The sequence below is a fragment of the Trematomus bernacchii genome, unplaced genomic scaffold (assembly GCF_902827165.1).
Source record: "Trematomus bernacchii unplaced genomic scaffold, fTreBer1.1, whole genome shotgun sequence".
Taxonomy (NCBI): domain Eukaryota; kingdom Metazoa; phylum Chordata; class Actinopteri; order Perciformes; family Nototheniidae; genus Trematomus; species Trematomus bernacchii.
In genome coordinates, this window is record NW_022987564.1 from 19,666,349 (window position 1) to 19,810,527 (window position 144,179).

At 39.9% G+C, this 144,179-nt stretch overlaps 3 protein-coding genes across 5 annotated transcripts; all 3 read right to left on the reverse strand.

Annotated features, from left to right (window-relative positions):
- Positions 1 to 401: 401 nt before the first annotated feature.
- Positions 402 to 51,115, reverse strand: atp9b (ATPase phospholipid transporting 9B). 2 transcript variants are annotated; one of them, XM_034124809.1, is made up of 29 exons: positions 51,019 to 51,115; positions 44,909 to 45,082; positions 41,219 to 41,369; positions 38,719 to 38,832; positions 37,514 to 37,622; positions 36,851 to 36,909; positions 36,009 to 36,060; positions 33,468 to 33,562; positions 31,548 to 31,628; positions 29,832 to 29,907; positions 27,475 to 27,551; positions 23,342 to 23,502; positions 22,951 to 23,093; positions 19,485 to 19,597; positions 17,671 to 17,922; positions 14,078 to 14,239; positions 13,764 to 13,856; positions 11,631 to 11,714; positions 10,289 to 10,459; positions 9,343 to 9,441; positions 9,149 to 9,238; positions 8,010 to 8,154; positions 7,422 to 7,486; positions 6,958 to 7,113; positions 6,731 to 6,795; positions 6,362 to 6,470; positions 5,328 to 5,385; positions 3,497 to 3,700; positions 402 to 2,058 (listed from the first exon to the last, which is right to left on the reverse strand). In XM_034124809.1, the coding sequence occupies exons 1-29, from the start codon at positions 51,096 to 51,098 to the stop codon at positions 1,922 to 1,924; spliced, it is 3,375 nt and encodes a 1,124-aa protein (XP_033980700.1). In that variant the 5' UTR covers positions 51,099 to 51,115; the 3' UTR covers positions 402 to 1,921. The 2 variants fall into 2 exon arrangements, with proteins under 2 accessions (XP_033980700.1, XP_033980701.1); XM_034124810.1 differs by lacking the exon at positions 51,019 to 51,115 and adding an exon at positions 48,454 to 48,526.
- A 1,037-nt stretch (positions 51,116 to 52,152) lies between these two features.
- On the reverse strand, positions 52,153 to 73,387 carry sall3b (spalt-like transcription factor 3b). 2 transcript variants are annotated; one of them, XM_034124453.1, is made up of 4 exons: positions 73,334 to 73,387; positions 54,614 to 57,559; positions 54,161 to 54,504; positions 52,153 to 52,976 (listed from the first exon to the last, which is right to left on the reverse strand). In XM_034124453.1, exons 1-4 carry the CDS (start codon positions 73,335 to 73,337, stop codon positions 52,584 to 52,586), a joined length of 3,687 nt encoding a protein of 1,228 aa, XP_033980344.1. In that variant the 5' UTR covers positions 73,338 to 73,387; the 3' UTR covers positions 52,153 to 52,583. The 2 variants fall into 2 exon arrangements, with proteins under 2 accessions (XP_033980344.1, XP_033980343.1); XM_034124452.1 differs by lacking the exon at positions 73,334 to 73,387 and adding an exon at positions 61,466 to 62,299.
- A 47,764-nt stretch (positions 73,388 to 121,151) lies between these two features.
- Positions 121,152 to 125,153, reverse strand: galr1a (galanin receptor 1a). Its single transcript, XM_034124456.1, has 3 exons — positions 124,497 to 125,153; positions 123,399 to 123,464; positions 121,152 to 121,505 (listed from the first exon to the last, which is right to left on the reverse strand). The coding sequence occupies exons 1-3, from the start codon at positions 125,151 to 125,153 to the stop codon at positions 121,152 to 121,154; spliced, it is 1,077 nt and encodes a 358-aa protein (XP_033980347.1).
- Positions 125,154 to 144,179: the final 19,026 nt, after the last annotated feature.

A 144,179-nucleotide genomic window follows, 5' to 3' on the forward strand; every position in this document is an offset into this window, starting at 1 on the left:
ATTTTAAATAAATTAGCACTTTATTTGCTTTCCGATGCAAAAAGTTTGATTACCAAGTTATTCAACAGGGGGCTATTAAAGTTATATAAATCTAAAATACAAATACAATTCAAAAATATATATTTATTGATGATATTTTTAAATGAATAAAATGAATCCGAAAACAAGTGGGCAATTAATGTAGTGGAGGATAAAGTAAAACGTTTGCCTCTGAATTGTATTCGAGTAAAAGTATATATTAGCAGTATAAGTATTTCAGTGTAATACTTTACTTTGAGCCACATCCATGTCCAAGGTTTAGTCTCTACCTCCATCTAGTGGCCACAAGATGCACTTCATGGTGAATAAAACAAACTCCTGAAGAGTTTCTGTTGCTATAGATGTTTAGAACAAAATTGATATGTATAGCAACTGTTGTCTCTTTTTATTATTCATTTTCAATAACAATTGTATAAATAAAGACATACTGTTAGAAATCGCAGTGTAGGACAGGGAAAGCAAGTTGACAAGAAAGAAAAGTGTATACATTATCACAAACAAAGAACACAGGTCTGAGCAGGAAACACTTTTGGAATGCTCTTCATAAGAATGTCAATCAGGAATTTAAAACGCTGTGTCGCAGTCACATAACTGCATCATTTATTAGTCTTTTTTATTATAGTGTAGCTACATTGTACAGTATGGTTGCCACGATTTAAACTAAATAAAACAGCCGTGTTTAGGAATGATCGACCTGAGTTTAACTCAACTATGATTAAAAAATATATGACAACCAGACTAATAATCATAGCTATAATAAATCCTGTATACTGAAATGTATATTACACTGAGCTTAGATCATGCTCAACAATAGCATTACACAGAGGGAATGATAAAACTCATTCCTCCTCAAAGAGAGCTCAATGTCACCGTCTGCTACAGGACAAAGTCACATGGAAGCCCAGGGGAGTCATATTGTCAGTAAAGGTTTAAAAATAAACAGCCGTCAGTGTTCGGGGTCCTTTGTTGTGACTTTTAAAGTGGTTTCCCCTTCGGAAAAATGTTGTCTTTAAGAGAATTGAAGTTCCTCGAAGTTCACATCTGGCTGCAGAGGTAACTAAAACAAACACCTCTGATGATTGTTTATGTGAGATGCAGCTTCAGCACACTAACACACGTCATGATGAGGCACAAAGCGAGCGGCCACGTCCCAACAGGAAGTTTGGCAGACATCGACAAACATCGCAAATACACTAACAAAACGATGTTTAACGCTGCTATGGAGTGCTGGTTCATAATACAGAGATGATAATGTCATGCGCCGTCTTACAAAATGTAAAGGACGCAAAGCAGCAAACGCACAGAAATAAAGTTTTACCAGCATTTGTGAATGTCGTAATGTTTTTCTTTAAAGAGTTAGCGCAGTGAGGTTTTACCGTGACAGCATTAAGGATCAATGCTGCATGTAAAGGCTTTATTAACAGTAACAAAGAAAACACTTTTGTCCCGTACAGCTACTCAAGTCAGTTAAAAAAATGCAGGCCGGCAACTGTAATTAATAACAAGAATAAAAAAACGACACTAAAAAAATTCTAAACTTCACATATAAAAATGTAGACATCCAAAAAAATGCAGAACTGTATAAAATGACATTTGGATTGTTTGAAATGCGTTAAAACAAATAAAGGCAGATTGACCCTTTATGAAAAATGGGGTCTTAGTGCAGTCACTCACACCGTGTTGCCCTTCTTTTGCGTGACTAAATCCATCGTTTAGAGACTTCTTTTCCCATGTGCTCTGTTTTTTCAAGTAATCCCAAATCTCAGTGACATAATCCGAAGAACTGATTCCCCTCCATTTTGGATTGTTCCAGTGGTTCCTTACCTGTCCATCACTGAGGATCGGCGAGTGGAAAAAGTGCTGACAATAGAAAGCTCATGGCTTAGGAGGAGAGTTTGGAGTAGCTCGGGGGGGAGAACTTGCGTTTCAGGTACTTGATGATGTAGAGAGGAAGACAGCTGACCAACGTGATGGCCGACACCTTCCACAGGAAAGGCCACGTCGTGATGAAGGACAGGTCTGGGGGGGGGGGGAAGAACAGCTTGAATACACATTTTCTTTGTGGTTTATTACTTCACGGGATAGTAAGCATTCAATCTAGTATGCAACTTGATCACAGGGGGATAAAACCACACGAACAGTGGAGAGACAGCGGAGAAGAATCCAATCACAACAAGATGACACAAGCTCAAATGAAAAAAAGACAACATGATGACACAGACAAACATCACTGGGAAGTGCAAGGAGATACATGAGGAGATCAACTGACAGGCTGCCAACCTACCAAGGAAAGCTCCCAGGGACACCCTGCCTATGCCTGTCGCAAACATACAGGAGCATAAGAGAGCAGCAGAAACAGTGAGAGACAGGTTAGCAGTGATGACAGGGACAGACAGACGGAAGCATAAAGCACAGAGCTAAAGCTACTGCACACCATTAGGAGTAGTGTTGTAGTGTTACATTAGATTCAACACAAAGCACAGAGAGAAAGTGTAAAATGAATACTGGATTAAAAGGGTTAAGTGAAGATATGCTTCTACTATAGTCATGAGCTATGTGCTACATGAAAGCAGACCAGAATGGATTAGCCAATGTATTCAAATGATATCTTATTTGGGATCTATTTCGATAAGCTCTTGTCATTTCAAAGTCTGAAATGTGAGGATTTGCTTATTTTCTTTGTCACATGTGATAGTAAACTATGTTTCTTTGGGTTTTGGCGGGCTGGTTGAACAAAAGTAGCAATTTCATAATTTTAACTTGGGTTTTGGGAAATTACATTAATAATTGTTCTATATCTTTTGACATTTTAAAGAGAAATAATGTCACAACATGTATTTATTTAGAAAGGAATAAGCAGATTAATCTATAACAAAATGTAAGTTAAAGGTGGGGTAGGTAATTTTGGAGAAACCAGCTCGAGTGTGCTAGAATTTGAAAATACACAACCGGAAGAAATCTGCCACTTCCTTACAGAGCCCCTCCTCCAACACACACGAACGCACACATGACCAATGAAGGCACGAGATAAGTTTGTGCACAGATGGAAGGCTGACAGGTAGGTAGGCCATCCAGTTATTTTAGCCGGGCCGGCTCAGATGATTGGTCGTGCTTTTTACAGCGCTACGGCTTCCACAGATGACATTTTTTTATGTATTTATTGTCAAAGCATTTCATATATTCATTGCTATCGGGATGTTAAAAGCATTCCATGGAATACAACAAAAAGTGTTTCTGAAATAAATTACATACCCCACCTTTAACTGACATTTTTCCAAAAGCCTTGTGTGGGTAACTTCTCTCATATTTATTTATATATTTTCAGTTTTCATTAAACTTTGACACATTCAATTATTCAAACTCATTTCATAAATGTATTCTTTTATTAAACAAATAAGCTTTTCTTTTAGTTTCCGAGGTTTTCAAAGATACAAGCGTGGAGTAAATTGAGACCTACCGAAGTACTCGTTGAGGAAGGCGAGGGAGGCCAGGTAGCAGCCCAGGCTGAAGAACTCGGCCACCACCATGAGCCAGTGCCAGGTGCGGATGGTGAGCGCCACCATCAGCAGCTCCGTGATGATGAGCGCCGTGAAGGAGATGGCCACCACGTGCACAAACTCAGACTCAAACAGCACCAGAGCACCGTACATGAGGATGCCCCCTGGTGGCCAGAGGAAACACATCAACCACATGATATTACCAGAACACATTAGTGATGGAGGAGGCGGATTAAACAAGGGCTGTTGTTGAATAATATTTTTGAAAAGTTCCTTAGGGAGTGAAATGACCCGGAAGTACCGTGATAGCCATGATAATATCTTTTTGAATTTTCTAGATGATACGAAAGGAGCTTCAATGCTTCCTTTGTTATCTCCTGCAGCATAGGAAACACCGGACCATCCTCGACTAAAGGAAAGGAGATAACGCTGTCCCACAATTCCTTGCAGCCGCAACATTTTAAGTGATGCAATATTTTGCCGTTCACAGAAACAATCTATTGTGGCCAAAAAAGCATCATGTCAGTTACACTGCTTATTTAGCATTTCCCCTCTTGTCAAAACTGGCTAAAGTGCTTTTATGTTCCACTCATACTTATTGGGACTAATAAATAGGGTAATGTTGATACATCTGAGGGGAAAGGAGGTTGAGGGTGAGCACATGCTACCATTTCATATCAACAATTGGTTTTTCATTCAAACCTTCATAAAGAAATTGTAAATAATCTTTTGCCTGTCCACGTTTATAGAGCCCGCATGAACCATCTTGATATGAACACACGCTCTTTTCTTAGTCCCTCTATGGAAGATATGGGGGTTTTCCCACAGCAGACGCACATCAGTAACATCTGCTTTCCACTAGAAGTTGCACGGTCTCAACACTGTAATTGTCTTTTCCTAAGTCCTGATGATTTCTCCTTCACATCTTTCGTTAACGCAAGGACCTTTTCACAGCCCAGGATTGTAAAGAGAAGGTTGTGTCATTTTTAAAGTATTATTTCTTCATCATTTTTTCTCAGGTCTGCTCCACAGTCAGCTGCCTGGGACATTGAGGTAAGGATGTCTGGAGATAAGGACTGATTTAATAACTTTATAAGAGCTAAAGGTGCTTCAGTGAGTCTGTCTGATTAACATATTTTAGTATCCAGACACTCAGTCATCTTTAGGCGCCTGCTGTATCTTGATAGCTCTTCATTCTATCATAACCAACACAAATTGAGCTCAATGGCCTCTAACGGATCACATAATTGCTGCTTCATACAGTCTCCATACAGCACATTCCAGCCAGTCAAACTCTGTAATAAATTAAGCTAGATTGGCGGCTAATATTTTCCTCCTCCTCCTCCGCTGTCGTCCTCTCATATCGTCTTTACATTATCCTGCCCCCCCACTCCACCCCCCCCCTACCAGAGACCTGGTATTGGCCTTTAATTAAAAAACCCCGAGCTGTCAGGAAGTCACGCTCCAGCAGGAACATAGATCTTTCTCACACGCTGCATGGCTTAGCGATTACAGAAATATCGATTTACTGGACGGACAAAAGCCCGCATGTAAAGGCGGATGGCGGTTGGAAACCTAAGATACTGAGAAAGTGACCGTCCGAGAGTTTGAAGGGGGCCCGGGGACCCTGGTATTAAGACACGCTAGAGGGAGATGATGAAATGGTGGTTGAAGAGTTGCTTTGACAGTCTACAGTAGCAGACTGCACATTCTGTACAGACAAGCCGTGCTGTACCCGGCTCAGTTACAGATATAAGAGCTATTATGTTACTTTTAGAATGAGCACCTTACCTTGATAGATGCTGATCAAAACCCAGATGAGGAATGTCTTGAAAGATAATGAACGCCCCTGAAAGAGAAACATCATCCATAAGTGGAACACATATATATGATATGACTTGATGTTAGGGAGAACATTTGCAGAAAATAAACTTTAGATTTAAAAGGTCAGGATTTGATTAGATTTTTCAAGCACTGATGGATATGGTAAATGGTATTTATAGCGCTTTATCCGGTCTTTAAGACTCCTGAAAGTGCTTTACAGTACTGTATGTACAGTAGTATACAAGTCATCATTCACTTATTCATACAGAGCTATGTGGCACTTGCTTAAGTAAGCTAACATTCACACACATTTACACAACGTTGGCATCGGGAGCAACTCGGAGTTAAGTATCATGCCCAAGGATACATCGACATGTCGACTTCGAAGGCTGGGATCGAACCTTCCAATTGAAAGACGATCGCACTACCTCACAGCCAAAGTCGCCCATGATTGTTTGCAATTGTTTGATGATCAAAAGGGTTTTTCTCCCTTAGGGTACGTCCACACGGCAGCGTGCGTTGAAGCTTGCCGGTGGGCGTGTCTGGCGTGCGACCAACAACCAATCACATTCATCTCCCGCCCTGGACACACAAGCGTGCGGTTTGATTGGCTAGAGCTTGTACTGGCATATGATTTGATTGGCTGGCGCTTCCGTCAACGCTTGAAAAGTTGAACTTTTCTCAACTTTCGAAGCGAGCAACAGAGGCAAAGCTTCAACGCGACGCTGCCGTGTGGACGTACCGTTACACCTCCCTAATTTAAAAATAAAATCTTTTAATGTTTTGAAAAGTGCTGATTCAGGCTACCGCTAAGTGTTCTTTACCTTCTGATGCATGTAAGTGAGTGTGGGTGAAGAGAAAAGAAAACAAGGAAAATGGCCAATCCTGTTCTTGATTTTGAACGTCAAATCAAAAGCTTATTTGGATGGATTTCTAATTTAGAATTCATATCGCGACACTGCAAGTAATGTAAATATATATTTTTTAAAAGGGCACTGTACCTTGGTGAGGTCTTTATAAAGCTCTGGGTAGAGTAGAGCCATCTCTGGCTTCACATCTTGGTCCAGAACCAAGGAGAACACAGGGAACATGGTGTACATGGTGGCATACCTGCACACAACAAAACAGGGTTAAGATGGACCACATATTTCCACAAATCTGTGCTGTGTTACCGTAAGGCTGTTGCCATATTAGCCATCGTTAACCATGCATTTGGTTGTCCTAAGACAGATATAGAGGTAATAGCTTTGTCATGCTACAGTAAACAGGCAACTTAGCGCCTTGGCTACAATAGGAGTATCTGTGAGGTGGCAGATACATTTAAAACAATACATTTTTACCACATTAAGACATTTGGAAAAGATACATACCCAACCATGAGGAAACCCTGGTACAGTGGCACAGAGGCAAAGTAAAACACAGAAGAGAAGACCGCCTGAGGAAAGGGAACAGAAATGGTGTCATAAAGTCAGTTATTTAAGAATTGTATTGGCCACAATGTGGAAAATTGTCTGAACAATAATTAAAAGCAGGACCACTTATTTAAAACAGGCATCAAGGACAAAACGACATGAATATTGTGTGAGTGTTTTAATACCTGCATGGTGGAGATGATCATGCCTCTGTGCATGACGAACTGACCCAGCGCTGCAGAGCGCTTGTAGCTGTTCCTGCCGTGAACCATGAGCAGGCGCCCGATGTGTTTAAACTGCGTGATGGAGAAGTCTGCAGCCAGAGATGCCTGCTTCCCTTCCTGTTCACACACACACACAATTAGAAAGACGCAGTTGTAAAACACCAAAGTGTTAAACCATATACTTCTGAAATTGTATTAAAAAATGATCTAAAGTTACAGAATGTGTCACTTTGTTCCTAGTTTCCCTAAAGTTTTTACAGTTTGGTATAATGTGTGGCCTTGCAGGAATAATATCCGTTTGACTTCTTACTAAATTAAGTGTTTAATAAGGTTTTTCAAGATGATTGCAGTTTCTTTGACTGAATGAACTAGCTCTCATGAGGTCTTAATCAAAATCTGTTTATGTAGTAAATGGAGGTCTTTACCTTTCCTTCAATTCCAATACCACAATCTGCAGCCTGGATCATACTGACATCATTTCCTCCATCACCTTTCACAAAAAGAAAAAAAAACAACAAAATAATTGTACAATATTTGAATCTGGACAAGCTAGATTAAAACGTATTTATTTTGTATTGTATTTAAGGCTGTAATTGTGGTGAAGTATGTCCCATGTCCTCTTGTATGTTGTGTTTGTGCTTTTTGCCATCTCCTGTAAGCCAAATATGATCTGAACTGAATTGAAAGATGCACACTTTGCTGGGTGCTTCTCTTAGTGAGCTTTGACTGCCATCTTGTGGATAAAAGAAGTATAATATATATATATTTGCTCCGGTGTCTGTGCATTGTCAGCATTTGATAAATATCAATGCAGATATCAACTGGGGTATGGCAGACAGTTTGAAGGCAAATCATAACTTTGAACCAAATCCCCATCCAAAAGAGAATAAAATAAATCACTGGATGGGTATTTAATTCATCTGTCCAGCCTTTCCTCCCTAAGGGACTGAGCTGTACACAGACACTTCCGTGTGCTGCAGCCACATCATGTGTCAGTCTGTGTCAGCCCTCACCTATGGCACAGGTCCTGTTGGCTGTGTGCTGCTTGAGGAGCGTGACGATCTGGGCCTTCTGGGTGGGGGAGCAGCGACAGCAGACCACCGCAGGACACTGACACGCCAGCTCCACAAACTCATGCTCGTAATAGCGCAAACACACCTGCAACACAACACAGATACACTTTGGTTGTCTTTGTTGTAATTGCATTATCGTTTTTGAAATCTGTACACAGGAAATCTGAGCTAAGATACAATACATAGATTACTGAACAATTAAAGTTCTACAGATATTCACGTGATCTCTTGCAATACTTTATCAGTCGGACTTGAATGCCATACAAGTGAAAACACTGATTACAGTAAAGCCTTTTTGGAAAGTAGGTGGCCATTTCATCTCCTACACAATCTTAATTGTCTTTTACCTTTTGTACCATAGAAATATCCCTTTAGGTCCCAATAAAAGCGATACACATCCAGAGTTGGAAGAAGTACTTACATAAAAGTCCAGCATTCAAATTGAACTCAAGTAAAATATACTTAATATACTTTAGGTTCAAAAAGTTAAAGCACGTATCTTGCTGAATGGCCCATTGCTGAATGATATCTATTGCATTATGGTGTTCATCACTTCAATGTTGCACTGAGTAAAGTTGGTGTTTATTTCAATTACTTGACATGCTGCTGGGTAGCTTAAACTGTAATAATACATCATGATTTATTGTTTTCTTTTATTATAAACTCTTATCTGCAAAGAAGCTAGTAACTAAAGCTGTAAAATAAATGTAGTGGAGTAATAAAAGCTTCCATTGTAGTGTATAAGTATAAAGTGGCATCAGGTAGAAATACTGTACTGATGTAAAACAAGTCCAGGATCATAACAATGTCTTATTTTTTTGTTCGGCACATTATATTGACCATTAGCTGTACCTGTGCCTTTCTTTCATTTATGTCTTTTTCTCAGTTAAACAAAAAACAAGTTAAAAAAAATGAACTTTTCTAATCTTTCAGCCTCATAAAAAAGGACTAATATGATTGATTTCCTCTCCAAATCTTCAGAGCTCTGGTTAAAGTGTTAAGTATTGTTTTTGGCTGCATCCTCAGCATCATCTGCTCCCTTAGTAAACATTACTGTGTGCTGCGCTGTGCTGTAGTACCTCTAAGGAGTCTCCAGAGATGACCAGAGCACAGTCATGCTTCCTCCTGAAGGCGTTGAGCTCCAGATGGGCCTCTCCTCTGCTGGAGATCTGCTCGAGAGCCACACAATACAATTAGCCGTGAGGACATTAGGCTTTTAGTCATTCCCCGATACATAAGCGCTTTGTGATAACATCAAAGGGAAACAGCGTACCGGCTTGAACACATGGATGTCTTGGGTTCTGGACACCAGGTGGGAGCTCTTGGCGATGCACGTAGCCGTCTCAAGTTTATCCCCCGTTAGCATCCAGATCTGTAATTCAAGAAAGAGACACAACTGGTTGCTCTGTGTACTCAACCTGAGATGATGCATGTGTTGCATGCTCTTAGCAAACAGGGAACATCTGAATCAATAGGATGGAGATCAGGGCAAAAGATAATAACCATGAGAAAGGAAATGTTAAAAACTAATTTAGCTATATTACAATAGCAAAATGTTCCGACTCCTCTATGTCAGGGCTAATACATGTAAATAAAAAATTGAAATCTTTTTGGCTTTTCAATGATCAAGTTCTATTATTTATTTATTTGTTTTAATAGTTTTGGATAATAAATAATAGTATATTAGTATTTTAAATGATTTGAGTTAAGTAAATATATATATATATTTACAATTTTTTTTTTAAATAAAGGCTTTTTAACATTTCCTTCCCCGCGGTAACTTGGATTTGAAGGGCCTGGATTGTCTTTCTGTTAAACTGAAATTCACCTTAAAGTGTGAACTGTCTTTAATAACCTCAGATATTTTGGACGTGTACAAATTAAGATTATCATCATTACCTCCTTTTTGTGTATCTGGTTTAAACGCTGAATCACTCTTGAGGTATTAGGGGATATATTTGAGTTGACCAGAATAACTCTGGTGGCAGTATTCATAGTAGGTATGTTGCGAAATACCAGTATTGACAGTACTGAAATATTAATATCATGATAAAAATAAAAGTAATTTCACAACAGAAAGAGTTGAAGATGAATTTCACTGATACAGTTGCATTGTTAATTTTTCAAAATGTTCTACAGATATTGTCACAATATTTTTGCTAAGAATGCTTTTGGCACTTTAACCATGTATTGAAAGTCTGACACAGTGACAGCCTTACCTTGATGCCAGCGTTCCTGAGCAGCTCCAGCGTGGGCCTGACGTCGGCCTGCAGCTGGTCCTCCACTCCGGTCAGACACAGCAGCTCCATCTCCCGCTCCAAGCTCTCCACCACTGCTGCCACCTTCAGGCCGCGGTCATGGAGGCTCAGCTTCGCCTGGCTGTAGCGGTTCTATACATTGAGGGGGTAAAGAATACAAAAAATTCGGAATTGTGAGGTAAAAGTGAAAAAGGCAACTGATAAATACTCATGTCAACATAACTAAAAAGAGTGAATGCTGAGTTTTTCAATCATTAAGTGACTCAAAAAAGCTGCTGTCATGATATAGAAACAACCTAAATCCAAGAGGAAACAGGCTCACATCGCTATTTTGTTGAAAAGACTTACCTCTAGTTCCAATTAAAGAAAACATGAGACTCATTAAAGTAAAGGATGCGCTGTATGTAGAGCAGTATAAGGCCCCGTCCACACGGACACGAAACGGGTTGTATCTGCTACAGTTCTCTATCGTATGGACGGTTCGTTCACACGAGGTCGTAACGGAACCGGGGAAACGGAGCCCTCAAATGGTAACGGGTCCCAAGGTGGGTAGATCTGCGGACGGAACGCTCTGGGGGGGCAAATGGCTCCGTGTGTACGCCCTATACGCCATAGCCCCACCTCTCCCGCTCACCACCCGCGTCATCGCTGATGTGTTTCGCCAACAACAACAACAACAGTGTTCCGAGTGTTTCGAGCCAGGTCCCGGTATCTCGCAGGACAGTGCACCCAGCAGGAGCCTCCAGCAGAACCCCCCCCGCACGGTTCCCTCGTCCCTTGGAAGAGGCGGAGAAGTGGGTGTTTTTCATCTGCTGGTGGACTACCGGGGAGAACGTCCTGCTCGGGAGCCAGGCTCAGAGTCAGTGGCAGTGGTGGCGGTGCACCTGCCTTTTACAGCAGGAGCACACGCTCGCCTCGGGGACGGAGAAAAAGAGAAACAGAGGCCACCGAAACAGCCAGAGCCCTGCCTCTCCCCACCTCTGCTGCTCACTCCTGCGTCACCGCTGAATCCACCACGGAGAATAAACAGAAGGGCAACCAGGCAACCATGACAACCATGCTCGGGAGGTCTTATTCGCTACTTTTGGTGTATTTTGTGGCGGAAGTACAGCGCCACTTACAGGCCCGGCATATGTACTACAGCGTCTCCAGCGGGTCGAGCGGTCTCGTGTGGACGGACACGTTTCATGAGGCGATACCGTGTGGATGGAAGACTTTTTTGATATCGAATTCGGTTCTTTCTCCGTTTCGTCTCCGTGTAGATGCAGCCTAACACAGCATGCAGTGTATTGATGATCCATACCTCAAAGTCCTGGTACTGCTCCTCAGACAGAGACTTCTTGGCCACCACCAGAGTCCTCAGGCCCTCCCTGGCCATGTTCCCACACTGACAGAGAGGAGAGGGACAGGGTGTTATGAGATATACACATAGTTCTGCCTTTAAAAGAAAGACTTTCAATTTAAATTCTTTAAGGTTTTGTTTTTTTAACTCTTGTGCCGCTAGAGACACATTTTAGATTTTTAGGCTGTGTTAATGCATATACAGTATAGGCTGTGTTAATGATATAGGCTGTGTTAATGATATAGGCTGTGTTAATGATGTAGGCTATGTTATTGCATATATATGGCATACATGTGGGTTGTTTGTTTTTTTTATTATGAAAGATCATTCTCAGCTATTGCTATAAGTATATCATAAACTGTTAGCTAAAATAGAAACACTCAGACCCATAAGGACTAAAATGTCCCCATTGAAACCAATCAAACCCACAAATGTTAATCTTACTGCCATAACAGCTTAGAATCTACATTTTAACATGTCACGCTTTAACTTTACAGCTATGGATCAAAATGAATGTTGGTGATTGTCATTGTGAGTCAGTCCACAACAATTTCCCCACCCTTTGGCGAACCTTCATTACCCTAGGAGACTGAATCTCTGATTGGAGGGTCAAGTTTGTGTGATGTTATTAAGTTGTGTGTGTAAATGTATTAATGAGTGGATTAATACGTGCAGAGCATTTAAGCGAATGCAAGTTTGTGCTTATTTTTCCTGAAAAAAACCACTGTGCTATTACATAAACAAGCCGGCATTGAAAGGGTTAAAGTTTAAAATTAATAAATATTTTGTCGTTATGATCGGGATTGATGTTGGTGACAATATTTAACTTTGAAAGTGGAAAAAAAATACTAATATATCTTGTTATATTGCTATTTATTGGCACCTTTTTTACTTTTTCAAAGCGAGGCACAGGGGTCAAAATAATTATCCCTCGCGGAGATGAATATAAATCAAACATGGGCAGATCATTTGTTCAATCAGAGCGGCTGCTATAAGTACACCATGTACAGTACTGTCGATAGCAGCATATTGTTACAACAGCAGAGAAATCAATAGTGAATAACATAGCCTCTGGTGTAATTCAGAGGACACAGTAAAACAAAGGGATGGACGGCGGTTTATATTTGATATGAAACACCAATGGGGCGAATCTGCTCTGTTGATTGGTTATTGACAAGAGAATAAGCGTAGCGCCGGCTGATCTGACAGCGGGATATTACATCCAACAGGACATCGTTAGAACAATTGATCAGGAATATGACATACTGTAATTACTTCAACTTTATGTAGGTCACTAATTAAATCAAACGGCGCCCGCAGTGCTAAATGACTCAATAATGCCAATATAATTATGAACATATGCACACAAGACCTTCGATCACCAAGCTGGTGTAGACACGGCCCGATGTCTCTCTCAATGAATGTCCTGATTACAGCATTGGACAAAAATATCACTATGTGATGATGTGTGTGTTTATCTATTGCTTGTTATTATCTATTTCATTACAGTTTTCATCAAGAGGTGCTTATTTCAAGCAATGAGATAATGATTGATGCTTTTACGATAAGACACAAAAGATTACGCACAGTGGCTGGGTCCAACCAGATGAATAAACATAGAATAAAATGTTATACAGAGGGCAATCACAGTGTCTCTCTGTGACAGCCGGTAAGTCGATGGTTTAGTTTAGGATTGGAAAATTGTCGGACTTAATGCCAATTTTTCTAAAATAATTTCATAATAAATTCAAACCCCTTTGATTTCTCTTACCAGTTTGTCAAGCATTTCTTAAATATTTCAAACATGATTTAATAATCACTAATCATCATTAGTTGGAAAGTCTGAAGTCAGAATAAACTAAAGTTTGATGATTAATTGATTTATCACAGATTACTATTGTGATTAACGGGATACATTTTTTTGATTGATTGACAGAACAATGTATTTTACAGTTGATGGAAGCAGGAAGCTTCATCGTCATTGCATTGTAGGAGAACATTGTGCACGTGTCGGAAGTCACAATTAACAGAAGTTTCCCTGTCATTACAACGCGAATGCACCGTCAGTAGGACGTATAGATTTGTAGATTTTACCTCTTCTTCCAACCAGTCGTTATACTGGACAATGCTCGCCATGGCAACATCAGCTCCCTTCATGTAGAAAGTGATGTCTCCGGTCGATTCCTCCTAAATCATATCATCAATGACAATTAGTACATTTCCTGTTCACGGAAGCTGAAACATGTAAACATCAGAATCATATAGCTCTACACCTAGCATCTTCCAGCAGCCACATTTAACACATCAAGGTGATAAAGAGTTATAAAAAAACAAAAATAAATGTAATATGTCTGGTTCTCTGAGGGAGTATCATGCAAAAGTCCTATTGTTATAAACAAGTTCCCCACCCTGACGATGATGCCCATCCTCTTGCTCTCGGAGGTAAAGGGGAAGATCTGCAGGATGTGGAAGGAGATGATCTGTCCGGAGGGGGTCCTCAGCTGCAGGGAGGCCAGGTCTCTGTTCACCAGGGTCAGGCCGACGCTCTGCGTCCACCGCACCAGCTCCACCTGAGGGAAACATTCAAAAAGAAAACTGTACAGAAGCTAGAAACAGGGCAGTTCGACACCCTACACAATAACATTTACGCTCTGACTTCAATAAATCAAAGAGAGCTGATGAATTCTGCCATTTTTTATACTGACTAAAAGGACAATGCAAAAGTCACAGTCAAATATCAATGACCTGATTCCTACAATACGAGAGTATAGGACAGACCTCTAAATTGCATGTCATGTTTAACCTTGCAAAATGAATTATGATTCAGGATATTATTGTCCACATATGCTTAAACTTGCAACAAAGGCATCCTAAACACAATAAGGTCATCTTAACCTAAAAGAAACGTAACCTTCAGAAATCAAGAAGAGATGTGATATTCACGGATTTCCTGTTCCGCATTAAAATCCTATATTGTCCCATCCCTAGTTAAGGATAGAGATATATTGCATTCAACCCATCAAGGACTCATTTACTCAATACAAATAAAATAAGCAAGCTAATCTCGCACAATACATATGTGAAAAAGAGGTGATTTTAATTTTTTATTTTGCGATGATCATTTTTAACCAAATATAAAACATTTGTATTCAACATACAAATCCAAAATGTAGACCATGGAGCAGACTGAATCTTATCCCTCTTGCAGTTGAAAGACAAAGCCTGAGAGAGTTACGGCTTCTCCTGAGCTCCTCTTTCAGCTCCAGATAAGTGTTTTTCTGTTTCTCTTTCCTCTTCCCTCCTCAGCAGGAACTGCAGCCCCCGAGTGAGCGTTCAGCTGCACACGACTCAATCCTCAATGGGTTCATTTTCAATTTGCTCACTCAAAGGTTGTTATTATACTCTGACCTACAAATTGGAACTTCCTGTTAATACCCCGTCATTTCTGCTGCTCCCCCTTTGAGCTCCGTAAAAAGGAGCTGCCTGTATTTACTTAACACACATCTGTGTGTCATTATCCTGGTGGTTGTGTGTGTAGCTCATACACACATGGACAGATACACCATGTACTGAGAATCCTAAATCTAGCTGTTCAATCTCCTGTTTGAGCTCTACAGGAACTATTTAAAGCTTTGTCAACTTTGATACAAACTGCATGTGAATTATGCGTTACGACGGTATTAGAAAAGCTACTTTAGGACAATGGCAGGATTAAACAACCTGATCAATATTCAACTGTGTACACAACGTTCGAATGATCATGTAACATTTAAATCACAATGGCAGCACTGCCTTTAACATTAACAGCAGCTCAAGCATGTCATGAGGAAAATGGACCATTAACAGGTTAAATTCTGCTCATGTCATGTCGATGTCAATATAAAAAGGTATTAGAAGTGAATTATTCTGGAGATCATTTAACGTTTTTAACATGAAGAAAAATGGCCCTATTCTGCTAATGTTCAGGTTCATATTCGTATTAAAATGTCTCTGTGACATGTCTCCATGCTTTAATGTTCAAAAAGCTCTTTATTGTTCTCATACTGCCTGTGCTGCAGCACCTCTTTTCACCCTCTGTCTGAAACCAGAGCCCAGTCTGCCTGGAACAAATCCATTGGACTCCTTTGTTTACTTCCATAACATAGTGACATCACTATGTAACACTGGCTCTTCTATTGGCTGACACTACAACATATTGTACGTAACAGGCTAAGGGGCGGGACATCTCCAAGCGGTTGACCAATCACAACAGAGCGGGCCAGCTAACCAATCACAGAGTTTCAGACAGAGGGTGAAAAGAGGTGCTGCAGCACAGGCAGTATGAGGAAAAATAAAGAGCTTTTTGACATTTAGGCATTTAAATGTCACAGTAGAATCCCAAAATACAAATTTGAACCCAAATAAGATACCTTATGGTGAACATCACACTCAGTGAAACTGCCAGTTACATCCAATTGGAAATGATGAAGCACCCACTTCCTGGACATGGCAGTCATTAAAGTCTACAGTCCAATGCTCTTGTCTGATATTACGAGGGTCAAAGGTCACAGGAGGACTCTGTTCACCGGCAGGTCAGATGACCTCTGCGGCCGCCCACTTCATCTCCTTAATGATGGCTCATTACATTAGAGAGGCTGAGCAGAGAGCCAGGGCCAAACAAACTATCACTAACAGACGAGCAGCAGCCAAGATCTGATGCTGCAGTCAATGAGAGTGAGGAGACAAGGAGGGAGAGAGGGGGGGGACAGAGGAAGAACAAAGAATATAGTAGAAGGGGAAGGGAGGGCTCCAGCTACAATCACAGACCTCCACCTCTCATCGTCTCTGGGAGAAAATTAAATATTGATCAATCCGAGCAGTGTGAGACAATACAGAGAGGGGAGATAGAACGGAGTGGGCAGGGATATAAACAAATATATACATCAACTCAGAGGGGGAGGACAACTGAGATTTATCTCTCGCCACCTTTTTATCTTTATTTTGATTGTTAGATAGCTAGACTCTGGGTTCAACCCGAAGTGCCGCATTCTCACAAAGGCTCTCACATGTCATGGGTGACAAACGTGTTGAAATGGGGGTGTATGGGGGGATTAACTACCCCTCAACACGCATTAAACCTCTCTTTAAAAACAGATACTGACTGTTACTTTACCTGTTAAAAAATCTTTCCCTGTTTTCCAGATGTAAGTATAGATTCTCTTTGGGTTTCTCAATTGTATAAAATGATTATTAAGGGCTATATATATATAAAGGCTCAGCAGCACGTTCAGCCATTAAAGGAACGGTCAGAGGAAGGGAAGCGGTAGTGATGCCTTTAGGGATCGTCTTCACGTTCTACCAGGGGCAGTAAATTCACAGGAAGCAAGTACACACGGTTAAATAGCTTAACCTCTATGAGGGGATCACGACCTCTGACTTTGTGTTCATGAAATGACTATTATGACAAACCAGGGTTATTTAGGATCACCAATAAAACATGAAGACAGAAAAACACAGGCTGAGAATCTCACCGTTTATTCTTGCCAGAAGGGCAATTGGTGTCAACTAGTAGCTGGATTTGATCAAAATATGAGACATTTAAAAAGATTTGTAATGGTGCTTTAGAAAACAAGGTAATTTATGTTCCTAAATGAAACCCTAAGCAATGGGAAATATTTAGCATAAAGGGCAAAATAAAGATAGTCATTAAGATTAGGTGTTTATGGAACTAGCATGGATTGGTGGATTATTGTGAACATACCAAAACCAAAAATGTATTTGAAACATTTTGAAATATGTCAAATACCAGGTAAAGAGCAATTGTTTTAGTACCATAGGTTAAAACACAGATTTGGAGTGGAGTACTGAACCCATTCAACCAATTCAACTACAATAATGTGTTGCAATTTGAACTACAGACTAATCTTTGGCAGAAACCTCTGAAACACTAAGTTATTAGTGAACCCATTTATTCCCTCTAAAGTTGAAGGTGCTGAAACTGTTTCCTGGATGTCATGTTTACCTCATCAGGGCTGGAGGCCTGGTAGGTTCGGTTGTCATCACTGAAGTCCTGGTCGGCCTCAGCAGACTCCGTCTCTCCGTTCACGGCGGCATGGGACTCATAGACCGGTGTGACGTTGTGGCACAGGGCCATGGCCTTCACAGCCTCGTGGATGCGACTTCTGACGCTCTTGCGGACCTTGGGGCCCGAGCTTTGGGTTTTCCGTGCTGGAGTGGTGCCGCTGGTGCTTCCATTGGAGGGCTGGGAGGGCGGCTGAAATAATGTGAACCATGGAGTCAGAACATTAGAAAATGACTTTTAAATACATTTAAAAACAGTCACAACTGAAGGATGCCTGCACATGGCAACTAGGTTGAATCCTACACTGGTCGCCAACTCACTCTGACACCCCTGTTCAAGATAAACGACTCAGCGAAGGGAAGTGTTGTATCACCGTCTTTATCGTGTCATATCTGATTTGAGGACCTTTTATGTGTACCGCTGTTTTGACATCAGCCATCAGTTTAACTGGGGGGTGACTAGCGGAGCAGGCAGACAGCCCACTGTGCCAGCTGCGCCTGACGGGGGCGACGCGCTCTGCTGAAGCGTTTGATTTTGGCTTATTATTAACCTTCAGTCCTGCCAGGCAGGGAGGAGGGGCAGTGGGGAATACAGTATGACAACCTTCATGGAAAGTGACTGAAAGATCAATGAGAGACGATTGGGTTATGTTGTCAGACAAGTTAAGCATTGGAGCAACATGAAGAGGATGCTAATGATATTGCTAGATAATGAAGTATAACATTAGTTCAACAACATGTACTACAACACGTTTTTTTTTTAAAAGATTTATAATATGAATCTTTAAAAAATGAAAGAGGGGGGGAAAGTGTGCGGGAGGGAACTTTGTGATTTAAGCCTTTGCAGACCATGCACAACAACCTATAGAACACACTACAGGGAAGGGAAAACCACTAAAAGCTAAATAGGACCCTTTTAATATTTTTTAAAGATTTAAAGTAAAAATAAGTTTTAGTTAAGAAAAAGTATTATATATAAATATATAAATGGCAACAACTGTTAATTTCTGCCCTAATATGGGTGGATTGTTTAAATTAACAATAGTGCTAAAAATGATAGCTTCCTGTAATTATGTCACTGTCACAGTAAATAAAGAGCAACATAGTCAAAATAGCTGGTCAGAGGAATTGCTTCAGCTGCAGCTCTAAAAAGGACTCGTCATTTTTCATTAGCCGAGATTACACATAAGGGTGTGGGGCAGATGGTTTCAGTGCTGAGCAGCTGCTGGAGCTGGCTGAGTATGAACAATATCATTCTGTCAAGACTGCAGCCAGATCTGAGCCACCCAGTGAGGAAAGCTCTTGCTTACAGTACGAGGACGCGCTGAGGGACACTGATGAATGAACAATATGGGCTTCTTTCCTGGAAATCTTATCCTTAGCTCAATATAAAAATTGTTCAATGTGATCTACAGGGAGAGGCGTGAATAAGCAGAAAAACACGAGTGAACATGTTTGTATTTAAATGTATCCTCTCCACGACTGGAAACACATTTTTATGTTGCAAGTGACACGTTTTGCTTTGTTTTTGATTGGTTCTGTCCAGTTTTACATACTGGAAGATGTAGATTTAACATCATTTATTGGGAATTCATATAATTGTTTAGCTAAAAGGGAATATAAGTAGTGGATTCATTCCCAAATTAGTGCTCAAACTTGATGCTATAGTTTTCTGGATGGTGGTGGTGTTAATGGTCAGAATGTTTACTGAACAATGCAGTTAATTAAGGAATTATAAACGGAAATAAATCTTACCTGTGCATATGACTGAGCTATGTGGCTCTGTATCTCGTCCATGGTGTCCGTGCCGTAGGATACTGTTCCCAGGTGCAGCCGCTTGAAGACCATTTCGTTCTGAGTCAATGTGCCTGCAGTTCCGAAGACCAATACAATGTCACAAACCAATAAATCGTAAAGAAATGACCAAATAATTATTCCTTTATTGAGGACTGCTCTAATTTCCATCTTAAGCATAACAAGTCAAGCCCAACTGATACCGTATCTTTAAGGCTGGTGTGTGTAACACAAGTATTATCTTTGTGTGACCAGGGTGCATACTAACTGGGAAAATTACAGTTTATAAAAAATAAACATGTCAGTGTTCTCTAGTTCAGGGGTTCCCAACCTTTATTGTGCCAAGGACCGGTAGATACATTAAAAAAAAATCGCGGACCGGTTGTCAATTTTAACTGATTTTAATATTTACTCACCACCAGCAGGTAGCAACAGAGGCTAATTGTATGTAACAGCCTGAACAAATACTAGAACAATATGCATCCAAAACATATTAACAAAGTTTAAAAAAGAACCGGTGTTGTTTTTTGGTTTTTCGGAAAACCAAAAAAAACCGACGTTATTCAGTCTTTAAACCAAAACGGGAAAACAGATAAATCAACGTTTTGGTTTTGTTTGTATGATTTACGGATAATCCAGTGAATGCTGGGAAAACGAGGAGAAGGCGCATTATGAAGGAGATGTCTGGTCGCCAGGGTGTGTGTGTGTGTGTGTGTGTGTGTGTGTGTGTGTGTGTGTGTGTGTGTGTGTGTGTGTGTGTGTGTGTGTGTGTGTGTGTGTGTGTGTGTTTGTGTGTGACACTGGCATTTGTTTTCAGAAGATATTATGATAGTGTCGTTCGTTCCGGTGCACTCCCGACAGCATTTAGCACTACATCGAGATTAAGATTAAACTAATTTATTTTGGGAACAGCCGCATATATGCCGGTGTCGGACAGACACAAACACACCGAACACACAGAGCTGAGCTGAGCAGAGCACATACACACACATCATGCGCCTTGGTGACTGACTGGACATCTCCTTCATAAAACTAATAAAAGGGGGAGTAATCGGGCAGTTCGATGTGTGTAGAGATGTGTGTAGATGTGTGTGTGGTTAACACGTAGCAGCCTGCAGTCACTCTTAAACTGTTCTGATTAAATTAAACACAGCGAAGGCGGTGCGTAAAAAGGCACACCGAGTATACGTCCCGCTGCCTCCTGATGTTGCAGCCATTTCATGAAGTGAAGGAGGTTTTCCTTCTATAAAACAGCTGCGGGCAGCAGATACCGTGAGAGTCCCGGACATTAATTCATAGATCAAGGCAGACTGGTTTATACTCTCCTGTTTTGCCAATCCGGTGCTTATACAAATAGCTCTACACCCCTGGCCGACATGTCCTTAAAATGAAGTCCGAGTTTGAAATATATCTCAAATAATGTATGCACCACCATTTCCCCACATAAACATAACAGTCTGCAATCAAACGGTTGTCTCCTGTGCGCTCCTCTTCCTACTTGGCGCACCGGTAACATGCTCGTGCGCACAAGAGGCTGAGACCTTAGGCTGAGCCGCCGAATCCCTCGGAACATCATAAAAGCCATTTTCAACGGTTTTCTGGTGAAAGATTAACTAGCTACTGGATGAAATAATATGACTGGTGGCATAGGTGCGAAAATTAAACACTTTTTGAAAAAAATATCATGATAAAATATTTGTATATATTAATAATTCTGCAAATATTACGATAAACTCAAAGCTATTTCGCGGCCCGGCAGTAACACCTCCGCGGCCCGGTACCGGTCCGCGGACCGGGGGTTGGGAACCCCTGCTCTAGTTGACAAACTATAAATAACGTTTTTAAGTTTCTTTTGTTCGCTATTGAATTTAGACTATAAGAAAATCTAATGAAGGTAAATCAATAACTTAGGATCTTCTGCTCTGTACACATAACGTAATTAGATAAGTATTATATACAAAATATCAGCCGTTTAAGAAATGGGTAAAAAAAAACATCAAAGGTGTCAAAAAGGCACTATTTCATAGCAAAATAAATATACTTAACATATCTGAAGTTAACAAGCACACACACAGCATTTATCACCAGTGGACTGCCCACAATGCATCACTGTGTGACTGCCTTCTCATTGACCTAATCTCATTACCAATATGGAGTGCATGTCCTCTCTTACTGACAGACATTGCATACAAAAAGACGGAGTGAATGTCCAGACACTAAAAAACAACAACTTTGTAAAACAGAGCAATGGCTTTTTTTAATGGATGTGGGTAGACGGAATGTGTGGCGATGGAGCTTAAAGCTGATTAGAGGGCATCTCACTTCCAAAAACATTAGAGACGGGGTTAACCAATTCTCTCCGATTGATTGTTTGTTCTTCTTTCCATGTGCTTTAACTATCAACCTGGACAAATAGGCTCTGCAGCTAATCTATTCCTACCTAGATCAGCGGGGTAAGACAGAGGAGCATGTTAGGAGCACAGCAGGCGTTTATCACTGAGCCACATTGACTAGAATTAGTAAAGAGCAGCCATTTGTTATTAGACAATCAGGACGTGATTGTGAAATGAGAGAAGTTGAAGGAACACACATTAGGGAGATTTGTTTTACCTTTTGTCCTTTCTTTTACCTCAGAATGTGTATAACTTAACCACTATTAGGTGGCTGAAACTACATTTGAATAAAAATGTATAAATACATTAAATAAATAATTTATTTGTTTATTGTTAAGCAAGTGTCTTGTGTGTGCTACACTAATAATTGCATCTACAAACAGTGTTACCCTGTACATAGAATAGAGTGGTGCAGTGACGCGTCCTAAAACCCGGAAGTAAGCTGCGCATGGGTTCCCTCCACAAAAAAGCAATGAGGTTTCTCCATAGGATTTTGGAAAATAGCTCGAAATAAGGTCTGTGGAAAACGAACCTGTTAGATAAATGCACGTTTTGTTCAGCCGGATAACATCCACATGTCTACTCTACTTTTATCATTTCAAATCATAAATATATCGATCATAAATCTAACCAATAGATTTATGATTCCCAGAAGTTAGCATCACAAGGGCTCCCTTTGAGAAAAAGTAAACTTTCAAACATTCTCCAGAAGTGTTTTTACTGTAAACCGTCAAATAAAATGTGAATCTCTTGTGTTTACGACAGACCTTATTTCAGGTACCAAAAACACAAAAGAAAAACCCACAAAAACCAACTAACTAAGTTCCGGGTTTTAGGATTCATTCCTGCGCTACTCCTCTAAAGTCGGATCTTTATTGTTATGATGATTCCAACATCATTTTGCTATCAAGCAGAACAGCAAAAAGAGTTGAGCCTATACTTGGATGCAAAATAGTTGTCCTCTTGAAATCAGAAATAATTTTGCTTTAAGTCAAGAACTGTGAATGTAATCTTCAGTGTGTATGGACACCTACCTGTCTTGTCTGTCAGCAGATAGACCAGCCGGCCCAGTTCTTCTGGGATGGTGCTGGTTCTCACTACAGTGCCAGGGATGTTTTCGTCTTTCATGATCATCCAGCCGTAAGCCGACTTCCCCATGTCCAGATTTACACGCAAACTACCCATAGGAAAAACAAAGCCGTTATCTATCACAGAACTAATAATAATAATACAACTGTGTCAAAACTGCAACACAAAATTAATGAAATATATTCCATGTTCTAAAAAATGTCTTGTCCAAGAGGAAACAGACGGGAAGCTTGGGATTCAAAGTATTAATCGAAGAATTTTTTTTTTCTTTGTACAACCATACATATTTTATTTTGCCTGTGGTCACAAAATATCAAAACATTGTTAAAAAAGTACCTGATGGGGATGATGTAAGAGAAAAGCACGACAAATCGGAAAAGGTTGCGAAACCAAGGACCCACAAATCCCTGCACTGCTACCATGACAACAGACAGGACCACCTGGGCCAGGAACAGAGCCTTGGTGAGGCGGTTCAGCTCAAGGTCCAGTAAGCCCACCTATAGAGACAAGAGGTCATAGGTCAGACATCACTTCTTCATCATTGTCCTACTCATTTCCCATGAGCACGTTAGCATGGAATTACTCGTAAAAATACATTGTGTGTATTAGGTTTTGATTCTACAGTCCATTGTGGGGTTTTCCTTCAAAAGGGATTCACAGAATTACCAGAGTAAACATGGTATTTATTTTAGTCATACATTGAGACTAAGAAGTTCCCCATCTGCTCCCAAAGCCTTACAATATGCTAGACAGAGAGCAAAAACAAAGCCAATGAAAAACACTCTTAGCTGCAGGCTTTTATCATGCAAACCATGTGTACGACATAAATACGTTTGTTTTGTAGTTGCTTTATTTCCATACTGAAGTATTGTCTTTCAATACAACAGAAGGTCAAAAGGCCTCAAAAATAAAGTTCCCATATTGAGATTGGCTTTATGGAAGAAAAAAAGAAAGAAAAGACAAAAAAGGGGGGTCAGAATTGTCTTTTATTTTTCGAGTGTATCTCCCAGCCAATGGAGCATGTGGGAAAAAGATGTCAAATAAAGAAGTGCCCTTCCCCTTTCTGGCAGCGCTCGCAGCAAAGCCCTGTACACAGAGGGCTTTCTTCTGACGCACCACGCTTACAAAAACAGCAGAACATAACATCTCTCCTCCCTCAAATAAAAGGAACTGCTCTGAAAAGAAGGGGAGGGGGCAAGCACGTATAAAAAAGCAGCAGAATTCCTCCGCTGCCCAAACCCCCACCAAGCCCATTCCCCTGAGGACTGCGAGAGCCGGGGGACCAGTGTGACTGATTTATCCGTCGCTGTTAAACTCCCAGTAGCAAGAAAAAAAAGGAAGGGTAACGGGAGCGAGTGGGTGGGTATCTCCCCACCCTGCTGCTTCACTACATGGTTCATGGTTGAGCTATTGAGAAAAATAGGGGGTTTGGGTGGATTAAAATGAAGAAAAATTAAGACAGAGAGCACGCCTGAAAAGCAAAGGATCGCCTTCTGCTCGAACAATGGCGGGTCTACATTTTTCCGAGCCTTGCCGGGGATCAGATGAAGTCATTATTCATTCAGTCAAGGGGGGGGGGGGAAAGGACTCAATTACCTCAACCTAAAGATGCTATCAATGAATTAAAAAAAAAGTGCATATTTTACCCCATTCATCTCCAAGCCATTAAAAGTGAAAGGAATGACTCGATCTGCTTTGTGGCTTGTATTTATGTGTGTGAAATCTGATGGACATGAATATTCATTGAGTTAAAAGCAAAGAATATCAGGAGTTCAGTGAGTAAGTAGCGCTTTGTTAAGGTGCTTGAGACACCGGTGAATCATCCATCCATCCATCCCTAGTCAACCGCTCATCCGGAGACGGGTCACGGAGGTAGCAGTTCCAGCAGAGGGTCCCAAACGTCCCTTCCACTCGCCACATCAAGGTGCTCCCAGGCCAGCGTGGAGATGTAATTCCTGCACCTGGTCCTGGGTCTGCCCCTCGGTCTCCTCCCAGCCGGACAAGCCGGGAACACCAGGATAGGGAGGCGACCAGGTGGCTCCTTTCAACGCGAAGGAGCAGCAGCTCTACTCCAAGTCCCTGCCTCACTTCTCACCTTATCCATAAGGGACAACCGGAGTAAACCCATTTCGTCCGACTGCATTCAAGACAGTGTTTCCGTTGGAAGAAAATGTTCGGAGAAAGGTTTAACTACTTTTTACTCTGGGCACAGTCGTAGCAGCCAGGTCGCACTGAGCAAAGGGGCATGTACAACGATAACAGTGGATTTGAGCAAAAGGCAGCTTGTGGAAGGCCCCAAATACGAACTACAAGTATTATTTTTCCTCGCGATATAAAGTCCTGAAGCTCCGCTCCGGTGGCACGGTGTCTTGTTGCGCGCTTGTGGCATTGATGAGAGCGGCTTGTGTTTGATAATTTATACAAGACAATATGACTGGAGGATTTGAATTTGCTGGACTTCTAAAGATCTTTCCGGTCAAAGTACGGTAAGTACCGGCTACCTGAAACACTGGTTCACGATCTCGTTCTTTTGTTCATGACCATAGCTGAGAGTAGGAATGAAGATGGACCGGTAGATTGAGAGCTTTGCATTCTGGCTCAGTTCCCTCTTGGTCACAACGGTGCGGTAAAGCAACTGCAATACCGCTGCAACGATTCTCAGGCCCATCTCACGCTCCATTGACCCCTCACTCAAGAACAACACCCAGAGAAACTTGAACTGCTTCACTTGGGGTAAGGACTCATTCCCTACTCTGAGTGGACAGTCCATTGGTTTCCTGCTGAGAACCATGGCCTCAGCTTTTGAGGTGCTGATCCGGTGAATCAAGGAAAAATAAAGTGAAATTGATTCTTGAGGTCTTAGTAAATAACTTTTTCCAAGAGTTTGATAGACATGTGAAGAGTAGAAGAGTATTGAGAGCTGGATATGTACTTCAAACTAACAATCTTTATTGAGCAGCAGCCTCTTGTCAAATGACATTGTTCTGCCTCTTTACTCAGACAGAGGTCTGTCTAACAATACCGAGACAAAGAGTGAATCTATGTCTGACGTGTTGTCAGATTGATCAAGTGCAGGCATTGTCCCCAGCCGCTGTCACAACAGATTATATGAGGCCAAAACGTTCTTGCGACTTTAGCCACACTGTATCGACTTTCTCCCCCAATCTCCAGTCTCCATATTGGCACTTCTGACATCATCTCCTTGAAATATTGAATTCCTCTCAACTGTCGAGCTTACACAAAACAGAGGCCCCCCCACGCTCAGTTCGACCAGCCACATCAGCGTTCCTAATAAAAGACACTGGTGTCAAAACTGTGCCGCAGTAGGAAAGGGTTGTGTTGTGCCACATAGAGCTTTAGTGGTGCAGACAATTGTAACTTTGTGTGTAAAAGTAATGTAGCAAAACCACCACCTCTATCAGTTGACCCGTGTCTATCTAGCTCCCCTATCTTCCTTCTTATATTTAGAATCAGATTTCCATTCACCTCCTCAATCTGAGGACAAAACACTCAATGGGGATTCTGCGGGATTAACTTTCTGCTGCAAATGTCATTTAAATCCTCGGTTAGTTAATTTCCCTTTTGGTTAATTAGCAACCGGCGTTGACCTTTTGCATTGACAGGTCCAACTTTATCTAGAAAGTCAAGGTTAAAAAAGCACCTCGCTACAGTGATTGATTAGTGATTAGAGGCAGGGGGAAGAACGATGGCATGGAGGGGGACTTGGAGCAGCTGTTACTTTGTGTGTTTCACCCTCTGCAGCTTTTTCTAAACATGTATGTTTATACTGGCATACGATTCAAAGATTTAAGGGCTTTATTGTCATATGCACAGTAGCTACAGTGTCGTTTTTAGAATGAAAATCTTCCCAGGCTCCTCCAACATTGCATAAATATATAGATATATAAAACATAAAACAATAAGAATAGTGCAAGAAGTAGAAGTAGAAATAGTGCAAGAAATGTTGCAAATTACATACATATATATATATATGTTTTTCTTTATTATTTATAAATTGCAAGAAACACAATTAAGTGTATCTGGTTTGTAAGGATGTCAAACCAAGATATCCCTAATTATTTTTGTTCCCAAGAAAATCGTTACATCCTATGCAGAAAGTAAAACATATACTAAGAAGTGCATTTAGTTTTAATAACAAATATTTCCTAATTCCAGACTTTTTTTTTTATCATATGTGAAAGTAAACATTCAGGTTCATATTTGGTAGTTTTTTTAATTTTATTTATTTATATGTTATACACTTGAATCATATGAATCGATATGTCAAGAAATGAGTTGGCACATATAAGGAAAAAGGAAAATGATCATATACTGTATACCATCATGACGTTTTATCCTTCTAATAACATGAATGTTTTTTTTTTTAATTGAGGCATCCCCGACCAAAAACTCTCAAACAAATCCCATAACTTGCCGTTTGTTCTTGCATAAACAGAAAAAGTATTCACCTTGTTCTTGGCAGAGGATGTGTTCAGTACGCTTCTGGTCTCTTTGCCTGTGTAGATCACCACCCCTATCACCGTGCCTGCCAACGAGAGAGACAAGGAAAGTAATGCTGCTCATTAACTGCACCACCCCCCCGCCAACACACACACACACACACACACACACACACACACACACACACACACACACACACACACACACACACACACACACACACACACACACACACACACACACACACACACACACACACACACACACACACACACACACCACACACACACACACACACCACACACACACACACACACACACACACACACACACACACACACACACACACACACACACACACACACACACACACACACACACACACACACACACACACACACACACACACACACACACACACACACACACACACACACACACACACACACACACACACACACACACACACACACACACACACACACACACACACACACACACACACACACACACACACACACACACACACACACACACACACACACACACACACACACACACACACAGTTTTGTCTCATTGCCACTCACGGCAACAGACAGGAGTTTAATACGCTTAGACTCTGAGGGCCTCGGCCACCCTATGGAAGCTCATAAAAGCTGATCAATACTCTGCCATCTTTATTTGGCAATTCATTACGGTGGCCTTATTACGGAGGATTAATGAGTCATTAATATTAAATGAGCTTAATGGGGGCGCAAAGCCTGAAATCCCCGAACTATAAAAATGGCAAGAAAGTAAAAAATGGGCAGAAAACAGAACAAGGAAAGTGAAGAGAAGAAAAAGAGGATTGGAGAAGAAAGGTGATGAATTGATGAGTTTCAGAAATATGTGACAAATGGTTTGTGACTCAGCATGCAGAGGGGCTTCAATTTGAATATGCGAACGACTAATTCTCTTGTCACAGCTGGACTGGGGGCCTGCATTGGAGGGAATGCACGCTGATCCTGGGGCCACTTCTACCCCGTTTTCACCAAAGCGGTTCCAGGGCCAGATCGGAGGGGCATACGTTTTCCAGTTTTTTTTTGTTATAGCGTCTATCGGGTGTAATCAATACAACAGGCAAGTAAATTCATAATGAAAAATATGCAGTTAAAATATGCTATGATAGTCAGATTAGCTTCGGTGGCTACGCTCACATCACCCATCGAATACCAGGGATACTTTAATAACGGCATAATGATCCAAAACAGTGTGAATTCAAATGAAAAACCATTCACTTATGCAGATGGGAAATGTGCATCAGGGGACGTTGCTTGTGTGACAGTGAGTTATTACTTTCCAGCGCCTGTTGCCGAAAAAACAGTGACGTCATGACGTTGCACCATTTGGGATCTTGGAGATGGAAAGCGAAACACGTTCTCTCTTAGAACTAATTGATTTCAGTGGAAAAGGGGTATTCAAGTGCCCAGAATGCCACGAGAGGCAAAGGAAGTGTCCGTCAAAGAGAGGCTTGTGAGGGAGAATGACATTCCTGAGCAGAGATGATGTAAGGGGGTCAAAGTCAGGCTTTTTCTGCGAGTGTGTGTGTGTGTGTGTGTGTGGTGTGTTTGTTCTTCTGGTCAAGGTCAGGCCAGAGGGGAGAGCAACACCGCAGATCAATGGTGTGGCCGTCGCTGCGAGCGTCACAAACACTCTCAACTGACACGAGCGTTTCTGTGGGGAATCGCTAAGTTGGAGCGAGGGAGGATTACCTCAACTGTGGGCATTCTCAGAGTTCTTCAAACAAGAGCATAGCAGTAACAAATCCTTCAAGGTGTCGAGCCATGAAGCGGGGATTGGTATTTGTTCATTTCTTTGCTGTTGAATAAAACTGTTGCGTAGGGTTTAAATACATTAGTGGGAATATAAATGTGTCTCATGTGATCCAAGTTTATCCAGCTGTGTTATACACAATATATTTGAAAGAACCCCTTTAGGTAAAACAGCGTGTTTTCACAAATATACAGAAAATAACGTAGCCCACATACACAGACAATCCGAAGACTGGCTACTCCTACAAGCACCACCTCCATTTCTTACAGTTTTTTTTTAAATGTATAAACGAGAATTGCTCACAAAACATACTTTTAAATTCAGGGATACAGTATTTGAATGAAGTCTAAGGTTTTCAAATTAGACTACCAATAGTAGAGTTTCAATGGGCAGAACTCCATACATAAAACTCAACATGAACACAGTCAGAAATGTTACAGTGTTCCTGGTAACCAATACACTGTGTCTGCAATGCATCATCTAGAAAAGTATTATACAGTATCTCATCACAAGATAAAAACAGACTAAAATAAAAAGTGGTCATTTACTCACCAGATGCGACGACTGTGCTGGCCCACAGAGTGTTTTCAATGCTCAGACTCTCATGGATCTGAGGGTCAGCGTCTTCCTGCAGGAAGAATAAGAAGGAAATAAATGTGTTATAATTATGTGTATTTTTGTTTAAGCTTGAAAGAATACTGCAAGGCTGTATTTCACAGCAGGTAAGCTGTGAGACTGTATGGGCACTGTATGCCGTTTAACGTCCTAACAAACAGTGATTTATAGGAAGTGTAGTTCAAAAACGTGTTTGTGTAGGTTTTAACTGTAACAAACTGTAAGTCCCTTAATAAAACCCTTTTGAAATTATTTCTGCAATTAGCCAACTTCTAGTTAGTATTCAATGTTGCCCTGCGGCAGAAAAGAAAAACAAAACCAAGACAATAGAGCCATGAATTTTGCTTTTAGACAGATAAATTGTTTTAATAAAGAAAATGTTTTGTTTGAATTTAACTTATTGGCTTACATTTTCTTCACAACTAGCTAGATGTATGTGTTTAGGTGGATGACCAACATAGTTAAATGTGTATATATTTCGCATTAAGCTGAAATTTGTGCAATAAAAATATTTTAGTGAATAATAGTCTTTTTTTTGGCGAATCACTTAATCAAGGCAAACAAAACTATCCTGAAAGAAAAACATGTCAGCTGTACTGATTTGAGCAAAACAAGCTCAGTAAGAGTGCATACATCCTGGGCAGAAGGACCGGCTCTGCTGTGCCATTAATTTCCACAAGCACCTGACACAGTAGTGCAGACCGAGGCAATACAGTGGTCCCTTTATCAATACTTTCACTAGATTTGGCATGGCGATAGAGGCTGCTTTTTAAAACAGTATAGAGAGTGCACGTAGATGAGATTTCAGTGATAAATAAGCCCCTGGAGAGCCTCTTGTTTCACCCTCCCCCCTCCCCGCTTTTACCCTTCTCTCTTAAATAAAGACGAAAATGGCTTGAGTCAGGAGTGCAGAGTCAAGGCTCCAGTGTCGGCTCAAATTGCCTGCCTGATATGATAATTATGATACCTAAGCACCCACATCCTGTCAATCCCACGCGAACATGGGAAGAGGCGCATGAAAAATAAATGGCAGGTTGCAGAGTGCTTGACCGCCCTGACATTGGTGTTCATAACTGCACAGGGTCTCAATAAAAGACAGCAGAAACAAAGCCACCATATCCGTCTCGAGAAAAAGAAAAAAAAAGGAAAACCCCTCATAAATAGGTAAGTTCATTTAGTGCGGATCTGTGGGAACCCATTTTTTTCCCATCCTGCCAGGACTAAAAGCACACGCTATGCAAAGGAAGGCCGCGGAGGATGAATGAGCGGAGGAAGTGCTCCCTCACTAAGCCTGGTGTGTGGCCAAGAGTGAAGACGGGCCACAAAGCCTGCCTTTGTACCGGAGCTCTCCTCTCTGTGGGGGCTGCGCTAATCTGCTATTAATAAAAAATAAAAAAGCAGAAGAAGAAGAAAAAAAGAAAATCACTGAGCAACAAGCAGGATGGATGGAGCTGGAGCGGCGAGAAGCTGCCTGTGATGTAAGAGGTACGCCTGCTGGAGATAACAACGGGGCCCAGATGGACACACAAGCTCTCATTGTTGCCGCTTGTCAACACACTGCAGTGATACACATCTTCCATGTCAATCCACTTTCTATAGGAAAAACTCTGCATGTGTTTAACAGGTTATAAAAATGTCAACGAGGTACTGTACCCTTGTGAAGTTCCCCTCGAAGCTGTGGATGTCCAGCTGAGGCTTCTGGGCGTAGACATAGGCGCTGATGGAGAAGAGATCCTGAGACAAGGAGGGGGACGGAAAGGATTTAGTATTCATTTATCAAAATAAAACTCAAGCACAGTCGTATAGTCTTAATTAAAGAGCCCTACTATACTTTTGGGGTTTTCCTTTCCTGTAGTGTGTTTTTGTGCATGTAAATGGACTAAAATCCCTGTGTTCCATCCAGATGGAGTTTCTCTCCCACACATTTCCCCCCCCCCCCCCCCACCTGAAACGCCTGCATTGGCACTCCTTTGTTTACTTCTGTATCATAATGACATCACTACGTAACACTTGTGCTTGTATTGGCTAGCGCTCCGACACAGTGTACGTGATAGGCTAAGGGGCGGGACATCTTTAAGCGGTTGACCAATCACAACAGAGCAGGCCAGCTAGGCAGTATGAGAAAAATAAAGACCTTTTTGAACATTAGAGCATTTAAATATGCAACAAAGTAATACTTTGTATTTAAAAAAGTAATACGCTTTAATGTTTGCTGTCTGTACATTCATTAATAATAATTGTAATTAAATAAGTTCAGTGTCTGTTCAAATCCTATGACGATAAAAACCTACTCGAGCATTGAAAATCCAATCCTAGTCTTGGAAATATACATATATATTTTTTTTCTTATTTTAATCATTATTGTGGGTTTTAATATTTGGATTCAACCAAACTTAATGATATAAGCATGTTGAAGCAGTTAAAAGAATAGAAAAATAACCTTAAGAAAGACAATCATAAACACTTAATCATAAGTGTTTGATAAACTGTTCCTTTAAATCATCCTGAAAGATGTGACTGCAGCCTTTGGCCTGTGTAGCACCTAACACCGCCTCTTTTTTAGCCTCAAGTGGAACAAAATTGATTGTCAATATTAAATAATTCAGGCAGCCTCTGCAGCGGTGTGCTCAGATAGTGTTCTCCTGCTGAACACGGCAGAGCGGTTAGAGAGGAGCAGGGAAGATTATTTTACTGAGGCCCCAACGGAGAGTAGTGTTGCTCCAGCACTTCACAGAGAAAAGCTCAGAGACTCAGAGATCAATGTGGCTGCTGAACAAACGGGACTTATTTAGTCATTTAGAGCTGACACAGGGGTATAATAACACTTAAGGCCAGTGGTGGAATGTAACTAAGTACATTTACTCAAGTACTGTATTAAAGTTGAACTCTGAGGTATTTAAACTTTACTTAAGTATTATAATTTTCTGTTACATCTATGAGCGATTGTACTATTCACTCCATTACTTACATTTGACACTTGTTGTTATTTTATTACATAAGTAATGAGAAGTGATTATGTGTTACATATACTTTTTTCCCACCACTTCTTTCAGTAATAATCTGAGACGACAGTTCTCTGTGTGCTCACTTCTTAACATAAATACATTAAGAATCACTTTCTGTGTGAGAACAATCACAAAATAGCACCATATTGATCTGTTTTACTACACAAAGAGTTAGTATTATAGGCGAAAACTAATTGTTACAATAACCAATGTAAGAAGAAGGTTGCATACAGGCTTAAGTGAGGACAAAGCTTGCTATCTTCTCGTCTCTTGAAACCTAATATGGACGCCACGGCTCAATCATCGAATGACTTGCTGCAACTTTAATTCTCTGATCACACTAAGTGGCAACAATCGTCTGAGCTGAAATCTTAAGTGTTGAGTATCTGCAGTTAAAGGAAGCGGCCGTCAGGTTCACAATGTTCCCGCTGTCCGTCATCAGTGATTAGGTTTCCATCACAACTTCATCTGATGAGCAATGCTTTTAGTGATAACACAACACTCATTCACTCGTGCTCAATCCGTTTGTCTGTTACCAGAGATTCACTACATCGTAATGTATCCTCACCCCCACTGCTGGGAGCCGCTGCGTGCAGCACACGGCGACCTTCAGCTTCCAGTCCGTTTCTCCGTCCAGCTGATCCGTTCTGATGAAACAGGAACCTGGAAAAAGCAGGACAGAAATTCTATAAATACTGTAAGTGTCAGTGGTGGAATGTAACTAAGTACAATTTAAAGTACCCTACTTAAGTACTATTTTGACATACTTGTAGTTTACTTGAGTATTTCCATTTGATGCTCCTTTGAACTTCTGCACTTCTTTTCAGAGGCAGTTTTAACGTAACTACATTTACTTAACAATCATAGTTACTTTCTACGGTGGCCGACAGGTGCAAACTCGTTACAACAGCCCAAAACACAATGAAGAGAAACCCACTGTAGCTTAAAAAAAGATTCAAATATAAAAACACAAATGCGCCAAAACACGTGCAAAGGAAGGAACATCTTCACCATCTTGACGAAACATGTGTATTACTAAAAGAGCTGCATTAACAAAACGCTGCAAGAAGCTCAGACAGCCAGGACCGGAGCATTTGTTGACGTTTGGGGATTTTAAAGTTCGGCAACTGTCACCGTCACTGGAAACTTACCTACAATGTACATTTCATTGGGTTATTATAACAATGTGATCTCATGATTCTTCTAATGTTATTGGGGACCTGCTGTAAGCTAGCTAGCTCATGTAGCTAACCTAGTCATTTCAAATATACTGACGAAATAATTGCAATTATGAAACAGGCTAGGGTCAGCGAGAGTGGCAGATGGCCAACTTTATAATCCCTGAACGTCAACAGGTGCTTCGGTCCCAGATGTGTGCGTCACTTTTTAGTGTCCCTGTTTTCAATCTGTTTTGAGCTTAATAATACTTCTGTACTTCTACTTAAGTAACATTTGTATTCACGACTTTAGTCCCGAGTATGAAGTAGTCCCAGTATTTTTACTTTTACTCAAGTAAAGGATCTATTTTCTATCTCTGTGCAGAGTAAGGGTAAATGCTAAAACAAAGCCTAATTGTAGCTAAAGAAGTGCAAAGTCATTAAGCCTGTGAACTGATTTGGTAATGTTAGTGAGTAATCGATCTAAAGTTTGATAATATTAGACTCTATAAGATAATGGTCGTGCCAGTTAGGCAGAATCAGAAAATCCCTCAAGGGTGTTCCATTTGTAATGACTGCAAAATAAATGGTTTTTTTATGGCTGTTTCACAATTTCACACAGATTTAGTATGATTTAAAACATATTAAATTCAGCATATCTTGTGACTATTTTGTATACATTTGCTAAGAGATTGTGCTGCTGAAGAGGTTTATTACAGCATACAATACTTATACAATAATTTCTGAACATTTTCTAATAATAAAGTTAAAAAACAAATCTAGTCAAATCATTGGACATCTTTGTCAGAAATCGTATATAAAAACATTTAAAACACATGCTTAAAGTGTTTACATTTAAAATAAATGATAACCAACTTGACCTTAATTTGTGTTTAGTTCAAATGAATTGATATAATATAGTTGTAGTAATATTTGTGCCGGTAATTATATGTTGATCTGATTCTTATCATTGTTAGTGTGATATAGACTATTTGATTGTGTGTGTACCTGCTCAAGGTCTAACTAATAACTAAATCAGCAGAAATCATCTCTTCTCTTTTCGGAGATGGTTGTATTGTTATGCATGGTCCTTGTTAAGTAAAAACAACGTATTATTTGCAATAACATAGCATATATCAATCACAAACTGCATGGTACATCGCAGCCTGTAGCAGATCCAGAGCAAGTGTGGCTGCTACGGACACCGCAGGGTCCGATAAACGTTGAGCAGTCGTGACCTGTATTGATCTGAGGTAATATTACATATGAAACTGATGGATGAGAGCAACTATTTGACAGAGGGGGTAAAGGGCAGCTATAAACCATCCCTGGGGGGATCACTATGATGGAGGACATTAAGGAGGAGGATTCATGCTTTGCTTCTGCTGAACCGGCACTAAAGCATCACTCACGTGTGTGTGTACGTGTGTGTGTGTGTGTGTGTGTGTGTGCGTGCGTGCGCGTGTGTGTGTGTGTGTACAAGCATGTGAAATATAAAGATGTGTTTATGTAAGAGTGTGTGTTTGAGTGTGTTTTTTAAAAGGCATAAAGACATCAACAACTCCCTGCCAAGCATATTGGCACATCAAAGATTGATGGAAATGATGTCCTCAGAACATTTCCTGCCGATGCCCCTCAGGAAGGAGCGAGAATCTGACGCAGCTTATTGATTCATTGGAATTCGCATCATCACTCACTGGAAGAATGTGACATAAATCATATGAATCACGAGCTGCCTCGGAGATGATGCCAAAGGACTGGTGGTGTGAGGAAAAGTCACATTCCCACCCAAATGATCTTGACACGCTTTTGTCAAAGTGCTAAGTTTATTCTGTCTGTTAATTGTATATTTGTATTTATGTTTCATTTATTGCGATGATTTATGAATGTAATTTGATTTAAAGACCGTAATTAATTTGGGAGGAGTCCTTGTTTCAGCCCTTTACACTCACCGTTTTTCTCCGATGTTCTCAGGAATATCATGTCTGCAGGAATCCTTTGGTTCTGCAAAAAGGAAGATACAAAGCTTTTTAATCGTGGAGTGTTACTGAGCACTATGGCAGAATCTTCCTGAATAATTAAACAAGGTCAATACCTTGACCGGAGGGTGAAGGAGAAAGCGTTTTTTTAAAGTCAGTCTAATGGAAATTGTACTTAATAGAAGCAGCTGGATTTCATGTTGGCTGAAAGTGAAGATCACATGCTTAACAGGTGGGTGGGAGTTTTGAATAGTACCAAAAGCACATTGTAAGTTTCAATTCACAATGAAGCACAACTCAACTGAAATCAACACTGTGCTTTAAACTCTGTTAAGTTATTCTATCTATTTTAAAGAGGCCCTACTATTCTTTTGGGGGATTTCCCTTTCCCTCAGTGTGTTGTATAGCTTTTCGTGCATGTAAATCGTCTGCAAAGGCTAAAACCAGAGCCCAGTCTGCTCTGATTGGTTAGCTGGCCGGCTGTGTAATGATTGGTCAACCACACAGACATGTCCCGTCTCTTAGCTAATGACATACAATGTACAATGCAAACCAATAGAAGCGTGAGAGTTACATAGTGATGTCACTGTGTAACAAATGTAAACAAAGGAATCAAATGAAGGAGTTTCAGGCTTTGGGAAGTGTGTGGGAGAGGAACTCCCTCTGCGGGGAACACAGGGATGTTATCCTTTGCAGGACATTTACACATGAAACCTACAGAACACACTACAGCAAAAAGAAAACCCCAAACGCATAGTAGGCCCCTTTCAAATCAGTGCATGCAGAAATATCTAGAGGAAACAGTAGAGATGTACCTTTTCAACGATGATCATGTCCCCAACTTGTATGTCTGAGCTCTTCACTTGAATTTTACCTAAGGAAAAAGACAAATGAAATGAAGAAAAAACACTCAAATGATACCTTTCTTTTTGAAGACATGCTATGAGTATTTAAATAGCTACGAAATAAACTGAGGATATTGATTTCAGGCTCTTAAAACCACAACCCACTTTTACCTTTTCCGTCTCACTTTCTAACAGATTGGTTACCTCCTGCAGGATAATGTAATACCCCTCTGTTTGCATCTCTGGTCAGAGGCATAGACAAAAACAATGGCACATAGGGTCACTCTCAATTATATTGCCTCAATATCCTCCAAACCCTTCTTCTTCTTCTAGCTGCGTACATGCACACGAGCACATGGAGAGTGTGAGAGCTGCAGCCTCAGGTCACAGATAGCACACAGGGGGATTTCACCACACGTTCAACAAAGGGACAGATCTTAGATCATACGGTCTTGAGAAAGTGAGAGAAGGAAAAATCAATGCAATTACAGCGAGAGGAATGACTTCTGTTACAAGTGTAGATCCCGTGGAGTGCCGTCTCTTTAATTGCACGGGGAGAGAATATCCGTTATCATAATGTCAGCAAACAGTTACAGTCATGAGGAGGAGAGTGGATGGATTTCTCTCACTAACCTCGCACTGTGAGCTTGCTATACAGTTGAGAGTTCATCTCTTTGTCCCGTCGGTAGCGCCGCATTTCGTCCACAGCCTCGCGCACCATCGTCACGGTTAACACAAAACCCTGAGACACAGAAGGCAGGGCAAAACAGATTAAAGTCAGCAAGATCATTCAGAAAGCTACGTTAATATTAGAGCTGATGAACGGGACATATAAAGCTGACCTTTACACGCAACAAAGGTTCCTTTCCAACTGTATTAACTAACTGAGAACAGCCGTAACTTTGAAATTGGTCCTTTTATGTAAAATAATAGAGTTTATTTACAAATGAGGTCACAACAATACAAGCCGTTTGCCAATTGCCTCTTACATGAAGAATTATTTCCTTTTTTTAGCTTAAAGGTAGGGTAGGTAAGTTTGAGAAACCGGCTCGAGATCGCTAGAATTTGAAAATACACAACCGGAGAAAATCTGCCACTTCCTTATAGAGCCCCTCCTCCAACACACACGAACGCGCACATGACCAATGAGGGCACGAGATAAGTTTGTGCACAGATGGAAGGCTGACAGGCAGGTAGGCCATCTAGTTATTTTAGCCGGGCCGGCTAAAATGATTGGTCGTGCTTTTTACAGTATTACGGCTTCCACAGATGACTTTTTGTTATGTATTTTTTGTCAAAGCACTTAAGATATTCATTGCTATCGGGATGTTAAGAGCATTCCATGGAATATAACAAAAAGTGTATCTCGAGCCGGTTTCTCAAACTTACCTACCCTACCTTTAATCATTATTACTTCTTGACCGAAACAGAAAAAAATGTAGGTTAAAACTGTCTCAATGGGATAAAAAAAGTAGGTGATTCATCTGAATTTACATTTGTTAATAACAATTATTCTAACTATACATATAAATGCAGATTAATTTCTGTGTCCAAGTGTCAAAAACTGAAATGATTGTCTACCATCAAATCAATTGACAATTCACTAATTCTTGAATAAACTAATCCTTTTAATATTCAATTATTTACACAAAGGCCTTCTTGAAACTCAACCTATAATGCATAGAGCACTTTTCAATTCAAAGGCAAACTAAAAAGGCAGGTGTTGGGTAGGCCGTAAAAGAAAAACACTCTTCAACTAGCTTCCATTGCATTTCTATGAGAGACTAACACATTTTTCATACAAATCAATTACAGAGATCAAACTGAAGTGCATTTACCAGCGGTGCCCAGTACGTGTAGAGGTATCCAATTTTCAGGGATGGCACAAACTGGGAGCAGGCCACCACCAGGAAGTAGAGATTGAGGAAGAACTTGAACTGCTGGTAGAGAACCTGAGAGCAGAGGAGAGGATTCAGAGAGGTGAGGGAACCTGTCAGCGAGGCGGGTCAGAGACGATGACAGCTGCCAGCGAAGACAAAGAGGATGCAGCCGCAACAGATGGGTTACTGTACCAGATCCAAGAGGGAACAGGATACATGATAATGCTGTTAACTTTACATTAACCTGATGGAAACTGTGACACTCTGAGAACTTCTGTTACACATGGCATTCAGGGTGAACATTTCCCCTGGCATGGTACCTTTGAGAAAGCAGTAGTATTTTCATTTGATCCTACTTTGACTTAATTTTAAGCCAATATTCTACTTTTTACACCATTTATCTGAAAGCTTGAATCACTAGTTACTTTATGAATTCAGATTAAAAGCTGATACACAAAACATGTATGAATTATGAAATAATCATTGACTTATAGGTTCAAATGAACAGCAGCAGAATAAAAAGTAGTAAAAGTTAGCTCCACATTTAACAGCTGTTCTAAACCAAGCCCCCAGGAAGTTCGCCGGGCGTTGAAGCAAATGTTAGTAGTGGCCAAACGTTGGTACTACAACTACAGTGTCAGTCCCATTGACAAGAGACATCTGTAAATCAGTGTCAAATATCTTTTTAGGTCAATTATCTACCAAGTACACACACGTGAATAGCCTGTATTAAAATAATTTGTTCTTAAAGTTGTAAAATGCGCTAAAAGCAGAATCAAGTTTTTTTTTTTCCTCCATTCATTTTACTGAGCTGAGACACTATGGGCCCAAGACCCGGTTGATCCAGAATTTATTTGAATCAACAGTCGCTCCATGTTTGGCTTCATGATCCACTGAGCAACTTTCATACTGTAGGAATGACCACTGAAGGACAAATACAGGACTTCTGATTCTCATTCTGATAAATTCATAATCATAAACCATTGATTTTATTCATATCGATCTGAAATTAGCTTTTACACTACACAAGCACTTTTACTTTCGGAATGTAGGTGTATTTGATACCAATACTTTTTGTATTTCTACCAAAGTAAGATGAAGGCTTGACTTTTACTTGTAACCGAGTATTTTTACAATTTGTTATTGCTACTTTCACTTAAAGGGGACCTATCATGCAAAATGCACTTTTGTACGTCTTGTATACATGAATATGTGTCCCCGGTGTTCCAGGGAACTCACCAAGTGTCAGAAAACACAACCCTCTCTATTTTCCTCCATACCCAAATCTCTAAAAAAGGGGCTGCAACGGATCTGATAAAAACTGATCCAGATTTGAACACTGTCCTGAGGTCAGGACAGTGGTGCTACGGCTATTGGGCCAACTCCACCAATCAGGAGGAGACAGCCATTGCCGTTCGAAAGCGCTGGAGACGCTGTAGTACATATGCCAGGCCTGTAGATGGTGCTGTTCTCACTGAATCTGCCCTTGCAAAAACAGAGCTAAAAATTGTCAAATTGAGCGAAATGAGGCATGGCTAAAATGCATGATCTGTTTGGTATTTTGAAAAAAAAAAAGTATAAATATGCCTTATATAGGTATGGCCCTACACTATATTATTCAAATATAGCATGATAGGTCCACTTTAAGTATAAGATCTGAGTACTCGTTGCTCCTCTGGTATGATGTCTGTTGCTGCCTATGCTTTGCAGAACAAACACAGCACAAGACAAACAGGACTGATCACCACAATAATGGACAAAGAAGGAACTTTCTTAAATCACGCGGAGCAAAGTGCCACCTGTGACTTACCGAGGGCTCTTTGCTAATGGGCCATCCATCAACAGGGATCTTGGTATCGCATTCATCTAAGGTCACATTTTGAATAATGTTTGCAATAATGAGAGTCCTGCATCTCGTCACAGATTATCAGAGACAACGGGATCAATGCACGGCTCTCGACGGTTAATGAACCCCCTGACCTTTAGGGAAAAATGCACACTGCTAAACTCAATTTGTGTGTATTTAATAATTCATTGCAGAGGGAGAAAAACAGAGCCGCTGTGTTCGCCATCGACGAGAATATCTGCGTCTCTAACAGACAGTTGACATTTTATTGCCTGGGCCAAAGGCGGTCCTCTTAATCATGGAACCGTTTGGTTTTTAATAAGTAAGTCTGATGGATCTCTTATGTCCCCTACAGTGTAAACCCTCGCCTTAATGATAGAACAGTTAACAATTAGACCCAGTGCAGGCTACTGTGCTTTACATAATACACATATTTCATCTGGATGAAGTAGGGATTATAAAACAGTGGGAACATTGACTCAAAACAGCCATAACGTCTACGTTTGTACCTAAGATCAGAGCATGAAATGTGAATTCTGCTACATGAGCAAATGGAGTGATGTGACCCACAGGATATGCCTTACAGTAGTTGTTCTCTGGAATCAAACGTACCCCAGGCACGAAGGTGAAGATGTTGTATTTCTGGTTTTTTATGCCGTTTTTGGGGTACTTCTCTTCACATTTCTCCGGGCAGCCGAGCCAAACGGTCCTGGCCTTCAGCTCCTTTCTCCTCCGACATACACGGGCCAGGCAGTCGCAGCAGCTGAGAGAAACAAAGAGACATATGTAATCCAGAGTAAACATCACACCAGATACATGCTGCTAAATGGGCTGCAACTCACAGTCAACAGCAATAGCAACACTAACATTAGCAATTCATCTCCTGATTATTTTCAGGTCTATAAACAGTCCAGGAATTGTTATGAATGTCTGTGGTGACATATTTCGTATGATCAACTAGAAGAGATGTCATAAACAAACACATACATAAAGTCAAGCAGCAGATTCTGACAATTCTGAATTTCATACCAATCAATGTATTGTTGATTTACTGATTCAACTCAATTATAAACGTTTAGTTTGTGGCCGATTTATATACAGCTCTGGAAAGAATTAAGTGACCACTCCAAATTGTTCCTAAATCTCAATCTCTACATGTATGGCAGCCCTTTCGTTCCAGAGTCTGTTGAATTCCAACACAGAGAAATGTTGTAAGTAGTTTATAGAATCAAATCAAATCAAAATGCATTTTTCTCAAACACATACCTATAAATAGTCAAACCAGAGGAACTGATAATGCTGCAGTGGTCTCTTAATTTTTCAGAGCTGTACATTTTTCTTTCAATAAGAATAAAAAGAATATATAGAAAAGGTAAAGGTTAATTTTTAACCACTTTCACGGACAAATGACAAGATTTATTTTCTTCTTTTTTTTTTTTATAAAAAGAGAAGTTCACTTCAAACTTTTACAAAAAGATTAATGGTCACACAAAAATATGTTTTCAGCAAACTTTTCAACAGGGAGGATTTGAAGATTTTGCATGAATCAGATCTTTAACACTTCTTTTGACACAATGTCATAAACAAACCCTTTGCCAACATCATTTAAAAGTGGGGTATATCATTTTGGAGAAACCAGCTCGAGTGCGCTAGAATTTTGAAAGTACACAACCGGAAAAAATCTGCCTCTTCCTTCAGACTTCCTTACAGAGCCCCTCCTCCAACACACTCAGGCCGTTTCTCAATCGCGAGGATGCTGGCTTGGTAGCACAGCCGAGCCGAGCATCTTGCTTCAGAAGCAAGGCAAGAATACTTCCTGGCATTCGGAAAACGAAGAGTGGAACAGGCTAGCAAGTGTGCAGGTGTGCGTCATATGAGAGGCCCCGCCTTACATCTTCCGCCACAGATTTGGGGAAATTGGTCCATGCGCAAAGCATTGTGGGGATTTTAAGGACGCGAAGTCTACCCATGTGCAGCCTCGAAATTTCCCCCAAACCAAGGACGCGGCCTCGGTGGAATTCCAAGTATGCTGGAGATTGGAACAGTCCTTCGGCGGCACTCGATGACGTAGCATCCTTGAAATATTGGCTTGGAAGCCAATATCCTCGCGATTGAGAAACGGCCACAAACGTGCACATGACCAATGAGGGCACGAGATAAGTTTGTGCACAGATGGAAAGCTGACAGGCAGGTAGGCCATCCAGTTATTTTAGCCGGGCCGGCTCAGATGATTGGTCGTGCTTTTTACAGTACTACGGCTTCCACAGATGACATTTTTTTAATGTATTTATTGTCAAAGCATTTAATGTATTCATTGCTATCGGGATGTTAAGAGCATTCCATGGAATATAACAAAAAGTGTTTCTGAAGTGAATTACCAACCCCACCTTTAAATGATCTGAAATGTTAAGATATTCCCAGGAGGAATTGTTGAGAAGTTGTAAAGGCTATGGGAGTCAGGCACTTTTAGAGTTGAAAATCAGAGGAATCTTAAGAACCAAACATAATGTTTGTGTGCAGACAAGTGTTTATCAGTGTTTATGTGAACGTGATGAACACTTGTTTTGAGTTAGTTTGACCTCATGTTGACTCTTACTAACATTCAATAACCAGCCACATGTACAGTTAGTATTGTGATATTATCAAAGTTCTGAGAGGAGATTAGATTGATGGATTGTGACATTTACTTTTTTAAAAGTATTTGACTTTCTATCAACCTGCTAATGACTACATTGGAGCTTATCTAGCATATCTGATATCAAACGCAAACAGAGGTGTAGTGCAGGGGTAAATTACAATGAGAGCGCTGGCACCTGGGGGGGAAAGATGAGAGGGTGTGTGTGTATACCGTCATGCTGATCGACTTGGCTTTTCCACTTTTTAAGCAAGTTGGCAAAACATGAAACTAAATAAATCAACTTTGGTGAAAAGTCCTGTTTGTATTGGCGTCACTGCTCTCTGTCTCTGTGCACCCTCTGTCCGGTTTCATAAGAGCCATTATTTGAGCAAATGAATGCTATTCAAACGATATGCTATTTGAACAGTCAGGGCTTATTCAGCGTGAATTATTTGAGTTTTATAATCCCACACTAAGCACACATAAAATTACTGGAAAGCATCAAACTGGTCAGCTGTGAAAAATCCGATTTGTTCATTAGTGGGGGGGGTGGGGAGGGGGGGAGGATCAATATGCAACTGGAGATGCATTGCTATCAACACAGAGAATGTTCCATGGAAGTCCTTCATTAGTAAACGCTTCTTTATGGGCACTGAACAAACATTTGTGTATGAATGTTACACTTTATTGCACGAACAAACACTTCTAAAAAAAGGAGCATCTTTAGAGGGCAAAACCTCTCAAATGAATCATCAGCTGGATAAACCGCAGCGTTGTGTCTGACCTGAAAATCTTTTTTGGACTGATGATGCGCATCGAGGAACTCGACCAAAAAACATGCCCTTATCCTCTCTTTGCACTTCATGCACAGCTACCGGTGCGTTCGAAATCCAAACTGATCGTCACCAGCGTACTCGCTAACATTATACACTACATTTACAGAGTGACAAAACAGAACCACAACTTTCAGAGCGGGGAAAAGGTCCAAATGGAAGGACAATAACTCCTGATGGGAGATTGTATTGCAGAACAGGAATTTGTTTAGGTTTGAAAGCAATAAACATGTATTTATATATAAAAGTCTACTATTCAAATCTGTATATACGTCAACAGTTTCACCTTACTCTACTTTTGTGATTTTTTTATATGCTGTTACTTATATTCTTTATGCTTATTATCCTTTTTTTGTACTGTTGTTTCCCGTACAATCTTATTCCTGTTGCTGCTTTAACATGTCATGTTCCTACAGGGATCAATAAAGGTTTGTTTTATTTGAATATATTTGTATCTGTAGTTTTATTGGAAAGTACCGGACCATACGACCTGGACAATGATTAACCTCATTTTACAATAAAATGTATATACCCTGTGGGCATTGTTCAGAGACATGTCGTAAAAATGCTGCGATATATAAATCTGCAATTAGTGTAAAAAGAGTAAGAATAATATTAAAGCTTCCACCCAGGAAAAAGATAGTAGGAGGTAAATACATGTTGCAGAGGCACAAAGTATAAACTTTCTGGATTACATTATAGTTTTAGTTTTGATATTTGTTCAAAAACGTTTCTCCAATGCAGGAGTTAGAGTAAACTTGAGCAAGGGAAGAACGTTGAGCTACATGAGATCCGCCATCATGTTCAAATAAAACCATTTCAAGAGTAATAATGCAAAAGGTGAAGAAATACCTGCCACAGAGGACCTTCCACCCCCCCAGCAGGAACCAGCCAAGGCCCCTCTGTCTGTGGCTGACTCGGGCCCGGGGCAGGGTCTGGTAGTCGCTCTCGTCATTCTCAAAGCCTTCCTCCGACATCATCAGAGGCATCTCGTCCAGGTTAGAGGGCTCATCTTCCAGGGAGTATCTGCCAGGACAGGGGACAGTCAATTATTTAGAAAAAGAACATGCCATGGAACTTCAATGGATTGTGCTGACAAGGACATACTATTATAAATGAAGAATGATAATATTTTGTGTTAAGGTGTAAATGCAAACAATGTTCCAGCCTCTGACTTTAGATCTCAAAATATTAACTTTAGGCGTTTGTTTCTCTAAAAAAAAAAATGTAAAGCCTGCTATCACAACTAAATTGACACCCAATGTCCGTTTCTTTTTAAAAATAGGTACATGTTCTGAAGGACTTGGTAGTCCCTCCCCTTCCGGTGGACCTCCATGGGACCTTATTTTGGAAAAATGATGTATTGAAGTCAATGGGGAGAGAAAGATTATCTTTCGATCCCGTTTGAATTGTGCCACGAATTACACATATGATGTTTGTCAATTTAAAAGATCATTTTGCAAGTCAAAACAATTAAAATGTGTCGTAAAACTGTGAAGTAACACATTTTTTGAGTGAAACGCTCAATGAACTACATCTCTGGTCTCGCACACGTCACCAACACCAAGATGGCCGTCACGTTAGCACATTTCACTTCTTTCTTTCAGAATGAGGCGAAAAGTATTAAAAGAGGTGAAACAAGCTGTACATACACAAAAGGGGAGTTAGTCGGTTCCGTAAGAGCCAGCATGGGGGACCGGCTTTACAAGGTTTCGGTGAGTAACACGAGTGTAATGTGTAACGTTAATGACATCACTTACGCGACTCTGGGATTTGTAGTCTTTCTAGTTGCGTATTTTTCATAGTCTTATATTTCAACAGTTTTACGACAAACTGTGACTTTTTTGACATGGAAATGATTTTTTAAGATTGACAAACATCATATGCAGGTCTCCCTTGAAAAAGAGATCGTTGATCTCAATGGGATTTTTTTAACCTGGTTAAATAAAGGCTACAAACAAACAATATGTGTAATTCGTGGCACAATTCAAACGGGATCGAAAGATAATCTTTCTCTCCCCATTGACTTCAATACATCATTTTTCCGAAATAAGGTCCCATGGGGCGGAAGTAGAAGGATGGGACTTCGCCTCTCTATTGGGCATGGAGGGGGTGGTATGGAAAGGTGGAGGGTGGAGCGGCTTGACCTGGCATCAATGTGATTCTCTTCTTGTACATTGTTTATTCTTTACAGCCCTGATACTGTTATGTACAAAATATAAAGATTTGTATTCAATAATGATGATATTCTATTTACATTAAGTTACACTGATGATAATAAACCCAGCACATTTGAAACATGTCCCTATCATTACGCTTTGAATCCAACTGGTTGCTGAATTATACATGATCTACAAGCTGTTGGGCAACTAAGGACATTCTGTAGTCAGTTGACAGAGTACCAGATGTGCAGATTCTAACAAAAGTCTGAAGAAAAGCCAAGATTAAAAGATATTTAGCGCAGTGCATCAGTTCCTCCATCACTAAGTACTGTTGAGTGTCTCTCCTATTCACATTATAAAGACACACTGGAAACACTCTGGAGAAGCACATAATGACTTATTCATGAGGTATACTGTAGAATCAAGGCAGCCTGTAGCTTAACAGAAATGCAACATAGGCTCACAATCCTGGCTTAGTCACCGTAAACCTCAGCAAGTGCATATCAACAAACAAATACAATGTATGCATTACACTGTAACAATATACAATCAAGAGAAGATGCAAAACATATTCAAACTTGTGGAAGAGTTCAAACTGCAGGAAACTCAGCATGTAAAAATGCATCTATATAATGTTTAGCATTTGGTTCATATTTAAGTAAATAATAGGGAAAGGTTTACAGGTCTCTATTGAAAAATCTGCTACATGAGACACATAAGCCCATTCTCATTTCTCACATTTTTGCCTCCTCGGTCCTCCGGTAGTGACCCGGAAATCGATGTCAGTGCGCCACGTTGAAGGACATCTCATTTCTCTTAATGCACATCGAGGACCGAGCATCAAGGAGGCTCATATATTATTTTACATTACTCAGCACTACTTATTATGTGTAGGGGCTGTAGGGGTGTGTGTGTGTGTGTGTGTGTGTGTGTGTGTGTGTGTGTGTGTGTGTGTGCGCGTCAGAGAGCGACAGGCAGGACAGGTCTCAGTCGGTTTGGTTTCCCCTGTTTACTTTTAAGAATTGTAAATAAAACGTTTGGCCTGTAATTTAATTTCCCCTATTGTAGGGACCAGAGAGAGGTGAGGGAAATATATCCAGTCTCTGATAATGTTACGTAAATAGTGCAAGTGCTTTGATACTTGTTTGATTCTGAAATCGTATATTTATGTCATTATTTAGCATGTCTACAGGATTTTCCATAGTTAAATCTGTTCATTTCATTTTATGAAAAAGGTTTCCCCCTCAGTCAATTCATACCGGCGCCTGCCCGCATCTGTAGCCTGTTATTGTTATTGTTACTCCCTCCTCGGTTCCCCTCCTTGACTCCTACGCTCGCATCTCCTGTGGGCGGGACTAAGACGCGAGGCGAGAGGAGTTGAGGAGGTGAAAACTGGGAAATGAGAAAGGGCTATAGTCTGCTGTAGATGAAGTGAGGATTGCGAACCAAAGGGGGAGATGCGGTTTACTATTAGAGGAGCTACTCTCTTGGTTAATATGAAGTCAAGGCCGTTGCCCATTCTGCTGGCATGTAGCTGAGCCTAAACTATTGTTTACCTGCTGAAAAAACATCACCAATTATTTCTGCAACATCTACTGTACACCAATCCCTGTCTTGTACCTACAAAACACATTATGTAAACAAATACTACCATCAGCGGGATTAGGATCTTAACATCAACCATTCATACTGATATGTCCCTCCAGAGCTCAACAACGCAGGCTGCTGGCTGCAACATGACTTCCTGTTTCACCTGAGAGCTCCTGTACCTTACATTTAAGACAGATAATGATACCCACATCATTAAGACACATTTCAGTCCTGTAGATGGCACCCATGCATTATGATAGCCAGTGTGGACTGTGACATCAAGGCTTTAACCACTGGTTTGTTGATTCTCAGTTCCTATTTTTCCTAAATATATTTCAGTATCTTAATCATGTGATGAAGCCTAAATTATACTACAAGCTTAAACCAAACCCCAATTAATTCAACTGCAACTATCTAGCCTGCACTACTTGATATGTAGTGCTACAGTACAACAGATTAATGCTGTACACATTTGAATTAAAACGTATACTTTATCATATGGAGTAACAATTACAAAAGATCCTCAAGTCGGGAGATGATGTAATTATACAGTGTGAACATTAAATATTCCTATTGATTAAAGAGGCTGATAGATGATAAAACATGCTTTTTTTTTTATCATAAAAAATAATATAGGTTTATTACCTTGAGCTAAAAAAAGCGCTCAAAAGCCAAACACTTCTGAGTCTTCTTTTGGGAGGCTGGGTGTTTGCTGGTAATGACAGGATCATGTGATTTACCTTCTGACACACTTTGGTAAAAGGTGGTTATGAAGGTCTTGTTTACATAACCCTGGCTGATCCAGTTTGACAAGGTAACCCAATGAGGAAGAAGAGTTCGAAACATGTGACTGTCAATGATCTGCATTGCTTTTAGAGTTCGTAAGCAGTGAGTCACAAGATGTAAATTATTGAAATGCATTCATAACTGAATCATAGTTTTGCTTTGAATCCTCAATTAAACTAATGGACCTCACGTAGCGAAACTGGCTTCATCCTAACTGTGATTTGTACTAGGGATGGGAATTTGAAAGCAAATGTATATTCGAATATTCGACCCCCAAAAAAACGGTTAACCGATTAAAAAGAAATTATTTAGAAAAATAAATAAAGACATGTTCAAATAAGTAGAGAAACGAATTTGTCAAATGTATTGAACAGTTGACAGCTATAGGCCTACAGCTTTCATGCTTAAAACATAACTTGGTTTTTAAATTAAAGAGGGATCATACACGAACAACATAACGGGTTAGGGTAACGTAACCCTATTACAACAGAGATCAACAACCTGTAACAGGGCCTATGCACAGAATGCAGCTATTCAATACTCATTCTTGTTTAAGAATATGAGCATGTCTACATGCTCAGGGGAGAGGCGGGTGCGGAGGCGATTCAAAATCAGGCCAGCTGTAGAGAAGACCATCTCAGCTGGAATTTGGGCATAAGATGAGGTTTGAGTCTGCGTGATCTGCGTGTAGGGAGGGGCAGCAGCCATATCATTAGCTAGAACTAGCTAGATCTGATGGATTTGGACATAAACGCGAGTGAAGTATAACCGGACGCGAGAGAGAGATCAGCACCTGCAGCTCTGCCCGCTATGAGGGACCGGTGAGCGGAGCAAAACACACCTTTAGACGTCACCTAACACATTTAGCTATGGCACTGTCGTATGCATTGAATTATTCAATTTGATAATATGTAATCAACTTAGGCATCCCTCCCAAATTTTAAATAAAACAATTAATACAAATATTCATAACTCATATTCGATACCTGAATAATTATTCGAATACCTGAATAATTTCGAATATTCGAATATTCGATTAATCGTTCCCATAGTTTGTATGGTTGAAAACCTGCAAATCCTCTCCTGAGGTTTTGACCTCAGCCACATTAGTGCTTGAGGCTACCACCAACTTCTCATCACTGTTTTGTTTACAAACTGTTGGGACCTTCCAACAGGAAACACTAACATCTAAAGTGTTTGTATGATCTATAACTCCCACATCTGATTGCAAAACTCTAACTCTAATGGAAGTGTGGGGTGGTTTTTGAAAGGTTTTATGACTCTCCAGTGACGCACAAGCATTGTAGTAAACAATTTTGAAATACTCTTATTGGTTTTTAAAGCTCTTAATGGTCCTGGTCCTAGATATTATCAGATTTGCGTTTTACCTATATTACCCTCAGGTCATCTGGTTCTGGCCTCTTTTAATCACACCAAAAGTTAAAACAAAGACCCATAGTGAGGTGTCTTTTTATTATTATTATTATTATTTGATTCTTATTTTACTCCTTTTTATTATTCTTATAACGGATTATACCTGGGAAGGAGAAGATCGTGTTGTGTTTGAGTTACCTTTGTGTCTGAAAAGTGCTTCATAAATAAAGTTAGATTTGATTTGAACATTTGCTTCCCGTTACAATAAAAAAGCTTAGATAATGTGGCTTTACCAACTTCAGGACCCGCTGCTCTGTATCTGTTTCTGATCCAGCAGAAGCCACACCAATTCCCCAAATAACTGCCACATGAATGTAATTACTGAGAGCAAGAGAAGGGAATACAGAAAGGCTGACATTCTTTAAATGCGAGATAAGAGAAAACATCAAAACAAATGGTGCTACATACACTAGTGATGGGCTACCATTACTCATATCAACATATACAATGTAAACACTACTACTACTACTAAACATACCATCTAGTCTAAAAGTACCTGATAATGCGACTAGTTTCCTTCATTTCCATATCTGAATCTAAGGGCTTGTCCTCTCTGAAAAATGAACAAGCGGGTGAATGATGACTCCAGTATGCAACACATTATTATAACATGTGACGAACTTAACACACAGAAGCTATCATGTGACTTTAAATGAAATGCCAGCAGGGTACTAAGCAGTGCAGTGGTAAAGGGATATATGTCACGAACTAAGAAGTTATAGAGTTTGTGGTATTGAGCTAATAAAGGTATATTAAAATTAGAAGGGTTTGTAATTTTATGGAAACTGGTGTTAGCTCACGAAGCAGCTGTCAAAGAAGATAATGCGAGAAGCTGTCAGAAGCAGAGCTAGCACACAAGCTAACAGCTACAACCAGAACACAAACATACACCAGGGAGCTAATGAGGCACAAAACATTTAAACATTTGGGACAAACCGCTGTGTCTTAAGTAGGCAACAGAAGAAAATATGTCAGCTGGCTCCTCCATACCTTGAAAGTCTGGCTGAGTTGTAATACGGGATCCTCCTCGAGTTCTTCCGTAACGGATTTAACGGGATGCTGTCAGCCATCTTGGCTGGGCAGTACACATCCTGACGTCACGTAAAAAAAAACGTTTAGGAGTTATGCTGCGTTCAAATACTATTCAGACATATCGTACATAATGATATATAATGGAGAAGTTCGTTTTAGGTTAGAGAACACAAAGGGTTTCCTTATTTTTCCCAGTTATTCCATTGACGTAGCACAACATAACACTAACCATTGATAACTCAAATAAACAAATAAGTGTTCTTTTAAAAGTTGTTCTAGTTGAATGGAACAATGCGGAGTTTCCAAATTTCAAGAGTCAACGAATGCATCTTTTATTTTCCATTGAAACTAATTTAGAGCCATGATATAGAGCAGATAACCAGCTGATGAAGACCATGAGATACGTTTGAAAGCTCCGCAAAGGCGAATAATAAATGAACATTTGCTTTTTGACTGTTTATTTGCATAGGCCTTTAGTTACAGTAAACCTAATTTGTTATTTTTGGTTTATTTTTTCACTTAAATCCCAGATGATATTCTCGATCATCTAAAAAAAAACACATTTAAATGTGTCCCAGATAAATTATTAAGTAGACAGTGTTTATATCATACGTCTGGAGACAAGATGAAAAGGAAAAACACAACATTTGTTCAAAACTTATTTATGCTTGAAAACGGATTGCACCAAAATAAATTAGCTTATTAAATTGTGATTATTATTATTATTATTATGTATAATTATGACCATCTATTGTGTTCATAGAGTGTAGCTTGAGAAGAGTTCAGTTATGTTGTAGGCCTGCAAAACAGAACAGAAAAGATTAACAAGATGCAGAAACCACATTTAAACAAATAGATTTTGTTTTATAAGTTACGTCTGCTTGATCCTGTTTGTTTGTGGGAAATAAATACTTATCGCTTACATAATGCATAAAGAAAAAGTAATCAAGCTTAATGAAATAAAATGAAAGATCTTAGTTGAAGTTTTTACTACAAAAACTAAGCATGTATTGTTCTAATGTGTACAATAACATTAAGAAAGTGTTTACCAGAGTGAGGCAGTGAATTGAACATACAGACTGTTTGTTCTAGTTTTTATTTGGGTCCAACTGTTGTTTAAGAATAACAATTTCTCACCATAATATTGACAACTCTTAATTGTGGGTATTCATGAGCATGTATTGTGCTTTGCACCAGCTAGCAGCATTGGGCAGCTGTCCGGAGGAGATAACAGACTCTTTGCATTATTGATTTGAACATACAGTATGTTCCCCTTATTCAGCACCGTAGGAATTCTCAGGTACAAGATAAACAACTTTTTAATGTATTGGAACCAAAACAAACATTCACAAATGACGGCAAAGTAAAATAGCAAAATGTGAATACCCAACTATTCTTTGTCAATTGATAAAAAGTTCTTTTTTAAGTCTATATATAATACATACGAACAAACAAGAGGTTTTACAAATATTTTAATGTTCATAATAGATTGCATAAGTATTAAGTCTCCATTCATTGTTTTTTCAATTGATTCCAATTTCTTTGCTGTCATCAATCAGCATAGAAAAATGCCTATTATTCCCCAGGTCCATGCCTGTCTTGGTTAGACTGTTTATTGGACTTCCTGCGGCGCTCACTCTGTCCATGCCTGCAGTCAGAGGGTGCAGCTGAGAGATGCCTCTGTTCTGAATCACTGAGATCTCGTTGTTCTTCGTGGCCAGGCTGTTGGCGATCGCTGTAGCGTATCGGTTCCAAAATCCAGGATCTACGTTCATGGCTCGAGCTGCCAGGTCTTTCTGAAACATCTCTCCAAACTTTGCGGCCTCTCCGCTCAGCAGAGCCATGGGGTTTTCCACCGATAGACGCCGGCCTCTCCTGGCTGGTGCGTTGTTCCACATGTGAGTTCCCATATGAACCTGAAAATGACAGGAAATTAGATTTGATGTATGCTTTTATTTCTCAACAAAAACATGTTACCCATGGGTTGTCGCAGTAAATATCCAGCCCCCTACACCTTAACAGCTGCTGCTTTATTATCTATTACACTATAATACTCATTCTATATATAATAGCCTTTTTGAAATAAAATATGAAAAGGTTTCAGATATCCGTTTTAATTGATTAAATCTGTGTTTACCAAATCTGACGGAAGTGTAGTTCCACTAGAGTGGGTTTTTGAAAGTTGATTCATGCTTAGTCACCCAACAGAAAATTGATCAGCAAGAAAGTAATACTTCATACAAAAATCACTAGGTATTTGTTGGTACAAACTTCTTGAATGTTAAGATTTTATGCTATTCTTTGGAGAATTTGTTTTAGGTTTTGACCTTAGACTTAACAAAACATTTGTAATGCATATTTAAAATGTTGGGACATTTTATGAGAACAATGTATTACTAATTCATGGAGAAATGTATCTGCAACCTAATCATTGAGGAAATAATTGTAAATGCCAGCCCTTTACTGATTTTTCTTTCGAAAGTGACTTGACTCGAATTGTTATAAACATGCTTTTTGGCTTATGGGGAAAAATATACCTTGAAACAATATCATAGGAGACATGTTGCACCTAATTATAATCAGGGCAGTCATAATTCCTACAGAATTTCATGTGGCTTTTTTATTTTGAATTTAAGAAAATGTTTTTCTTACATTAGTTGAAATGCACGCATATGCCTGTGCGAATAAATATGTTGTAATTAAATAAGAATGTGTGCACTTTTATAATAGGGGGAATGATCTGTGTTCAAACAGGGAGTTAAACTGTAATTGAACAGTAACAGTGATTTAAATGTACAAACTGGCTTACTTTTTCTTTTTGTTTTAAACACACATCATGAGTCAATGATTAGTTTCTATAAAATAACAGGGAGGTTATGTTGTTGCCATGTATGCTGCCTTACATACAACAAAAGACCCACTTGTTGTGTAATTACAAAAAAAGTAATTTATAAAATTGATTGATCAGTCACTTGTTTTTTTTCTGTTGTTGTTGAGAACCATTCATCTTATATTTCACAAAAGGCAGATAATTACCTCTAAATATACCAACAGAGCTATCAGCTTGACAGCACAACAGAGAAAAACCTCCTTTATCTACCTTCAGATTGCCTTTCGTGGTGAACGCTCTGCCGCAGATGGAGCAGACAAAGGGTTTCTCTCCGGTGTGTGTGCGCTCGTGGATCTGCAGGGCGCTGGCAGAAGAGAAGTTCTTCCCACAGGCGTTGCAGTTGTGCTGCTTCGGAGTTCGACGGGGAGGCGCGGGGCCGAGCAGGGAGGTCATTCCTGGGCTGCCGACTGAAGCGTAAGCTGGGGGGATGTGGACGCTAAACGGTGGGAGCTGCCTTTCAGACAAATTGTTCGGTTGACTATGACCATTCATCTCGGTTTTTATCAGCCCTGACGATGTGCTGGTAACCAGGGTGGGAATACTTTGACCTGCAGCTGAAATCAAAGTGCAAAGGGGATCAATCATTGAATCATCTTCAAAAGTAAAACACATATTTATCTTTAGTAGTCTGTGAACATTTGAATTTCAACATTGCAAGATTACCTCTTTCTCGGCTCAGTTGGAAGGACATACTATAAGGAGTCTCCTCTTTCACACACAGCTTGCTGGCCGGTATTCCTCGCAGTTCTTGGACCACTGCAGCTGCTGATGCCGAGGTAGGAGAATCAGGTTGCTCTCTCTTTACTGAGGCTGCCAAAGACTCGTGGGATTCTGGCCTGTTGTTGTTCACTGCAGGTGATTTGATCGTCATGCCTTCTGAGTTGCTTTGAATCGGAGATCCCGATACACGAGGCGAACAGGAAGATTCTGAAACATTTGGGCTGTTAAGTCTGCAGTTCTCCACGCCTTTCTCTGCCAAAGACCTTTTAAAATTAAGTTGGCTAATGTCATTAAAACCATTTGTTAGAGATGTTATACCAAAGGAGTGGTTTAGGCTTAAAGTAGAGTCAATCATCCTCATTTGGTTCTCCAGAGCGGCTAAACTTGAAACAATGTTGGACTTAGGCGGTGAATAACATTCATAGATCAAGGGTTTCGATGGATTTACAACTTCCTCCATACTCTCTACTTCCTCGTCTTCTTCCTCATTATCATCCTCCATTGACATATAATCAAGGAGGTCATTGTCATTGCTGCTGAGACTATCAAAATGCCTCTCGTTGAAGGACATATCCATCTCCTGCAGCCCCTCCATGAGCGTGGAGTCTGGAATCTGTCCGACCATGTGCATGCGGATGTGCTGCTGAAGGACAACAGCGTTGGTGAACTTCTTCTGGCAGATGGGACACGAGTGTTGCACCTGGACGGGAGGGTTTTCTCTGTGAACGCCAATGTGAGTCTTCAGGTTGCCTTTGGTGGTGAAAGCCCTGCCACACACTTTACATTTGAAGGGCCTCTCCCCGGTGTGGATGCGGTAGTGCATCTTGAGCGCACTCTGACAGCTGAGGACGCGGTGACAGAGGACACACTGGTTGGGGTCTGTTATCTTCTTGTCGATGTTCTCCACCAGCTGCTGAAGCTTTGAGGTTTCAGACGTGTGCATAGAGTCCAGGAAACCCCCGCTTGGGTATTTCATTTCGTCCGAGTTGTACGATAGAGGTGGGGACTCGGAGAGGGGGGATGCTGAGGTGATGGGTTCAGGCGTGGTGGCCACAGATGGGATCGTAGTGCTCGGTGCTTCTGTTATAGGGTTGCCTCTCAATATCAGGGAGCAGTTCTGGGGCAGGTGTATCCCTTCTGTTTTTAGTATATTGGACACTTCTGTCTCACGCTTCAACTCTGAAACAGGAGAGAAATGAGCCTCACTGCCTCTGTGGTTAGGTGACAAAGATACACATTCACCAAGAGCTGTCTGGAAGGGAGATTTAACAGATGGTGTTACACTTACAGGGTCATTCGAGCCTCCGATACAGGTAATAGCGGAGGGAAGCGGAAGACCCATAGTGGCTGGCAGAGTTGCTACAACAGGTTTGTTCTCCAGCCATGAGGACACGGGCTTTTCCGGGTGGAAGGACATTCCGTAGGGAATCCCAGAATTCGTTGGCACATTGTCTAGATATTCTGGCACAGGGTAGGGGTTCATCTGAACATGAGGATACTTCTCTTTATGCCTCTGGAAGTGCACCTTTAAGTTCCCTTTCGTGGAGAAGCGATTGCCACAGATGTTGCATTTGAAGGGCCGTTCTCCTGTATGGGAGCGCAGGTGGATCTGCAGAGCGCTGTCGCTGCCAAACACTTTGGCACAGAACCTGCATTTATGCTTGAAGAAAGGCTCCTCTGGGTTGGGCTTGGTTTCGTACAAGGGCCCGTTAGGCGGTTTCCCCTTCCCGTGCTTCATGAGGGCTGCGAGAGGGTCAAGTGCATTAGCTGTGGCGGCGATGCTAGCCAAGGGATTGGGGAAAATGACACTGCTATGGGGGCTCTGAGGTAGAAATGGTAGGCTGGAGGGGGAACTGAGGAGGCTGCTCTGTCCCAGGGGGAGCGGGTTGGAGGAGCACAGCGTCTGAGAGCAGCTAATGCCGCTGCTGTGTGAGCCCATGTAAGGAGGCAGCAATGTGGAGATGTTGCTGCTGCAGCTGGTGACAGATGGGGTGGAATTTTCTGAAGACGTTGAGGTACATTTCACATTTCTGAAGGTGGACTGCCCATATAGAGTTTGTGAGGGGAGACTGTGTGACTTCTCAATCACTGAAGACAAAGAAACAGCAGCCTTTCCGTTGAAGGTTGAGGGCATGGCTCCTGATAGAGGCAGGATAGGAGGAGGGATGGTGCCTTGAGAAGGGAAAGGGATAGGGGCCAGAGACAGGGATCTGGAGACTGGCTTTAACGCCGCCTGTGTTGGTTGTCTGTTCATGATGGCTACCTGGCTGCAGATCTGCTCAATAAGCTGCAGCTGGTGGACCTGTTGTTGTTGAAGGGCCAGCAGGTGCTCCAGGATCACAGGGATGGCCCCTGAAGCCTTCCCTCCAGTCCCCATGCTGCTGAGCCCCTGGGAGAACTGAGCCACAGCCACCCTGGTGCTGTGGAGGATCTCCAGCGTCACGTTTGTACTCTGCATGCCATAACTGTCAACAGCTGACATCTTGGGGGTCTCAGCGGAATCTGGAGGCTGAGGGCTGGAGGTTTGTTTGTCGTGCAAGTGATGCTCATGCTCCATGGCTTCATCTCGCTCCAAACCTTCCTCGAAATTGTCCAGGCTATCGTTGTCGTTCACCAGCGTCTCCCCCAGGTCACAGCTGGATTCTGCTGCAGACGAGTCACTAGACGCAACGCTAGGAACCGGAGAGGGTCCAACAGGAGATTCATCAGGAACTGGCACCCTGTCATTGTCCTTCACTATCAGCACCAAGGGATCCTCAGTGCAGACTTTCTGATGTTCACTCAGTTCAGTCCTGGAGAAGAACTCAGCACAGCATCGTTCACAGATGTGTGTTTCCTCTCTGCTGTGGCCTCCATTGGGGTTCTCTCTGTACAGGCCCTCCACCATGCCTGAAACATGAAAAAAACTGATTAAGAATGCATAATGGATCACTTATCGTCCTGATATTTCACTTATCGTCCTGATATTTCACCAGAGGGACACATTTTCCTTTATCAAGCTGTAGTTATTTCCCACATACAGAGCAGTGAGTCCATCTTTCTTAACTTGTGTTGTGGACAAGCTTTGTTCAAAAACCACTGAACCAAAGATCTGTGTCCAAAACTAACAATTAATGTTGATTTTAACATGGGTTTTTATGTAGAAGAAAACCATTTAATGTAGAAGAAAACCTCTCATATTTATATTATTCACCCAAAACAAATGTATTATAAACATACATAACATTGTCATACAGTGTGGAAATGTGTTTTTCTAACAATGAAGCTACCTAGGGAAATTAAATGGGAAACCACATTTTAACAGCAAATATTAGACACTTTCTTTCTCTTTTTATATCTCAAATTAGATGATATGTAATACAAAGTTTTCCTATTTATATATATATTTACAGCAGCATTTGTTTGTGATACCACTTTGAATCTTAGAATTCTACAAGGCCCATAATAAACATCTCTTTAAAGTGTTGACAAAGGTTTTAAACTGGCACCCCCTGTTTGCAGATGTTAATAATCTTCCTCAAAAATCAATAAAGTTCAATGAAGTTATCTGACCTCTCCATTGTGCATTCAGACAGATAATGTAATCTCATACACTATATTGATTTTCCTCTGCATTCATACATTTAAGTATTGTCTCATCTGCACATCAAATGTGCACTTTTGTTCAAAACCTACAATGTGTTAATAGTTGTTAAACCGGATTAAAAACCTAAAACGTGGTTAACTTGGGTAACGTCAGCTGACAATTTAATGTAAATGTAATTTGTGCAAAACATCATAGATTTTAGATGTTCAAGGCAGTTTGAAACATAAGTTAAACATATATTCTGAATGGGCATGGTCAGGACCGGAAAAACTTGAGTGTATTCTTATTCCCAGAAAAACACATTTGGGATTCTTCATCAAAAAGTGTATAATCTCACAGCTTTGATAAACAGCATGTTGTTTCTATAACAGGAACAAAGATCCAAATGATACAGTATGTGCACATTCTTTGATTTTTAAAGGATTTCATTTATTATATATGTCAGTTTGAAAGGGATCTTTTGACATCACAGTTTCCTCCCCTCCTCCGTCAGTAGCTCATAAGTGACGTAGTTTGAGAAAAAGATTTTACATTTTACAATCACTGTTTCATCTGTTCAGGCTTTGCCCCATTAGAGAACAGACAGCATTACCAGATGGAACATTTGGGGAAATCAATAGTAAATTATTTTTACATACACTCCGGCTTCCCTACACGAATTTAAGAATCACAATTAAAAAGCACCAAAGAAAATAGATATGTTATTTCATTGAACTTTTAGCAATAATTTGGATTGCAATGGGAAAATAAAAACAAATGTAATTAATAACAACAAGATGAAACCAAATCATGAATAATGAAATGTAGTGAGTGTGTGTTCTGGGTGTGTGTGACCGACATATGCTGCACTTAAACGCAGTAAATGTGGACAATTTAACGTGCCTGTCTTTGTGTTAAATTGACCATGAATGTGTGTGTGTGTGTGAGCTACCAGACTGTACATGCACGCAGTTTGTGTGAATGTGTGTGTTACTATGCACGTAGTTTGTGTGTATGCGTGTGTGTTATCACTCTGTCTCACCACCTGAGAGAATGAGTATCAGTGTGTTCAAGCTATAACCCCGAATGGGACATCTGTTGTATTCACAATTATAGCAGAACACTCAACAGATCCTCATGCAAACACACTGATAAATGTCTGTATTAACTAGCAATAGGTTTTTAATTAAATGACAGGCTTAAGCTTCTAACTGTGTCACATCGGTGTCATCAAAATTGATTTAAAAAAAAGAAATGTGGTGTAAAAAAGAAGAGTGTGACCACAGTTGAGGGTTAAATGTATTTGAAAGTGAAGAGGTAAATAATCAGAGTGACTGGCTCTCCATGTGGGTGGTCTGAAGATCACCAAGGCGATTCAGCAAACACAGGAGCGAAAACACTTTCCCTGTGGATTTTGGGAATTGTTTCTCTTCCAGGAAAAACAAAGAAAAGATCAGTTTTGATTTAGATTCCAAATATAATAACACTGATAGACCTGTCTTTTTTAAATGTCACCGATCGCTCAATCCATTATGTTAGGAGCAGAAAACAGATTTATGAGTGTTTCTCGCTGTGTGGTTTGGCCAGGAAAAAGGGTCTGCAGCAGCAAAGCAAACAGAGTGGGGCCAGCGCAGAGCCTCTTGCCTCTGAGTGACCCGCGGCTGCAGAGGTCACCGCTTCACATGTACTAATTGTATTATGATGCAGACGTGGAGCACTTGCCCCTCGCAGGGTGAGGCTGACAAAGGTTAAATCAGCAGGCTTAATCAAAGCCCCTCTCCGAGTGACCGAGCCCCCCCGCCTGGCTGCAGGGCTGTGGGGGGGCCTCGAACACACTTGACACCTTCTCACACACACCAATAATAATTAATAAATCACTGACTGACATGAGACAAGAACTGAGGGGAGGATGATTTGAATTAATGCGCAGGCCTTTTGCTTTTCAGATGTATGACTTAAATGTTGAATAAAGTTGACAGGGATAGAAATAAATACTTTAATCAATTGAATCATATTAGATTATATTAATTCAGATTCATTTATGAACTGTCAGCTACACCCAAGCATGTTGCAAACCAATTTTGTCATTGCACAATATTTAGAGAGCGAAGGCCAAATTAATTTTTTTATTCAGTCATTTTTTTGGATAACCTCTTGTCCAATACATTAAAGGTTTATGTATGTTATAATATCAGTGCTGATACGTACAAATAACATCCAGCTTTCCTACAGATATGATCAAATGTAATTTTTTATTTTAATATTAAATCATTAAAAATGGTTAGTGTTCCACACCATGGGCTGGCAATAGGATGAAGTGGTATCTCATTACAAAGTGTACAGGGCTGATCATTTTCAAACTAGATTGTTTATATATATGATATAATGGATGTTGAGATTCATTCAATATTGTGAAGTTTCTAGGTAATTTGTGGTGAAAATATTGATATTTTTTAAAGTAAGAATATCAGTTAAACCCAGGGGTCCTGCATGCATGTAAAATACACTTTTATTATCATAAAAGTAATATCATTGAGGCCACAATTTCATTTTAGTTTATTTTCTTATGACGTATAAGATTACTGTTTCTCATTGCACAGTTTTAATAGTTGTCAAGAAGGCCTCGAACACAAATCAAAATAACCTACAAAAACGTATTTCAGCTTTAGTTATATTAATGCTTTTATTGTTGGTGGATTACACAACGGTTAAAGTTACATTAAATAACATGTGAAAATAGTTGAATTCATGAGAGGTTTGATCGTTTTGTAGCCTACCGTTTTCAGAATAACGTTACTTTGATTACTTTACTGTGTCCACATATCCAATAAATAAATACATGTAGAACCGTTTTTTGTTAAAACACTAAAAAACAATTGAACTATCCAACATTTAATTCCATTCTTGTGACAGATTCATAAACTTTTTAGACATTTATTTTTTAATCTAGTAGACTTCAGACATTCAAAGTGTGAAAACTAATTTATGCTCAAATTGTAAAAAAATTAAAAAATAAAACTCTGTGAACCAATTTAAACCACTCAATTTAGTTTGCAAAATACAGTTCCTCCAACATTTTAGATATTAAAATGGTCTGGGCCACAATCATTCTTAATCTTAAACCTTTTCTTTGCAATAAAAGTCTTTAAATTAAGCTCTACTCATAGTTGTTGTTTTTTATCCCATTAGCTGCAGTAAACACAGTAAAAGTGGTTTTTAAACACACGTACCGGTATGGCAGAGCGGTGCGCTCCTCGCCTCTCCCTCCGCCTGGAGCTGCTGCGGCTTGGCTTGCTTGCGGCGGGACATGTTGAGCTCTCTCTGCGCCTCTCTGCCTCCTCACCCCGGCTCATCTACGAGCAGCGAGTGGGACCCTTCAGCCGGAGCGGGGCCGCTGGAATTAACGAAGTGTTCCTGCTGCTGCTGATGCCCGTGTGCAGATTGCGCATGTCAGTGTGATGGTGATGGAGGAAGGATAGCGCTTTTACGACTCCTGCTGCCCTTCGGCGGGTGATTGGCTGCAGTCCAGCCAACTCACGCAAGATATGGAAATGAGGGATGGGGTTAAATAATAATTAGTTCACTTCCTGTCCGGTGATGCTTTTACGCACAACTCTCCGAGGAACTCCAACATGGTTTAGTCCGACGTGTGAGTGGCTCGTGCGATGTGTAGCAGACCTGGGTTTAACTTTGTGGTCAAATGCTGCATCCTGGTGTCCGTTTGGGATTAAGAGTGCCTTTCTTTGGGAGCTTTTTGACGAGTTTGCGTCAAAAGAGCCGCTCCAGTTTAAGTTGACTTTTCTGATGGATGGATGTCGCCTCAAGAGCAGTTATCCTTCCACAGGAGGAGAGGCTGTGTCCAAAAACTGCGTAAAGTCCAGAAGAAAATCCTTAAAAAAAAGTAGTTAGAGCCCAAACAATGTGAAATAAAGTCAAATTGTGCGCAGACACCTCGCTCAGATCGCAGATAGGTCCGGTCTCCAGCCGGTGTGTTTCGGAAGTGAGGCTCCCTGGTTTGTCCGAGGCACCGGCGCTCCTTGGTGCCTCCGCCTCCGGTCCATCATTAGAAGCCCCTCAGCCGTCTGCGATAGGCTGCTGCCAGGATACCGCAGGAGCTGCTGGAGCCCGTGCTTCATTTGTTACGACCTCCCACAATTTGGCGCCATAAAAGAGCGAAAAATGTCTCCAAGTTGGAAAATAAGTCTTCCTTCAGAGGTGGAAAAAGTACTTAGGTGTTGTACTTAAGTAAAAGTTGAAGTAGGCCTACCAGAGTGTAGGAATACTGTGTTGTAAGTAAAAGTCCTTCAATCAAAATGTTACTCCAGTACAAATGTATTGGCATCAAAACATACTTAAAGTATCAAAAGTAAAAGTATTCATTGTGCAGATTGGTCCATTTCAGAATAATATATACAGTATGATATGTTTTATACTGATTGATCATTAAAGTGTTCTCGGGTGCAGCTAGTTTGAATGACTTTGTATACTGCAGGGTAGCTTGTGAATTTACTCCAGGTGGAACTAAAGTCTGATTTAACACTTGATTATATTTCACATCATCAATCCAGATCTGTGAAGTTACTAAAGGTACAAAATAAATGTAGTGGTAAAGTACAAGTACCTCAAAATTGTACTTGACTAAATATAAATAGTTACTTACAGTTACTCAGCAGTGGTGGAAGAAGTATTCAGATGTACCAATACATTATTGTCAAATAAAAGTCCTTACTTAAGAAAAAGTACAAAAGTATTATCAACAAAATGTAAATGTAAAAGTACTCATACAGAAAATTGCCCTAATGTGTGAACATAATTATATTTACATATGTGACATGGCCAGATAATACTGTGCATCAAATAGCATTTTACTGTATAGACAAACAAAGGTCTGATTTACTTTTTGTAAAATATTTAAATCATTTGACTCTTTTGTGACTTAAAGAGTGAGTCCACTTACATTTTTAAAGAGAAATGGAAATACTCAAGTTAAGTACAAGTACCTCAAAATTGTACTTAAGGACAGTACTTTAGTATTTATTTCCCACCTCTGATTATCAGAGATGTGAGGAGGGTAAACCAATATCAGTTTGGAAATAAAAAAATAAAAATAGAACCTCTAGTCTTCAATTGTTTAAGGTTTGGTGGTTGGTTTACATTTGATTAGCACATAGTAGCTAAAGATCACAGTGAATTAGAGCCAAATATCAGAGTATGAATACAATCAGTTTGATCCTCCTCTTCCACACTGTAGCTATTTCAAAGCTTGAAGCACACTAAAGCTGTAATCCCCTTCCACCATGGCATTGTCCCACAACTTGTAATTATGTGGTATTAAAAGATGCAGCTGGGGGAGGACAGAATCAGCTGTTGATAATTGCAAGTACGACACAACAGCCCGGTATTGATCGGCATGTCTCCTATTCCCCTGCTATGGAGAGATAAGGAGACCCCGCTCCTGCCGGAATATCATTTCTTCTGACCTATCAGGTTTCTACAGACTTATGATGAATAGCCAGAGTGGCCGAAGAGGGCTTATCTGGGAAACTCAACCCTCCTTGATTCGATATCGATTCCTTGTAACCAGCGGTGGCACACAAAATCAGACTAGCTACTACTTGACCATGATCTCTTCCAGATTCTAACTTGGCCAGACTGACGCAGACTGCACTCACACTGAAGCACCACTCGAGGGGAATTATTGTGTACATCTGTGAGAGGAACATGTATCAATTTGTTCATTGTTTGGTATGATGAGCATACGAGATGTGTTCACAATGCCAAGTTCAATTAATTAGGTGATAAATGAGTCATGTTTTCAGTTTGGGTGTTGCAGGAAGTGAATGAATACTTACAATTAAACAGAATACAGACATCATACTAGAACAAATTATGAATGGGTTATTTCACAGTTACCTGAAAAACATGTAACAAACACTGTGAAGATTAAACTGTTGAACTGTAGTCAACGTGCCAGAGAACTGTTGGTATACCCCCCCGTTTATAATGAGGAAGCAGTTACATGATATTACGATATAAGAGGGTCATAAAGAGACATTTATGGAAATACTGACATCATGAATCCTTTTTAAGGATATGCTTTTTTTTATTTGGGTGTTTTTGTTCTTTTCTGTTTGTTTCTTTTCTATTGTTTTGTTGGGCAAATGACTAACTAATAGGCAATTTGAAAAAATGATTAAATGTCCCAGTTTTAGGTTTATGCATACTGGATATTATACGATGTACATGTCTTGTATAACTTGACTAACTTAACATTGATGTTACTTGTGAACTACCTCCCCATATTAAATGAATGCCATGGGATCTAAAATAATAAAGCAGAGGCCCTACATTTTAAAATATAACTTAGTCAGGGAACATATTTCTGGAAAACTATATTTCCACGAAAAACTTAAATTTGCTTCAGAACAAGCAAATAATATAAATCTTATTTATTTTGTTTAAATTACTTACTCTAACTAATGGCCACTGAGACGGACAGCCAGCAGCTAAATGCAAAGCTCTGCAGAGATATGTCAAGCTAAAAGACACCACAAGAGTCCAGGGGAAGACGTTGAGACTTCTACATCTCCATACTGAGGTGAAATTATTTCCATGTCAAGTGTACTGGCCTATAAGGGAAGTTTGGGCACATTTCTTTAAATAAAAAAAAGTAATTCCAGCTCTTTAGACGTGCTGACCTATTGGTGGATCATGATATACTCTACATTGCAGCCAAACATTTTATCAAACCCAAACATTTGATTTCAAATTCTGTTGGAGATCCGAAAGTTTCCAAAGTTAATAAATATGTGAAGTTGAATTGAGAGGAAACGTATAAAAAGGATGTATAAGACATCTAGAATATTTCCTTTATCTGAGACAGTAAATATGCAAATGATCAGACAGGGTGTGATTAAATTGTTTTTTTAGTAGTCCTGAGACCTTAACAACAAAATAAGCATTTGTCATTGCCTTCCATTCAAAACCCCTGTGAGCGTTTTCTGATCTGGCATCTCTTTTAAAAGGACGGAAGTCTTTGTAAGTGCCTTCCAAACAGACATTATGTGCACAACCACAATAGAGACATTGGTTGAGTGGGCAGTTGGCAGTTTTTATTTTTTGGTAAGACATCTTTGTGACATCACCAAGAGTCATTATGTTTTGCCCTGAGCCAACAAAAAGTCACTAGAATTTATGTTCATATTGGAAAAATCTGCAGCAAGTGCCAGTGCCAATACAGTGATGAAGCATGTAATGATCTCAGTGTACCCACATTCCCTTTACCTACTGTGCAGATACATTATTTTTTCCAAGATCGAGCTTGATTCAGGCCTTTGTAAAGTAATCCAATATCATGGTAATTTCTAGCAACATAAATAATACAATTGCATTCACCTCCATTGAAATCAGATGGTGGGCCAAATAAAAAAATTAATAATATGGCTGCGGTCACCAATGATTTGTCAAAAAACATGATTTTCTTTTTAAATGGGCTGCATTTATACATCACTTTTAAGTCTTTGCAACCCCTTAATAAGCATTCACCCATTCATACAGATGCAGATACTGTATAAGGTGCCCCCTGCTCAGGGACACTAACATTTACACACACTCCTAAACTGTTGGCCACGCCATCAGGAGAAATCTGGGGTTAAGTTCTTTCTTTTTAAAGATAGCTGCAGATTTTATTGCTCCACCTCTCACTACTCTTTTTAACCTCTCCCTCAGCACAAACACAATTCCTAAAGTATGGAAGTCAGCTTATGTCCTGCCACTACTAAAAGGAGGGGAGGCATCTGTTTTAAATAACTATAGGCCAATCTCGAAATTGTCAGTTCTGGCTAAGGTTCTTGAACGCCTAGTGAGTGAACAGGTAAAGGAGTTTTTATGTAACAATGACATTCTGTCTAAACATCAGTCAGGCTTCAGAAAGCAACATAGCACCATCACTGCCACAATGAAAGTGGTGAATGACATTACAAGTATTTTGGATAAAAAGCAGAGTTGTGCAGTTCTATTTATTGACCTTTCCAAAGCGTTTGACACAGTCGATCATCACATCTTAAAGCAGAGGCTACTCAGTATTGGCTTATCCAGCCATGCAGTGGGGTGGTTTGTGAACTACCTCTCTGAAAGGTCCCAATGTGTTCACTTTGATGGGCTGTCTTCTGAGTGGTTGAACATTGCTAATGGTGTTCCTCAAGGTTCTGTTTTAGGTCCACTTTTATTCTCCATCTACATCAATAGTTTAGGTGAAAATGTGGATGAAGCTACTTTGCATTTTTATGCGGATGACACCGTGATGTACTGTGCAGGTCCCTCCATTAAGGAGGCGGTTGTTAAATTACAGGCTGTTTTTAACATTATTCAGACTCAGCTCTCTGAACTAAAGCTTCTTTTAAATGTTGAGAAAACCAAAGTAATGCTCTTTTCTAAAGCTAAAAAGACTCCAGAGACTGTTTTGGATATTGTGACTATGCAAGGACAAGTACTCCAAGTGGTTAGCTATTATAAATACCTTGGTATCTGGCTTGATGATTGTCTTACTTTTAAACTTCAGGTCACTAATCTGCTTAAAAAGCTGAGGGTTAGACTAGGTTTCTTTTTCAGAAACAAGTCCTGTTTCTCTTTTGAAGCCAGGAAAAGGCTAGTTACTGTGACCTTTTTACCTGTGCTAGACTATGGTGATTTGTTGTATATGAATGCACCTGCCCATTGCCTGGAAAGGTTAGATGCCGCCTATCACAGTGCTCTGAGATTTGTTACTAACTGTAAAGTACTTACTCATCACTGTACCCTGTATGCCAAGGCAGGTCTGCCTTCACTTACTGGTCGGAGGCTCAGTCATTGGTACATGTTCATCTACAAAGCCATGCTGGGTAAACTACCTTCTTATATCTGCTCTTTGATCTCACGGACAGTGGCAAGTAGCTATTGCCTGAGATCACAGGATGTGTTTTTATTACATGTGCCAAGTGCTAGGACTGTTTTAGGTACTAAAGCTTTTATGTGCGCTGCTCCTCTGGCTTGGAACACCATGCAAAAAATATTGAAACTGAGCATTTTGATTCCCTTGCATCATTTTAAAGCACGGCTGGATGAAATGTTATTGGATACCTGTAAATGTAAATAGGTTGCTAATGTATACCCCTGTAATTATGTTGTGATGTCCTTTTGTTTTCTGTTTGTTTTTATATGTGTAACTAAATGTGCCGCAGGTCTCCCTTGTAAAAGAGATCGTTGATCTCAATGGGATTTTTTAACCTGGATAAATAAAGGCTACAAACAAACAAACAAACAAGTATCTTGACCAAGGACAGTTCGACATGTTGACTCCACGGGCTGGGGATCAAACCAACAACCCCCCGATTGGTGGACGACCATTCTACTTAGAAAACAGCTGCCCTTAAGATGTGGCTGAACTGACCCTTTAAAGTATGCTTGGGGAATTATGTCAAGTCCCAAAATAAGGAGTATCCAACAGTCAAAGGGGTTAGAGCCACAGGCTGCAGCCTCAGTTAGTAGCGACTGTGGAGCCATCGACTTCATTTGATTTACTTTCCCATGAAACCAACTGGATCATAACAATTTTTAAGTTAACAATATTTCTCCTCTGGGGGGCTTCAGGGTGGCATTCTGTTTAGCCCTCCACCACCGGGACCCTGCTACATAATAGATCTAAAAGAATTACACTCACTCAGGCTTTGTTTCCTCATATAATCACACAAAAGGATTTTTCTTGAAAATGATCATAAATCACAGGCCGGATCAATACGCCGGGCCCAGCCTGCACTAGCCTGATAACACAATCAATACAGGGTATTTGGATTTTAATTAATACATGACGGCGCCTCAGCCCTGAAACGGTGAAATACGGCCTCAACTCCCTCTGAAATACGTCCTGCAGAGCATCACATGCGGCCCTGATATCTGCTACAACTCATCAGATGTCGATGTGATCTGGTACCTGAGGAGCAGAGGGAGCTGAGAGCAGAGCGGATGAGGGAACACATATATTTGTACAAGAAGCAGGTGAAACAACAATGAGACGGAGACAGTTCAGCCAGCAGCTCTTAGGCTCTATGATGTTTCAAATGTGTTACGATGAGACTTTGAGGCATCATCTTAATATCGTTGATGCAGACTTATTTAAATGCATTTTACATTTAGACATAGCTCAATTCAGTAATTAAACTGAGGACATTTGGATGTAACTGGGGTATATTGCGCTTATCAGTAGTGTTTTAGCATGCTAACATTTGCTATTTGTAACGTCAAAGGAAGTACAGCTAAGCTTGACCAAGCACCAAATTGGCGATCTATCAAATAGTTGTCAAGATATTGCACCAAAACCCTCCTGGTAGTTAACATGTCAATGGATCACAAGGCCAAACAGATTCATCCTCTTGGGAAATGAATGTCTTCACCAAATGTCATTGTGATCCTTGCAAAAGTTGTTGAGATATTTCACAAAAAAACACAAATGTCAAGCTCCTGATGGCACAGAGAATAACCAAAGTTAGACTTATTCATCCTCTGGTGATCATGAATGTCTCGTTGACACAATTCACTAAATAAAATGTCAATTCGTCTTGGTTCTAGAGAAACATTTAGAAGATCAGCAAAGTCACTTGGATTCATCCTAGGGATTTCATGGCAATATATCCAAAAGGTAAGATATTTCAATAAAAAATCACTTAAATTGAGACAGGTCACTGAAATCCAAAAATGTCAACCTGCTTGTGGTAATACAGTGAAAATCAAAGGATCAGCAAAGTGATAAGGATTCACCCTCTGGTGATCATGAATGTGTTTGCCAAATGTCATTAGGATTACTCCAAAAGTTGTCGAGATATATAAAAAAAAAAACATTAATGTCAACCTTGTGATGGCGCTAGATGAAGAGTCAATGGATCACAAAAATCAGGCTAATTCATCATCTGGTGACCATGAATGTCTTTACAAATATGCATGGCCTCTATCCAATAGTTGTCGAGACAGTTCACTTAAAGGGGACCTATCATGCAAAATGCACTTTTGTACGTCTTTTATACATGAATATGTGCCCCCGGTGTTCCAGGGAACTCACCAAGTGTCAGAAAACACAACCCTCTCTATTTTACTCCATACCCAAATCTCTAAAAAAGGGGCTGCAACGGATCTGATAAAAACTGATCCAGATTTGAACACTTCTATGACGTCACAGAAGTGGCGCTACGGCTATTGGGCCAACTCTCCACCTATCAGGGGAATGTGGGGTTGGGCCACGGCCGGCCATTGCCGCTCGAAAGCGGTGGAGACGCTGTAGTACATATGCCAGGCCTGTAAGTGGCGCTGTAGTCTGCCACAAAAGCAGCGAAGAAGACTTCCCGCCCATAGTTACCATGGTTACCCTTCTGTTTATTCTCCGCTGTGGCTTTTTTTCTCCCTCCCAGAGGCAAGCGTTTGCTCCCGCTGCTTTAATTCAATGCAATCCCTCCCCGTCGAGGCAAGCACTGTAATTCTCTCCGGTTAGTCCACCAGCAGATGACAAACACCCACCTCTCCGCCTCTTCCAAGGAACGAGGGGACCGTGCGGCAGAGTTTCAGTTTCAGTTTCTTTCGCCGGTCAAGATGTCCGTTAAAGTTTAAATCTTCCGGACAAAATTAGAAAAGTGCCGGTCAAAGGTCTTCTTTGTTATTTATTGAGCTTTAAAACAAATGAATAACGACTGTATATAATAAAACACGGAGGACGGAGATCTCTTTTTCTCCCCCCTCTTCTGACAGCCCAGCAGCTGATCAGAGCACGGCTCACCTCTCCTGCAGGGGGGCGTGGTCAGCAGAATCAGACCCGTAGACAGCAAACAGCACATAGAGCGAAATGAGGCATGGCTAAAATGCATGATCTGTTTGGTATTTTGAAAACAGAAACGTATAAATATACCTTATATAGGTATGGCCCTACAATATATCATTTAAATATAGCATGATAGGTCCACTTTAAAACAAATTAATTTGCTTTTGCTTCTAGAGAAATATTAAGAAGATCCGCAAAGAAATGTTGGATTCATCCTCTGGGGATTGTGAATGTCTGCACTAGTTTTTATGGTGATCCATTCAAAAGTTGTTAATGATATTTCACAAAAAAACACAAAAGTCCACCTTGGGATGGCGCTACATGAGGAGTCAGAGGATCACCAATGTCACACTTATTCATTCTCTGGGGATCACCAATGTCTTAATGCATGTTCATGGGGATCTTTTCAATAGTTGAGACAAACAAAAGAAAATGTCAACTTGCTTTTGCTTCCATATAGGAACATTATGAAGATCAGCAAAGTCACTATGATACAACCTCTGGGGATCGTGAGCGCTGCACCTAATTTAATTGCAATCTATTCAAAATGTGTTACGTAATTTCACTTAATTCACAAATGTAAACATCATGGTAGCGCTAAATGGCCAGAGGATCAGCTGAGTGTTTAGGATTCATCCTCTGAAGACAATGCATGTCGGCACAACATTTCATGGCAATCCATCCAATAGAAGCCGAGATATTTCAGTCTGTACCAGAGTGTTGGACTGGCCGTCTGACACAGCCATCCCTAGAGCCACGCTGCTAACACGGCTAAAAACAAAAGACTGATCACTGCAGTCCATCCTCACGTCCCTCCGGAGAGACCGGCAATTGTCAAAGCTGATATGGAGGCTCAGACAGGCTCCCTGGCAATATCCAAAACCTTCACTCAGCAGTTATTGCAGCTGAATGGGAGCAGGTCCTTCATCCCAAAACACAAAGCAGACGGGGAATAGACCAAAAAGAGATCAGAAGTGAACAAAGCGGGATTGAACAGAGAGCAGAGAGTGATAGACAGCACAGAGACAGGGCTGTTAGGTTATGTAGACCGAGGGCCGAGGGCCGGGGAATTTCTGATCGCTTTAATTCACTACAACCAACTTCGCTCTGCTCTCTCCCCCTCTCTGCTTTTATCTAACACTGTGTTTCTGTATTGATTTTTTTTTCTTTATCTTCAAGGCTGGATAAGAGGACAGAGAACTACGGGAGTGAGAGTGAATGGAGAACTTTCCTGAAGATTGCTGCTATTCTCCGACTTATTGCCTCCTGTCCTTCACGGTTTCACATGACGTCCCGAGTGTCAGGATCGCCTTCAAGCTGGAAATGAAGAAACTGATGATACCAGCGGACTGGGATCAAAAAGGAGGGAATTGGATGAGGTAGTAAAAAAACACAGAAAGTTAAATAAAAGCGGGGGATAATATCACCTCGGTTTATTTATTTGTTGGAGCACAGGCAAGAAAAAGAAGATTTGCTTTAGGGAACTTTTTGTTGGTCGAGGACACTTGTGAAGGTGTTATGAGACTCTTTCCGTTAGGGACGCAGATAAAACACCTCCTCAGCTGCTGTTTTCTTATAAAAGCTTCATAATGATGTGTTGTGACTTTGTTGACTTGCGGACGTACATGACAACAAACCTAACGGCGAAAAAAGCTGCACATTTCAGGAAAAAAGGAAGTTAATGCCTCTCACAAACTTGCGCGGCAATTACAACAATGGCTGCAGTAAAACAGTAGTTAATTACCACCTTTGAGCAAGAAACATGTGAGGCTGGTAGAGGAAAACTAGAGGAAAACGACAGTATCTTGGAGTTGCTTTCTTTACATGAAATACACCAGAGTTGAAAGTGTCAATTTTCAAATGATGAGAAACTTTTCAGCCATGTTAAAACAAAGAGGAGATACACATGAATATATCAGCATGGTGCTTCTTTCTTAGTCCAGAAACAATTAGACAGCACAATCGTTTCGCATGAGAATAGATGGTTCTAGATCAAAGTGAAAGTAAGAAGTCTTTTCAGAGCCGACTAACAAAGCAGACTGCCTGCAGGTAGCCCTTTGTTTCAACTCCAGCATTAACAGAATCAGCATTTCATACCAACTCTGACAAATAATGTAGTTGGCAATCCGTTAATCTGGGAAACCAGGGTTTGGTATTCAATGTAGGAATCCACAAACATTTTATTGTGGTTATGTAACTTTAAAGTGACTTGCAGCAAACATTAGTGGTGATAGTAAATGAGTAAATCCACTCAAAAGTACCATTTTGAGATACTTGTTCTTCACTGAAGTATAACGTTTTTAAATGAAATGAAATCAAGATATCTAAATGCTAACATGTGTAAAATGTACGAAAGGTCTCTTTTCACCAAGTCCGCTTATAAGAAACATGTAAGTAAAATGAAAAGGTGCTATACTTTATTTACATTATCACACAGACACCGGTCAAGAGAGAATCAAACAGCTAAAGGATTTTGCATTGGAAACTAAAAAATATGTTGATATACCCCAAAACAACAGGAAAACCAGAAATACAAATTAAATATTACATTTAACTCAACTTTTAAAATTAAGATTTATAATTTCATTTAAAATTCGTTTTAAAATTACATAGAAAATTACATTTGTTACATTATTTTTGTAATACTTTAAATTGTATATTATTAGCTTTTTCTTTAACTTTCTACCTTTTCTAATTCATTTCAGATGTTAAAGTTGTCCAAAGTGTATACATTGCCAAAGATAACCTCCTCCATCAGCTAGATGTTCCTCACAACCTTTCCTTTTAATTTCAATACGCTTTACTTATAATATTTGAACCTTAGTAAATTCTCGCCGACACGCTAACTTGCCGTGGAATACCGTTACACATAGTATTGTTAATATGTGAATACGTGTTCCACCACTGGCCCATCACACAGTGAGGCAGTGAGAGGAGCCTGCAGGCCTCTCTGTTACAGCAACACATGTGAAGATGTTGGAGCCTCCTGGTCCAGCGTGGCTCAGTGGAAGACAGACAGAGGACAGAATAATGATTGTAAACTCATCCTGAAACTCACCAGGAGAAACAGTGTCCTCATAACTCAGAGCAGAAGGCCAATAGCTGCTGGTTACTACAACAGGTTGTCCTGCCACATCATCAGAGCACAGAAAGTAAAACCATGTTGTCTACTTGATAGCAGACTTAAGGAATGGGAATTCCCAGATAAGATAAACATCTTTCAGCTTTGTGAGAACATGAACGATGAGGACGAGCTTACTCATGTCTGTGTGAAGTTGCAGATCCTCGTGAAAAGTAAAAGCTGTCAAACAAATAAAGGTGTCGTCCCCCAGCCAGTAAAACAGCAAAGCTCCGCCACCGTCTACACACAATGAAAAGGAGGCGAGAGGGGAAAAAGAAACTAAAAAAGGGCCCAGACTGATTTTTATGTGAATGTTGACTAAGAATGGTCTCCATCTGTGTAAACCCACTCAAACAGTGACTTCCTGTGAGTAACCGTCTGAAGCCTGGAGCAAGTCACTGATATTTATCATGCAAGATGGCACACATTCCCAGAGTTTCACTGCACTCACACTCAGGCCTGGGAGAGGCTACTTCGAAATCAGCCCAAATATACCAGGATCTGAATTTCAAAGTTCTAGGTAAGTTTGCTGCTTTGCTTACTAGCCACGGCAGACAGAACTAAAGGATGTTTTGGATATTATCGTACATAGGGGTGGGTTTAACGGGAGGTTACTCAACTTAAAAAAATGCTTAGTGGTTTTATCAGCAGTAGTGTCTGAAACAGCTTCTGCTGGTCCTCATCAGACTTACAATCAAACTAGTGTTTACTGGCTAAAGCTGAACAATTGTTTAATTCTTAAAGTTTAAGAGCCACAATCATTTGTTAATTTGATCATTTCTGCAGTCTTTGGATTCTCCAGACTCTCCTGAACCTGTCATTTTTGGATCCAAACACTTATGGATATATCCACTACAGTAACTGATCCCTTATGCAACAGTTGGTCGTCAGGATCAGGATCATTCAAACTTCTCTATTATTCTTTATGTGATATTTCTACTTAATTTTGTTGTTGTTTGTTTTGCTCTTATTATTGTCTTGTTCCGTACAGGGGGGGGAGGGGATGTAAAACATGGACAACACGCACACTTCTGTATTTTATATTCTGCGCTGAATGTATTACAAGGTTGCTAAGTTGAAGATTGATGAATTCAATCATTAAAACAATTCTTCTGGATATAAAAAGTGTACATTTCAAAGCCAAGTTTGCACATTTGAGCAATTATTCTAAACGTTTCTCAGCAGGTTGTATGTTGGAACGACAAGACGATACTGTATGCTTTTTTTTTTGTATATAACATATATGGTGAAAATAAATAATTCAGTAATGTAAACCCTTAATGTTTTAACCTTGTTGAAAAATATTTAATTTAATAAAAAAAATAAGTTTCTAAAAGTCTGTCAATTTCTCTCACACCCTTCTGAAAAGAAAAACACGCAAAATGCCCATTCCTTGACCTAAATACTTCTGGAAGACTGAGCTGTATTTATTTGTTTTGTACTTACTATAAAGTGAAAATAAAGTAGTAAGTAAAGTAAGAATTCATAGTTTCAACCTTGTGTACAAAATATCTAAAATAGTTATAAAAAAGTAAGAAGTTTCTCATGGCCTTCTGGGGGAAAAATGCTGCCTTTGTTACAGTTCCAGGTTATGATGTGTTCTTCTCACGGTGACAGACAACATGACAGCTGCCATTGATCTCCATTCTCTTATATTAGCAACTTCCATTGACCCTATCCTAAATGTGACAGCATCACAGCAGATATTAAGGGTCTGTATTACATATTTAGGCATCATAGTCACCGTCTAAAGTGGAATCAAGATAGAGGGTTTTTTCCCTTACCAAAGTGTTTATGCTCTCCTTCCTTTAGCAGATTGTGCATGTTGAACACCAAGTAGTGTTTCTAAGAGTTGCCGTCACCCTCAGTTTTCACCCTGGCTTCCCACATATTAATGATGCAATAAAAGGCGGCGCGGTAGGAGCAAGTTACGGATAATTGCAAAGTCATGCTCCATAGGGCCTGCGCGGTTTATTTGATTAACCTCTAGTGACAGGTCAGATGTTGGGAGTATGTTTTTCAGCCAGATGATCACGGGTCATTTATGGCCTCCCACTGAAGGATGATCAATAGCTGGATAGACAGACAGCAGAAAAAATCTGTCATCATACTCATGTTTGTATTATGTCTGGTCCTGAGGCGTAGGAACTGGCAGATATCATGATTCTGCCGCCGCTCGCTGACACTTTCTGCCTGGCCTGGTGTTTACAGAGAAATGAAAAGGAGAGAAGAAGAAGAAAGAAAACAGAGAGCTTTTCTCATAAACTCTGGCCTCAATTAAACCCAGGGAATGTTTCTGTTTCTACCTGCCTCACACTTTGTTCTCTCCCAGCCACAAAATGGCAGAACGTGCGTCAAACGGTCCATTCAGAAAGAGAAGAGGGGGAGAGGCGGGAGAGAGGAGGGAGGGAAAAACAAATGTCATGAGATGCAAATAGTCAAACGAATTCAATCTGCTTTACAACAGTTTTACAGCACATCCTGGCCCTGCACAAACCCTCTCATATCCTGCTCTCTGCTGCCTCTCTCTGCCACCCTCCCTCTCTGCTGCTCTCTGATAGCACCGCCCGCTTTGAGCTCCGACAGGCTGTAAACAAATGCAATTTTGCATTTCCTGTAGTCTAGACACAACTGAGGCAGAGCTGCAGCAGCGCTCATTCATCGTCTGTGGAGCAGATAAACGCTTTAAGGTTGTAAAACAACTGAGTGCTAAACATTTAGCCACAATGCTAAGTGCACGCTGTCTACTTTGAAGAACAAATATTGGTAAAATGATCCACTCTATTAAAAAATTGATATTTTTAACAAAGTAAAAAACCTCGATAAAAGAGTAGACTAGGTTGGGGATATAACATTGGAACAAAATGGTAAAAAAATATAATAAATAACTTATATTTCCCTGAAAATTCAGGGAAATTCAGGTAAAACCTAAAAATCTTAACATTTACTTTAAATCACTAAAAGCTCGAAATTGTAATGTTAAAAAACATTAAAATACACAAACTGTTTAGATTTCCCTAGAACAACAACATTTGATGAATTTTCACAAATTGTTCCCTAAAAGCTGAAAAACTAAATATCTAAACATGTACAGTATAAATAAATCCTTAAAAAGACCTTAAAGCCATACAAATCCCTTAAAGGGAGAGTTCCCTAAAATGACAAATCTTGAGAATTCAATAAAATACAAATACATAAAATCTCCTTAAAACACACTCTAAACATTAACTAGCAATCTTAAAAAAAGGATAGTAAACTTAAAAAGTAAAAAAAAAAAACGTATAGGAACTGCCATCAAAATCCAAAATCTTGAACACATTACACTACTCTTACATTTTGCATACCCCTGTTAAAATAATGCTATTTTCTTGCCTTTCCTTGTATTAAACACCAAGACAGTGAACGTGCCTTTGAGGTGCATCCTGGGTAATATTTCCCCTGCTGCAGAGACAGAGGGCCGAGCAGCGCAGCCAGACGAGACGAATCAAAGATGCAGAGATGATCATTGATTTAATCACATCATCAACTGCAGCCTCTTCAGGGCCAACGCAGCTAATCCATAAGCAGCAAACAGATTCACGCCAGCAATCACAGCTAAATGGGGATCAGGACGTGGCGCAGGGATCAGCTTCATCACCTTCATCACCTCACATTATGAAGTGTCTCAGCATCGATCAGGGATAACAACTACATGTCCATCGACCGCATAACACATGCAACTGCATCGACAAGAGAATCAGACGGATAATTGTTCCTCTGTCATCTAACTCCAACTGTGTGTGTGTGTGTGTGTGTGTGTGTGTGTGTGTGTGTGTGTGTGTGTGTGTGTGTGTGTGTGTGTGTGTGTGTGTGTGTGTGTCTGTGACTTGAACACTTTCTTGAAGTTAAAGGGTCATCAGCTGTCAGAAAGCACAAACTAAACTGTGTAAAAATACACTTTATATCCACGTATTTCAGACAAAGGGAAAGGGAATATTTATTTTATTTTTATGGGCACATTGAGTGCATCATTTCATGTTCACAATGATGTGCAATTGTTATGTTTTTTTCAGAGTTACATTTCCAGTGGTATAGGAAGTTATCAGATTCTTTACTTAAAGTGGACCTATCATGCTATATTTGAATAATATAGTGTAGGACCATACCTATATAAGGCATATTTATACTTACCAAACAGATCATGCATTTTAGCCATGCCTCATTTTGCTCAATTTGACAATTTCTAGCTCTGGGCAGATTCTGTGAGAACAGCACCATCTACAGGCCTGGCATATGTACTACAGCGTCTCCAGCGCTTTCGAACGGCAATGGCCGTGGCTGTCTCCTCCTGATTGGTGGAGTTGGCCCAATAGCCGTAGCGCCACCGTCCTGACGTCAGGACAGTGTTCAAATCTGGATCAGTTTTTATCAGATCCGTTGCAACCCCTTTTTTAGAGATTTGGGTATGGAGGAAAATAGAGAGGGTTGTGTTTTCTGACACTTGGTGAGTTCCCTGGAACACCGGGGACACATATTCATGTATAAAAGACGTACAAAAGTGCATTTTGCATGATAGGTCCCCTTTAAGTGAAAGTACCAATACATTTCTGGAAAGACTTTCCAAACAAGCTCCATACAATTCATGTAGTACATGAATATTATCAGTAACATTTTCTTAAAGTATCAAAAGTAAAAGCACTTTCCACTGAAAAAAAGCATATTGTTAAGAGAGATATGTCCATGCACAGCATTTTACTTTTGTAGCTAAGGAGGAGGAGATATTTCGGGGAGTATTAGATAACGAAAGAAGAATAAAGAAAGTGAGGCGTGTGGTGCAGTGGGTTGTGCGTTGGTGTTGGGATCAGGGGGTCACAGGTTCAAACCCCACTGCAGTCAGCATGTCGTTGTGTCCCTGGGCAAGACACTTCCCCCCAAATTGCTCCTGTGGGGATTGCCCACAGTACTGAGTATGTAAGTCGCTTTGGATAAAAGCGTCTAACAAGTGACATGTGATGTTCTGTGAAACAAATTGGAAATATTTTTGGGGATTTTTATACATTTTTGCTTTTCATTCAAACTCAATCATTCAGACCTGGGGAGTAACAGATTTCATGTGACGGGATAACGTAATCAGGATACAAAAAAAACCCGGTATTCCCTTAAAGTTACTGTTACATTTCTAAATATTGAGGATAACTAGCATGAGTTCATGTCAGTGAAAACCTAAAAAGAGCATCTAGTGTTTGTTGTAAAGGATCAGATGTTATCTCTTCTCTGTAAGCTGTACTGTTCTGGAGGCTAATACTTTAAGTGTGAATCTATACGTCTACTGCCTGAATCTGCTTTATGGTTTTCACTTTCTTTGCTTCATTTGTTCTGTTTTTAATTCAGTAGGTGAACCTGTATGTTCATAAAATAGTGTGTTAGCTTAACTGTGTGTAACTAAAACGGAGAATTTACTCTCAGCTTTAAACTGTATGTGTTTCAGTGTTGGTGTATGGCTGCTGCCTGAATACGCTTCATGAAAGGCAGGTTTTCCTATCAATAAAATCATTCTTGATTCTAAATGTCTTGGTTTCTTCTTTATTAAGGTCACATTGTTCTGTTGTCTTAGATATAACACTTAAGTAAAAAACATCTTATGATATTCCTTTTCTCTTTTATGTATTAGCATGATTTCAAGGGAATACAAAAGAATGGCAAATAATCAGGTTACATTATTTTTATATTTCAATTCTGAGGTTAGCGACAATTTCTTTTGTTACAGGTAACTTATCATTTGAATGGAATACCTTTAAAGTCACCTTCTCAACTCAGCTTTTTTGGCCTCCAACAGGTATTGTATGAAGTGTGTGATGTTACAAATACAAATGTGAAACTGCTGCTCAAACTGACACATATCTGGATCATGAAGGGGCCTCACACTGAGTTTTTGTAAGAGATCACCAAGCAGGTTTGGAATATAGGATCATCAATATGTTTTTATGTAAATTCTAGAAAATGAATGTAGTGGTGTGAAAACTGTAATTTCCTTTGAATGATAAGAAAATGGAAATACTGCGAGCATACGCCCTCAGAATGTTCCTAAAGGACAACTGTCTCAGGAAGTTAAATCTGAAATACACACATGATCTTGTCCCAGAATCTCAGTCAAAGCTGAAAGTGCTAAATATTATTTTTGTGGAGGTCTCATTAGTTTCTCAGGGCGTTTTACAAAAGCGAAGGCATGAGGAAAGAGTGAAAAGAAGGACATAAAAAAAAAAAGGCAGGCTACTTTCTTTTGATCTGATATCAGGGCAGAAAAGCCTTCTTTCCTTTCCTCCTCTTGGGTGAAAAATACAACCCTGGGAAAGCTTTTCGGGGTTATTATTGGATGTCCACTCTTAAAGTATTTCCTCAACAATCCAATGTTGTGCTCCTAATAGAAATCTATGAATGCTTCTCAGGGGCGGCGGACAAAGCTACGGCGGGGCTGTACATCTGTGAGTTTAGAAACAAAGCTTTGTTTGTGAGCCTCAATCACTTGTGCTCATGAAAGCAGACACTTACTTGAAAAACTTTCTTTTTTTCTTTCAGGGGAGGGGGGTGTGGGGACACTCTAAACCTACATCCTGGTATAAATTTGCAAAACGCAATACAGGCCTGATTGTGTGTGGAGCAGAACGCAGGATGCATACAAATAGAATCCCCTTCTGAAATGTCCCCTTTTCCCTTTGCATGGCTCAGTGGCTAATGTACAATAAATCAACAAAAGGGGGCTTTAATACCAGCGACCGGGATACTGTTATTTTATCTTTTTTTACAGTATTTAATTGGAAGTTTTCCCTGAAACATTACACCGTGCTTTCAAATGCCCAAAATCTAAGAGGAGATTGATAAGAATTTCCCTTCTCTCCCTCCTCTCTTAAAGTTTTTTTTAAAAAGCCTTTCAGGAGAGAGCAAGTTTTTGCCGAAGGGAGACTAAAGTTACAAGTGTGTGGCATTTTGTGCGGGGGAGAATGAAATCGGAGGCTTGGACGCGCGGATAAGGACAGGCTGGGAAAAAGGGAAGTTGGCAGTGGGAGCGGGTCAACAGCGCGCCTCAGAGCCGTACCCACTGCACCAGGTGTCCACTTAATTCAAATGATACTATTATTCATAGACAGAGGAAGAGTATTGAAACGGACCCCCCTCCTCCCCCCTCCAAATCATTTGCAACTGAATACAGATATAATCCTGGAAATATAAGTCTCCATTAAGGCTATCCCATTTAGCAAACAAGGCTCCCATTGTGCAACATGTTGTGTGTATAAATCAGTCTGAGGGGAGAGGGAGGAAGAAAGACGAGGGAGAAAGTAAAACAGCGAGTCCGAGACCAGATTTGAGAATGTCACTCAGTCACACATGACAATTAAGAGTGTGTTTAGCTTTCTGATTTTATGGCGTCCTCTTTGTTAGTCTTGATTTTATTCGTTACTTTATTCAGAATAAAAAAGAAGAAGTATAGTAAATCAAAGAAGAAAAAAGAGGCCGGAATAACAGCTGTGCACATTATGGAAATAGCTGCAATTATATTGTTAATGATATAAATATATATCATTTGTGTTTAAACAAATGTAATAATAGAGGTCAGAAATGTGTTCTTTCTGCATGATAAACGCAATATGCAATTAGGAATTGTTCATGTGCTTTTGATATATACTGACATTTACTGATGTCACTGCATCCCCAACATATTAACACTCCAAGAATAAAGGAAAACATAGACAAACACAAATAGTAAAAGGGCTATAAAAAGGCCCAGCAGGCCACACATTCAAAATATAACATGCAATAAAACCAAAACAGGAATACTTGACTGCATTAAACATTTTTTAAATGATTTTAAGTGGAGAAATATTGTGAAAATGTCTGGATTTATTTTTTATTTGACTGATATGATTACGTCAAAAGCTAAAATGTTATGAGCCCAAATCAACTTTTCAAAGATGCAAATGTATCAAAAAGGCCTCAAATTGCACTTTGCAATTGAATATGTAATGAAACCTAATGAAAAAGACGTACTGTAAATAATATCCTTTACATGGTGTGTAAAAGTGTAAGGGACTTATATTCAACATTATCTGCATAACATACACACAGCCATCTGTTTTAATGTCAAACTAATTGAAATGTTAACCTAAAAACAAACTGAGCTAAGATCTAATCCAGCTGGTATCATAGCATGGTTATGTACCGGCCAACAAATTGCTAGATTTTTAGGATATCTTTCTTATTTTCTGGCATGATTTCTGGCAATTTATGGAAAAACTAAGGCCTGTTCTTTTCAATGTTTCATTGTTATTTTTTTTAAGGCCTTAACTTTAAAAATAAATAAATCACCACACACAGAATGGTTCCCAGTTGCCTAATCTCGCTAATTAATTTCAGTTCCCGGTAAAGAAAAGGACAAAAAGCGCTTCAGGACCCCCCCTCACCCACCCCCCGGTCCCTGCTGCTGGGTACAGTACGTCACCAGGACTTCTCTTCACTCAGTGGATCAATGTAATCCTGCAGAGGAACGTGTGGAGCGGGGCAATCACACATAACAATGGCTGTACCCACTCTGCTCCCCTCACACACACACACTCAGAGGTGAAAAGAGCAGCGACTTTATACAAGCAGACTATATGAAGCTCCTGATCACTTCTGACCACCACAGAAGAAGAGTTTCAGCAAGGGCCAATTACAGGTTAATCTTCCAACTAAATATCCAATGAACAGAGCTTATATTGACAGACACCTCAAATAAACACACATGCTGAAGGATAACATCTAAAATACTTCACTGTAAGTGTCACTTGAACACCTCCTTTTTGAGGCCTGATCACTGCTGTCAGTGAGATTGAATGGAATTATTATAGCATACTGTGTAGGACAAACATGTGGTCAGAGGTTTGGCTTGGAAGAATGTATAAATAATTTTGACTGTCTTAAAAGTTGAAATCAGCTTAATTGCCAAATTATCCTCAGGAAGCTCTAAGACTTGGCCCGACTGTATGATTTAAGCAATGTGAAACATGTTGCTCTTTTGAATCAAAGTAACATTGGATACAGTTAAATGAATATATCCTTTATTTCTGAAGAGCTTCTTCTCATTTTGTGTCAGTGTAGAAGCGTTTTCCCCCAGGTTGCTGTACGGGACACTTGTTATTATTTACAGTTTTCATCAATCACAGAAAGATGAGCTAAATGTGACATTTACATTTATTTATTTTTTGTCTTGGGTAGAGTTATAATTATTAGTCAATAAATCGATTAGTTGATTGACAGATAATTATTTGACATTTGAGTAATTTTTGTAATTATGAACAAACAAATACGCCAACAAATGTCATGTGTTGTCTTATAGTTGTTATTGCTTATTTAAAACAGTTTTCATTATGAATATTAAAAATCGACATGCACAAATGTTTTGTTATGGCTGAACTGAAAACTCACTCATCGATTTATTTCTCTAAATGATAGGCAACTATTTTGATAACTTCATAATACTTCAGTATTCAAAAATAGTTCATTATTTTCTGGTTCCAGCTATTGAATGTGAGGATTTGTTTTATTTCCTCTGTATCATATCCGTGTAAACTGAGTATTATTGTGTTTTTGCCGGACGGTCAAACAAAAGAAGCGATTTAAAGTCATCATCTTGGCCTTTTGAAAGGTTGGATATGCAAAACTATACAAAAAACTCTTTATAAAAAGTTGGATTTCAGTGAGGTTGCCTTGCATAAATAAAAGTTTGCATTAGTCAATCAATCGACAGCACTTTTCTAAGTCAATTCACAAAGATTCCAAAATATGACTATTTCAGACAACATTAAAACTCTTGTTGTATGTCTATCTTCATAAACCTTTATAAATTCCTCACTGGGTTTTCCAGACCTGTCTGTGTCTGTGTCTCCGTCTCTCTGTCTCTAAGCTGAAGTTCCCATGACCCGTCACAATACAGTGATGATGTATTCAAGCAGTGATGTATGAAATTCGGGCAAATAAAAACCTTTGTCCTCCCACACTGGCTAATTATTTGACAGATTGGAGCCCTGTTGTGTGTGGATACTGTGAAGGAGCCCTCCGCGGCCCATCCCCCGCCCAATAAAGAGGCCACTTGCAGAAAAAAATTCCTCTATAGCCACCCTTTTCTATTCTTTGTTAGAAGATTACATTTTTTCCCCACATTTTGGAATGACAAAATGGGGGAGAACTGTGGGTTTTTTGGAGGGGCACCCTGTGTGCTCAGGCAGTGACAGAGGGGGCCAGGACAGCAGTCAGTGGCCGTTTAAAAAGATTTTCTCAAGCAGAAATATTTAATCTTCTCAGGGAAAATAAAGCAGAGCAAAAACAGAGGACAAAAAGAAGCTAATCATCCACAGGTCTCCCCCCTCTCCCTCCCTCCCAACAGTTATCTGTACAAAAACAAGAGAGAAAAAGATTATGTAAGATTGATAGAATAAATCTGCATGTGTAAGTATGAATTATACATGTTCCCACATTTACGCGAGACAGCTTTTCTGATGATTTATTTTATGTCAATTTTACACCGAGACAGACGCTGCGCCAAAGGAAAGATCAGTTATTGTAAAAATACTGACAAAAGTGTAACCAGACAACTTTAGCATAGTGAGATGGTATTTTGCAGTTGTATTTTATGTTGACTGTTAATCTGCATTTTTTTCTCACAGCGACAACTTTTCTGTAAAGAGCTAATTAGCAAAGTTGGAAGCCTTCAATTACTCTCAACTGGGCTCTGTTTTTCCAATTGGTATGTGTAGAAGGAGCATGATTATGCACATTGCATGCAGGTGCAAGATGCTTTTGGAAAACAGCAAAGAGAGAGGAGAATCCATACCACAAAATCACCCAATAGACACGTCAATCCAAGGCTGATCTTCATCTGGTCAAACATCAGCCATAAAACTTTAACCACACTTATCACCAAAGTCTTTTTTGTCCAGTAGCCTTAATAACATTTTAGTTTAGCATCAATTTCCAGGTGTTTTATTGAAGTCCACTGTTTGAAATCAGTAGTTCACTATTCAAAGTTCTGGCCACATTTTCTAGCTAGCTTAATTAGCTTAGATGTGGCTAAAGCTTAACCTGCTGACATTAGCCCTAAACTATTATGTAACATTTGGTGCAGTCAGCCATGCTACTATATTAGAACACATCACTTCAGCAACAGTATTGTTTGCAGTTATGTATTTTTCTAATAGATTTTGGATCTTTCTAACTTGTTAGTTAGCTTATGACAGAGCATAAACTACTTAGCATAATTCTTGCATTTTTGTGCCACTACATTTTTTGATCAAATAACATATTATAACCTTTAGAAAAGTGTTGCAAGTGTTCATTTATTAATATATGTAGGCTATTGATTGATTTCGTATTTATCCCAATCAGCTTTAAACTGAACTGGAATTCACAACTTTAGCTGCTATCCACATTAGACAAACTAGCATGCTAACATAAGCTAGATGTTAGTTCAAATAAGTTTAGTGGGTACAAAATGTACATTTAATGATAATACAAATGCTGTTTGTGTTTTGTTGGTTTTGGATGATGCTCCCTAGTAGGCTTTAATAATGAATCATACTATTTCAGGGGTTTTGTTAAGTAACTAAGTAGCTATTAATCTGTAATAAATATGGTTCAGTATATTTTAAGTGTGTTGTTATATTTATGTTTTATTAATTTTGCAGAATAAAGTGTCTTTGAGTTCCGTTTAAAGCACTTTATAAATAATGTAATAATAATATAAAATAATAATAATAATAATAATATGTGTTATTATTAATATTAACTGTAACACATAATATCGATGTTAATGTCGATATTAATTCTTCTCTTTAGCTTAAAGTTTAGTAAGAAATGTTTTCATCACTTTCTGCATTTTTCTCTTTTTATTTACATCATACTAAATTATATTATTTTTCTATTCTTTTATTTAATGTTGTATTGTCTTGTGATTTTAGATGTAGCTGAGCCAAAACAAAAACTGGCATCATACATCACGCTCGGCCCATGACTAATATCACAGGCTCCAGATTTGGACACAACCTTGATGTTGTGGTCCTGAAGCTACCAGAGTTTATCCTCTTGGCATCTGGCTGCGAGGTAGAGGGGACCGAGAGAAAGCATCTGTGGGGTCTCGCCACCCCCCACCCCTCCTCACAGAGCCCAGGCTGGAGGAAGAGTTGGCACCGGCCCAGTGGAGAGGTGGCTGGAGTATTAACCGCACAACTTCCCCCACGTAGAAGGTTAAAACCCTTTCACAGTTCCCTCCCTCCCTCCCTCGGTAGCATTAGCACAACATATGCTCCTTAAAAACATATGGTCAGCAGCAAAACGTCATCTCTTAAAACAATGGAAGAGCTCACTTTGAAGCGAAAGCGGTGAAAGTAATGATACATTTAGAAACAAAATAAAGGCGATTAGAGGATCCCATGTCAGGCTGTGGTGATTTATCACACACATATTGTCCCAATTAGCACGATTATGGCGATGGCACAGGCTGCTTGACCTTCTAGCACCATCCTCATTTGTATTGTGTCAACGAAAAAAATGCTCCTAAATCACTGGCTCGTCTCTCGCCGGTCAAATTACCGTACACTGTTTAAACCTGTGATCCCAGAGATATGGGAACGGGGACACAGTTTAGAGGGAACTTTCCAAAATGTGACTGTGTCCTGCAGAACAAGTGTAAGATCATTGCGAAGCTTAATACTACAGTAGTAATATAGATAACATCAGCAATAATATCTAAAACTTCAATAAAAGGTGCATTTAAAAATACCTCTTAAAGTCTTCAGTTCAATATTTTCACTGTAATCACTTTGTAGTAGTAATTGTGATGTCTTTAAGATATATATATATATATTTTTTAAATAACAAACACCAACTACATTTAGGTTACCATAGGCTAATTATCTACCATTAAATCGACATGAAAAATGAATGAAACATATGTTGCATCTTTTAGCCGACATTACAGGATACAGGATTAAAGTGCAGTGACACATGTGATGTTGCAACTAACTTTCAGAGTTTTTAAATAGTTTTCATCATAAACATCTACAAGCATTATATTATAAAAGTAGTATGTTACAATGAAAACAGTGGACATGATATAGACAAAGTAGAAACTAAGGAGACAGAGAAGTGTAAAGTAAAGGCAAAAATAATACAAAGTAGAACACGAAGAACGTAGATACAATAATGAATGAAGAGTAAAAGTAGATACAATCATAAAAAGTAGAAAGTATATAGAAAAAAAAGGAAAGAATTGACAAAAAACCCACAGAAGATACAGCAAGAGAAAATACATACAAGGTAGATAAAAAACAGATACAAATTAGAAAGTATAGTAAGTAGTAGTAGTAGTAGTAGTAGTAGTAAGTAAATACAACTTGGAGAGACGCTAAGTTGGTTAACAATTTGAAAATCAACTCAATTTCAACACAAAGTAGATCAAATGCAAGAACGAAGGTAGACACAAAGTTTTGAGAAGAACATAAAGACAGACTTATTTGTCTCTTGCTGATTCATACACAGCAGATGCTCTGAGAGAGTGACAGTGTGTACAGTATGTGGCTGTGATGACTCTGTGCTGCAGCCACAGAGGGACGAGACAATGAGGCTGCTCCGGCCCGCCTCGTGTTGAAATCCATCTCTGGATGTTTTGTTTTGGCTAACGGCTGATGTGTCAGCTCGTATGTCTGTGTCACACCACCGGCCAAGATCAGCCTCCCGACAGGGCTTCACGGGTGTGTGTGTGTGTGTGTGTGTGTGTGTGTGTGTGTGTGTGTGTGTGTGTGTGTGTGTGTGTGTGTGTGTGTGTGTGTGTGTGTGTGTGTGTGTGTGTGTGTGTGTGTGTGTGTGTGTGTGTGTGTGTGTGTGTGTGTGTGGTGTGTGTGTGTGTGTAGGTGGCTGTAACAGAGAGCTTGGAGTTGGGCATTTTTTGGGGTGGGATAAGGGGGGGGTCAGGCTTCGAAGGGAGCACATGGAAATGAGACCCATTCATCCCTCTACCCATGACCCCCCCGATTGGCATATGGCATGGCATTGTCCTTGGCCGCTGAGCCAGAAGTGATGCAATTTGTTGGCATGTCCTGTCATTTCACAAACTACCCATCCCATTGAGGCCGCCAGAAAACAACAACAGAAGACATGGAAGGGCAGCCAACAGCTCAGATCCTGCCACTGCCCTGCCAACACACTCAGGAGGGGGATGAAAAAGAACGTGGGCTAGAAGCACTCAGACATTTAGCCATATTACTCAGATTTAGATTTTTATACACGTTTTTGAAATGTGGCAAAACATTTGCAGATTGACATAGTATTTGAGAACGCAAGTGAAAGTTGTTTTAAAAGTGGAAAAATACTGAAAGAAGTTAAAATAGTGGTTACAATGGGAGTACTGAAAGAAGGGGTACATTTAAGAGTGTGAATAAAAGCTAGCTAAAATGAAAGCTGAAGTAAAAGTGCAGCACATGGTTTAAAATGCAACAGAAGTGGTACATTGAGCTGGAAGTGCCTGTTGAATTGTGTAAACAAAAAAACATGAGTCAGTTCAAGTGTAAGCTGAAGTGATAGAGCTGAAAGCCGCTGAGGTGTACTGTACTGTGTGAACAGGTGCGAGAGTTAGAAGAGCGGAAGAAGTTTTTGTTTAATGTTGCTTAAAGCAAAAAGCCTAATAATTCAAAAGGGTTCCAAATGTCAGTTAAAGAGGAAGGGATTAATGCGGTCAAGATTTCCGTTAAACAAAGTGGTGAAAGCTGTTCAAATGTCAGTTATGGTATAAGTGGTCAAAGTAATTTGCATATTAGAAAACTGACTTAGCTGAACAATGAAAACAATTGCTTAGATTGTGCATTTGAAATAAGAGTAAAAGCTGAAGTTAAAGTGGGAGGTAAAATAAAATGACTGAATGAGATAAAAGAGCAGAAACTACTTTAAGTTTAGGTTGTTTCATATACTGAAAGGAGCTGAAGCCTGGACTAAGTGACATTGAGCTTGGAGTTTGAGTTGAAGTGAAAGTTATGATAAAGGTTACTGCAAGTTTAAGTGTCTTACCTGCTTCATCCGCTACGCCCCGGGGTCCGCCAGTAAAACAGAAAAAGTAAATTACTGAGTGTTTTTAGCGGTTTTGATCAAAGGGTCTATTGGTATTTAGGAGGAGTAGACCTATGTTTATTACATGATCAAAAAAAACTCCTGAACGATGAATATTGAAGAATTCCTAACTTGAAGAAGCTGTCTTTAATTACAAACTCCCATGATGCTAACATGGCCACCAAACTCCCTTTTGTTGTTGCTGTTTTGATTGAGGGACCCCTAGTGGCAGGAAACAACATATTGTACGTTACAAGATTCAAAGCTGAAAGTATTGGGAGTGTGTTGTGTATAATTGATGTCCAAAGGTAAAAACCAGAATGTGTAACTCCAAGTTTCATTAAAGGGGACCTATCATGCAAAATGCACTTTTGTACGTCTTTTATACATGAATACGTGTCCCCGGTGTTCCAGGGAACTCACCAAGTGTCAGAAAACACAACCCTCTCTATTTTCCTCCATACCCAAATCTCTAAAAAAGGGGCTGCAACGGATCTGATAAAAACTGATCCAGATTTGAACACTGTCCTGACGTCAGGACGGTGGCGCTACGGCTATTGGGCCAACTCCACCAATCAGGCGGAGACAGCCATGGCCATTGCCGTTCGAAAGCGCTGGAGACGCTGTAGTACATATGCCAGGCCTGTAATTGACGCTGTAGTCTGCCACAAAAGCAGCGAAGAAGACTTGGTTACCATGGTTACCCTTCTGTTTATTCTCCGCTGTGGCTTTCTTTCTCCCTCCCCGAGGCAAGCGTTTGCTCCCGCTGCTTTAATTCAATGCAATCCCTCCCCGTCGAGGCAAGCACTGTAATTCTCTCCGGTTAGTCCACCAGCAGATGACAAACACCCACCTCTCCGCCTCTTCCAAGGAACGAGGGGACCGTGCGGCAGAGTTTCAGTTTCAGTTTCTTTCGCCGGTCAAGATGTCCGTTAAAGTTTAAATCTTCCGGACAAAATTTGAAAAGTGCCGGTCAAAGGTCTTCTTTGTTATTTATTGAGCTTTAAAACAAATGAATAACGACTCTATATAATAAACGGAGGACGGAGATCTCTTTTTCTCCCCCTCTTCTGACAGCCCAGCAGCTGATCAGAGCACGGCTCCCCTCTCCTGCAGGGGGTCAGCAGAATCAGACCCGTAGACAGCAAACAGCACATAGAGCGAAATGAGGCATGGCTAAAATGCATGATCTGTTTGGTATTTTGAAAACAGAAACGTATAAATATACCTTATATAGGTATGGCCCTACAATATATCATTTAAATATAGCATGATAGGTTTCCTTTAATAATAGTGGTTGAGATACTAAATGATTAAAATAAAAAATAAGAGATGAATTCAGTCGACATGCAGTTGAAGTGGTACAGTAGTTGACATTTCAGAAAATAACTCTTAACACACAAAACCAATATGCTTTTAGGTGTTTGCATGAAAATGGAAAAACTTGTTTTCAGCACTTCACCAGAAGTTAATGATAATTCGCTTCAACAAATATTTAATGCAGCATCCTGCCACAATGACATAGTAAGTATTTTTCTTTTTCACTTTGAGCCGAGGCTTGACCCCAAGCTGTCCAATGTTTAATTAACTCTCTCAGAACCTGACGGGGGTAGGAGGCTACAATCTTCAAAGAATATGACCAGTGCTTTGTGGAACATCAAATCCAGCTCCAGATCCCTTTGTGCAGAGTTTGCTCATAGTTGACCTCACCTTCTGTTGGTACATCCTGTTGAAAGACGCGCTGGGCTGGGACAAAGAGGATTTCCCTGCAGGGAGACTCTGAGCCGTCAGTGGGAGAAGCTGCTGATGCTGCGTCACGTGTCTGATCTGTTGCTCATGCCTGAAAAGGATCAACTGCGAGATTAGTTGTTGTTTTTTCTTTCAAATGTTTGGCTGAAATCTGTCAGCCCCATGCAGAGGCGCCTATTGTTGCCTCTCAAGTGACATATCCTTTCATTTCAAACACAATTTGTCTCTTTCTCGGACAGAAAAAGTTCTCCACAAAGCACAATCCCTTAAAGGCTGCAGTTAAGATGTTTGTTTCTGTTACGTGGAGAGAGCTGACCACTCTCCTGCTGCCTCTGCTGGGGAGGAATGTCTTCAAGTTGCATGCTGGTAGGCAGAGGTGGAAGAAGTACTCAGATGTTGTACACATACCAAAGTGTAGTAACACTCTGTTCCAGGTACAAGTCCTGTATTCAAAATGTTACTGAAGTAAAAGTATAATCAGAATCATTTTTATGACCAAGTAGGTTCACCCATACGAGGAATATGCTTTGGTGTAAATGGTGCATACAAAGACACAGAAAGAAGAATAGGTCGGGTCTTTTAAATAAAAAGAGCAAAAAATATTACTATTATAAAAACTATTTTCAAAACTATTTAAAAGACTTTAAAAATAACATGTATATAACACACAATATATATGTAATAAATTAGTACAGTAAAATAAAAAAATTACAAACACTATATTGGCATCAAAATATACTTCAAGTACCAAAATTAAAAGTACTTTTTATCCTTATTGGCACATTTCACAATCCTATTTATTACATGTTTTAATTATAATCATTGATGTATTAATGTATTTATCAAGTGCTGGCAAGTGAGTTTACTCCAGGTGTAACTAAAGTCTTATTTAAGTGTTGATCATATTTGTTATCATTAATCCAAATCTGCAAAGTAACTTAAGGTACTAAGTAAATGTAGTGGTTGAAGTACAAAGTAGCATATCATGGAAATACTCTAAGTACCTCAGAATTGTACTTACGTACAGTACTTGAGTAAATGTATATATCAGCCGGTATGTGGTAATTGCATTACTACATCTCAGTTTACTGCAGGATCTTCTCACAGGTACAGTACATGATGTGCTTATCATGTGATGTCTGAGAGGCTCCTTGGAAACAGATAGTAGCTGTGTTAGCAGGATATTAGCAGTGAAAATGTCCTTCACAATTACCAGGTGAAAGTCAAATGATTTTCTTGTTTGTGTTTTGAGTTGCTCCTTTAAAATGTAAAGTGGAATTTACCGTGTTAATAAAGGGAGAAAAGCTAAATAATTTCAAGAAAGAATTGTAAAGACAGAGGTATACTAAGGAGGATTGGAAAAGGACAAAAAAATACGATAACATTTTTTTTAATTAGCTCTTTGTTTATCAGACTGACAATAACTGTCTAGTTTAAAATATGTGTTTTTTGATTGTCATGCAATTACAATATTCAGACTTAAACTATAAGGTGCACAACAAGGAAAATATAGTTCTTTGTGCAATTTCACTTTGATATGAAGTTTGCATTGTATGTTGCTTCAACTACAGTGAGCACAGTAGGACAATTCAAAATGGATCTTTGAGCTATTTGCTGCAGCAGTTTGATGATATGTGTGACGCTCAGATGAACGGTTTAGTTTAAGGCTCATGTTCCTCACTGAGCTCAGCATTTGATGAATACAATTATATTTGATAGGAATGATAGATCATAACAACTCATAATGTTTCAAGAAAAATCACAAAATGCAGTTACAGTATGTACAGTAGTATGAAATGAAATACATTTCAGTGTCATTTACTTATTATATTGCACTGCATAAAACCTTTGATGTGAAATCTACAAAAAAGAAATTGAGATGTGTATATCTTTTTATTTCTTATAAAATAATCATGTTGTTTTCTTCATCTTGTTCTGCTCGGTCAATTAGGATTGCATGCTACTGTACACACACACCTGCATAAATAACACTGATCACTTGATTCGCTCCTTGACTTCAACATAACTCGCAAAAAGTGGGAACCCCACATTACATCCATCAGATTGTAACTTTAAAAAGTGCACTAAGGAGGCAAAAAGAATCGTTTAAATTGAATGTCACTTTGAATCAGTTCTTGCCATTTGTTACAGACATCTCTATTTGACCCTATGTTAACAACTACATTCATATCAATTGTATTCTGATTGAAAGCCTCTCAATCCTTCAATAGGACAGCTGTATAGCTGAGGCACCATCCATCCTTTCAGGTGACCAGGTAAATACATTCAAAGGGGGGTTAAAATGAGGGGGGGGGGGGGGGGGAGACCTGCTGGTAAGTTGACAGCAGGGTCACACTGTCACTATCAGTGGATAATTCCTACTGTTGTTTGTTTCCCTTTCCTTGTATCTCCCTTCTTTAATGTCATCCTGTTTTTGTTTCCTTCCTTCTCCTGACATGTGTTCCCATCTTTACTGTTCTATTTCCTTTTTATTTGATTTCCTTATCCCTCTTAACTGATGCACTTTCCTTTATTTTCCCCTATGTTTTCTCCCCTGCCTTTCATTTCCCCTCCTTTCTTTTCATTCCCTTTCATCTCCTTTCCTTTGCAGTTTCCCTATCTTTTGTTTCAACATGTGTATTAATGCTTTCCTTCCCTTTCTCACCTTGGTGAACACAGATCTTTTTCTTTCCTTTCCTTTCCATTTCCTTCCCTTTCCTTTATCTTCATTTCTTTTCCTTCCCTTTCCATTCCTTTGCTTTTTATTCCTTTCCTTATAACTGCAGACGCAGCTTAAACCGTTTCATGATGAATTAACTGTAATTAAATAAATCATTGTATTATTTACTATCTTGTTTGAACTCTTCGTCAATGTGACTGGTGTTATTTCAAATCATATTTGTTTATTTTTTCCTTACAACACTTTCCCTTAATAATGTATAAAAACCCTATATTAATGTCACACTTCCTGCATACAGTAATGTGTATTTTTGTGCGCTGTAATCCGCGCTCTCTGCAGGTCGTCTTTCTCCATCAATTAGGAAAAGTGTTGGCCTCACAGGCTCGGAGTAATGCTGATGATGTCATGGATGCAACCCACAGCTTACAAATCACGACCAGATCATAAATCACCACCCAGATGTCCCCCTCATTGGATTAACACAGTGTCCATATGGCCCGCTGTAGTATATCAATCAGCACAATATGGCAGCCACTGAGCCTGATGGAAAACACGCAGTAATACACACACTCCTCACGTTCTACACTTTGCTATGGCCCGAGCTGTTATTCCCATCATCGCACACGTCCATCTTTTATTTGTTTATCGTTGGGTTTTGTTTCTCTTTGCCACCATTTTTTTTATTTGTTATGAGAATCCAATTTGCACACATTTGCATTTGCTGTAAAGTGAAGCTCTTAGCAACTGCTACAAAGCCAGACCCTAAAGGTAGCGGGAGGTTATGATAATTCCACACACAATAAGGCCGCTGCTGTGAGCCTTATAACACTGAAGGCCTCAATGCTGCCTCTCTGCATATCAAAAACCTCCTCTCTCCTCTGAAGACTCATCCACCGACCATTATATCTTTGTAAAGATCTCAGAAATCATGCAAAATATAATGAAGGGATTCCACGCTGCAGATATGAGTGCTAATTATGGTACTGTTGTAAATGTATTCCGTGGTGTTTCAAGTTCTCCCTCTATTGATTTCAGCGTTGTTTCCTGTTAATAACATTTCTTTTATGTCCCTGCAACCTCCAGTATTAGTCGGTCTCATTTACATTCAGGCCTAAATGGCACAACAAGACCTTTGAAGTAGGTGAATCTGATTTATTCATTTTTTGTTCATCTTTTATTATAGACAGGTATTGAATATGTTTTTCTTTAATATTGTTTTGAAGGAAAATCTGGCCAGGGTGGTGGCTCAGAACAAACATGGAGTTTGAAGAGAAACAAAATGAGTAACAGACACAGAATAAAAGGTTGTATAAAGGTTCAGATAGGAAATGTTGTATGACAGAATCAGGATCAAAGACTCTTTACATTTTGACAAAAAATGTATTTCATGATTTTATAGGAAGAGGAAAATAATGTGCACTGATTTGGGTTCACTGACATTTTGTAGGAAGCTGTTGAATTCAAACTATCATTACAATTTACAACAGGTCTATTTGTGACATCTACATGGCAGTCTCTTTAATTCAAATCAACCAAAGACAGTGTGGACAGGAGAAGCCAGGGATCGAACCATCAACCCTATAATTATTGTCTGAGCTTCCAAATCAACAAAAACACAACCGTTCACTCTTTGGCTGAAACGTTCACAACTTGGGAACTTGTAAATGGACACAGTTCCTTTTAAATAAAGAATGTATCTATTCCTTTTATATTATTAATCTGAAATTCGAATGACTTTATTGCCAAAAAAGACACCATGGGAAACAGCAATGAAGCTCTACTGTGTGGGGGAAACTTCTGAAGCAATAGGAGTCAGGACTCAGAGAGACACGAGGAGAGCTGGAGCTTTGATGGCAAACACTGACGGTTTATTTGGAGCTTCGGCCGGAGAATTCGCAAGACATGTCACGGGCCACGGTTAGACCACACGGTTGAGATGCCACAATCAATTCTGAAGAACTCTACCCCAGACCCGTGTATTTAGCTAGTTCAGAGAGAATAATCAACATTGTGCATAACAAGATAGAATCATAACACCTCTATCAGCTGACGCCAACGGGCAGGAACAGGGAGACAAAACACTGAGAGCACAGCAGCCAAGGTTACAGGTGCCTGTGCTCAGTCAGGACAGCATGAACTGATGGGTCAAAGTTATGGGCCTTGGAAAATATTTCCCCAACACACTGCACAGACTTTTAACAAGATGTTCTATTTTCTTTCAGGGATGATCCACCAACCCTGCAATTATTGTCCAAAATCTCAATCAAAGCTAAAATACAACCATCCACTATTTGGCTAAACCTTTAATAAGCCCATGACTTTTACATGGAGACAGGTTTCTTTTGGTAAAAACCCATAAATGTATGATTTTAATATCTCAGACTTTGGTGAATCCAAATGGTATTGTCAAAAAGGCATCCTGGCACATTGCTAACCTCTAATGATAAATATTGTATATGCTGAGCTGCAAAAAAATGAGGCTGTGATCAGATAAAATATCTACATGTTGCAGCTTTGCTCACACGCCGAAAAGGCTTTGATCTTCTAATTTGTGGAACATAATTAATAATTGGTGTCTAGTTTCACAGAGAGGTATACATGTTTCTGCAACTCTCTTATTGGGTTTGCACCTCCGCAGATACAGAATGAATAACTGGAAACCACAACAAAAGCTGCTATTCACTTTCCATGTGAATTCACTGGTGGATCCTCAGTGGATCAGAATGAATGGCTGATGTACACGCCTCATTGTCAACTGAGTGTTGTCTGGTGGGTACTTGAAAATGCATTAACCTACAAACCAGGGGGAATAAGGCAGAGCGGGCCCGTGTAAAACCAGTGAACCCATTAAAAGGCCTGATCAGAGCGCTCTGTTTATGAGTGTCTCCACTTCATCCTAATGTAGCTTTTAGATGATGCTAATAGATCACAGGCCGTTGTGATCAGACAAGGTAATGGACCTTTGTCACAGCTTGCTGAGTATGGCTTCAGGGGCCACACACACACACACACACACACACACACACACACACACACACACACACACACACACACACACACACACACACACACACACACACACACACACACACACACACACACACACACACACACACACACACACACACACACACACACACACACACACACACACCACACACACACACACACACACACACACACACACACACACACACACACACACACACACATCTGCAAACAAAAGAAGTACACATAGGCAGACACACACACACACTAGAACAATGACCCTAATTAATAACGATTAGTCCTCTCTCAAACACACTCGCAAAATGTGCAAATGGAACAATAAACATAGCTCCTAAACATGGCTTTTACAAGTGAGCTGAAACAATCTCTACTAATCATTAGCAAACATTGCAGCGATTTGTCATTATTACTCTGTGATGCGTGCAGAGGAGGATAAACCGAGCGGAGCTGGCACAGCAAGCAGCTCGTCAAAGTTTAAAGTGAGAATAAAACAACAGACGGAAAGTCCAAACACAAACTCAGAACTGACACAGAGACAATTATTTAGTTCTAGCCAGCCATGGATAATAACTTGGTACATTTATTTAACTACAATACTGTTTATAGGCACAGATTTGAGATATTTTACTTGGTGTTTCTGTTTTGTGCAGCCTTATACTTCTACTAAATATTATTTAAGTGGGAAATAGTATGTTCAGCCATATCTATCTGATACAGGAAATAGTTATTTGCATATAATGTCATTCATTAAACCCAAAATGTGCTAATATTTTCTCCACTGTGACATCAATACTAATAATACATCATAGTCATGCTGTCCAGGAAATGATTGTTCAAAAAATCAAATGAAAACAATTAAAATGGTAAAAGAGTCCAACTTGCCTTGCCTTGCATATGAAACATAAATGTAATTGTGGGTGAATGTATATGTTAATGAGTGTTCTGCTAAAAGTTAGCCGTCATTGACAAATGTAACAGTGTTATCAGATGGACAGGATCACTTCTCAACATTATCATGCTGATGCAAAACATGCAACCAAATAAGAAAAATGTATCACCTCCATGGCTTATTAATACCGTAGTTGGAGAGATGTTTTTCACGTTTTAAATGAGTAGACCTATTTCATACATTTAGTATCGCACGTCTAACCGATCAAAACAATGAAAATCAACAAAGCAGAATCATAAATGTCCTCTTTTGTACTCTTCGTAATCTTTTTCTTGTCAAAACCTGGGGCCTTTATACATAACCAACCCTCATCTCAGACTCACGCACACATCTCAGAGAGTTTGGTTGCATTTCCAGGTGTGTCATGCTAGTCGCCACTAGCCTGCAGCAGAGATGAGGAGAGAGACACAGAGGCTTTCTCTACACCAGCAGATTTGTGAACATTTTTAAACGTGTATTCTCCCGACCAAACAGACAGATGTATTAGATTAAACACAGTTTTCATCATTTACCTTTTCCCACATACTCCTCAAAACCAGTATACCCTCTTTGCTCGGTGAAATGGGTCGAGACAAAGCAAAGACAAAAAAAGTGGACATTGGATTAAGTGTTGTGTTTTGTTACCCATTGGATTCCCAAGATACTTTTAGAAGGATTATGTTTTAAATATGTTTTATTATTTTTCATGTCTAATATCATCCCCATTTACTCCAAATGTCCCTTTAGAGAATAATTGGCCTCTGCTGAGCTATTACCAATGACAACAACTGAATAACTTAAAGTCATATGAACTCTCAAAGTAATGTCATTTTAAGCTGAAAATCTGTGGATTTAAAAAAAAAAAAAATGTTTACATTAACTAATTGGGCTATGGTAACATGTGTTGAGCATTGCATTACTTTCTGATTTTTTTATAAAAAGACAAATTAAATAGTTGTTATTAAAGCTGTGTTTAGGTGGGGGTCAGCATTGACTGTGGGAGATGTTATTTGAATTTAAATATATATATTTCGTGTAGGAAACATAAATAAAGGGGACATGGATGTGTAAAATGCTGCTGTGGGGAGTTATATGCTTTGAATAAAACGGTCAAATACATTAAAAATAAAACAAATTGTTCACCCTCTTTGAGTAAAGTGCAGCATCGATCCAAACACTGTGACTCTCTGTCACTTTAAAACAGTTTCCCCTCAAAGCCCCGTCCCCCATCAGTGAGCGGAGCATCAGAGCATCACTTGTGACAAACAGCTTATTGTTTGAGCCCAGAGACACAGAGGGAGCACACAGGGGTGACAGTGGGTAATAGGGGACATAAAAAATAATGATTAGCCTACTATGTAAATGGCAATTAAAGGACACTAAGTGCTGCGGGCGTTGTCCTTGCATTTCACGGTTGGTTTTGATAGGAACACACCCAGCTGCTGAAAGCCTCTGGCCTCTGAACCTCATTTGGCCAAATGAGGAAGAGGAGGGGGGTGTGGTGCAATGCATTAAATCAATTAGGTTTAATTGAAAGTGATCAGATTCTACTAACCCAGTATCTAGCTAGTATATACATTTTTTGCTTTGCTTCTCCAAACGTTTTTGAGCACTGCACACATCCTGCATTAAACACAGATAGATGATGGACATGCTGACAGAGTGCTGCTGGAAATGAGCTTCATTAGTTTCACTTTAACTCTACTGGCGTAATGAAGGAGGTGGGGGGGAGAACTCGGAGATGGAGGGTGACGAGGTAGAAGAGGAGAGACTTAGAGACAACACACAGGAGTGGGAGCGCAGAGATTGTCTAAATTCTCACTTATTCATCACAAGAATATGCAGATAGAAGAGCAACATTGGAGATGATTTGCATAGAAGCGCACTGCCACCTAGTGAGAGTTTGTATGTAAAACCACAGAATTGAGAATGGTAAAATAATGATAATAATAGTCTTAAAATGCTGAATACTTAATAAAACGACTAACTAACATAATTGGGACGAAACAAAGACACACTAAATAAGGGAGGAACCAATGAAGAAATGCTTATTAATAAAAAAAATGACTGCATCTTAAGTATTTAATGAAGGATGAAGGTCTATACTATAGACCTTCGTTCATGTGACGTGTTCAGTACTACACAAGTTTTACCTTTACCCATGGATGCACAATAAGAACGGATTATATGATTATATGAATACTTTGGTGACGTTTCGCTCTCTCAAAAGTTGGGCCATTTTGTCTTCATGCGCCAATGAGCAACTCTCATAGGAATGAACGAGGCCCCGCCTCCCACGCTGTATCCAGTTCTTATTATACATCCATGCGACCCAGTGGCGTAACAAGGTTGTGATTGGCCCCGGGGGAAATATTGTTTTGGGCCCCCCCCCATCGCCCCAAACATAAGCGCACACTGATGCGCTCACACACGCACGGACATCAGTGGCGGCGCCAGAGATTTTCTTTTAGGGGTGCCGTGGGGTAGCTTGACGTTTCACAGAGGGTGCTCAAACATTTAGGGTTTTCCCTTAATCTACCGGGCGCTACAGTGGAATTTTCTACTGCAACACTCCCCACACGCACATACTGTACACACAGTATATATACACTTGTTACAATGAAGGCTCGATAATCAGCTCACAGCATATAGGTGTAAGCAGGGGTAAAGTCCATTTTATAAGTGGGGGGTGGACCTAATATCCTCTAGGGGGGTCCGGGGGAACAAGATTTTTTTTTTTATATTGAAGTTCAATGCATCAATCTGGTGCACTTTGAGAGCAAAATGAAGAGATCTATGGATACATCTCTCAACAGTCAACACCCATATGAAACAGAACTGTAAACAGATTTACTTTTTCTTTATGGATATTTTACAAATCACTCTTTTAAACTCTATTCTTGTTTTACTGTCATATAGTATTTCATAACTGTTTTTCATTTATTCTCTTATTGTTTTATAACTATGTAACGGAGGTGATCTCTGGGCCCATAGACCGAGGCCTCTGTTACGGATAATATAGCATCCTTACTGGCGAAGTATGTTGATTTGTTACCTGGTTTTATTTTGAAAAGTGTTCCCCCTCCCGTCTTGTCTGTTACTGGTGATTGTGTTCACCTGGTGCCCTGTGTTGTCTCCTCCCCCCTCACCTGTGTTGTGTTCGGTTGATTAGTTTGTGTGTATTTAGGCTCTGTCTTTCCTGTTTTGTGTGTGTGAGATCCTTGTGGCTGCTGACTGTGTTCAGGTGGACAGCAATATTGAGGCTGTGAATTATGTGTCAAGGATGAATAAATGCCCACACCGGGTTGTATTTGGACGTTCTGCCTCTGCCTCCTTGCTAGGTCGGGCCGCTCAATTGTCAGCTTCACAAACTATAATGATCATATGAAGGTGTGCCTCGGAAATAATTGTTTACATAAATCGTGACCAAACCGTTTGAAACCCACTGAGATAACTTAGACTAAAGTTAACTATCTAAACACTCCTTTAGCTCACCTGAGTCCCTCAGAGGACTCTCCTCCACCTTGTTGTATAACAGCTCCTTACAGTATATCCGTTAGTGCAGCTATGAAGGTAGATATAGTGCAAAATGCGAGAGCGTGTAAAACCTGATGTGAGCACTTGCAGAAAAAAAATCGGAGCTTGTGTGCATACATTTCTTGTATAACATATCCACGTATCTGTGAACCAAATTTGAAGTCACAGAAGAAGAAAAAATGAACTTAGTGATGAAATGTTCACTTGCAGAAAAAAAAATATTTTTTAAACATATTTTCCATTACAACTGCAACTTGGTTATTACAACCTCTCAAATCAGTCATTACAACTTCACAAATCTGCTCTGTGGCAGTATAAATCGACAAATTTGCGGCCTTGACTTTTGCTACACTTCTTGCGATGAATGTGTCGCTAAAGTAATTTTCACCTGTAGATGTGGGGGGAGGAACATGGGGAGGAAGGGGGGTTGGAGCGAAGGGGCGGAGCTATCAGAACGAGGAGGCGCAAGCTCGGGTCAGTCACAGCCATGTCAGGTCGAACCGGATGACTGCGGGGCCCTGCATGTTGCCCCTTTCACACCAACGCGGTTCCAGGGCCGGTTCGGAGTTTGTGCCTGATAAGCACCGGTTTGTCCTGTTCACGCCGCAGCGGAGACGGCTCTTTTCCCCGAAAACCGGTTCTTACCAAGCTCGAAAAAAATGTCGGTCTAGGCAAGAACCGCCTACGTCACGCTTACGTCGGAGGGGTGCGAGATTAACCTGAACTAACAGTTTATGGAGAGTAGCCTACGGCAAATAAAAGTTGAAACAAGCAGTAGCGCTGAGCAAAGTGACTAGAACGCATTTGTAAAATAAACACACTTTATAAAGTCAGGCAACACTAACCAGTAACCAGGCTTCGTGTGATTCTGTTTATTTGACCATCCGTTCGCTGTTATTGATCATTGTGGAGGGGGCAGATATTTTGTTTTGTATTATAGCAGCTATCAGATGGAATCAATACATGGGCTGCACAGGTTGTCATGTCCGACTATCACAAGTAGAATCATAATGAAAAATACGCCGGTAAAATGTGCCTGTAGAAAACGGCTTATGCCACAAGTTATAGCAACAAGCTACAAGTAGCCTTGTCAATAGCCTATAGTCAGTTTAGCTTCGGTTGCTATGCTAACATCACCCATTTTATACCAGAGAAACTTTCATAAGAGCGTTGTGATGCCAAACAGCGTCAATTCAGACTGACACCAAACAGCGTCAATTCAGACTGACACCCATTCACTTAAGGGGAACTGGGGATATTTATCAGCTGCTTGTGTGACAGTCAGACAGTGAATACTTTACAGCGGTCGGTAAATGCCGCTGTAACACATTAATAAACAATGAAGCACGGCACTCTGGAGAAAAGTATAAGGTTGGAGAACTGAAGTAGTTATTTAATTTAATCTGGCTTCGTATGATTAAAAGAACACGATCATCGACCCGACGCAGTCCCCCATTGTTGTTTTTGTGAGCGAAGCACGGAGCTAGAACGGGAGCTGCGTTGGTGTGAAAGGGGGGCGGGGGCAACAGTAGTCACTTGTGTGTGACTGACCCGAGAGCCTCGTCGTTCTGATAGCTCCGCCCCTTCGCTCCAACCCCCCTCCCTCCCCCCACATCTACAGGTGAAAATTACTTTTGCGACACATTCATCGCAAGAAGTGTAGCAAAAGTCAAGGCCGCAGATTCGTCGATTTATACTGCCACAGAGCAGATTTGTGAAGTTGTAATGACTGCTTTGAGAGGTTGTAATAACCAAGTTGCAGTTGTAATGGAAAATATATTTAAAAAAAAAAAAAAGATTCTGCAAGTTCATTTCTTTTCTACAAGCTACAAAACTTTTTTTTTTCTTCTGTGACTTCAAATTTGGTTCACAGATACGTGGATATTTTATACAAGTGTAAATGTATGCACACAAGCTCAGATTTTCTTTCTGCAAGTGCTCACATCAGGTTTTACACGCTCTCGCATTTTGCACCATATCTGCCTTCATACTAGCTAAACAGATGCTAACAACACGGTATCTGGCACCGGTGCGCTCTCTCTCTCTCGCTCGCTTAATCACACTAAATGCGCGCCTGCCACACACACACACACACAGAGCCGAGCTTGAATGAAACACAGAGACCCAGAAGTACTTGTTCTGTACTGTGGCATATTATTTTCTAATCAATAATTTTTCAAATGATGAATTTCACACGTAAAAAAAAAAAAAAAGACACATACATTTCTTGGGGGTGCTTGGGGGGTGCTATGGCTATCCTAGGGGGAGCTTCAGCACCGGTTGCTATAATATAGCTTGTGATCTTGGTGTCGGGGGTCTCAATAGCGTCATAGAGTCCCCTATCGGTTGGGGCCCTTGGGGGAACTGTTGGACCACCGCCGGGCACAGCCAAATCCAGCCTCTCCTCCTGGCTGGCTGGAGAAGAAGGTTGCACAGCCACGGCCACGGATACAGCTTCACTTGTGGAGCTAGATGGCAATGATGGTGGTGAGACATGTGAGCTATCGTTAGCCTCCGGCTCCGGCTGCCGCTGCACGTCACCATTGCTAACGTTAGCGCTCGATTTCGAGGACGATGCATGACAAAAAAAAACTGTCTAATTTTGTCAGTTTAGCTGTTACATCTCCTTGTTCGCTGCTCTTGTGCTTTGGTTTGCTGTACATTATAAATGCAAGCTATTACATTTTTTATAATGCTGCCGAACTTGCTGCTGCTAGCTACAGTACAGTTCAGGTTGATTAAACGGTTCACTCGTCACGCAAGGTATCACATGACATGAAAGGGAGCAAGGTCATTGGACAGACAAATTAATTTAGGTTGCTTGGTTACTTTGAAGACTGCGTGAACCGGTCAATGCCATTGGGGCCCCAAAAAACAAAAACAAAATATATATACTTTTTTTTTTTTTTTTACATGGCGTTGCACCGGCTGCACAGTCGATAGTTGCGCCACTGATGCGACCTATACGGACCCGGGCCTATAATCAGGGGTGCAAATAACTTGTACGCATGCAGGTATACATTGTTTACCTGCGTACAAGAGAACATGTTGAATCGGCGGGCAGTCGGCCAAAGACAGTCGGCAAAATAAATCACTCTGATTGGCTGTTCATCTAGAGAATCAGTGCATGAGAAGTAGTGATGGGAATTCCGGCTCTTCTTGGTGAGCCGGATCATTTGGCTCGGCTCACCAAGAAGAGCCGGCTCTTTCGGCTCCCAAACGGCTCTTCAGTTTACCACATATTATACCTTTTATAATTCAATCAAATGTAGCCTTGTTTTGACTAATGATTTATATGTGTACACATATCACTTAAATTATTCAATACATCCTTTGTACGGAAGTATTCAAAAGTAAAAATGACATGTTTAATATCAATTATTTGCTGTGGCCAATTGTTTTCATTGCATTTACAGACCCTTGTATCTCTCTGATACCACCCAATGAATGCACAGACTTGCTTGTCGAACCACGCTACACAAAGCAGATAGCAACACCTATAACAAAACCCGAGGTGACAGGGCTTTCAGTGTTGCAGCTCCTAGACTGTGGAACAGCCTCCCAGTACATATCCGGACTGCTGAGTCTATTGAACTTTTTAAATCTCAGCTAAAAACTCACCTCTTTGCACTGGCTTTTAATACTAGTTGAACATTACATTTTTACATTTGTATGTGTTTTTTAAAAAATATTTTTCTAGTTATTGTGCTTTTTATCATGTTTTTAATTATTGTTTTATTATTGTACTCCCATTGTGTTATTTAATATGTATTGCCTGTACAGCACTTTGGTCAACTGAAGGTTGTTTTAAATGTGCTATATAAATAAATAAAGATTGAGATTGAGATAAAAACTTAAGCATAGACATTTTAAAAAATGGGCTACTCTATCGACATTTTAAAATTATATTTAAAGAAAAGGCCCTGACTAAACAGCAGGGCTCTATTTCAGTATTAACTATAGAAAAAAAGACAGCAACAGCTGACATCAAATCTTTGCCGAGCCCAAGGATAATCATAAATAAATAACATAGTGAAAATAAATATATTGCAATGCTCAGTACAGCAGCATCCAACCGTCTCTAATCATAAAAAAACATAATAAAAATAAATGTATTGCAATGCTCAAAACAGCAGCATCCAACAGTCTCTAATCCTTGGATATTACATGTCACTGCATGCATGCACGGAGCAGCTGTAGCGCGGAGATCATCATATCATTCTGTCTTGTATTACTTAACAACAACAAAATAACAAAAAAAAACGGCTCGTTCGCGGGCGCGAGCCGGCTCCCGTCGTTCACTTAAAAGAGCCGGCTCTTTGAGCCGGCTCGTTCGCGACCGACACATCACTAATGAGAAGCGAAACGGAAGTGAGGGACCCAAACAAACTATTAAGAAGGCAAATCTGAGATTTCATTTAACTCCAGCTCTCGACACAGGTTCAGGTTCGGGAAAGCCCGACGAGAGCTTACAACGAGAAGCTCATGTTGTAGAGTGAAAATGGAACGCACACGCTATTTGTTGTTTGTTTATATCACGCAGTCTGTTCTTCTCTCGGTTATCACGCAGTCTGTCTTCCGGTTGCCTCTTTTGAATGACGAATACACACTACCGCCGCCTGCTGGTAAGGACAGTTATTGCCACTCACGCATGCGCAGTGCGTACGTGCTTCTTGGCCGTCGGCTGAAGTCTTTGCGGTGTGTTCCAGTGCGACACATGGCCAAAACGCAGAGACGCGAGGCGACGCAACAGTCGAGGTCCGTCTGTGTCAGTACTTTGTTGTCAGATTGGTGTGTCCGGGCCTATAGATCACTAGACGACAGAGTTGGTCGCCGTGTGCACAGACAGGGCTGCTGTTAACGTTGGTATACAGCAGCGGTTTTCAAAGTGTGAGGAGTGTGCCAGAGAGCTTCAGGGGAGGCGCAGCGTGAGAAAAAAATAACGAGAAAAAGATGAGTAAAGTGTCACTTGCACACTTTTGGCTGTCTGTGGAGACCGAGTTCCCCCACCTCGCCAAAAAGGCTGTAAAAGTGCTCATTCCCTTCACCTCTACCCAGGGGCGGACTGGCCATCTGTGTGTTCTGGAGAATCACAGAACGGCGGGTCGTCAGCGGGCCGTTGACGGCCGACTCGGTTCGCTGACGGCCTGGGCCCACCCACATGCCCGTCTGGCCCACCCACAGCCAATCAGCGCGTCATAGCGATTTTGACGTTCCTGACAAGCGGCAAACTCTGGGGCAGAGCCGGGAAGCCTAGAAGGAAGTGCCACAAACTGCAGTTCATCAAGTGGCCGACAGGCGATGACTGCAGAAAGGAGCAATTCCCATAGACCCCCATGTTAAAATGCCTAACTTTACAGCAGAAATAAACATGTTTCTAGCCTGGATCCAATCAAACTTATTCTGGATATAGTTAGATTCCACCTTCATGACAATGGAATAAGGAGTGCATTTTTTTATCGTGAGTAAATTAGTAAGTAAAGTAACTTTTGCCATGAGTGAATGAAAGTCTTATTTCTTCTCGAGGTCTGCAGTGAAGCGTGTACACATTTGCTGAATATGAAAACACTCTCAGTGTGTGCCCACTGTGCGACTGTCAAGGATAAACAACCTGTGGCCGCCGAGCCAGTCATGTGGATGTCAGTTTTACACACCTTGCCGCCGTGCCTATTTTTTTGTTTTCACTGCTAGTTTATGCTTAGGTTTAATTAGTGCATTAAAAAATAAATAAAATCATTAATGAAATTTCAGCTCAGACCCCACGCTTAATAAGTCTCCCCCTGGCCCACCTACATTTCTCCAGGCCCACCCACACAATAATTCCTGGCTACGCCTGCCGGCAGCGCCCTTTATTTTTTATGTTTTTAAACGGAAGCATTCAAGTTGCGCTGACAGGCAACAGAGGTCCGTTTCCACGCAGCGAGGCTCCCCCCCGCCGTGGCAGTTCACGAGCACCCCCCCCCAGCTGATCACAACGTTCCTTAATGTGAGACTTTTAATCGAGCTGTGGTCAAGCTGCTGCAGTTTTATTTACAACAAGGTGGAGCAAAACACACAGCTGCAAACGTACTCAGGGTGTTAATGGAAGAGTTTGAAATCAGACAGAGGTGGAAGAAGTACTCAGCTCTGGTAGCAATACTCTGTTACAAGTAAAAGTCCTGCATTCACAACGTGACTCAAGTAAAAGTAGAAGTACTCAGATCTTGCACTTAAAAATGTAGTGCAAGTACCAGAGTGTAGGAATACTCTGTTGCAAGTAAAAGTCCTGCATTCAAAATGTTACTTAAGTAAAAGTAGAAAAGTATTATCATCAAAATATGGTTAAAGTACCAAAAGTAAAAGTAGTCATTGTGCAGATTGGTCCATTTCAGAATAATATATATGATATGTTTTATAATGATTGATCATTAAAGTGTTCTCAAAGCTGGTGCAGCTAGTTTGAATGACTTTGTATACTGCAGGGTAGCTTGTGAATTTACTCCAGGTGGAACTAACGTCTGATTTAACACTTGATTATATTTCACATCATTCATCCACATCTGTAAAGTAACTAAAGGTATTAAATACATGTAATGGAGAAGAAGTACAAAGTAGCATAAAATAGTAAAGTATCTCAAAATTGTACCTAAGTACAGTACTTGAATAACTGTACTTAGTTACTTCCCACATCTGAAATCAGATATGATTTCAAATCATGTGATCATTTCTTAGTATTTGATCCTTCAACTTGGCCTCAGGAAATTCAAGGACTTCACAGTTTTGGCAACACGTTTTAGAGAAAGCAAATCAGAGGCTTAAACAGAGACAGGGAGGTGCATCTTCATCATCTTCATCATCTAGCATGCAAGAAGTGTAAATAGAGGACAGTGAAGGAGACACTGAGGAGGACAGTGAGGAAGACTGTTGCACAGTATTTTACTGTATATCTGTATAGGTCAATGTAAATTGACAATAAATATTGTTGTTTTTGAATTGTACTTTCTTTATTTGATTGGCAGTCAGTAGTTGATTACATGCAGATGTTGATAAAGCTACAGGCTACTTCAATATATATCACACTAATTCATAAAGCAAGTTAGACATGTTGTTGTTCCGGACCTTTGCATGGGGACATTTTCTCTAACTGGACCTCGTTGAATTTCAGTTGAATACCCCTGGTCTATAGGGTTGCAAGTGTCATTTCAAAAGGCTTGAAGGACTTGAAAGCAAATCTCATTCAGCTTGTGTGTGAGGATCGGGACTGTTATCAGAGCTAAAGTTACATGAGCATGAAAGTAATTCCATATTACCAGAGTATTTACTGCATACACCTATACATCAGTAACATATATTAAAGAGCATGTTTAAATGTTGGAAAAAGTGAGAGGGCAATATCTGTATGAGACAATCCTACATGAACGGCCTCCTTATGTATGTTCTCTACTGAGGCCTAAAACAGTACATGCAATGATTTTTTTTTTAAAGGACTTAAGACTATTTGAATGCATAAACCCTGTTAAAGAACACTGCAAAATTATTGTTTGATATAAAATTCTTGTTTTAAGACAGTTGTATGTCCCTTATGTTAAACTTTTTATGCTGCTGTCTTGGCAAGAATTCCCTTGCAAAAGAGATTCTGATGGGTAAAACAAGGCTGAATATGAATGTGTGAAAATGTGTACACTTGAATAATTAATCAGCAAGGTATCTGTGCAGAAACAATAGTCCTGGTTTATGTGGATAGTATTGTTAGTTACTTAATTGTTATCCATATTATGCAAGATGTTCTTTTGCGTTTTTAAAAAGCGTTAAAACACCATAAGACACTATCGTCCAAACAAAAAGAACAGCAATAATATCAGTGGGGTTACTGCTATTCTGCTTTGAGCCACAAAAAAGTCCACATTTCCCTCAATCTTAATGGTTGCGAAGGAGAAATGTCAAACCCATGGCAAACAAGACCAAAGCTGCATGACAACAACACTATAAGGGTAAGGTTGATAGGATTTGAGTGTATCCATGCTTTGAACTGTCCATCAAACTGGCCCTCAGACTTGACCCCTGGGTGAAACAGGAAGTGGGTCTTTGTTCCCACCAGCGGGACCCTGTAATGAAGATCACCGGGTCCCCCCCCCCCAGCTCCTCTCTGCTGGGGACCAGAGCAGCGAACTGGACGTGAAGTCGCACTTCATTTAATTTTTCAGAGCCGATGGGATCTCAGCTGTTATCTGATGAAATTGAACAACCATTACTAAGCGAATAAAGCTCTTTTGAGTGCTCCCTAACAGAAATCCAACACCCACCCCCCCCCTCTTCCTCTTTGTCCACCGTTTTGAATTCATTGGCCCCTTCTCGACAAGATGATAGGAATAATCTCGCCAAGTGAGATTGACAGTTCATTTCAGAAATCAATATTTACAATTTACTTCTTTCAAAGTTCATTCTGGGAGAGGGCTCCATATTATCCACCTCCCAAATAAGCTGATCATATCTCCGCCAGCCCTGGAATGAGTTTCCTACCAAAATGTGTTAGGGTTTTTTTTCTATCCTCCTCCCTCTCTTTCCCCGCTCAGAAATCAATGTCTGCGTTTGTGCGCTTTAATCTGGCCTCTGATGACAGTAAATCTTTATCTGTTTCTGGGCGAGCAGCAGTGAGAGGCTGACACCATTTCCCATCAGAACAAAGAGCCAGGCCTGTGTGGACTCTGGGAGATACATGGGGCTCTAATGTGGCTGGACATGTTTCAGCAGGGCCATTAATCAGAGAGGCTGACAGCCAGAGCTGCTGCGGCACCGCGCTCACAAAAGTGAGGAGAGCAGGGCAGGTGGATAGAGATCAAACTGCTCTCCTCTGTCACAACATGGGGCCGGATATTTCTATCTCAAAGACTAGGATAGAAGTTTTTACACAAAGAAAAATCTTCTAAGTGGAACATCAGGTCCAATTCAAATACTTAATAATGAATCTTTCCGGCATTATAAAAAGGTACATATTTGACAAAAAGGAATCCTAGAGCTTGTAATAACTGCAAAATAAGCAAAAAAGTGTTTTTTTTTTCATGCAAGTGAACATGGGAAAAGCACTTAATAGTAAAAAAGAAGCTCTAAAAACATATCAAGCTCAGCAGATTTAACATAGCACAAATGAATAAAGAATGCAAAATGATGGAAATAATTAATAATAATGTAGTATATTGGTCATATTAAAAGGAAACGTGGCTTTACATTTTTGTAACATTTAACATTTATGACTGAAATAGAAACAATCAATGTTTAAACTCTAAGTCCACAGCGATGCTAGCAGCTCTGAGGCTGTAGCCTTCTTAAAGCTAATGCTAACACCAGCATGAATATGCTAATTCAACGCTAACATGTAGGTTTTTACCATGTTTACTGCCTCAGTTTAGCATGCTATCATTTGCTGATTGTTGTAAGTAAAGCTGAGTCTGGTGTGCGTGTGTATGGTCATGAAAGTATTGGACAAATACAAATTTCACGGCAATCCATTCTTGAAAAAAAATCTTCTTAATTTGAAATATACTAGAGTTGGAACCTCAGGTCCAATTCTGAATCTTTGTAACATTTAATATTTATCACTAAATAAGAAATAAGGTTTAAACTCGGTTCACAGCCGTGGTAGCCTGACGCTACTTAAAGCTAATGCTAACACCGGTATGCTAACATGCTAACTTAATGCTAACATGAACGATTTAACCATGTTCAGCATGTCTGAAAACTGAGGACAAATCGATAAAGAGAGCAATCGAGAAATGTAACAATGCAAAGAATGTGAGAAGTAATAAAATGTAAGAAGATACTGTATATGAAAACTACCATCAAGTATAGAGCATAACTGCTCCTGGGTAAAACATGTTTATAGTGTGTATCCACAATGTAAAGAGCAACTGGATCTCTAGGTACATGAAAATAAAGCTGCACATTTTTATTATTTTTAGTATGTTTTGAAAGATTTTCAAACTGTAAAATATCTCAGCTCACAAAAAAGAATACATATCACTTCACTGTAGTCTCCTAAATGAGGTATTAGGTTTCAACATCATACCTATGGGATATGCACAAAGACAAAAACACTCACATACTGTATGGCAAGGTCAGAGTAACCTGTTGGAGGGCCCCAGGGGCCAAAATAAATTACCATTTACACTGTTGTCTCACTTTCTGTTTAAAGTTTAAATATTTTTGCTGTTTCTGCAAAAATACCACTACCTCTGGATTAGTGGTGTCATAATGTGAAAACATTTGTGTATTTAAAAGAAAATAAATGTTGACACCTTTATCTAAACAGGGCAGTCAAAATGCCCTGATATTGTGCTTTGTTGCAAAAGATTTCCAATTAAATTTGAGCAGTTCCTCTCTTCTCTGCTTTAAAATCCAGCCAAATGTTTCAGTTAAAAAAGTTTTGCTTTTAAATGAGACATTTATAGCCGAACAAGTTATGAGGAAAAGGTTAGATTAAAATGATTGATAGGAGTGCTGCATTCTTTAAATGTTGCATCTAAACATCAAATAATCCACACAAACCATCACAAATTACTCAGAAATCCCTCCAAGGTGTTATTGTGATGATTCATAACCTCCTCTGTATTAATAACAGCACCTCCAGCACTGGAAGAAGCAATATCTATTATTCAGCAGATTTATGACACCCCCCCACGTATCAAACCCTGCTGAAGTAGCTCCATTCACAGAGGCTCCATGGGGAATTATTGTGTGGTAATCTATTGTTAAACAGCTTTTAGAGTGATGGATGAAAACTGCCACAACCTACTCACAATCAATTCATATCTAATTAGCCCCTATTATTTATGACACCTTCAATAGGCAGGGTGTGAGTCTCAGGGGGGGAGAGCTCAGCTGCCACCAGGGGAAGGTTGGGAGAGGTTATCAGGGGGTCCTATCGATTAACATAGAGGACCAACAATTAATTTCCCACCAGGGGGAGAGATCCAAGCTGATTTAGACAACACAGACAGGAAAACTGAAGCAAATGGAACTGGGATGTGAGACATTTTGCAGTTTTTGGTTCGTTTTTAAGCTTTTATTCCCAGAAACAAACTCCAAAGTGTTTTGTAGGCATACAAACTGTAGGCCTACAAACTGATTTAAAGATAGACATTAAAACTACAAGTATTCATATAAAAAAAATTCACGATGAGAAAAAAAGAAAAATAGACCTAATATTTGAGTAAGCCTGACATCTGCTGGTCAACTGAGCTTATTACAGCTTTTGACAATATGTTTTAGGGACTATCCTCAGATTTGGTACAGCATCAGGGATGGAAAGAGAATATCTGAATCAAGTAAAAGCAGGCGTCTTGTTTGTTTTTAAAAGTTAACGAACTAGGTCGATTTTAAAGACTGATAAAGTACATTAAATGACAACCTACAGTGTATATATAGACTAGTTATGGAATATCAGTCACTACACAGAACCTAAAGGTCCAAAGCTTGTAAAGACTTGTATATAAAGTATTAATATATGACTAACTTTCTCAGTGAAGCTTCTCTAGAATTAACCAGAAAATAGCCCAAATTAATTTAAAAAAGTCTATGTAGGATAAACCGGCCAGTGTAATGTTCAAGCACATGGGCAATGTTCAGCTACATTATATAAATACATTAAAATGAAATCTTATATCATTCATTTCATTTCATTTCCATCTTTATTTCGAACAGATTAAAAAAACAAATAAAAAATAACAAATGTGAAAAACAGAATACCGTATGGTTAGAATACAGTATTTATCAATATTCATAATAATATGTATACAAAACCGGACACTTCAGTGTGTGTGACTTCAAGAATAATGAATTAGTGTGTTCAAGATATCCAACATTATTGATTATTCTTATAGCCCTTTTTTGTAATGTGCATAACGGCTGTAGGTTGGTTTTGTAAGTGTTTCCCCAAATCTCCACACAGTAACTCAGATATGGCAATATGATAGTGATGTGTCGGTCGTGAACGAGCCGTTTTTTTATATCCAGTCTCTGATTGTGTTACGTTATTATGAGAGTGCTCTCATACTTGTTTGATTCTGAAATTGTATATATTTATATAATATGTGTGTGTATATGTCCGCATCTGTAGCCTGTTATTGTCTCATTATACCGCACTGTGAATGAATTAAAAGTAAATATATAAGTCGTCATGAACACATCTGTCCATCAGACAGAGGGTGTTTCTCAATGTCGAGGACGCTTGCTTGGTAGCACATGTCTTCCGAGTCACTTGCTTCAGAAGCGAGGCAAGAATCCTTCCTAGCCTCGGAAAACGAAGAATTGTGGAACAGGCTAACAGGTGTGCGTCATATGCGAGGCCCCGCCTTAAATGGAGCGCGATGTCCGCCAAAGATTTGGAAATTGGTCCGTGCGCAAAGCATTGTGGGGATTTTAAGACCGAGGAGTCTACGGGGTGTTTCTCAATCGCGAGTAAAGCTGCTGCAGAGCCACTATTTCAAGCATACTACGTCATCGAGTGCCGCCGAAGGACTGTTCCAATGTCCAGCATACTTGGAATTCTACCGAGCCCGGCGTACTTCGTTAGGAGAAATTTCGAGGCTGCACATGTGTAGACTCCGCGGTCTTAAAATCCCCACAATGCTTTGCGCACGGACCAATTTCCCCAAATCTGTGGCGGAAAATGTAAGGCGGGGCCTCTCATATGACGCACACCTGCACACTTGCTAGCCTGTTCCACTCGTTGTTTTCCGAATGCCAGGAAGTATTCTTGCCTCGCTTCTGAAGCAAGATGCTCGGCAGACATGTGCTACCAAGCAAGCGTACTCGACATTGAGAAACACCCAGTGTTGCAGTCGAATAGTCCAAAAATCAGCTCCTAACGTCTATCCCTATCGTCTATCCCTTGACCTCTGAGTGAAACGTCACGGGGTTAAGGGATAGTGGATAGGAGAATTCAAAAGGACTTAGGAGAAGAGACTGCGGTACTTTAGAGAATCCGACTGCACTTTCACTATCCAACGTGTTTATGATGCGCCAGCGGAGGTCATAAATGTGCGTCTGCTGCTGTGGGGAAACTATGGAAACTACAGTTTTCTATACAGCGGACTACAACAGGGATGTTTAATAAGAACGAGGGACTACTGTAAACTCATCTAGAGACTCTGCACCGTGCTCTGATGCTGTTGTTTTATGCTTTATGAACGGGGACAACAGAGAAACATATTCTTCATGACCAAAGTTGGAATTGAAATAAAAAAGGAAAGTGAAACTTATGCTCGTCACCCTCTCCCTCCGGTCCACATTAATACAAATGATCCCAATACGTATGATTGTATGAACTATGAAAAGATCTTAAAGTTGAACAAACCCCACACAGCTTAGTAAAGACTGTGAAATGTTGACTTTATTTGATCATTTCAGTAAAAACTAACGTTCATATTTCTCTTTTTGATTATAATACTGATGAACGTTCAAAACAAAGCACTTTGGCAACTTACCACATACGTTTTAAAATGCTTAATAAGCACCGTAACTTTCATGATATCATTTCTCGTTCATAATCGGTTGTTTCCGTGAACGGCCGAATGTTGTGTGACGGCAAATGCTGCGGCTGCAAGGCATTGTGGGGCAGCATTTTCTCCTCTCCTTTCGGTTAGGGAGGTCCAGTGGTTCCTAAGCTAAAGGAGGTTATAAAGGAAGTTTGAAACCTCCTTTCCTTTCATTTAGAGAATTCGAACGGCACTTATCATGGCTGCCACTGAGGGACTTCCGGGTCATTTCACTCCGTTAGGAAGGTTCCTAAGCTAAATTGACTATTCAACTGCAACCTACACATGTGCAGCCTCGAAATTTCCCTCTACGGAGTACGCCGGCCTCGGTAGAATTCCAAGTATGCTGGACATTGGAACAGTCCTTCGGCGGCACTCGATGACGTAGTATGCTTGAAATAGTGGCTCTGGAGCAGCTTTACTCGACATTGAGAAACACCCCCAGAGTGCTGCTGTGCCTCCTGTCATCATTAATGGACGTCTCTTTAAAATGACCGCTCAGAGGAGAGGAGTTCTCATTTCTCTAAACGCCTGCTGTTTCCACTCCTCTCTCCTCGGTTCCCCTCCTCGACTCCTCCGCTCGCATCTCCTGTGGGCGGGACTAAGACACGAGGATAGGAGTCGAGGAGGGGAGTCGAGGAGGGGAGTCGAGGAGGGGAAATTAGAGAATTGAGAAGCCTTCCGTGTGTGCCTAATCGTTTGTTTGCGTACCTCACTTCTGTTTCGCTTCTCATGCACTGATTCGCTAAGCTGAACAGCCAATCAGAGTGATTTCTTTTTGCTGGCAGCGGAAGGTGTCGGCACGGCCGAAAAGACACAACGGTGCGGGACACACCAATCTGAGTAGGGCGAGGTGTGTCAGGGCCTTTAGCCAGTTTTGCTTTTACATGATGATATGAGGTTTCCAGCTGATGTTGTGGTCTAAAACCACACCAAGGAACTTATTTACATATACTCTTTCTATGTTTATGTTGTCTAGTATTAATTGCACCTGGAGATTTGTTTTATCTTTTCCAAATAGCATAATCTTTGTTTTGCTTATATTTAATGATAATTTGTTCTTATCAAACCAATGTTTTACTTTAATCATTTCTGCTGTTACTACATCCATTAGCTGTTTCAAATTGTCACCAGAACAAAAAATATTAGTATCATCTGCAAATAAAATACATTTCAATATATTTGATACTCTGCAAATATCGTTGATGTATATGATGAACAGCTTTGGACCCAACACAGACCCCTGAGGTACTCCACAGGTTATGTTCATGTATTCTGATTTATGTTCACCTATTTCAACAAATTGTTGTCTGTTGCTTAAATAATCTCTCACCCAGTCTAATCCCACCCCTCTGATGCCATACCTTTCCAGTTTTGTCAGTAAAATGTTGTGATCTATGGTGTCAAATGCTTTTTGTAGGTCTATAAATATTCCCACTGCTTGTTTTTTATTGTCCATGCAGTTTGCTATTTCCTCCCTTAAAGGGGTATGTAATTTTTAGAGAAACCAGCTCGAGTGCGCTAGAATTTGAAAGCACACAACCGAAATAAATCTGTCCCTTCCTTCAGACTTCCTTACAGAGCCCCTCCTCCAACACACACGAACGCGCACATGACCAATGAGGGCACGAGATAAGTTTGTGCACAGATGGAAGGCTGACAGGCAGGTAGACCATCCAGTTATTTTAGCCGGGCCGGCTAAAATGATTGATCGTGTTTTTTACAGTATTACGGCTTCCACAGATGAAATCTTTTTTATGTATTTATTGTCAAAGCATTTAATTTATTCATTGCTATCGGGATGTTAACAGCATAACATGGAATATAACAAAAAGTGTTTCTGAAATAAATGACATACCCCACCTTTAATTCCATTAGTGCCATAGATGTTGATCTGTCTTTCCTGAATCCATATTGACTGTCGTCCAAAAGCTGATGTGTTTCCATGAAATTGTGAAGTCTTTTTGTAAAAACCTTTTCAAGGATCTTGGAAAACTGGGAGAGCAAAGAAACAGGCCTGTAATTTGTGTAATGGTGTTTATCCCCAGTTGTATATAATGGTATAACTTTTGCTATTTTCATTTTATTAGGGAATCTACCAGATTGAAAAGACAAGTTACAAAGATGTGTTAATGGTTCTGCAATTTCTTCAATAATATTTTTTACTATAATCATATCAATATTATTCCAATTGGTCGAGGACTTGCTTTTACATTTTCGTACAGTGTCTATGATTTATTTTTCTTCGACTGCTCTGAGGAAGAAAGAGCTATTGTTTTCATTCCAGAGGTCCGTATCTTCCCCTTTAGTTGTTTCTACGGTTTTAATCTTTTCTGCCAGATCTGGCCCCACATTTACAAAGAATTGGTTAAAACCATTAACCACATCTTCTGTATTATTGATAACATTATCTTTGTCAACAAAAAATTCATTTCTAATTATACTATTTAATACCTTCCATAAACCTTTCATATTATTCTTATTATTCTCTAATATTTTATTATAGTATTCTTTCTTACATATTCTTGGTTAATTTATTCTTATATCTTTTATATGTATTTTCTGCTTCTGAAGTTCTATATTTTATGAATTGTCTATATTACATTACATTACATTACATGTTACTTGTTAGACGCTTTTATCCAAAGCGACTTACATACTCAGTACTGTGGACACTCCCCACAGGAGCAATTTGGGGTGAAGTGTCTTGCCCAGGGACACAACGACATGCTGACTGCAGTGGGGTTTGAACCTGTGCTCCGCTGATCAGAACACCAACGCACTAGCCCACTGCGCCACACGCCTCCCTCCACAGTGTATTTTTCTTTTTGCAGGCATTTTTTAGGCCATTAGTGATCCATGCACTGAGTTTGTTTTTGTCTATCTCTGCATTGTTCGACAGGACAGTTTTTGTCATAAAGTGATTTAAAAATGTTTAGAAATGTATCATTATGCCTTGTCAATATCGTCTCTCTCTCATATACTACCCTCCAATTCTGATTTAGTAAGTCATTCTTAAATGCATTTATGTTTTCTTCAGTTCTCAATCTTTTGTATTTGAAATGGCTGGCGACTTTAGGTTTCTTATAACTGCAGTGATAGACAATAAAAACAGGTAAATGATCACTGATGTCACTATATAATAGTCCGCCTACTGTATTGTTTTCCATAATGTTTGTGAATATGTTGTCTATTAATGTAGCAGAATGAGAAGTTATTCTACTAGGTCTGGTGATTTTAGGATACAAACCCATACTGTACAGTGTATTGATTAAGTCTTCTGTCATTATATGTTTTTTTGGATTCAACAGGTCAATATTGTAATCCCCACAGATAAACATAATTTTTTGTAATGATTTAGTAAAAAATGTTTCTATCCTATCTGTAAATGTGTCAATACAGGTTCCAGGAGCTCTGTAGCTCACAATAACAGTGGTGAAGATATACTCGCCTAAAGTCAGATATTTTCTCAAATTCTGTTCATTCTGTACAGTTTTTGTTGTTTTGGCTACAATACCACTTCCTTTTGTATGGCGGGGTAATAATGTGAATTGGTTTATGAATATGTAATAGAAGAGTTTGTAATAGAAACATACAAGTAGGGCTGTGCAATTAATCGTATTTCAATCTCGATTACGATTTTGGCTTGCAACAATTACGAAAACAACGTAATTTTTTTTATTATTGGTTTTTCAGTTGAATTATACTTAAAGTTCAGGGTAATCAACTGTTAAAAACATACTGTTCAAACATTTTTTTTCAATAAATGGATGTTTTCAAAGTAAATGGATAATCGTTTTTAATAATCGTGATATCAATTATTGACCAAAATAATCGTGATTATGATTTTTGCCATAATCGAGCAGCCCTACGGTACATACAAGCCCAAGTTAATTTACTTAACACTGGGTTGCTTAGGATTAAACTGTGCAGTATTGCAGGGCATACTTATTAATTATTTATATATTTCCACCTCCCTCAGTGAAGTTTCTAGAATTAACTAAAACAAGAGCTCAAAAGTTGAGGTGCACCACAGCTGGGGAATGAAGCAATATTCAGCCACACCTAAATTAGATAGAAAGTCTCACTTCTGATACAATAAACAGCAGAATTAAACCCTCAGCAAAGCAACAGGATGTTTAAACTCACAGCTGCAGCCACAAACACACATGTAAGTCAAGTGGCCTAAAAGTACTAATATTCACACAGTGAGCAGACATACCTTTTATGTGCACCTGTCTGACGTCACTCAGTGAGTCTCTATCCTCTTCAGTCCGCTCCAGGTTTCTCTGCTCCTTCATTATCAGTCAAAATAAAACCAGTCCACAGCTCTGGGTAAAAGTTCCACCATGAGTATGTTAGCATGTTAGCATATTAGCATCACAAACACTTTGGGTGTGTTTGATTTGAGTCACTCAGCCTGCTGCTGGCCGGGTGGTGCATTACATCAGTGATTAATAAAGAATGCAAATGTATAATTTACAGTATAGTAGAGGTACAATAATGCTAACATTTACCCATAAAGATAGCATTCATTATTGAAGCTTCTTTTTTTACATGTGTTTACACTGAAACAGATGAATCCTGAAATGGAGCAAAGTATTTATATTAAAAAGCATTTTTAGGATTTTAAGCGATAAATGCAGGATCTTTTCATAAATTATCTATAAGATTTAAATGTTTTGACTAAAAAGGAGCGCTGTGAGGTAATTAAAACATAATCGCAAAATTATAAAACAATATGAAGCCATTTCTGTGGCCCTGTATTACCTGTTAACAGGGAGAGTTTATTTCATATATTTATTAATTTATTTATATATTTATTAGTAGCATTAAATGTTTTCAATATAGCAGAATAAAGGACATAAAATAGATTATATCCTTAATTTCCCAAATTTGCCAAATGAATTAAAAAGGCCTCAAATGAAGTACTTTAGTAATTACGTTTTTAAAGACATGACATTTAATTTAGAAAACAAAGTTATTCATCAGGATTTTGCAAATTCATCAGACAATCCAGAAAAAGCCAAGAACAAAAAATAATATGTGTGTTCTTTCAACTGGTAAAACTCTTGTGTTTAACATATTTATTTGGATGTATTGGAGACACACACATTTGAGTTTATGTAAAATAAAAAAAGCTTTCAAAATCCAACAAATAATGCTTGCTTCATAATTTTGCTGCTTGTAGATCACTGTAAGCAGGAATTTGACAGCTCCTGTTTATCCTTCACAGGTCTTTCAATGACAGCAGAATGTCTTGTGCAAATGAATTATCAAAATCAGACACATTTTGACTTCTAATGTAGTGAACTGGAATAAAAGAGACACCTCACCAGACAATATACGAACAGTTTCATTACAATAAATCACATTTCACATGAAATCCCCTCTTGCTTTACATAAAATCCTTTATATATATGTAAATCCCTTTTGTCTCCTTGCCGGCCTCCTGAGGCAGTATGCAATGTGCTGCTGCTGTAATATAAATACACAGTACATGTTTATGGCTGCAGGGGGTGGAGAGGAACACGCAACATTACCTGTTTGCAAAAGTCATCTTAATCAAATTCAGGCTTGGGGGTAAACAGAAAATAATATGTATCAGAGAGCCATGTAAACCTGCACACTGATAACATCCGGACAAAATGTACCATATCACTGATTACAGCCACATGCATGTAGCCTGCAGTATATATATATATATATATATAATTTACTCACGCTTTGTTTAATCCATCACTAACAAACATATCGTACACTAATTTAAATGGGCTTATGCAGTTTTGTTTATAGAAAGCAAGAAAGCAAGAAAACAAGTGAAACATTTATATACAGAATATATACAGAAAGTTTGAGGTATGCATCTGCATGTGTGACTCTGGGTGGGGTTATATTAAGAGGAATAGAACAACATTTGACATTTCTTATGATTTGAAAACACTGATATTGACTCCATTTATTTTCCTTTTGTGAACATTTTGTGTATATCAGCTTTATTTGGAGACAGATTCTGCTCCACCATTTAAATGCTGCACTGTTATTTACATGTCCCTGATGTTCTCTGGTATAGAGCATGGTACATAGTAACTCTGACACACCAGAGGCATCTCCTGATGAGCCCTAGAAAAAAAACGTGTATTGTGTGTTCTTCAGGGCTGCAATGAATAGGCCTCAAGAAAGGGAAAGTAATTGAATGCTTCAATTTGCAACTGAAGGTGATTCTTGACAGTCCTTGACAGTTTCCCTGTTTGCACAAAAAGGTTCAAGCCTTTCTGAGCAGCTTCATGGCTGCTACATTCTCTTCTTTTCTATGCTGCTCCACCCCACAATGATCATTATCTTCCCCTCTTTACTTCAAATTGTTAAGGAAAATGTGTCTTGCATGCCTCCACGGTGAAAAAGAAGAACGCAAAACCAGAAAACTACTGGCTTACACACACACTTTTCACGTGAAACACTTTAACACCCTTTTGTAAAAGCTAACGATTAAGTAGTGTGCATTAGCAGGCGTGAGGCTGGTAATGCCATGATGTTTTAAACAGTAACGTTTTAGAGAAAATGCACTTGTTTTGGAAGTAGTGAGCATATAACTAGATAAGTAATACTTGAAGTTGTGTAAGAGTTTTGTTTACGGAGAATTTGGTATTGATTTTCTGTTATTGAATTAAACCCCATTTAGAATTTCCTTCTTTCTTTAATAATCGTAGGTGAGAAAAAACGTTTTCTTTACAAATTCAACACATTTACATTAATATTTTTTTTATATGAAGAGTGTGGGAGAGACACTCCCTCTGGAGGGAACTTTGGTGCTGAAACCTTTGCAGACCATTCACAAAAAATTAAAACCTGTATAACACTCTACAGGAAAGGTAAACCCCAAAAAGCTATTTTAAAAATTGACATTTAACGTAATGTTTAGTCATCCATTATGTGGGTTTTTGTCTGGTGACAGGAATGGAATTTCACTTAAGGTACTAGAAACAGCTACATTAATATATAATATGTCCAACATTGGCACTTACAATTATCTTTTTACATGTCTTTGCAGTAACAGTTTAATATATTGGGAAATACACCTAGTTGTTATATATTGCAGAGGTACATGACAACACCTGCACATAAGGCTGTAAAAAGAGTGTTTCTGGAGAGAGGATTTGGACGTGTCCACATAAATGTTAGCTTTTATCCATCATCATTTTTACAGACCACTTATTTTACATAGTTCTTTCTCCTGACACCAGGAGCTCCTTATTCATAACATATATATTTTACTTTACAAAAAATTGGGATTTGTGGCCGAATCCAAGTTGTCTACAGAATGTTCAAAAAGAAATGTATATATATTATATCAGGACAGTATTTTTTTGAATCTCATATACGTATTTCCCTCAATAATACACTATCTACAGAACAAAGAAGATGCTCTCAACACTATCAGAGCATTTTGCTGGTCTGAGAGTCATGAGCTTTGTAAGTGGCGCTGATGTTTGCGGAGGGGGCCGTCTCCATCCTGCTGCGGAGCTCCCGGGGGCCGCTCTTGGGGTACTTGCTGGGCATGCGGCACCAGAAGACCTGCTTGTAGGAGTTCCTGAAGTTCTCTGACAGGAAGGCGTAGATTATTGGGTTGACGGAGGAGTTGCTGTAGGCCAAGCAGTGAGCCACCATCCTGAACACGAAGGAGGCCTGGTTCAGGGGGAAGGAGCCGAACTCCACCCACAGGTGGACGATGTGGTGAGGCAGCCAAGACAGGCAGAAGACCACCACCACCACCAGGACCGTCTGCGCAGTCTGCGGGGACAATGATTGGTTATCAAATGTAACTGTAACTGGTCAGTCTGTGTAGAAGCAGTAATATGTATGGAAGCCCAAAGAGGCAAATTCTAATGTTATTGTTATTGTGATCCATTCTTTATATCTAATCAAAATTATTTTCTCTCCTGTGACTGAGAGCGTTAGACTGTATAAAATAAAGGTGTAATTTATGTGACGTTACCCATGGTTAATACCCAATGGTGGCCATTTGTTGAACTACAGTTTTTTGCACTTCCGCATATGTTTCACTGCTCCATCACAGAGGTTGCAACTTATTAACAACATCTCAAAAAAGCAGTGTTCTAAGGAAATCTTTTTGAGTTTACCATCAGTTAAAGCAGCTATTGTTTGTTTTTGTAATACTCATTTTAGCCACAAGAGACTTTAAAAAGTATTGTTTTCATCTACTGTAGGTCAGGTTAGTTTTTAATTGTCTTCATGCTCTCTTCACACAATGTACAGTAGATATATGGATAAGATTTAAATACATTTCTAGCCAAAACTAAAGTATTGTTACTTAACTTGATAACACAAATGATCTTCAACACAGAATGCAAACATTGTGTGTCATATCATGTCTTTCTTTTATATAGATATGTATTTTAAATCATATCAATATATGTACACTGTGTTTACATTTAATGGGGGAAGAAATCACCTAGAAGAAAACCCTAAGGCTTTTAGTCCTATTGAGAACATGGGGTAGTAGGGATCCGTTCGGCCTCTTGTGATTGAAATGAGGACTACAACAACAACAAACACTATTTTCTCACTTATTGCACACAGATTAATTAATTATTTTTAAAATGTTGCACGGCCCAAAATGAAAGTCCTGTTTTAGGTACCTGGCGTGTGGTTGTCACCGGTGGAGTTGCTAACAAAGCCTGTGAGCCAATAGTATAGCGGTGTTAGAATCACATGGTATCTCGTCAGCGATCAAGAGTCTTAGTTGCCAGTTAGTGTGAGCAAGGTAAAAATATAATATTTTGACAATATCCTAACTTTAATTTATACCAATCTATATAGTTGAATTTTGATTCTGCTTTTTCTTGTTGGATTCAGCTGGGTTGAAATTTCTTCCAGACCATAAGCTACAGATTTGATAGTTTACTAAATGGGAATTCACACCTATAGGCTACTGTCATTGAAATATAAAAGCAGTTTGTGCATCGAACTGGCAACCACAATATTTTGACGGAATAACAATGTTGTCGTTTGCCTCTCATGGCTTCCTTAAACACATGCTAACATAGCAGGAAGTCATAGAATGACAGTTAGTTTTTTTATAGATAGTCCAGTGTCAAATCAAAGATGAGAAAATGCTATTTTTAATAACTACATTTTATTCACAAGAGTTTTCACTCAAGGTCGCTTCTCACGAGGCTTCTGTCAAGGAGCAGAATGTAAGTATTTGCAAATAACAATTTATTTCATTATAGATTACCAATCATTTTCTCAATTAATCGTACACTCTATAAAACTGCATTGCTTCGAATCCTAGGCACCATCTTCAAATGTCTGCCAAGTGTTTTGTACTGCCAGACCAAACCAGATTGTATTTGATTTACCATCATGAGTAAGAAAATAAGCAAATCCTCAAATTTGAGAGGCTGGAGCAGACACACATATGGCATTTTTTATTAAAACAAATTAAACAATTGATTGAGATAATACTTTCAGACGATCTATATGTATACAGTCTTTTTTCAGTGAGCATTGTGCACACTTGTCTTCCAGCTATTATAGTACCTGATCCATCGTTAAACCCCCAGACATCGGGGAAGCATGTTCACATTGTTTTTACCTATTCAGTTGAATCATAATTGCATAACATGTTGAAGATGGAGAAAGAAACAAACTCTCACCAACCTTCTTTTTGGAGAGCTCTGACTTTTTAGACACATTCTTCAGCTTTTTGTGCAGATGGTTTAAAACCTGCAATAATACAAATATAATAAAAGGTAAAGGGTGTTGTCTTGAATTGGTTATTTTTTCATTTAAAAAACATAATTCATCAACACATCACCAACTATCAGAGATAATTCAACCCTTTTGAATTTTAAGATCTCATGTCTTGGCGGATAATGTGTCATTGTCAAATCCAAACCACTGTTACAGAAAGTCAACATTATTAAATTAAAAATGACTTTCATGGAGATCAAAGCAACAGTTTTGCTTATATAAGATTCACATTTTGTATTGTCATATGCACAATTGCTACAGTGTAGTTATGGCAATAAAAACTCTTAGTCCCAGGCTCCTTCAACAGTGTAAGATGTAATATTCTTTAGACATTAAAGGTCCCATGTCATGGCCATTTCTACTGATCATATTTCCATTGTTGAGGTCTACTAGATTTCAATTGTGCAATTTTCCAAAATCACATTTCTCCGCGATCCCAACTCGTCTATTACCAGCGTTCAGGGAGCTCTATGCAAGTCAATGGGGACTCCCTGTTAGTTAGCCAAGGGATCCTGGTGTGTGAGGTGCTCCACGGATTGGTCCATTTGGGCCAATCCGGTCATTTGTTGTTGATTTGGGTGTTCACACGTCACAGAACCCAGGAAGAAAACAATGGAAAATGAGAAATCTCCAACGAGGCGTTCTGGGGCAGCATAGACAGGTCTTCTCTGTGTTAGAGTTTTACTCGCTACAGGGTGTACTTTGAGGGTTTTTGACTCTGCAGACCGTTTACATGCAGAAAAACCTTCATAACACACAAGGGCACGGGTAATAACCGGAAAAGCATGACATGGGACCTTTAAAAGAAAATACAGAAATAGTGCATATGACACAATGGTGCAAGTAAATGCAGGAATAAAAAAACTATAGAAAATAGAAAATGAACAAAAAGTACAATTGAATATTATAGTGTGTTATAAACATTGCATCCATGCATGTTGCTATGTTACTCGTGACATCTTAAGCTTAATGCGCATCCATTCACTCTGATTCATGCGCACCCACCTTTGCATAGCACACAGATATCAGCGTGAGAGGCAGCAGGTACCCGAAAACAAAAGTGGACATCACGTAGACCTTCCTCTGGTGGTCCGGCCAAACCTCCCAGCAGAAGGTGCCGTTGTCCTCGCGCTCCACGATGTTCTGGTAGTGCGCAACGGGAGCCGCCATGCCCAGAGACAGGATCCAGATGAGCACCACTCCCAGGATCGCGTGCCTCCCCACCCGGATCGAAGAGGACTTCCTGGCGTGCACGATGGCCACGTAGCGGTCCACAGACATCGCCGACAGCGTGAAGATACTGACCAGCATGGACACGGTGAAGAAGTAGTGGATGAACTTGCAGATGAACGCTCCAAGCACCCAGGTTGGCAGCATGTAGATGGTGGACTGGAAGGGCACGCAGAAGAGGAGGTAGAACAGGTCCGCCACGCTCAGGTTGAGGATGAAGATGTTGGTGGTGCTCCTCGGATGTTCCGGCTTGCTTCGCGCCAGCACCGTGATCACCATGGTGTTCCCAATCACCCCTAGGAGGAAAATAAGTCCGAATATGAGAAGAGAAATAAAGTTATCGACTCCCATTCCTAGGACAGGTTTATTTGGCAGCCTCACAGTGTTGCTGTTGTTGAAAGGCTGGCTTTGGTTTTCCATCAGTAGCTCCATTGTTGTGTCCACTATTGAGGATAAATCACATGTTGATGGAAGAGATGCATGTCCTCCTGGATTTTCTCTTGAATAAAGGTTGGATGGAGCTCATGCGCTCGCAGGCTGCTCCCTCTCTTCCAAGGCAACGTCACCAAGCCGTGCGCAACAGATCCCACCAATACCTGTCCAGCTCCAGTGACTTGTAGCCAGATGACTGGGAGTAAACACACATCCCTTGATACACCGTTTTAAGGCAAGGCAAGGCAAGGCAAGGCAAGGCAAGGCAAGTTTATTTATATAGCACCTTTCAACACAAGGTAATTCAAAGTGCTTTACAAAAATGGAAGACATTTTAAAAATGGCATTTAAAATCAGTCATTAAAAAAAAAAGATAATAAAATAAACATTAAAAGAAAAAATACATGGATAAAAGTTAAAAGTTACAGTGCAGTTTAAGATGTGAATAGTTCAATTAAAAGCAGCGGCAAAAAGAAAAGTCTTCAGCCTGGATTTAAAAGTAGTAAGAGTTGCAGCGGACCTGCAGGTTTCTGGGAGTTTGTTCCAGATATTTGGAGCATAATAACTGAACGCTGCTTTACCATGTTTAGTTCTGACTCTGGGGACAGAAAGCTGACCAGTCCCTGAAGACCTGAGAGTTCTGGATGGTTCATAATTTAGCAGTAGGTCAGACATGTATTTTGGGCCTAAACCATTCCAAGCTTTATAAACCAGCAACAATATTTTGAAATCTATTCTTTGACACACAGGAAGCCAGTGTAAGGACTTTAACTATATATTTTTAAAAAAAAGGTTATTAAAACACATTTTGACATAAAATGCATAAGGTAACATACTGTATATTCAGATGTTTTTACAATGTGTGAAAAGTGTAAATAGTTACTTTATTATGCATTTCTTTTTAAGGTTAAGAGCTTTAAGGTCTGCTGACCAGCTGCTGCTGGTAGTGCCCAAGACCAGGCTCAAAACCCGAGGGCACCGAGCCTTCGCAGCAGCTGGCCCTAGGCTCTGGAACACTCTGTCCCTCCATGTGAGGTCGGCCCAGACCCTAGGGGTTTTTAAATCTACTCTTAAAACACACTTTTTCTCCCTGGCCTTTTAGTCAGAGCGGAGCACGACTCCTGACTTTTCCCTGTGTTTTTGTATATATCTGTTGTAATTTATTGTCTTTTATTGTGATTGTAGTAATGTGTTTTTATGTGATTGTAGTATTTATTACATGTACAGCACTTTGGCCCGACCAAAAATCGCTTTTAAATGTGCTTTATAAATAAACTTTGATTTGATTTGATTTGATTCTTTCATTAAAATAAAAACTAAGATATTCCACAAGGCATTGTTAATGATAACCCTGGTTTATATGTGCAGGTGATATAGTCCTTATGTCCCACAGAATCCTTTTCCTATTTCTTTTTATAGAACATGTGCTATTCTCTAGTTCTATTTATGTCTTTTGCAGTATTTATTTACTTATTTATCTATTCCATCTTATTCTGTTTATTGTATGCAGCAGTACCTTGTATGAAAAAGCACTTAACAATGAACTTTCTGTAAGGTCGTCCTGATTCTGGCACCCACACCCTAGCACTAACCATCCATTTGTCCATGCCAACTTAATCTTTACTTATAGGTAGATACATTGAAAAGAATTCACAAAAATACTTGAAAGACATTTCTATTGTTCTTGTAAGTTGAGAAAATATAACAGTGTATATCAAATTATTTGTAATGAACACCTACTGTACATTGGACTCCTTTGTTTACTTCCATAACATAAGGACATCACTATGTAACACGTGCTTCTATTGACTATTTCCGACACATTTCTAAGCCAATCACAACAGAGCCGGCCAGCTAACCAATCAGAGCAGACTGGGCTCTGGTTTCAGACAGAGGGTGAAAAGAGGTGCTGCAGCACAAGCAGTATGAGAAAAATAAAGAGCTGTTTGAACATTAAAGCATGGAGACATGTCCCAGTAGAGACACTACATACTGATATGAACCTGAAAATGAGCAGAATAGGGTCCCCTTAAACAGATAATGTCTAACATGAAATGTTTTCTGATCTCATATTGTTTCTAGAATATATACAGTAAATAGAATATATTTACCATTGTGTATACTGTGAATGTGAATCTATAAATACATAGTTCATCCACAATTCCAGTTTGCTCTGGTATATTCTGGTGATGCAGAATTGGTTTTGCCCGTCCAGTTGCCAGGATATCTCGACCTAACATATTCTGCTGTAACAAGACCTTGGATGATGAACAGAATTCAATGACAATCCATCTGATGGTTGTCGAGCTGTTTCAGACCAGCCACAGACAAAACATTGCTATCCCTAAAATGTTTCTTCAAGTTTATGAGTGGGGAAAAATAAATCAGAGGTTCTACTTTTGAATTCTCCTTTGATGAACATTTTGTGTCTTTTTTTACAAGGGGTCCTATTATATTTTTCAGGTTTCATATTAGTATTTTGTCCTACTGTGACATGTCTCCATGCTTTAATGTTCAAAAAGCTCTTTATTTTTCTCATACTGCCTGTGCTGCAGCACCTCTTTTCACCCTCTGTCTGAAACCAGAGCCCAGTGTGCAATGATTTTAGCCTTTGGAGACCATGCACATGCACAAATACCTATATGACACACTACAGGAAAGGGAAACCCCCAAAAAGCATAACAGGGCCCCTTTAAGGGTAAACACTAAACACATCAGTAAAAGTGCACAGCCTCAGCTTTCTCAGTTTCATCAATCGCTCTCAGTCTCCAGCCTGTTATTGATCTTCTCTGAACAGGTCTGGGAACAGTAGTTTTCTAATTATGTAAGCATGTTGTCGCAGGCCATTTACGCTGAGAGATCTGCTCAAGGGATAACCATGTGGAAATGACATCGGAGATGATGCACATGCTATGTAACCTGAGCTGGAAGGCTGATGTTATCTCGGGGTCCACTTGTCCTCAGATGGTTGTAAACATCTGAAGCTGTTGGGGTTCATACTGCTGGTGTTAAGTAAACTCAACGCAGATGCTGCATTATTTTTGAAAGATTATGATATGATGATGGTACTAATGATGATGGTTTTGATCTTTGAAAATGAATAGCAGTCATTACATCCCAGGCTCATTACACTTTGGGGAGCGCGACTTTTGTGTTGTAATTAGTTCATGTCCTGAACTGAAGCAGCCTGAAGTTTCCATGGCAACTCTTGACTCCATCGACCGAGATGCAACCAATTCTTAAAGATGTATATGAATTACTCGTGAATCGTGACAGTGTCATATTGACATTGAGAAATATGGATAGAGGGAAATGTCCTGTAGTATTATTGGCGCTGTCCATGGTGCTGACATATTTCAACTCATCTTCCAATAGCTCCAATCACAAACCAATTCCAGGTTATCTGTATATTAAGTATTACTGTACATCTGTCATATCTGTAGATTTGCTCACAAAAGGTCATTTTAAATTAAACAAAACTGATAAAGAAAATGTTCTTCAGGCATGCTTATTTTTAGTGCATTGTGTCATAAGGAGACAAAGGTGTCATCCGTTTTCATTGCTTCTGCCCTTTTGAATCAAAACCAATATGTTCGATTAGTTTTTGGTTTGTCTAAGACTGTCTGAAAATAAGTACATTTATTGATTTCCGTCTACAAAAAGTATACTTATTAACTGAACATTATGTTTGTTCTGTCTTTGTTCTGTTCTGGCTGCAGGATAATGTGAAACGTGATATCCACCATTATTATATGATTTAAAGAAATTATGTATCACAATCCTATCATTGATTTTAGGGCAAAATTATAGTATTGCACTTTCAAACTTGTATAAACAGAGCCTTGCTTTTACTTGCATGTTGTGCATCATAACTGCTAACTGATTAATCGTTGCAACAAAATAAGTCTTAAAGGGCCAGCATGTAGTATTTAGGGGGATCTATAAGAAGAAATGAAATATAATATAGTGTACCATCAACTGAAACTACGAATGGTTGTGTTTTTGTTGCCTTATAATGAGTCCTTCTTATCTGGGTAATCTTTCTGAGGTCACCATGGTGCAGGCCATAAAGTAACCCAGCACGGACAAACAGACCTCTTTCATGGTTTTACATTACCTGAGGGCTGATGTAATTATCTGACTTAACTCCAGTTCGTTGCTCCTCCAGCATGTTATGATAAGGATAGTTGGAGGTCCTGAAAGTTACCATGGCGTTACTACAGTTTTGCTCTTAGTGGTTAGGTACCACAGTCTCATGAGCCAACCACTTGCATATAGTCTGCTGATCAAAAGGGATTATTATTGTAATCACAAACCATCACATACAAAATGATCCTGTTCAATTACCAATTTGTGTCAGGGTGTATACCCATGGGGGGGGCAACAGGTGCCAGTGGCCCTGTAACACTGCTTAAGAATCAGAATCGGTGTTAGGAATGGGTTTTTTCAGTAATGTAATTAAATAAATTGAAACTAAGTTACTGAAACAATTTTTGCTACTGAAACAAAGACCAACAAATATTAAAAAATGTAATAAAAACCAAATTTGGCTGCATAAATAATGTATTCAATACCCCACAAATGGTGTTATTTAAACAGAAACTGACCTGACTGAACTGAACATTTTAAAAACTTGAATGCTGTCTTTGTCTCCCTTGTTAAGCATTAAATGTGCCCCTCTCATAAAATAACTGGCCGCAGCAGGGCCCCCCCCAGTCAAATTGGTCTAGAACCGCAATTGTGTATATCCCATTGACCCTTCTCTTGCCTTTCGGGTCAAATCTGACCGAGTGACTTCGTTTTTAATCATAAATATTGTGTTTTTCATCCAATTGCCTCAAGACCTTATGTTATCCACCACACTAGGCCTCTGAACATATTCACTTGATGATCACCACTTGCATTGAATTTTTAGTGATTTATTCAACAGTGTCACACCCATGATGTTTTCGGTCAGAATTGACTGTCACTTTCTCGCGCTGTACAATACAATATATCATACCTTCTCACAGGTGCGAGCTCTGTGCCCCTCGAGAAAGAAAAACCTCTCACTTTCTCGTGATAAATGCCCCTCCATTACTGTCTCTCCTGCAGTTATATTTGTGCCTTGCTCACATTTGACTCATTGACACAATAGGCGCGTTCACACCAAGTACTTTGCCGTATTTAGTGCCGGTGTTGTGCCAAATTATGCACCCCCGTCATGAAATGCCCCCCTTGTCACGGGAACGCGCATTTCTAAATGACACGTTTACACCATAAAACGATGTTTAAAACGAAAAGTAAACGTTCAGGGTTTTTATTAATGGTAATTTTCAGACTGTGAGTTGTTTAGTGGTAGCTCATATAGTCTTGATTCTTGTGGTTAAACTTTTCGCTCTGTATTTGATGGTAGTGGTGTCGAAATTCATTCGTCACTTCCTTTTCAGTTTTTTTTTAAATGTTTTTTTTTTGTTATTATTGTTACGTCCTGTCTGTATACACGTGCTTTAAAATGTATTGTTTAATTTTACATATTTGTCATATAATAATCAAAATATATGTTTACAAATGTTACATAGTCTTTGTCAGCATATTTTTAAGGGGGGCATTTCATGACGGGGGTGCATAATTTGGCACAACACCGGCACTCAGTGCCCCGGCACTTATTACCCCAGGGCATTTAGTACAGATCGCGTTCCCACCGGAGTACTTTTCCCTGAGGGAGGATTACGCAAATGAGCCGCTGACGTCACTTCGTCTTCTTCTGCTTTGGGTTTACTGGCAGGCCGCAAACAACTTCACGGCGTATACTGCCACCCGGAGTCCACGGGCCGGAAGTCCCCGGAGTTGGGGACTGGCTTCAGTAGAAGCTGCTGGGGGCAGCACCCTGCCAAGGCAGTAAACCTAGGGGAAACACTGACAAAACATTGATTGGTTTAAATTGTGTGCAATGCTTTTGTATTTTTCCTCTTCGATTCGGAGAAACAAATATTTTTTCGGAGTTTAGGATGGCAGAAGACACTACACTACCCAGAATCCCCAGCTATCGTTTATGACTACACCATGTGCTCTGTTTGACAAACCCCATGATTAGTTCTCAAGCTCTGTGATTGGATGTTGGAGTGGCAGTGCGCGAAGTTTACACACGTCAAACAGCACTTTGAAATGGAATGAAACCCATCGACGGCACACTATCCAAATCAAGACTCGAACGTGTGTCCCCCCCCCCCCCTAGGTCACAGGCTCCTCCAACAGTGCAACACAATAAAACAGTTACACAGAAAAAATAGTGCAAGTAAATACAAAAAGAAAAATAGTAAAAAGTGAAATAGTGCAATAAGAGTCTATATACAGGTGATTGGAATATGATATATTAGATAAATAATTTCTAAGTAGCAGCCAGATGAATGTTATGGATGTTGTTATAAGTTCAGGTGTTTAATAGTCTTCTGGCCTGTGGGATGAAACTGTCCCTGAGTCTGGTGGTTTTAGTCCTGATGCTGCGGTACCGCCTGCCAGACGGCAGCAGACAGAACAGTTTGTGGCTGGGGTGATGGGGGTCTTTTATAATCCTGAGGGCTTTCTTTAAGGTTAACCTGGTATTTTCACTACATTTATTTTAGTTGCTTTACAGATTTGGATTAATGATGTGAAATATAAACAACCCTTAAATCAGACTTTAGTTACACCTGAGTAAAATTCAGTGAAGGTGATTGTCAAGTGCAAACAATCAGGCGAGATATTTGGTAGTGGGTGCTTGAGAAGACAAAAAATGTATCTGCAGATCCCTATAAAGTATATTCATGACTCGTTATTCTCTAATTGTTCATCAAAAACTGTATATAATGGCTATTTTGCACATCCCTTTCAAGATTTCAAGATTTTCAAAGGTTTATTGAAATATCATATACACAACTACGGTGTAGTTATGCAATGAATGAAAAACTTGGGTCATAGGTTCCTCAACAAGAGATCTATCAATATGTGTGTACCTCCACCATTAAACTGTCATATTCTGCACATTTCTTATTCTATCTACATACATCTTATAAGAGTATAATAAATATCTATAATATCGGTTAAAATAAGTGCTTCAACATAGTTAACTTTGCAGGAAAGTTGATTGTCAAGTCCCAAAACAAACCATGCAATATATTAAACGTTAAGTACTTTGTCAGGCTTAATATAGATACCCCCAAAGTGTTTTGCTTACATGTATTTAAGAGAAGACCTTAACCTAAAGTATTATTTAATGTTTAAATAAAGCCTAATTAGTTTGTCTGTTTTGCACATCCTCCTATTAATATCTTTGTACATCCGGCACTAAACTGTTTTATTCTAGATACCATTTACAGTATCTTCTTGATATTTTCTATTCTATATTTCTATCATTGACCTTCTACTTTCCTCCTATTTTGTATATACTCTTAATATTTAAATGTTTTCATAAAATATAACACATTCAAAAGTGCTTTACAAAAATGAAATACATTAAGAAAAAGGCATTTTAAACAGTCATTAAAAAGCAACACAATCTACCTGCATTGCAATAACTCTAAACGTGTAATAACGTGCTTTAACCAGTAGGTGGTTTGGGTTAAAAAGCTGTCAAGTTTACAGTGTTAACAAAATAAAATATACTGCTGTTTCTGGTTTAGTTTACGACGGATATATTCTGTTATTGTTTTGATATTTGTAACACAAAAGCGATGTAAAAAACCCACAGCAACACAGAAAAGATGGTCTTAACATGACCCAGTGGTCTAGTAGTTAATAAAAAACAATAATATCAAAACAAATTATTACTACTAACTTTATTGTGAAATTAAAACAGAACGGTAAAAGAATAGTTTCCGGTCCATTCTGAGGCCCGATCTCTGTAGATAAATAAAGAACTAGGACAGATGTGTAATATTTAATGCAGCCGAACCATTTATTACAATGCATTCATGTGATGACTTTCAAAGAGTAAAGCAAGCACTGCTGAATAAAGTATGATTTTATCTTTTACGAAACGTTTTTTTTCATATGGAATGCAGTTGGAGGTCAACCAATCACAGAGCTTGAGAACTAATCACGGGTTTGGCAAACAGAGCACATGGTGTAGTCCTAAACGATAGCTGGGGATTCTGGGTAGTGTAGTGTCTTCTGCCATCCTAAACTCCGAAAAAATATTTTGTTTCTCCGAATCGAAGGGGAAAAATACAAAAGCATTGTACACAATTTAAACCAATCAATGTTGTGTAATTAACAAGGATAATCTGGTGTTTTTTAGTTGATGAGTAGTGGAGATATCACTGTCAAATCAATCGACAGTAAGGGGAATACTTACTTCCGGGTGTACAATTCTCCGTTATCCAATGGGAATGGACGCTCACATTGCCTTTAAATGCCGCCGACACAAACGAATGCCGTGCTTTCATGAGCGTCAAATCCCGCCGCAGATGGGAATACAGTAGGCTTGTTTGAGACGAGCTGCGGCTCGCCTCGAAAGTAGACGAGAATAGCCGATCGCAGCCGGGGGAGGTCTCAAAAAGCTCGCCTGAAGTCGGACAGCTCGGAGTCGGCTTCTTCTTCTTCTTCTTCTTCTCTCGGTTTTTTGGCGGATTTCAAACAACTTTAAGGTGCATACCGCCACCTCCGGAGTCGGCTTGACTCGGTTTGCATTTATAAATGCACACGGCATCTATTACACGTCTGTCCGTTCTGGGAGAGGGATCCCTCCTCTGTTGCTCTCCCTGAGGTTTCTCCCATTTCCCCTTTAAACTGTGGGTTTTTCTCTGGAAGTTTTTCCTTGTATGATGTGAAACGTAAGGACAGAGGGTGTCGTATTGTCATACTGATATTCTGTACAAACTGTGAAGTCCACTGAGACAAATGTAACATTTGTGATATTGGGCTATATAAATAAACATTGATTGATTGATTGATAAAGAATGGACAAATGTGTTTAATCGTTAATGTCAGGTAGTAAGTAAATACATTTGTTCCTGCTCAAGATTAGATTCAACTTTATTGTTATTGCACAGATTACAGGTACTGAGACAACGAAATGCAGTTTAGCTTCTAACCAGGAGTGCATAAAGCAGTCAAGTGAAAAGTAATGTACACAATCTACAGAATAAAATATAGAATGAATTGAATGATGAATAAACAGTGAGGGGTATGAATACACTATATACACAGTAGCCTAGCCTAGTATGAACAGTGTGTTGTATGAATATGCTAAGATATATATAAAGTATTGATTGAATTGATTGAAAAGTTTATTAACAGCTTGTATATTGGGTACAGTACAGTACAGCTCAAAACATACAATTGTTAAGGGGATGCAGACCAGAGAAAGACTTTCGTCTTGTTTACATCAGGGTCCCCCATTTCCAATTCATCATATCATTTAAGACATATAAGACATATATGACATACAGATGGCTTATTTACAATTTACATACAGGTGGTTTTTTACATACAGATGGATTATTTACAATTTTCATTTTAGATTTCGTTCTAATACATCCTAACCGGACATTTAAGACATACCAAGTCTACAGATATACAGTTAGTAACAGAGTCTAAAATGCGAGTATATACATAGATGGGGGGGGGGAAGCTGTCCATTGTACGACAGGTTGAGATTTGTACCATTACCGGGGCCAGTTTTGCAATGCTTTCCCCCGAAGGTGCTCTTTAAGAGAGGTTTTGAAGGTAAGTATAGTTTTACTTTCCTTTACAGTTGTGGGAAGAGCGTTCCACCTTGATGTGGCATAATTGCGAAACGTGTATTCCCCTTTTTTTGTGCCAAATCTGGGTTTTACATGATTTGTGGAGCTCCCTCTGGTGTTATGATCATGGTATTCCTTGACCTTTGGGAAGAATTTTGACATGTACATGGGTACCATAGAGGTGTAGTGGATCTTGTAGACCAGGCCCATTGCAAGTAGCTGTACTCTGTCGTCTACTCTAAGCCATCCTAGGTTGTCAAAGTGGGCAGAGGTGAGGTGGGTTCTAGATGAAAGGTCAAGCAGTAGTCTGACCAGTTTATTTTGCGATGTTTGAAGTTTTGTTTTTAGCGCCTTGGAGGTGCTATGGTACCATGACGTGCAAGCATAGTCATAGTACCCTTGAATGAGTGCTCCTGCCAGAGTTTTCAGGGTGTTTTTGTTTACCAGAGAGGAGATCCGGTATAGGAATCTAGTTCTTTGATTGACTTTTTTTATTACATTGGATGCCATTTTGTCACAGGAGAGGTTTGCCTCAAGAATAGATCCTAGGTATGTAATTTCCTTCTTACTTGTGACAATAATGTCACCCACTGCAACTGAGAAGTCGTCGGATTTGCTGAGATTATGTTTCGAACCGAAGAGAATGGACTCTGTTTTACCCAGGTGTAATGATAATTTATTATCGGCGAGCCAGGTGCAGATTCTGCCGAGCTCGGAGCTGAGGGTTTTTTCAACCTGCAATCTGCTCCTGTCAGAGACCAGCAGGGCTGAGTCGTCCGCGAACAGGAACAAGTTGCAGTCACATGCTGATGACATGTCATTTGCATAAATTAGGAACAGTAACGGACCTAATATGCTTCCTTGTGGAACACCACAGCTCACTGGGAGGGGGGGGGACAGAGTACCGTTTACCTCCACCATCTGTTCTCTCCCCTCCAGGTAGGATTGCATCCAGCTCACCGATAGTTTATCAAAACCAATTGCTTTTAGCTTGTCAATCAGAATGGGGTGATTGACAGTGTCGAAAGCCTTTTGTAGGTCCAGCATCACCATGCCGCAGTATTTACCCTCGTCCACCTCTTGTTTGATGTGGTCGGTCAAATAAAGAAGGCATGTGTCAGTGGAGTGGGATGTTCTAAAGCCAGATTGAAATTCATAGATTAGTTTCTTTTCTGCGAGGTACTTTTCGACCTGTTCATATACTATTTTTTCCATGACTTTCGAGATGGAGGTAAGTATAGAAACAGGGCGGTAGTTGCCTGGGTCCAATTTGCTGCCCTTTTTGTGCAGGGGGGTTACTCTTGCAATTTTGAAGTCTTTGGGTACTTTTCCCTGTTTTATGGAGAGGTTAATTATGTGAGCTATGACTGGTGAGATGGCGGTTGCTGTGTCTCTGAGGAATTTGGAGGGGATATTGTCGTGGCCAGTGGCCTTGTTAGGTTTGAGGGCGCTCAGTTTAATGAGTACCTCTGCTGTTGTTACCCTTGCTAGACTGAAATCATCTTTGCGTACCCCTAGGTTTTTGTAGTAGGTCATGATGTGATCTACTCCAAAAAGCCCTGAGTGGGAGGGTAATTTATTTACAAGAGTTGTGGCTATGTTTGTGAAAAAAATGTTCAAGTACTTGGCCACATCCAGTTTGTCTGTGATGAGCCTGTTATCTGTCTTTATGTTTACGTTTGAAAATCTCGTTTTGAGTTTTTTACTGCAGCCAAGCTGGTTATTGAGTAATTTCCAAAGTTCACGGGGTTTATTTTTGTTTTCCTCAGTTTTGTCATTGATGAAATTCTTTTTGGCAGTTTTGATCATGGAGCTTACGTCATTTCTTAGTCTGTTTCTTTCAATTTTTAGTTCAGTCACGTGGGCCTGGAGTTCACTGCTCGTGCTTTTGGAAAGCATTGACTGACTTTTATGAAACTCAGAGCATTTTTTGTCTCTGGTTTTCATGGCGGTCAGTATGCCGGAGTGCATCCACGGCTCAGCGCGATGTTTTACCCTGGTTGTTCTTAGGGGGGGCCAAATCATTGAGTATTGCAGAGAATTTGTTTTTGAAACCAAGCCATGTTTCTTCAACTTGTGTACCACTGAGCTCATCTGACCAGTCCAGGCTCTCCAGTTCTAGGTTAAAGGCCTCGCTAGAGTAGTTTTTGAGGTCTCTAGATATGACTGTTTTGTGACAGCCGGCCTTTTGTTTTAGCTTTTTGCGGGTACAGAATATCATATAATGATCACTTAAACCGCATGCTATAACCCCTTTACTGGAGATCCTGGACCTGTCAGAGGTCAGAATGAGATCAATGGTAGTTTGTGTTGTTTCACATACCCGGGTGGGTTGGGTGATTAGCTGGCTGAAGCCGTGCAGATCACAAATCCTACTGAAGGACTTGAAGACGGACGTGTCTTTACGTTGCATATCCGTGTTCCAGTCTCCAATAATAATTGTCTCTACATCCCCCACATCAGCCAAACACCCATCTAATGTATCATAAAAGTCACTCTGTTCCGGTGGTCTATAGATTGTCCCGACTATTACAGATTTAGCATTGTCAAAAAGAATTTCAACCCACACAGATTCAATATTTTCATGATGCAGGTCAGTACGGTTTTTGAAATTGGTGTCTTTATGTATGTACATGCAGACACCACCTCCATTCACGTTCCTGTCCCTTCTCACTACAAGATAATCTTCAATTTCAATCTCTGAATCTGTAATGGAATTGTCCAATTTGGTCTCAGAAAAGCATAATATGCTTGCCTTACCGTTCATGAACAGTTGCCTGAGTTCAGCCAGTTTGTGTCTCAGACTGTTAGTGTTCAGATGAAAAATATGTAGTCCATTTTTGTTGTTTAAATGCATAATGTCGTCAGCTTGAAGATATTTGTCTTTGTCCGTTACAGCAAACGGCTTGCGGCCTGCCGTGGTGCTTGGAGCGGTGGGGTGGTGGGGGGAGGGAGGCTCCGTTGTAGCTTTAGCCGTCGATATGCTAGCAGGGTGGCTAACAACATGGTGGATATTTGTTCCCTCGGATCTCGGTTCTCTTCCTCTCGTCACTGCCTCATGCGTGTCTGTCTGCCGAGGCGTCCCCGGGGGAATGTCGAAGTCTCCGTTGATTCCTCGGTCTCCGCTGTCTCCATGGTCTCTGTTGTCGTCGCGTAGTTGTTGCTGTAGCGGAAGAGATGCTAGTTGTGATGCTAGTTGTGATGCTAGCTCCTCCAGCCTGCAGGACTGGCTTCTTGTCTGCACCGGGCCCGGATTCAGATGGATGTCTCCCGCTAACAATAAGACCAAGACGATCATACTTCTTCGGTCTAGTTTGCCTGACGGGGGTAAGTACTTTCGCGTCGGGTTTGCAGTTAATAATGCATGAATGCTTGCACTTCCAAAAGCGAGGTGTTTCCTTTCCCAGCCGTTGAGAAGGTAAAAGTCATTGTGGTTCATTTTATCCCCGCTTTCATTACTCTCCTTCACTAAGTGATGTTGCCTCATTGATGAGTTGAGGTAGGAGTCCATAATCCATATTGTCAGGAGGATGAAATATGTGAAAAATCGTGAGGAATAACCTCCAATGCGGGAGCTCTCGGAAATGCGACCACTCATAGCGAAACCGGAAGCTTGAGTATGACAACGGTAAGCAGTGCAAGTATAGTATACAAATATATAGATATTAATTTAATGATGATAAACATTGTGGAACAATGATGAAAAATGTGAATGGAAGTGGCGACGTAAAACTGACACAAAACAACAACACACTTTTGCCGAGCCAATGGAGAGTTTCATCACCAGCACGGGGTAAAACCCACCAATGAGCGCTCAGCTCGAGATACCAGCAAGTCGTTTCCCATCAAGCATTTCGCTTCCGCAGCCCGTGGAGAGAAACTGCGCCGCCTCGCCGTGCCTCGCTCTCAAGTCTGCGGGCGTCTTTGTCCCGCGAGATTTCAACGTCTCATGTAGGCGAGCCTCCAGAGCAAGTCGGACAAAATGACTAACCATCATGCAACGCACAAGCAAGACGTTGATCGCAATTGCGCAGGTCTGCGCAGGTCTCGCTTGTCTCAAACAAGCCTATTGCAATCAGTTGAAAACTATTTGCGTCCCTTTATGAAGCTGAAGGAGCCTAGGAGCGTCCCAACTGCACGCCTCGGGACCCTGACCAAGCGTCGCTCCTGGACGTTTATGGAGTGAGAGTGTGTTGGGTATTTAGATACAGTATGTATTTTATGTCGAAGAACAAATCGTGAACATCTCTTCAACTACGGACCTTATTTCAGGCATCTAACCACCAAACGTTACAAAAAAACATTGTCCAGACGAGGGACCTGGAAGTGATCAAATGCTAACTCATTGCAGGGTTTTAAGACTCATTACTCCCCCACTTTGTACACATGGATTTATGTCCCCATAATCACTTTATCTGGAGAACATCGTCACAGATACAAATATTGTGTAGTCAGAACCCGGCATGATCAAACATACCAACATTGACTCAATGAAATGATATAGTATTTAGTAGTAAAAGGCTAGCCTGCACATCAATAACACATATAATGTGACGTGAAGAGGACCTTTCTGCTGACTAATAGAGTTCTAAAAGGTAGAATCACGGCGTCTCTGTGACTGCTTCACCTCCATGATATCATGATATGAACCTGTGTCACTGCATCACCCGCCCGCCCTCTGCGACCCTCTCTCACCAGGCTTGTTAGAGGCATACAGAGATCTGCTGCTCTGGACAATGCTGCTCCTCCTCTCAGGTGGTCAGCCCTTTAGCTCAGACCTGTTGTTACCATGACACTGAGCCATGAGAGGAGAGCTCAGCAACAGCACATCCATTACCTCAATCCTTGGAAATGGACTCACCTTGCCTGCTAAATAGCCGGGAGCTGCAGATTGCCGTTTGTGTGATTTGCTGTTGACAGACCGCAGTGTTTGTTCTGGTTTGTTTTGGTCAGGCTTACTTACTTAAAGAAAGTGATTTTCTTTTACTCTGGGAGAGGCAGAGGAGGTTCATATAACGTGAGGTCTGTTCCCAATAGTGTTTAATTTCAGAAATGTGAAGACTAACATGTTAAACTATGTTCTTAATGTTATTCTGCAAGAATAATCTATTTCAATTTAATTAAATTTAGTTCTCAAATGTGTTCTCATAATCCCCAGAGAAATGTGGTTGTCAAGGGAGCAAAATCGGCACAATATTTCTTTTTTTTAAATATTAATATTTGTAGTAGATAGGCAGAGACATACATTTAATGTATACATTCAAGAGGCCCTATTACGCCTTTTGGGATGTTCCCTTTCCTGTAGTGTGTTCTGTAGGTTTTTGTGGATGTAAATGGTCTGCAAAGGTGCCTGTGTTCCCTCCAGAGGGAATTTCTCTCAGGCACTAAAAACAAATATGAACCTGAAAATTAGCACAATATGTTCCCTTATTAACAAGTTTTGCTGTTGTTTACAGAAAGTCTCGTTTACATTTTTAGGTCAAATATTGAGTATGAATCCTGGATGGCACTGGTGGAAAAAGTACTTTTTTTACTATAAGTTAAAGTGGACCTATCATGCTATATTTGAATAATATATTGTAGGGCCATACCTATATAAGGTATATTTATTAGGGCTGTCAAGTTAACGCGTTAATAACGCGTTAACGCAAAAAAAAATTAACGCCACTAATTATTTTAACGCGATTAACGCATGTGTATTTTTTGTCCACGGCCGCCCCGTAGTTTCAGAGCGCATCGAGTTTAAAATACCATCTACATGATGATGCTGACAGCCCAGCTCCTGCCGCCCGCTTGCAGGGTTGCCAACTTTGGGTACCTGGCTGGAGTGAGATTTTGATATCATGGGTTTAATTCGGTTTAATTACACATATGCGCACGAAATGACTGCTATTGTGTCAGCAGCGGGACCTTAGCATATATATATATAGGATATATATACAATATATACAAATACACAATAATGGACACAGACTATAAAGGGCACACAGTTTCATTCACTAATGAAAGTCAAACACATGTTTGTTTCCACTGTTTTATTGTGTGCCTGTCGCGATAAGCAATTAATTGACTTATCGTACGATAAATAAAAATGAACTCGATAACTTTTCTGACCTCGATAAATTGCCATTTACATGAGGATGTGACTAGCAGTTTGAAAGGATGTACTTGAATTATTATTATATATTATCATTATGTCAGTGGTCTAAAATGGTCATACAACGGTGCCGACAATATTATCGTTTATCGCAATAATTTCCGGGAAAATGTATCCAACAAAATTAATTATCGTGAGAGGCCTATACATGAAACACACAGACACAAACAAATCTACAGACTTACTCCAAACTGCCAAATATATTAATTAACACACTCTCACTCTCATATACTCTTTGACTCTATTTTGGCCTAGTAGAACAATAAGCAGCAGACTTTTACTTTTTTATCATTTCTACTGGATCTTAGATCTGCGCATGCGCTCCAGAGTATTTTTGTTGGGTAATCTATGGTAGGGCCGGCTAACCCATACAGTGGTGGGACTCAAATCAGTATTTGCAATGTAATTACATACACGCTCCCCCCGACAGTGAAACGCCACGCGTGAGGTTTAGATTATTTCCCTGTCTCAATCCAAATTGAACTGTATGAAATAAAAAGGCACATTTGTCTTGTAGTAAATAAAAAGGGCGACCTGGAGCCAATCCTGCAATTTCCCCACAGGTGAAAGAGTTGACATGCTGAAAACCCAACCCCTGCAGGGGGGTCTGGGGGGATTCTCCCCTAGGAGATTTTTTTAAATACTAACATAAAATACACATTCTGGTACTCTCTTGAGAAGAAAAATAAATAAATCTATTACTACACATTTAAAAAAATGAATGCCATATTAGTTTTTTGTTCCTTTGTTCTGAAAGCTGAACCTGCTGCTCCTCACAGAGAGAAGAGGGAAGAGGCTGTGTGAATTATTTTACATTGTGGATAAGGGTGGATAGCCCCCATTGTTCTGTGTGTCAAAATGAAAGACAGCCCACACACCTATCAATCATCAAACCGTGGGGTCTTATTTCATTACGTGTTGATTTCTATCAACACGTAATGTTGTATCGATGTATAGAGATGTACTACCGCAAAAGTATTCTCCGTCGGGACTTCCTGCAACAACACCACGCCGTTATCGTGATTCTGATTGACCAGAAGACATTATCAAAGATGTTCTATTGAGAAGACGATCACTACGTGACAAAAGTTTTCAAAACCGTTTCGAGTCTTCGTATTCTTGTTTTTGGCGTGAGAATAGTTTGGGCAGCGTGAGAGCGTGAGATTGAGAGTGAAAGCGTGTGTCACACGCCAGATGCGTGAGAGTTGGCAACCCTGCGCTTGTGGCAGACCACACTTCCACACTCACCGGCAGGCCCGGACTGGCCATCGGGAGGACCGGGAGGGAGTGTGTATGTGTGGCGCGACTCGTGCGAGCAAGGCACACCTTACGTGTTGTTGTTGTTAGCATCTGGTGCTAGCTAGCTGCGCTAACGGATATAAGGAGCTGTTTCAATGACATTTCGCCGACAACTGCGCCGAGCACTTGACTTTATGCAGGTAGCCAGACAGTGGGACATTGTACGAAAAGTCAGCGCACTCAGCACGGATAGTACGCGCTACATGATTGCAGCGTCCAGGCAGCACACGTTCGAGCATATATGCCTTGAGCGGCACATAGCTCCAACGATCCATCACAGTGTCTCCACATTCTCTCACACACACACACACACACACACACACACACACACACACACACAACACACACACACACACACACACACACACACACACACACACACACAACACACACACACACACACACACACACACACACACACACACACACACACACACACACACACACACACACACACACACACACACACACACACACACACACACACACACACACACACACACACAGTATTATTGTATGAGAGAGGTTCCAGGTTGAATTGAAGCGAATATTTGTAATGTTCAGAGGTTGTTGTGTTTAATATTCATGAGAATATTTGTCATTGTTCAAATGATAATAAACAAACATATAAAGCATATTTGTCCACTCATATGTTGATAAGAGTATTAAAAACTTGAAAAATATCCCTCTAAGGTACATTTAGAACAGATAAAAAATGTGCGATTAATTTGCGATTAATCGCGATTAACTATGGACAATCATGCGATTAATCGCGATTAAATATTTTAATCGACTGACAGCCCTAATATATATACGTTTTCTTTTTCAAAATACCAAACAGATCATGCATTTTAGCCATGCCTCATTTCGCTCTATTTTGCTCTCCTCCACCCTGCCTTTGCATGCACTGCAGCTGACCACGCCCCCCTGCAAAGGAGGGGGCCAAGTTACGAGAGTCGTGTTACCATGCTGTTACCATGCCACGGCAACCTCTCATTCCCCTGATAGGTGGAGAGTTGGCCATATAGGCGGAGCTCCTCCATCCTGACGTCAGTAACGTGTTCAAATCTGGATCAGTTTTTATCAGATCCGTTGCAGCCCCGTTTTTAGAGATTTGGGTATGGAGGAAAAGAGAGAGGGTTGTGTTTTCTGACACTTGGTTCCCTGGAACACCGGGGACACATATTCATGTATAAAAGACGTACAAAAGTGCATTTTGCATGATAGGTCCCCTTTAAGTAAAAGTAGCTATATTGCTCTGTTAAAATATGATATATTTTATAAATTGATTATACGTTTGTTTTTTAAATGTTCATCTGTACAGTATCTGAAACTGTGAGTATATTTAATAATAAAAAGAACAACATTTCCCCTGTGAAGCTTGGTGTAGTAGAAGTACAAAGACATGGAAATGGAAACACTCAAGTAAAGTACAGGAAAATTATACTTCATTTCATTTCATTTCAAGCCTTTATTTACCCAGGTGTATCCCTTGAGATCATTGATCTCTTTTTCAAGGGAGACCTGCTCAAGTAGGTTCCACATGAAACATAAAAACATAAAACAACAGAACAACAAAAAGGACATTTTACTACTTAATTACAGTATTGGAATTCATGTAATTAGTTGATTTCAAACACTCGACAATGTGCTTCAGCTAAATGCAGCCAAGCTGAGAATAGTAAGGCACAGCATGCCAGATTATTTTTAGTTTTCTTTGACACTGTAAGTCAAAGGTGTTGATTATGTCATGTTAGCACCTCTGTAACAACAGTATCAGTAGGGTGGAGTGTAAATTGCAGTATATGTGTTCATAATGTGTATTCTGTCCACCTGGATCACAGACTACCTCACCAGCAGACCTCA

Bases quoted from the DNA above. Each gene is read 5' to 3' on its own strand.
- atp9b (XM_034124809.1), bottom strand. From the start codon at position 51,098: ATGGCTGACAGCATCCCGTTAAATCCGTTACGGAAGAACTCGAGGAGG. The intron at 37,623-38,718 runs GTAAATGCACTT...TCTGTGTCTCAG, and splicing joins ACACGTACTGGGCACCGCTG to GGTTTTGTGTTAACCGTGAC. The intron at 6,471-6,730 runs GTATGTATCTTT...TGTTGTGTGCAG, and splicing joins CAGGGTTTCCTCATGGTTGG to GTATGCCACCATGTACACCA.
- sall3b (XM_034124452.1), bottom strand. From the start codon at position 61,544: ATGTCCCGCCGCAAGCAAGCCAAGCCGCAGCAGCTCCAGGCGGAGGGA. The intron at 57,560-61,465 runs GTACGTGTGTTT...TTCATGTTTCAG, and splicing joins CGCACCGCTCTGCCATACCG to GCATGGTGGAGGGCCTGTAC. The intron at 54,505-54,613 runs GTAATCTTGCAA...CTTTGATTTCAG, and splicing joins CCAACTGAGCCGAGAAAGAG to CTGCAGGTCAAAGTATTCCC.
- galr1a (XM_034124456.1), bottom strand. From the start codon at position 125,153: ATGGAGCTACTGATGGAAAACCAAAGCCAGCCTTTCAACAACAGCAAC. The intron at 123,465-124,496 runs GTGGGTGCGCAT...GTATTATTGCAG, and splicing joins TATCTGTGTGCTATGCAAAG to GTTTTAAACCATCTGCACAA. The intron at 121,506-123,398 runs GTTGGTGAGAGT...TTGTCCCCGCAG, and splicing joins CAGAGCTCTCCAAAAAGAAG to ACTGCGCAGACGGTCCTGGT.